Genomic DNA, 144,179 nt, shown 5'->3' on the forward strand with positions numbered 1-144,179 from the left:
GTAGGGATGCCAGGGACAAAACCAGAGTCAATGTGTAGCCACAAAAAATCCCTTAAAACTTAAGACTCAGAAAAATGACTCAGACTGGCTGAGGAAGCCAATTCATACTGATAACTGCTCTCTGTAGCATTCATGCTAGGGTGAAAGAGGTGGGTGAAAGCTCTTGCCCTGTTATTAAAAAAGCAATTTCCCTGAATTCTCCTTCAATTGAATTCTCCATTGCCTTAAGTAATCTGCTGGTGAAAGTGTGGCAGTCAGCGTTGCTGGTGCCAGAACCACAGGCGCTAGGCATTGCTAGAACATCACATGTTCTCTCTGGAGGCAATGCACCTCTCAAAATTTTTAGTTCCCAGCTCTTTTGAGGGGTGTGAATATGGAGCAACTGAGAGTAGAACGGGTGGAGAAGGACCATATGCTTCTCTGCTGTGCCAGATCAATCAAGGATCTGAACCAATTTGTTATGACATATTAATAGAATCATAGAATAGTTTGGGTTGGAAAGGACCTTCAAAGCTCATCCAGTGCCACCCCTGCCATGAGCAGGGACATCTTCACCAGATCAGGTTGCTCAGAGCCCCATCCAGCCTGACCTGGGATGTCTCCGGGGGTGGTTCATCCACCACCTCTCTGGGAAACCTGGGACAGTGTCTTACCATCCTCAGTGTAAAAAATTTCTTCCTCATGTCTGGTCTGAATATCCCCTCTTCTAGTGTAAAATCATCACCCTTTGTCCTATCACTACAGACCCTGCTAACAAGTCTGTCCTCATCTTCTTTACAAGCCCCTTTTAATTACTGGAAGGTCCCAATAAGGTCTCCCCAGAGACTTCTCTTCTCCAGGCTGAACAACATCAACTCTCTCAGCCTGTCCTCACAGCAGAGCTGTTCCAGCCCTCTGACCATCTTTGTGGCCTCCTCTGGACTGTCTCCACAGGTCCATGTCTCTCCTGTTCTGAGGGCTCCAGAGCTGGATGCAGGACTCCATTTGGGGTCTCACCAGAGTGGAGCAGAAGGACCGAATCACCTCCCTCGACCTGGTGGCCACACTCCTTGTGATGCAACCCAAGATATGATTGGCCTTCTGGGCTGCAAGTGCACATTGCTGTAGTGTTGAAGCCCCATTAAACGGCCAAAAAGCAATCAGCACATTTGCACGTAATGTGGCTATGTCCTCCTGAGCTGAATTAGCAATTCAGGCATGTTTTGACTCTTTTCACTAGTGCAAGTAGCCAAGGCAGGCAGAAAGAGTTGAAAAACTAGAGCTTCAAGAGTCAGGCCAGTAGCAATGCCACCTCCTGCGGTCTGTATCACCTCCACCTAACTGCTAGCATGCAATGAACTTTCTGCCTCCTCGGCTCTGTCACAACCCTGTGTATGAACTGGTGTTGCCGATATTTGCATGAAGACAACAGGATGAGAGTAAAAGAGTGGGGTGCTGGCTCCCAGCAGAGCGGTAAGGTGGAAATTTGGGAACGGTGGTATCTGCCAATTCCAACAGCACTGTTTGTTGAACTCCTGCCTCCCCATGATGCCCCTTTTTTCATGTGGTTTGGTTTTCAAGACAGAGCATGTTTATTCCAATCAAATCCCCAATATCAGCAGGGTGAAAAAAATGCCCATTTAACTCATACCTTGCCAATGAAATGTTTCTTTTTTTCCAAAATGGATACAGTCCTTGAAAGAACTACTGATAGCAGAGTTGTACCCTGAAGATAAACTTTTACAGATATGACATACACAAGAAATTGGAAAGCCCTTGAAATTGTATATCAAGAAGGGATTTCTAAAAATCATTTAAAAATGAGGTCTAATTTTACCCCAAGCAGTTCAAGGAGCATCACCATACCTGTCAAAGTGTCCATACTCAGGAACAGCAACAAAGAGAGGGGGAGACGAGGTAGCATGTGGGGCCAGTGTGTTTCTTCCCACCATGAACATCAGTTCTTGGTTCTTGTTTCCCTCAAAACACACAGAAAATCAAGATGTACAAACCAATCTTTGACGGTACATACTGTAAAGGCACTGAGTTTATTAAAAGCATTTACTTCATAAAAAACAGGCATGGTAGAAACTGTCATCCTGGGGTAAAGTAAGATCTACCAAGTCACAGTGAAAAACTGAATGACATTAGCCACCAAGTTCCCCTACACTGTTTCTCTACATTTGGACTGACTGACAGCTTTGACATGTTCACATTTCAAGCTAAAAAAAAGAAAAAAGATCTAGAAGAATGTTCATTTTTCATTAAATCATAGAATCATTTTAGTTGGAAAAGACCTCTGAGATCATTAAGTCCAACCCTTAACCTAACACTGTCAAGTCCACCACTAAACCATGTCCCTAAGAACCTCATCTACATGTCTTTTAAACACCTCCAGGGATGGTGACTCGTCCACTTTTTCAATTGAATCTACACGTGACAACAACACATGGAGTATGGAAACAAATGGGTTAGTTGGCTGTACACACTGGGCACAGTTGTACTAATTGACTTAAACTCGTTCTGCATCTGCCAGGAGTCAAATCCTTAACACCAGTGCACAGCAGGAAACCAGTGACTTTCAATCTACTCCCATTTGCATGACGTGTCTTTAAACACAGTCTAAATTTAAGTAGATGGTATTGTCCCATGGATAACTGATTTGGGTAGGAGCTGGAGATACACTCTAAATATTCTATGTTCTAGTACTTGTCTTATTGATGTCCCTCTGTGCCTCTGTTTACCCTTAAAAGAGCATTAATATATCCTGAAGCACTACGGATGCAAGATAGTACAGTAAAATTAAACAGTCCTGTTTATTTAGGAAGTTCTACAACAGAAGTCATATACAGTCTTAGTAAATATGCCACAAAAGAACTTCTGAAAAATTGTTGATCAAGGGTTGCTATAAAATTAATTAAACTATTTCCTTATTTTCCCTTTGATTTTTAACCATCTTTTTCCAATCTTTTCCCATTTTCTAGTAATTTTCCTGGTTTTGTTCATTCCTATATTTCTTTGTGTTGGATAATGCCCATATGTTGGGTTGGGGTTTGTTTTGTTTTGTTTTGTTTTTTTCTTCCCTTTCTAATATTTATGTGTTTAACTGGTCATTTCTCATGGGAAGTGCTGATTTTCCCTGTGCTCATTGTGTAAGAAATGCTTATGAAAGTACTGAAAACAGCCATTTTTTCTATATTTTTTCATAACTGGACTTTTGGAACAGAAAATCCCTTAAAAATAAGTAGGATGCAACCTCAGAATAGGGTGTGTTTTTTTTTTTTTTTTATTGTACCAAAACTTGATTTCTTCATGTGGGCTTTTCTGAGGTGGTTGCAATGAATTTCATGTTCCCAGAATCTAAAGATTTTGAATGCTCACTGTCAAATGCCAGGAGTTACTATTAATAGCAAGATTTTGACTATTCCCTTCCCCATAAATGACTGTTTCTGATACAGAATGGGCTCACACTTGGCATGAGTCACATAAGTGCAAGACTGCATGTTCATGAGATACATGTGTTCTTTAGGAGAACACGGGCCAAGATACAATAGAGAAGAGAACGGGGAGATGGGAATACTTCATAGGCTGTGAGAGGAAAGATAAAAGAGAATACACAACAAAATGGACCTGCTGAATGGGGAGACCCAGGTGAGGAGGGCGTGTAAACCTGTGTACAGGATCTCACCAACATCAGTGAGATATTCATAGACCAGGATCAAGTCCCACTAAGACCCTTGGAGATCCCTTCCTTTACCTTCTCTGATGCAGCTCTTGCCCAGGTCTTCTTCGTTGACCCTTTGCTAAGTTAATTCACCTCATTAAAGTGACAAAAGATTCTTGAGTGTTCTGTTGCCCCCTCCGTCATCTCAGAAGATGATCCTATTGTATCAACATTTCCCAAACACTCCCAGCATGTGGACCCCAAGTTGCCACTTCTTCAGAGCAGGGCTCAGGACTAATTTTTAAAGCATATTCAGGGGGTGGGGAAAGATAGGGGAAGAGAAACATACAGAGTCAATTTATTTCTTTTGTTGCACTAGAACAAATCCAGATTAATTCCAGTTGTGCTGATGAAAGAGAAATTTGTCTTTGTGCTGCCCAGCAGGGAACTTGTTGGCTACAGAATATTTGTCTCCTTGGTTGTAGACCAACACAACCTTACGGTGCACAGGGCTCTTTCTTCACAGCTTTCATCTGGCTCAGCCCTGATTTGCAGAGATGTCAACAGAACCTTTTTCCTTGGCTCCAGCAGTGTATATTGATGGGTCTTGCCTAGTTGCTTCCTGCTCATCACATTTTGCTGGCAGTTACCTCTACCATTGGAGGGACAAATGTGTTCTCATTTATATATCTCCTAATCACTGACCCATGGCGTTGCAATGCGAGGAGTCTTTCTTGGACTGAAGTAGATTTGTCACTTTCAGAGGCGTGGTTCAGTGAATGTAACTACGGGCAGTCTTAGGGGTTGGCTATTGCAGCTGCCAATTGCCTAATAAAGCAAAGCCAGTAAATCCAGTGTTTCAGTTTCAGCTAATTGTAGTCCCATTCATCCCCATATGAGATAATTCTCAGCTGCCTCCAGCCATCCTAAAGCTAAATGCGTAGTCTGAGATGGTCCTCTGGAAAAGAAGGTGGTTCCTTATATCCCAAGAGAGTTGTCTACAACCAGCAAGATAAACAGCTTTGTGGAGGTTCTCATCGCACGTCACTGCTGACAGAGACACCTTGGTCTGAGACGGCCAAAGTTAGAGGAGGACAAGCCTAACTGAAGGGTTTGGTGTAAGCCAAACCTTTGCCAGGTCACATGAAGGTTCAGTGGGCTCTGCAGAGGCAACACTCAACCCTTATTATAAAGTATTTCCTGAAGATAAATAAAAATCTCAGCTCCCTTCCCCTCTGCATCATCTTCAGCTGATTGATCCTCATGGTTCAAAGTAACATAAATAAATAAGCTGACCTATGATTCTCAGCAGCCAGGCTTCAAAAAGCATTTAACGTATTTGTGAGTGAAGCTTTTTGCAGGGTGAGGTACCAGTGCCCCAATGGGAGTCACTCAGTGCTGCTGGATGAACCCACTGGAAAATCTGGCCCAGTCTGTAGACACCAAATGGAAGAAACCCAGCTTCTGGCTCTTTAAAGAACCTGGCCCATTGCATTTCAAATGGTTTGTGTCCTCCATAGCTCTCATCTCTTGCAGTCCCCAAGGAGACGGAAGCAATTCAATGCTAGACAACAGCAAATAAAATTTTAAAAACTTGATAATTGCAAAGAGAGTGCTAGCAGGCCTGATTTCCAGAGCTCGTCTTCACAGGTGCTGCAGACATGGCATGAATCTGCAGTTCTCTGAGACCCAATACTTGCTATTCTTAGAAGTGGAACAACCACATGATCCCCCCAACAACTGCATGTGTGTAACCTACATGCCCAGGAGGTTTTTAGGACAAACCACTGTCACTCTTGGTTTGCACAACTCCAGAGCAAGAAGCCAGACATCTCCTTGCAATGCTCCTGCCATGATGGTGATGGCAAACACCAGGAAGGGGTTGGCCACCTGGGTACCACCACCAAGACATGGCTTGGTTGGAGAAGCAGCTGCAGAAGACCAGCTTCAACTCAGGTGAGGTCAAACACATGAGGTCAGACGTCCAGTCTGAACAATGACCTTAGTTTCTCTCTGCCTAGAGAGCATGTGGGCATGTACCGCATTTGAGTGACTGAGCAGATGCTTAAAATAAGGAGAAAATGTTTTGAAAATGTCATGTCCTCCACGGCCTTTGGTGCCCACAACTATGTTTGCAAAAATATATCAAGGGGATCAAGAATTTTATAATGATACTCCCTCACCAATGGTTCCAGTTAAAACCACTGTAATAAACAAAACATACAGAGCACATCACTGGCAGCAGAGGCTATAATTTTCTCTGAGCAGAAATATTACCAAAAAAAAAAAAAAAAAGGCAGGGTTTCATCCAATTTAGGAATAAATCTATGCAGATCTTTCCTTTCATTAAACTTCTCAACTATTATTAAAGTCAGTAGCCAAAAATTCTTTGATGATGACATTGAATCAGTTGATGATAGAGTGTGTTGGGAAAGGCTACAGACAAAGATCACTGGTAAAAACATTGAGTCCCAGGAAGAATAATCTTTCAAATGTCACAATACTTTCTCTTTTGCAGGGGAACACTTTTAACCCTCTTTTTCAAGTGAGCTCTATACTTTCTCTTAAATACTTTGATTTTGCAGCTATGAGGAAAATAATATACAATGCCTTTTCTTCTGGAACTGAAGAAGATCTTGACTGATGGCAAAGAGAAAGCAAGAACCAAAGCAACAAATCTTGATACTGCAGAATATGAAACATGCAACGCTCAAGCATACTGGAAGTAAAGGTGTTTGTTTTCTTATTTTCCTGCTTAAGATGTTTCATAAAACCACAAGGAAAATGTGGGTTATATAGTGAATGATTAATCTCTGTTTAACTTCTCATTTTTCTGAATTCTATAGTCTACATACCTTTATGTTTCAGATTTCCTAATGATTTATTTTTCACTAGCTTTCAGTGCCTGACTGCAGGCACTTCAAAGAAGAACCAAGCTTTAAAGGTGCTGTTCACAGGACAGAGCTACCTGAAGGTGCTTCTCTTGCTGTGTCATCCCCATCCAGTGACAATGACCTTTCGCCTTATCTTGTCTTTTTATATTTTCAATCATTCACTTTCTCTTTAAACTTTGCAAAAATGGTCCCATTCAGTAAACCAAATGAGGAAGTCTTCAAGCACGTGCTAAACTCTATCCCAGATCAATGTACCATATAATGCCCTTGACTTCAACCCTGGATTTAAGGATAAGTATGTCAGTATGTATTTTTTTAAGTGGGAGTCAAAAAAAATAAGATATCATCCAAGCTGCATCTGACCAGCTTTGAGCACCCATGAAAAGAAGTCAGGGGCTGCCTGCACCCATTCCTGAGACCGAGGTAGGAAACATTTATTCCTCCTCTCCATTCATATTTCATCAGTAAAAAATTGTGGGTTCCCTGTGTTATGTGCCACGGCACACACAAATGAAGATGTTCACCCAGTCCACACATTAGAGGACAGCAAATGAGTAAAGTAAGCAGGGGGAACACAACACGACAATGACTGTCAGCCAAAAAATGCCCATTTCAGTGCACTGGAAGGAACAATTCCTTTTGAGCTGCCATCTTACTTAAAAACGTAATTTCATTTCCAAATACTGACTTGAGATATTTAACTTTAGTATCCTGGTTAGTAAATTAAGATTAATTGTTTTGGTGGGGATTTGAGTGTGCATCAAAACCAGCAATTTTATATGGAAAAGTTTTACTAGAGTTCATTTTTTATTAAGAATTTCCTTTTTGATGAAAAACGTTTTTCATTAGGGATAGACATTGCACCGAAGAGCCCCTAACTGAAGAGTCATACACAGAAGATCTATGAGGTGTGCATTCTAATTTTTCAAAACTGGTGATAAAAATGAGTTGTGCCCCTGGGAACCCGAGTCACCAGTGCAGCAAGAGGTTCCTAGTCAGGTACCTGCAGGTGTTGACCCACCCTCATGAGTCTCAGGGTGCTCCTGGGAGACATCAGGATTTTATCGGTCTCGCTAAGGAGTGAGTAAAGGCAGGAGAAGAGTGGATTTGTGACGTCCATTCCTTTGTCTGCTAAAGTAGTGTTAACACTGAGGACATAAGGAAGTTTTGGTCAGTATTATTTATCAATAACATTTTTAGACCCAAAGCTGAGCATGGTAGACCTCAACCTGCTACAGGAGATGGGAAGTCAAGAGCTAACATGAGGCATGGCACAGATGGATGTGCCAAACAGAGCAGAGAAGAAATAGCAGTGAGAGTGGCATGGTTATTCAGTGTCTGGTGTCCTATATGGTCCCAAAAGTAAGTGAAGACAATGACAGCTGGGAACTCAGAGAGGAGCCTCTCAGAGCATGATGTGGCTATACTTTTGTGTAGAACAAAGACATGGCAAAAAACCCTAAGGAGACCTCATTCCTTCTTCACTCTGGCTTTCTCTCCCAAACCTGTTGTCTCGAGGTTTCTCTTGTACCTCACCACCACCCTTTTCCTCTTCCCTTCTTTTTCACGGAGAAGAAAACCCTCCTGCAAGCCCCTCTCTTTATACCAGGAATGGGAAGGCATCAATGGTCCTGTGCTTCATACGTTATTGTCCAGGAGATGAGAGCTGAACAACTAACCTGGCCATTTGAGAGACAAGTGAACGTCTTTCGACAATCTTCTGTCTGCAAATGGAGGCTGCAGAGAGACATCTTTATCCCATTTGGATCACAAATTCATGGAAGTAGCACAGTCACTTCAAGGACTTCTTCAATTACTGACATAGTGTTATATGTTTTCGTTGTTTCGTTGCGATGTTGCTGTAATAGGATGTCAGGATGAGTGGAAAACTTCTTTCAAAGCTTCCTGTGCCAAATGATGCTGTTGTTACCCATTCAGTATTTGTCACCATCCCTTATGCTTCCCTGTAGTTTTTCCAGAGGAAGGGATTAACCAAGTGCTCTGCTGTCAGCTCCTGACACAGCCAGGCAGGCTTGTGCACAACCATCCTCATCGCTCTTCGAAACTCCTCCAGACAACCACCATCAGTGATTTAAGGAGAGGTCAGGCAAGCCCTTGCCCATGGGTAGAGCTGTGGATGTGGTAGCAAACATGTGAGACAAGGACATCTTCCAGGGGCTCAGCTGTTTGCTTAGCAAACCACTGTCCACGGTCTTAGTTACAGCGCCCAGGTGGATAAAACAGATCTGATGTACTGGAAAGGATTCATGAGGGAGGATCTCAGCACTCGGCTTTACCCAGGGTGGTTGATGCCACCATGGTTCCACTGTGGCTTGTGGCTGCAGTGCGGTGCGGTCGATTTAAATCAGGTTGTGCCTCTTCCCGAAAAGCGAATGATAAAAGCATGTGAAAATGTGATTTGTCGAATGGCAACCAACAGAACAAAACTCCCCAGATAGATGCTTTTCCCCAGCGCACCCTTTCTGACAGGCAGCTGGAACTGATAAAGCCATAATTGCACCTTCCACTTCAGAGAACACAGGGAGGAGTGTACAGAATGCAGCCTCTGTACTACCTGGTGGACACAAGAGTCTCATGCAAAGTGGTACTGGTGCAGGGATGTAGAGAATTTCTTTTTATTTTCTTTTTACTGGTGCAGGGATGTAGAGAATTTCTTTTTATTTTCTTTTTACAACAGCAAATATCACGCCATCTAAAGCCCTTGGTCCCTCTGCATCTTCCCAGCCCCAGTCCTGCCAGTCATTTATGTAGGACTCTTGTGCAGAGGATGAAGCAGAGCCCCATGTTGCTCCTTCATGCATGGCAGATGCTCGTCAACTGGTGGTTTGGCTGCCAGAGGAGCCCCAGAATCAGGCTGGTCTCATAGGAAACAATGGCATTGTTGCCACTGGAGTAAACATCCTGGTGGCCCATTTGTGTTTATCTGGTATTTCCATTCTCTGCTGATTAACCCAGCCAAGCGAGGGCTTCATGTGGTAATTACAGCACAGCTCATTTGTGTGTGTTTTACAATGGTGTTGATATAATCCCACTAGAGCACCCCAAGCATGTGCAAGGAGTTCCCACCAGAAATCTAAATAACGCCCCAGCGCTGCTGACAGCTTAATAACATGACAAAGTTCAGTCTCGCTGGATGTCAGGGACAGGAATGCAGCTCAGGCTGCTCTGACCTGGAGCTTTCAAAATACCGTACAGTTGAGGCTGAGCATTTGACAAATAACCTTTTCTTTGCCTGCTTGAATCCATCAGACGTTACCAGGTGCCATGGAGAGGCCACATGCCACTGTTAAAATGTTAAATTGAGTGGCATGGCCATCGAAAGCTCTGGGGAGGGACATTTATCTTTATTATTATTGTTATTAATAATGCAGATATTGCTGTGCATTGCATTCCAAGGTATTTTTGCAGCACTAAATCATCCAAACGCCCATCGACGGCTCTGATAAATCACACAATAAACCAAAATTCAATACAGCTGTCAGCCCAGACCCCAAGCAAAATCTCAGTGAGCTTAATTATGAAGTTCAGGCGGGAACTGAGCCTGTTTGCGAGGGGACAAGGAGCAGCATGGCATTGCCATTTTGGGCTCTCAGGGAAGGGACTATCAGTCCTCTCCTCCCACTACTCAGTGTCTCAGCACTGTTAAAAGCAGAGGGATGAGGGTGGCTTTACGTGAAAATATTTCTCATTGTTTTCCTTTTTCTGCTTTTTCTCTACTATTTCTTTACTTCTTCCTATTTATTTTAAGCTATTTCTCTCTGTAGTACTTGTACTTCTGCTCCTTTCTTTTCCTCCTATTCTTTCATTCTCTCCCATCACTTGGCTTCTATCTCACCGTCAGTTTTTTGGCCTTTCCCTCTTCTTCCCCTCCCGATTCCCCCATCAAAGCAAGGAAACCGTAACCCAAAGGAAGAACAAGAATTGAACCTGTGCCAATGTAATGGGCCAAGAGGCTACATATGGAACCAGCAAATCACAGAGCCATGAAGAATGTTAGTGATTTAAAGTTATGTATATTGAAGTCTGGATCTTAAAATGAATCCATAATGGTAGAGGTAACTAATGGAGAGACTTAACTGACAGCAAGCAGAGTTTTTTCTTTTACAATGTTATGTTCCCACAAACTCCTCTTTTCCTGTCCCCACCCTTCCCCTGCTCTCTCTTCTGATTAGTTCAACATCCACATTGACAATGAAAAGCTAAAGCTGCTGGTTTATGAATAAAGATTTAAGCCCATACACCATAAATATGAGTGCTGCTCCAGCTGGATGCAGAGCAAAGCATCGTGCAGGCTCTGACAGCCACAGGGCTCTCCCTGGGGACTTGTGCCCCGTGGCAAGGGGTAGTGAATTTCCCAGTTGAATGGCAGTGCGACTCTCACTGCCCTGTGATGAATAACGTCGCTAGGACTTGGGCTTCAGCACTGATTTTCTGTGATCATTACAGATACCCAGAATTAAAATGCTGCTCAGAGGGAAAGATGCCACCATATGTGTATACACACATATGTATAAATAAGTGTAAGTATGTGTGTATGTGTACGTATGCACACACACAAAAAAACATTATACAAGGAAAAACTACACTAAAACCTTACTATACTTGCAAAGTCATAAAATCATAGAATCATAGAACAGTTTGGGTTGGAAGGGACCTTCAAAGCTCAACCAGTCCAACCCCTGCCATGAGCAGGGACATCTTCACCCAGATCAGGTTGCTCAGAGCCTGGCCTGGGATGTCTTCAGGGATGACGCATCCACCACCTCTCTGAGAAACATGGGCTAGTGTCTCACCACCCTCAGGGGCAACAATTTCTTCCTCATGTCTGGCCTGAATTTCTCCTCTTTTAGCTTAAAACTATTACCCCTTGTCTTATCGTAACAGGCCATGTTAAAAAGCATGCCCCCAGACAGACTTTGAGCCATACCAAATACTGTTCAACTGAGCCAAATTTGCTACTTTTTATGGTGGGTTTGGTACCTGAGGTGGCAACAACTGAGGTGCAGGAGCTCTGAGCACTCCCAGCTGCACTGGAAAGCAGTGGGAACATAGCCCAAATACCTGCATTTACTACTTAGGGTATGTACACACCACATATATATATATATATATGTCTAGACTGTGAAAGCTCTCTTGGTTCAGGCCATCTAGCACCCTCCCAAACTAATCTGTCCCCAGCATCATTTGGAAGTTTGTTTGTCCAGGGCCTGTTTCTAATAAGCAGTTTGCAGGCAGCCATCCAGTTTAAGAGGATAAAACCAGTGTGGACACGAGCCATTTTGAACCAGTTTGTCCCAAAGACTGGGAGTTTTCCCAGCAGATTGAATTTATTGGTACAGCAGTACCCTGAAATTGCTGTGCAGAGCAATGTCCTGAGAATAAATCACATCTTCAAGAGGTGAAATGGAGTATCCAATGTGAAGTGAAAACCTATATCTGAAGTTCTAAGCCTTGGTTCCCACGCTGTGAAACATCATACTTTCCCCCTTAGGGACACATGAAGTGATGTAATGAATGTTTGTGAAGTAGTTGCAAACAACACTGCTGCAGAAAGCACATGATACCATGACTGTTTTCAAGAGCTTCCTAACAGGCTGAGTAATAAGGAATAAAGAAGTCCCAGCACCACATATTGCTGAGCAAACAAATTACATCACCCATTCAGGGAAATGAAAGGGGCAGGACTTGTGCAGGACTTGGTACATGAGCAGATAGAATCATAGAACCATTTTGGTTGGAAGAGACCCTCAAGATTATCAAGTCCAACCAAACCTAAATCTAGCACTAAACCATGTCTCCAAGAACCCCATATTTTAAACACCACCGGGGATGGTGACTCCACTAGTTCTCTGGGCAGCCTGTTCCAGTGCCCAACAGCCTCTTCTATGAAGAAATTTTTCCTAATATCCAATCTAAACCTCCCCTGGCACAACTTAAGGCCAACTCCTCTCACCCTGTTGCTTGCTACTTAGGAGAAGAGACCAGCACCCTCCATGCTACAGCCTCATATCAGGTGGTTGTATACAGTGAAGATGAAAGCTGGAACCACAGCCCGTCCATATGAGAAGGTGAATGAGGATTAGATGGGTAACCTGAACTTCAGCAGGTTTCTAAAAGCCCTTCTCTTGACACTGGTAATGTTCTTTGATGTTGGTTTAAGAAAGGGTTGAAAGACAGGGAACTTCTTTCAGGAAGCACTTTCTCATACTTCTCAGTGAATATAGTTCCATCCAGCTTTTCCCAAATCTTGTGGCTTTCCTATGCAAGGAAACTAGAAGAAATCTACCCTATTATCTCTGCCTGAGAAATCAGGAGCATAACAGTACTTAAGCACTAGAGAAAACACCCTTTCTTTTTATTTTGGGCAACTTAGGCTTTCCAGAGAGCTGAACCTTCTTCCCTATGGCATGAAATTCCCCTTTACGTTCCACAAAAGCCCCTGGAGTGTACACACAACACATGAGAGAGAAGGACTGTGTTTCCCTCTAATTGCTGACCAACAGGGCAGATTGGAGACTGACCACCAGCTCCACCATTGCCACGTTCAGCTCTGGTGTGATGGTGATGAAGGAGCCGCTTGCAGTCCTGCTGTGGAGTGACTAGACTGCGGGTTTTTCCTTTTCATCCAGGCTTCACCAGAGAAAGGCTAGATACTGTTAGCGGTGGCTGAATATTGGCCAGATTATGGGGTATGTGGGTATAGCCTATATTTATTTTCTTTAAAGTATATATTTGTTTGATGTTTTGCAAGCATCTGCTTAAGATTTCTGTGCTTATCTAACGGGAGGAAAGAGCCCATTCTTCCCAAAGCCAATTCAGTGCAAGAAAATGTCATAACACTGCTGGGCCCCTTCGTTTCATCCTTCGCCAAAGGGACTCCATAGTTCCTCTGCTGCTTCTTGGAAAGCCAAGAGCAGTGGCTGGCAATTAAAGGCATCTGCTGGGCTCATGAAAGGCAAGGCATGCACGAGATATGAAGGATGGATGACACCTGAAATGTCTAAACTCTTGCCTGGTGCAGACTGAACTGGTTGCAGTGTGTCTAGTAGGATGTGTAGAGTGTTATAGCAGGTATTGAGATAAAAAAGAAAAACCCCAAACTAAACCCTCTTTGACAAAGCTCCCCGCAACCCCATCCCTGAAGGAAGAGGTGCCAGCAGCTCTGTGGACACTGCTAAGGACTCTATTTTTCACGTGGCAAGCAGGGAGAGACAGCAGAACAAATCCCCATCAGATAGAGCGATTAGCTGGGTAGAAGTGATCCTTCAGAGACTGAATGACCCAAAACATGACCAGCAGCATAGAGACGGAGCTGTGGAAAGGGGGAAAGCTTTGGCTTGTTCAGAGCAGATGCATAAGGAATGATAAAATAAAGACAGGAAAATGATAAGCGATCCAGGTTGTTACTCACCCCATTTTTCATCATTCAGGTCTGCAATCACTATCACTCAGGCACAGAAACCTCTCATTTTACGCAGTGCCTAGTGATCTGATGCACTCACTGCCATAAAATATCACCTAGACCAGTGTGTGGAGAGTCTGAGACCAGTGTCAGGTTTGTTTGTATAATGAGAGCACTTAGAGCTATAGGTAACTATTTTTAATCAAATAAACACTAAAAAAACACCATCAGTGTGGAACAAGTTTTGAGTCTGGTCAGTATGGTAAACCCCAAGTGCTAGGGCTCACGGCATCAGTCTTTGAAGAATTCAGTACCGGTCGCTCCTGCAGTTGCTCATTAGGATGACAGTCTCATGCATGTGATTCTGGCAATGCAATGACATGGTGGAGCTATGCAAGATGTGGGTCTTTATGAGAAAATGCATGGCAGTGTTACCAATAACTCATAGCAGTGGCTGTGGTCAACCTTCATGCAGCTGAATGACCAAACAGTAAAGCTCTAGTTCCATTCAGGACTGGTTACAAATCAGGCAATAGTAGGAATTGCATTACCTTATTTATTCCTTCTTTGATCTGCCTCATGATGCATTTTGTAGATGCCTTGGTTTTCTTCCATGTCACAATCTGAGAGAAGGGGAAGACCATGTCTGCTATGAAGCTGTACTTCACTTGCAGATTTAGTCCAAAAGCAATCAGCCAAGGCCCTGGACCGGTACAGTTCTGGACAACTGAACAGCTATTTCAGCACTAGTTAAAGCTAAAACATTAGACTGACACTTATCAGCTTGGGTTTGAAGACTTTGAGCCAAATTCTCTTTGTTAGATCACACAGCACATCAAGAGAGATCTGGTACTAGAGAGATGTGGCCCAAAGGTAGAGTCTTTGGTGACCAGAGGAAGAGTTGAAATGTAAACCAGGAGGAATCCTATTTGTTCCTCTCCAGCTGCAGCTGTTGGATGATGAACCCTTGTTATTTCAGATGGCCAGTGATTCCCTGACATTCTTTATTTATTTATCATTAATATTTATTTATTATTTACTTGAAATATAACTTTAATTTAATTCATATTTAATTTAAATATTTCATATTAATATTTATTATTTACTAGTTACTGAGTTATCTTTTTATATTTCTCATATTTCTGAGTATTTTCTCCTGACTGCTGTGCTTTGAATAATATTTTCTTCAAACATGGGATTAACAGATAAAATGTTTCATGTAGATGAGATTCTCAGGGAATTGTTTAGAGGTGGACTTGTCCGTGGTAGCCTAATTATTGGAGTCTATGTTCTTAAAGGTCTTTTCCAGTCAAAACTATTGTCTGATTCTATGATTTACTGTGAGAGCGACTCAGACCCTCTGTTTCTAATGCCTCTCTGGAAGTGGTTTGCTTGGAGGAAGATAAATTCAAAGTGTTGTTTATCATAATATCAGTTTTGCTTTTTTATCGCATCAGAAAGGCCGTCCTGGAGCCAAGCTACCTCAGCTCTCGCAGCAGAAGCTATGTAAGAAATAAGGTAAGTGGAAACTACTTCTCCCTAACCCTCTCCCAGACCTGGTATTGAGGGACTTGACCTGAAAATTGCATCCAAACTTCAGTGTTTAACAACAGGAATGGATATGTTCTTCATGAAGTGATCATGTCCATATTTGAGCCCCGTATTCATTTTGATCTGCACAGCATGCACTGGTAAAGGGCTCCAAAGTTTTATTACACATTCTGTAAAAAAGTACTTCTTTATGTTTGCTTTAAACATAGTGCTTAATTATTTCATTAGGAACACGTAACCTGGGTTATGAGAGACACTGAATAGTCATTCCTCATTTCAACACATCCATTATTGTATAGACCTGTATTATAACCCCACCAGTTCTCATATCCCGTGGCCGCACTTGGACACCGCCTTGGAGAGTGGTTTCTGGTCCAGGCCACCACAGTGCCACCAGCTGGCACCAAAGTCTGGGGGACAGTGCAGGAGTTATACCCTGGCCATGTTTCTTCTTCTACCACAGATGTAGCTTGCTTGTCCTCTCTGTCTTTCCATTTACTTCTATTAAATTGATTTTTAGACTCCATGATGACTGTAGCTGTATTCAAGCTGTAAGTGCATGTTTTTTCTTGCAGCTGAAGGAATGTTGCCTGTTTAAGTCAAAAACTATTAACAAATTAAATAAAAGTTCAGGAATAACACAATGAGAAAATAAACCACTTTTATTCAAATTATCAGGTGTTAATCACTCTTGGAATATAAGATTATAAACAGCTCCAATTCAAGAAGGTGGATTTCTTCATTTAACACATAATCATTTGAAGGATACAAAATAAATATTTGATGATTTATCCAAAAGCTTAAAATGAAGCAAAGAGCAGATACTTCTTTTCTTTTAAAAATTAAATTTAACTGTTCCTTCAATAATAAAATATACTACTTACTATACAAAAAGGACATTAATTTTAGTCACAGTTGACAGAATAGAGCCACACAACCATAATATTAAAGGTGAACTGCAATATGTTTTAAATGTATTATTTCTATTATTATATATTACAAGGGTTAGAGCAGCACATGACGGCTCTAATCAGGCTCCTATTATGTTAGGAGCTGCACATACAGAGAAGAAACATATAGCTCCTACCCCAAAAGGTTACAGTCTAATCTAAAATTACCCATTAACAGAGGATGTGTCTCAACTGACAATCACAACTATGCAAAAGGGTTCATCCTGTCTTTCTTATCTGATGGAGACCCCTAGATGTGTGGTCACTTGTCACTGTCAACCACTATAAAATAGTAGTTTATAAATAAGTTACTTTTCTTTGAAGCTTACCAGATCTGAGTTTAAAGATCATTCCTGCGTTCTCCTTAAGAGTTACCAATCTTTACTTTTATTCCCGCAGATCCACCATTAGGTGTTTCTGAGATAGATGACATTTCAGTGGAGAAAATTCAGCCATGGCCTTGGGTCTGGGCCAATACCTAAACAGCTGAGTGTCCTTTCAAATGAGATATTTTTTTCCTACAGAATGCCATGAAAAGGTACCATGCCTGATCATCATCTCATTGTTCATATCCCAAATCTTGCTTTTTTATGTTATTGCAATTTTTAAGCAGTTGTGGGGTAGTATAGGCAATTCGGGTCTCTGTACAAGTTGCTTTCACACTAAATATGGAAAATATGTCCATATAACTCTCAGGATTTCCAGACTGGTTCTTGCTGTCCTCTTTCAGTGGAAGAACAGTAGCATGTCTGGTGCCTCCCCTTTCTCTCTTTCAGCCTCAAACCTTTCTCTAAGCAACCAGAATTGTGCCCTAAGTGAGTCAGATTTGAAAATTAGTGGGTTTTGAAGGAAAAAAAGCATTTCTGTTCACCACTGTGCAACTTGGTTTTGATCTTCAGGCTTTAGAACTGAAAACAGTCAAGCAGTCAAGACTATAAAAGTAAATCTACTGATTGTTAGATCATACATTTCTAGACCATACAGATCAGAAGACTTCATTTAAAAAAAAAAAGGGCAGAAAATAAAAGATATGGGTGTGCCATTATATCTACAAGGATTTGCAGAGATGAGGACCTGTTATCCAGAAACCAAATGAAGCAGCTGTTGGCAATTGACTTGCAGCCTCTGAAAATACGGTCGCATGCTTAAGTAGTCAGTTTTATACTAGGAAAGAGGGTTGAATTTGGTCTTGGGTCTTTTCACCCCAATTTCTTATGGTCAATAACATCAAGTGATTTCCAACACTAAACAACGCAATATACTCCTGGCTTATTTGACACAATAGTCTTAGACATAAAATAGTATTGGAAAGGAGAAGCGAGGCAGAGTGGCAGCTCAGCACACTTAAGGGAATGTTTTTAAGCCATTTAGCAGGAGTTTATTGCTCCAGTGCCGGAGCCTTTGAGCGCTGGAGCACGACAGGGTGTGCATTGTGGTGCCAGGATCGCCTGCCCCGGGTGCGTGGCACAGGGCCAAGGGCTGTCTTTAAACCCACCCGCATGAGAAATGCGATTTAGGCAGAACAAAGGCCACTCCTGTCGTGCCTCCCTGTGACTATAAAATAGATCCGTGTCATTATAAATAGAAAACGACTGGTGGCGAAGATGCCGCTTTGACTTGTGTCTGAGGCCGAGCTCTTGCGCTGCGGTTCCTGATGTCAGAGCAATTTAGCGGCTGTGCTGTCGGCAAATGTGTCTGGTTCAGGGTGAGCCAGTCCACGTCTCATGATGGCTTAATCTCATTTTGTAACAGCAGGGGATTCTCCGCGGTCATGCGCAAGCAACGCCATCCATTCAGTCCAGGACTGTCCTGTCCGCTTCCCTGTGCCCACCGCAAGGCTCAGGTTGCTAAACAGCAAATTACCCTCCACAGAAGCTGCCAAACTATCTGCATCTGGAGAGCTGAGATCCTGCTTCTACACAACTAAGTGGTGCGGCTCTTGTTTATTCCAGTGGGAACAAAATCAAAGACTCAGTAGTAATAATGCTGCTTCAAGGGTATAAGCTTTCCTTTTATGCCACCTTCCATCCCAATACATTACACAGCATTCTTGAATTAAATAATGCAGTTAAAGAAAGTCAATATATATAGTTTTTATGTTGTACAATCATTAGTTAAAATAAAAATAAAATTAAATAGAAAAACACCACACAACAGAGACTAGAAATGAATCTTAAATCCCTCTTGCAGTTTCTGGAGTATCCTGTTTGTTTAGTATTGAGTATGTTCCTTAAAGCAAACTGTAATCTTCTTGCTTAAATTATTTAATCAGAATCACACTTCTATATATGTTTTATACCACATTTTATTCCCAAAGCTTGGTATAATCTCTCATTTCCTGAAAGCTCTTAAAAACTTCCTTAATGAAAAAGCAGAGAAATTCGCTGTTTGCAAATTCTATTTACTTATCGGTTACTTCCAAACTAAAGTAGTTAGTTTAATGAAGAGGGAGGAAAAAAGTCAAAAAGAAAGACATTAATGTGTTGCCTGTAGCCATTTCCCAAATTCTTCAGAGTTTATAGACCTAGGGAGACAGGGAAAAAGCAACTTCTCAGCAGTGTGGCAGAATAGGCTGAAATGACTCTGTGAAACCCAAGTGATGCTGGGAATTAAAGGATGTTCACTCCTGTTATGGTTCTACACTGTAAACTGCTTTTAGGGCTCCCAGTAGTACCCATTAGCAACAGCCAAGCTTTTCTGTTTTAATTTAGTGTAATTTAATTTCCACCAACAAATTCCACCCTGTGGTGAGAATTGACAGTATCATGTTGAGAACCATTAGAGCATATTTGGATTGTTTTTACTCCATGTATACATAAAAAATAAATCCCCCACCCTTCTTTTCTTTAGACAAGCTACTTCATAATAAGAGGCACAGACAATGGAGGTGGTGTTATACTGTGGGATACCACCATAGAGAGTGTGGTTGGAGATACAGCAGAATATGCCTTGGTATCACACCATCAACGTGACCTGGTCCCAGCTCCCCTCAGAACGTCTCCATGATAAACCAGGATGGGGCCTGACAGCACTGGTGATGACCTTCCAGTTACCACTGGGACCAAGCTGGTGTCCTGCTTCTGTAGTAAGAAGCTGCCTCCTTTTCTCCTTGAGTGTTTCTGTTCACTGAGGGCACCTTCACACTAGAAACATCTTCGTGCTTATATAGCCTTGGGCTCTACTGGGAATTCCTATTGGGAATTCCCCCACTGGGAATCCTGCCACCAGATTTCAAAGGAAAAGAGAATAATAATGCTCTTCATTAAGATAGGCTTCTCTGTCATGACTTTTAGGCCCCTCTCCAGGCAAGCAGGCAAGCACATGTTTAGCATTAAACACATGAGTAGTCTCTATTCACATGCTACAAGCTAGAAATGCTCGTTAGTGCATGGCCCCAGCTGAGCTGCTAACACACTTCAGCTCAAGAGCCAGGCCGGAGAAAAGGTGGCACCGAAACATTTCATCTTGGTTGCATCACCCTTGGCCAAGCAGCTTCAGCATTTCCACCCAAGTGCTATTGCTCCAACAGGCGATGGGTCATCCCTTTGGCAGCAGAGCCATGACCTGCTGAGCTGCCACGGTGTCATCGTCCAGAGCGGGTTAGGTGATGAGCACGGTTCAAAATAGAACACATTCAAGTGCATCCTCCAGATTATTTTCAGCTTTAGCATCTCTCCAGTAAATGGTGAAAGGGGAATGGTTTGGGGCGATGGGAATAATGTGATTGTTGCAGTCTCTGAGACACTGCTGAGTCCTGTAACACTGCCTGAGGAGCTACATGGGGGTCTTCAGACCTTTATGTCTCATGTTAAAAGATGGGCAGATCAAGCTTTGAAAACCAGCACTGGATGGGGTTTCTGTGCTTTCCCAGGGTTGGAGTGTTGCCTGGGACAGGGGACAAGGAAATAAAACAGGTTAATGCTTTCTGCTTTCCCTGTATGTGAGCTACAAGGGGAGAGAAGGGAACAGGAACCCTTTTTTCACTGCCTAGCACTGAGTTAGTGGCCCGTCATAGTCCAGTGCCAGTACAAACCAGCAGATCCCTCCTGATCAAGGAAATGGGAAATTTTGTGACTCGGCAGGAACGTCTCTATGTATCCTGAGGAAATCCCAAGGCAAAGGCATCTTAAACATGGTGGCTTGCACAGGTCTGTGCTGAAAATCAGAGTCTGGACTAAACAGTCTATCCTCTTGGTTAAAATACCCCAGATGAAATAACACATTCAAAAAAAATATTTTTAATATTGTTTTCTCAAAAAAAATCATTACCTCCTTCAACTTCTCAACAAGTATAAGCCTCACAGCTTTCCTGCCTCCTCTGCAATTGCCAGGTCATTGCAGTCATCACAATTAAAGAAGAGATGAAAGATTCAGCAGAAAGGCAAAATCTTACTGGAAAATATTTCTTAGTATCAAAAGCAATTCAAGAATAATGATTATATTTAGCAGAATAATAAACAAATGCAAACTTCCTGATGCATAAAGGAATATACATGACGGAGGACACAACATTTTCGGGTTATTTTTTTCTTTATAGCACCCATTAATTTTGAAAAGTGAATGTTTCCATTTGCTCCTGGGGTTTTACATAAGTGGGATTTCCACTGCCTATATTTTTGCAATACCTGAAACTCGGATAATTAGCTAAACTCAGTCAATGCAGAAAGGGAGTTCTCTCCGCTTCTCACCTTCGCTGCTGGTGCAGTGGTGGCCTTTGGACTTCATCCCACAACATGGATAAAACCCTCTTCCCTGTGTGCCCATCCATGAGCACCCCGCTACTTAGCACTGAGGAAACAGTAGAATTTTCACGGCTAATTTAGACTTGACTTTTAGCAGGGATGAGAGGAGGAAAGGTGGCTGGAGGTTAAAATAAAATACATATGCAAAAGAAGTTGCAATGTGCAATTCAGCTGAACTTGTAGGAAAAAAAGGCATCTAATTTCTCCGTGATTTAGGCTGTCATTCCTCCATGGCTGTGACTTTTCAGCTGATGCAAACATAGGAGTAACCTGTAGCTCTATATTTCACACTAGACCTGATAAAACAATGACATTATATGATTCTTTATATTGGAAAAAAATGTTTGTCAGAAGACTTATATTGAAAATGGTACTTCTTCAGTCCTACTTGCACAGCAAGATGACCTCTTGGCAAATCAAACAGTCCAACAGAAAATAGAATAACTAATATACGAGATCCTCTAGCACTCCCATACCACTGCTAATAGAAGAAGAATCAATATTAGCTCCAATATGAATGGAGTGTTGGATTGACTGAACAGGGAGCTTTGAAATAAATATCTAAGAAATGTTTGGATGAAATGGACATCTTTACAGACATTTGGTCTGCATTTCTGTAATGCAGATGATTAAATCCACATTGTTGGCTTCTTCCCCCTCTGCACTATGTCTTTCTTTACATCTTGCAAAAAATTTATGAACAAAGTTATTGTAAATCTGCAATGTCTGTCTTGCCACTTAGATTCTTTTCAGAAATGCTGCCTTGCCAATGTAGATACACAATCCTGTATGATTAATATTTATTACTTATAATTCTAAATACAATGGAAGGTCACAAAAAATACTCTGCTTAAAGGAGTCTGGAGCCCTTTAAAACCTCACTGGTGGTGGATCCTGAGTCTTGAGAACTGAGCTCAAAATCTTAGCAAAACACTTTTCTATGTAGGATTTCCAGTATTTCCTGCTTCTGACTATGGCTAAAGCCAAAAAGCACAAAGGTGAGCAAAAGTTACAGGTCTGAAAACATGAGCTTGGATTTCAAATCTAAACAAAGGTCAGGGAATGCCTGAACCTGTCCATAAACTTGCATCAGCCCACAATAGGGCTATGAGTAAAATGCAAAGTTAAGAGTGAGACTTTAATTCAGACAGAACAGGCATGGTAGCTGAAAACTGTTTTCATTTTCCTCTTATTCTTTTTCATATTGATCAATAAGTTTCATCAAGATTTTGGGGGGGCATTGTTAGAAAAATTGAGGTATTTTGGAGTTGTTTAATTAATAATTAAAAGGAAGGTAGCTTGGGGATTTTCAGATTTTACAATGAAATCCTAAAAAAATTTTAACAAGAGCATGCAAATCATCTTAGAAAAAACTCATTGCACTAACAGCTCTTTTTGGTATAAGCCAAACCATTATTAAACATAGTTTTTTAAAAACAGATGCAATTTGAAGTCACTGAAATCAACTGTGTTTTGGCCTTATTCTAGCAAAACTCAAGTAAGACATACTAGAACATTTCAGGACCACGGGATTCAGGAAATTGTTAAAGATCCACAGAGATGGAAGAAATTATGACAGATCCTGAACTGGTTCACTTACTCAGCCTGACATCTACTGCATGTTTGGACAATCTTCTTTAAGGAGCTAAAAATAATAAACACAGAGGAAGAATCTGCATCTGCCTCTGAGTCTTCATTCAAAGATTCACTGCAAATGTGATTAAGCAAAGCCACTAATTGAAACAAACCTGGAAAAAGACAATGTAGATTCTGTTGATTGGCATGCTCCTGGTCAAATCATACCGAAAGTAAAAAATCCCAGTGACAATTAACCAGACAGAAGACTTTTCCCCAGAAACAAATTTGCAGAGCGTTACTAATAACACTTTTCTAAACGGACAGAGCCATCTTGATCAGTGTGCTGAGTGAAAACAAAACCAGAAAAACAGACAGAAAGGACCGAGTCAATTAAAATAAATAAATAAATAGTTGCCTTAATTTACACACACACAAAAAAAATCACAAATAACTCCAATCTCATGAAGAAATGTTTTTAACAAGCCACATGTGCTTGCACAGCCACTTCTAATCTTATTAGATTTTTCTGGCTGCTATTAGTGTTCTCTGAGCCAGCTGATTTCTCAGCAATATTTTAAAGAGTGTGAGCCTTTGCCCTCCAGTCTAGCCATTGTTAAAATAGCCCATTTTGAGGGAAGATTTGGGAGTTCATGGATTTTCTTCCATGGCTTTGAAACATTCAAAACAAATTGACCATCGCATGCAAAACAATAGTAAACCACAAGCTATCTTCACAATCAACGAGCAACATTCTGCTCCCAGCTGGGTTAGCGTGAAAAGCAGAATAATCAGGCAACAGGGATGGCTTCAGATTGTCATCGGCATCACAGGGCAGAGGCTGATTTTCGATGCTGTCTCCGGTCCTTCAGCTCTCTGGCTACAAACAAGCCAGCTGTGAGGTTCCCCTTGGTCACAGCTTGGGGTTACCCTCAAATCAGTGCAGCTCTCTGCAACTCTGACCAGAAGGGGAGTCACATCGGGTTTTATTTTATCTTTGAACACAACAGTTAAATCTCCCCAAACTGAAAATCAAGAGCCATGCGCACTGTTGTGCATATCAGGGCATGTGAGTTTCATGTAAAAGAGCTGTCATTCTGAAATTGCTAAAATAACATGCAAATAATCACTAGTATAAAGCAGATTGTGTCAGGCAGATGCTACAGACAGAACAAAACAACCAGTTTTAGGGAACAATCCTTATTCCAAATTGTGTAACCTGGGTTGGTAAACCCTGGAGGAGCAGGACGAAGGTGTCACACATGGATTTCTGCTAGGACCCTAGCTAAATTTTTTGCTGGAAATGTGCCTCCCTCTGTTTTAGTCTGCCCTCTTTGAGGCTTTTGGAGCAAACTTCTCCTGGGGTGAGATGATGAGTGCTTGAAAGTGACCCATCTGGAGCTCAACATGGAGAAAGCACTTCCCCTGCCTGGAATTCATGTGCAGCAACAGCTTTCTCCTGCCGACCCAAGCTTCCCAAGATAGTAATTATAAAGGAACTGGCAACCATACAGTCAATACGACAATATCCTACGTGGTTTGGTTCATTGTGCCAATTCCCTCTATTTGCTGGAGTCAATATTCTGCCCCCACTCTTGCTGTGTCTGAGTGTCTCTACCAACTAGCAGATCCACTGGGCATTTTGGCATGAGCCCTGCTCTTCCAAGGGCTGCCTGCTTAATTGCTCATTCACTCTCTTTCACTTCAAACATTCGGATCCAGCAATATCATGCAAATTTTATGCAAAGTAGCATCTGCAAGTCTGACATATTCTCTCAGGCTTCCCCTCTTTGCGCCAAGTTAAAAATAAATACCCTAGAAGCTCTTGGGCCTGCTAGGACAGAATAAGCATTCAGAAAGTTTTTTATAGTGTAACTGCTAAGAGCATTTCACCTTTAGGGACAAACTTCTTTACCTCTCTCTCTCTCGTATTTTGCTCCTGCCTCAAGGATCCCAATAGCACCAGCAGAAGGGAAGCATCCTTGACATAACCTACAAAAGAACCTGTTCTGTGTATTCCTAAATCTCTTACTTGAAATTTCAGTTAATATCTTATTTTTAAAACTCCAAAAGTGGTTGATATACCCCCAACATGAAACAAGAAACTAGTAAAGCGGACTCATTTCCAATACTGATTGCAAATAATACTAGTTTAGCCAGATCTTAGGTTCAGATTTCAAAGTCTCTCCACCCCCCACACTAGAGCTGCCTTCTGTTTTCTCCAGGGAGAAGCAGATTTGTCCCTGACCAATACACTCGAATAGGTGAAGTCATTGGGATGCCAACCAGATAGCATAATTATAAAGTATATCTTAAGGCAACGAGGAGAAGAGTCTGTAAAAGGGGATACTGAGCCACGGCCGAGGGCAGTTAGGACTTGCTGAGCCGCTTGGCCACGTCTGCGTAGGCTTGCTCAATTTCTTTGTCTGCTGCACAGGTGTTGGTGAATTCATCCCTGGCATACGCGTTCTTCAGGTATCGCCACAGCCCCGTCATCTCTGTCGGGAAGTCAAAGTTGCGGTATTTCTTTGTAACAATCTAAAACAAAGAGAAAAGAGGGGGGGAAAAGGCATCTTGCTGGTGATACATCTCTAGATTCCCTTTTAGAGAGCTTCGTACTCTTTCTTGTCACGTAATTAATAGCAAAGGACAGAAACGCTTGGAGGATCAAGGTGTTAGAAGAGAAAAGCCTGAAAAGAGTCCATTGGTCATATCCTATCTTGCAAGGATGCTACTTGGCTTGAGGACACACTAATGCAATGTCCTGGCAGCTATATCACCAAATTATTACTTTTATGATACCCATTAATTTTACCCTAGTGGTATTTGGTGGTTTTGCCAGCCTTATGTACACCACTTCTTAAAGCTGAGATGCCAAACAAGAGAGAGCTGATTAGCTGAATCATAGAAAGGAAGACAGACTGAGTGGAAAGTCATTAGTAACAGTTTACATATAACATAGTTTAACATTAATTACTATACTTATGTTTAACATAATTAATCATTATATATATTTAACATATATTCTATATATACTATGTTTCTACTTATAATATATCTAATATATTTTGCCTGGCCAATGATGTCAGAGAATGTAACCACCTACAGCTGTTGTAAGACTCTATCTGTGTTCACTCAAAGGGAAAATTCAGGGTGGTATGTGTACCATGATTGAAAAACCAAGATGATTTAGCAGACATTAGAAACAGGAATATTAGGATAAACTGGGGGAGAAAATGGTTCTTTCAAGACTTGTTAGACTAGGAAATTGTCTATCAAGGGAAATTTTTGATTTCTGAAAACACTCAGGCCCTTATTCAGGAAAACAGTTAAGTGCACACTTAATTTTAAGCACCTGTATAGCGCCATTGAAGTCAATGGGACTAATCTGTGCTTAAAGCTAGTTGGTTGGTTAAGTAGCGTGCTGGATTGGGATATTTCAGTTTTCCTGTAAGAATGTACCACATAGAATAATCCTGTGGTGACAGAATGAACTAGCTGATAGGAAAGGATGGATTAGCTGATTTAATGTCCGCTTCCAATCTCTAATTTTTCTGACAGTATAAAATTGTTCCTGGGCATAAATTACATACATATGTGCCACAGAGTTCCCCTTTATTTTTCAAGCACATGGTAGAGGTGTTTTCCACCACAGATTTCTTTAGACAGTCAGATTCTCAGAAATGACTGTGATTTCTTTCTATTATCAAGATCCATTTGGTATTTGCAAGTCCAAATCCTACCCTAAACTGCATTTAATTAAGCATTCTTGCCTTCAATGATATTTCACACACACATGGAAAAGATAAAACATGGTGGGCAACTTAAATCAAGATTTTCACAATTTCTAGCACACATCTTCCATCAGATGAATAAGTGTTAATAATTTACACTTTCTCCCATCTGTAAAAGACTTTTCAGGCAATAACCTATGGCTATACTTGTCTGAGAAAGATTTCAATTCTCTTTTGACATCTTTCATTTCATCCCAAGGAGACAGGAACCAGTAAGGGGCCACACATTCATTTTGCATTGTCTGACTTCATCACCAATGAAAATGAGCCAAAAAAAAAAAGCTAGATCTGTGAGGATATTGTCACATTTCTTACCTGGTGACTTATGTACTATTTTTTTCAAATATTTTGCATGCGTGCAGTCAGCTCCCAGGCTCAGGTTATGTTTTGGCTCATGGAGCCAAATTAGATGCATGACTTGGCCTTAATTCCTAGCTTTCTTGCTTGCCAAGGTCTGCCAGGTACTTGCTTTATTCTAAAGAAACATGTAATCTGATAAATTAAAATAATGCAACATTTAGAAGTCAAGATGATATATACCAGCGACCATTGTACATCTTGCATCCTGGACCTCAGCGGTGAGTTTGATTTGTTGAGTTCCCTGTGTGAAATACCAGCTGGAACAAATACTCCTCAAAATGATTGACTGCTGCTCTTAAGTTACAAATGGGTGGGAACTGACTAAAGTTTTGACATCGCTCTTAATGGGAACTAATGAGTATGAAATATGCTGTTACTTGCAGCATGGTAAAAATAAAGAGATGGGATACCTAGATCTTAATGTTGTCTTTGTATGTCTTAGTGATAGGACAATTTCTTCATGTACTAAATACGAAGTTGTTTAACTTAGACTAGAAGGCATACTGAGGAGCAAAAGTGTGTTTCAAACTCCGCTCTTCTAGGACTTAAAAGGACTCTGCTGAAATATATGTTGGCTTTAGCTCTTGGCTGTCAGAGCAGGCATTTAATTGTCAGATAAGGCTTCATTGGCCATCACATGGTATCTTTTACCTTGACAACATGGAGTTTGGGCAGAAGGTTGCAGTCAGCAAGAGTCAGGTCATCTCCATCCAGAAACTTGCGTTTAGACACTTTCTCCTCTTCAGTGCTGCCTGCATCGATCTCCTCTGGTAGAGGTGTTCTCAGATAGTCATCCAGCTTCTTCAGAGCCTTCACCAAGCCTCTTTCAAGGGCTTTGCCAAAAAAAAAAAGAGCAATGAATAAGTGATTAGTGCAGAGTAAGACATATTTAGAAACACCCATCATCAATGGCTACAGTAGTATCTAGAAAAAAAGCCAAATACAACAGGGTGTTTCAAAAAGATGGACCAAATTTCAAAGCAGTATATTTTACAATGGCAACATGTTACAACTACACAAAAAAATTACAAATGGCTTAATGAGTTACCAAGTTTTAGTAACCTTTTTATAAATGCTTAATGGTCCCTCCACCTGCTGTACAGACAACGTCGAGACAATAATTGAATTTGTCCCGGACATCTCTCAAAGTATCTCCTGCCATGTGGTTGCAGAGATATAGTGATTTCAAATTGGGTCCATCTTCTTGAAACACCCTGTATTTCTTTCTTCTTATTTTTTGTTAATTTGTGCTCCAACGCATACACAATATGATGACAAAGTAGCCCACCAAGGTCTGCCTGAGGGTAAAGCTACTTCTGCGATTGAAAAAGGGGACACAGGGAATTGTTGTGCCACATCTTCTCCTCACCAGCACAAAAACCAAGAAAACAAAAACAAAAACACAAAACAAACAAACAAACAAAAAAAAACAGTGAAAGAGAACGTGAAAGAAAAGAACAGGTCAACAGTATTATATACCAATAAAACATATACACCCTATCATATTTTTTTTGTCTGTGAAGGCTATCACACAATAAATTTGAGATCTGTAGCCACAACATTATTTTTCTAAGCAGCCAGGTAGGACTGTAATGAAGGGGAATTTCCTAGCATTACTTCAGCTGTAAAAAGTTGTAGCTTTACTACTTTTAAACCCCTTCCAGGGTAATTGAAGGCAATAGCAACAATTTCAGAGATGCTAACCAGAGCTCTACAGAGCTGGAAGGTACACTACAACTGAAACGAAAGTAATATAACACTAGTTAAATACAATACTACACAAAAGAGTTGAGATATTCAGCCACTGTTAAGGTTCCCCTCACTTCGGGTTCAAATTAGATGCAAATTCTTTTTTTGATATATCTCAAATCGGGTATCAGAGAGAAGAGACTCTGGACTTCTCACTTCAGTTACTGAAGACCATGTCCCACACTGCCACTGGTTCCAACAAATTCCAGGCTTAAAATGCTACTTTAAACATAGTTTACAGCAGAATGCAAATTTATACTTAAAGATATTAACCTGAGCACAGAATTCGTGTTGTTATGTGTTACTGGCAGGATTAAAGAAAAGCTTGATTGCAGCAACACACTTAGAAAAAGCTGAACGACTGTATGAAAGTTTGCACGCTATTTAAACTGTGAACACTCTGCAGCAAGAAGGGTCTTTTGCATCTCTGTTCGAAGGGTGACAAGCACGATGGGGTCCTGGCCCCTGACAAGTGCCCCAAAGTGCTAAAGCAATATAAATAAGAAACAGCAAAAATTTACAATGTGAAAAAATAACAACATGACTCATGGGCTTAGGGCCAGAATTTCAGCTGGTGAAAATTACCTGCAGTGATTTATACCTGCTGCAGATCTGGCCTGGAGTCAGCACTTAAGGCCTAATCCTGTAAAATCTCATATCTCTGAGTAACTTACTGCCATTTAACTTCGGGGAGACTACTCAATGCGCCAAGTTACTCAGGCGGTGTAGCTCTACAAGGCCTAGGGAGATAAATACATTTATGGAGCACAACACAAACTTCAAAAGGCTGCAGCCATTGCCCTGCATAGAGGAGCCTGCTGGCACAGGTAGCTCCGCTGGCTCTGCTGTCAGCGTCCCCCCCATGCTTTTGGCAAGGAGAGAAAGGCAGCGCCACAGAACATGATTGCTGCCCTAACATCCATTAAACCTTGTGCCAGTGGTGGAAGTCAGATTAAGCTGCCTGATGTCTTGCTCCCGCTGAAGCCTCTTGGCCAAGCACCAAGGAACCATACCAGCTCTTTTGTGGCTGACTCTTAGACACAGTGGCAAACCCTGGCTTAATTGATTGACTGGAGAAATGACTGCGATCCAACTGAAAATACCCCAACAAACATAGCAGGGAGGGAAAGAATTTTATTTCTGAAAGCAGAGCATCTAAAGCGACTGAAGTGCTGCCATCCATAAAACAAAAGTGTTGCCATCCCTTATTTAATCAATTCAAATTGAATTTTGACACTGACATTTTGCTGTCAGATGCTGGCAGTGGTCTCTTTAATCATCTACAGCTGTGCTCTGCTGCACAACGTCTACTGAAGGGTAATAACTGCATAGCTTGTAATATACCCCCATGTGGCAACACTCAAAAGATTTAGCAATCTCTTTTTGGTTTGACCCATACCACCTGTTGAACAGATAGTCCTCCTTCTCTTGGTCAACCTCAGACTCTGTCATCTCACAATGAATTCATTTAGAGACAATGGAATTGAATTACTCTGATTTAATTCAATTTTGCTCATTTATATTTTAGAGAACTGGCTTAACGCTGAGCATTTTCCAGTATTCCCTTTGGTTCTCTGAGTCATCTGTGCAGTATTTCCAGCATCAGTACTACATTAGATGTTTTTTGCTGGCCCATGGGGTCAGTTAAGAGAGTGTACAAAGACAGGAGCATCAGGTGAGACGCGTTTATGTAACTTTTCTGGAACTTATTAGGGTTGGGGCTTTTTTTTCACTCTTATTGATATATCAAAGTGCGTCATGGCTCTCTCAAAAACAATGCCTGGAGTGAAGCCTATTTGTGACAGTGGGAAAAAAATCTATCTGAATTCATACTTGGCGCTTGCATATGGCAGCTTTAGGCCAGAAATAAGTATGTTCAGGGCTCAATGCATCTGTGACCTAATTCACAGGCTCTGCTGAAACCCACAGGATCCTGACTTCTCACAGTAAAATCACCACATGGTCAGGACCATCTCATAACCTTATAATCAAGAACTGGACCACTACACGTGACACAAATGTCCCCATTTAATTAATCGAATCTCTTCTTATCCTAGTAAACTCTCAGAAGAGCCATGAAACTAAAGGAGTAGTGAACAAGGAAGAACAGCCTTTCTTCCACCTGAGCAGTGACAGAATTTTGAAAATGTAAGAGTATTAAGATCTTAAAACTACCATTTGAAGTGGAGCTAAGATGCATAGGGTCAAATTTTTAAAGCATGTAAAGTTTTTTGAGGCATTTTTTGAAATCTGTATGAAAATATTCATATTGTAAATCCTACTTTCTAGGTGGTTGACACATTCAACTTCATCTATATAATTTGAAGTCTTAGGTTCCTTGAGAAGGTGCTCAAAGAAATTCCCACTCGAAGTTGGAGCATGAGTAGAAGAATCTGAAAAATATTGAAGCAAGAGGTCTCTGAGCCCCACACCTGAAATAGAGTCAAGTGTATAATCCTGGCATGGGTGGGAGAACCCACCTTATGTTTCAATTCACCAGTCACCTCCCAGAAGAGAGAGGTATCAAGAGCAAGTCAGGTTTTTTTCTTTCTTACGAAAAGATTGGGGGAAGTGCAATGATTTTATCAGTGGCATAGGGAGAGCATTTTCCTGGAAAGCGGAAGACTGAGTTTCTAACGGCTTTTCAATGTGATGTCAGTCCAGATCTGCCAGATGAGACGCCACCAGTACAGTATCAGTTAATCTGTACAGCTCTCCTGTTGAACTCTTTCACTTTCCATAAATAACTTAGCATTTTAATGGCTTACAACTGGAGCCTGATACCACAGGTAAAAGTCAGAAAAGTGCTCTCGCTTTCTCTCTTCTCAGATCAATATGTAAGAAGAGACCAAGAAATAACCTCCTCAGAATATCCTACAGCTCTGAAGGCTTTGGGACTCATGCTGAGGAAAGATTTGTCATATTTAGTATTACTGAGTAAACCCAGCAGAGGAAAGAAAGATTTCATTCTAAACCTCCCATACTGGATGACTCTATATGTTGTGTCCACTGATAACATGGAGACAGCAGGCACTCACCAGAGGAGGGATCTTGTGAATACCAGTCACAGCACTAGACTGAACGAAGCTAAAACGTCACTAATTCCACATTTGTGAACATACTACCCACAATGAATTTCAGAAGTGGCTAATCAGCTAATTCCCTTGGCAATTTATCCTCTTGTTAACATAATTAAATAACTAAATAGGTTTGTTGGTAACAGCCGAGGCTTCATTGCAGTCAACTGGTGGGATTAATCCTCCCTGGAGGAAATTAAATGAGTAGGTTTGAATTAAACATCCTGATCTTCCTCTATAGTCAGTGGAGTCTTCCACACTTGATTTAGGTGACCCCTAAATCAGCTGTAAGGAGAACTTTTACTGAAGTGTCTAATTTCAGCCGTGCATTGTCTTGGTAATGTCAGGGTGGAGGATTCAGTGTTACAACACCAAGTGGAACTATGCCTGAAAATGTGGCTCTGTGCCGCTTTTGAAATCATAGAATAGTTTGAGTTAGACGGGACCTTCAAAGCTCATCCAGTGCCACCCCTGCCATGAGCAGGGACATCTTCACCCAGATCAGGTTGCTCAGAGCCCCGTCCAGTCTGGCCTGGGATGTCTCCAGGGATGGGGCATCCACCACCTCTCTGGGCAACCTGGGACAGTGTTCTACCACCATAACATAAACCATTTCTTTCTCATGTTTGGCCTGAATCTTCCCTCTTCTGGTTTAAAAACATCACCATTTGTCCTATCACAAGAGGCACTGCTGACAAGTCTGTCCCCATCTTTCTTACAGGCCTCTTTTTAGTACTGAAAAGCCACAACAAGCTCTCCCCGGAGCGTTTCTTCTCCAGGTCGAACAACCCCAACTCTCTCAGCCTGTCCTCCCAGCAGAGCTGTTCCAGCCTTGGATCATTTCTGTGGCTCCTCTGGCCCCTCTCCAACAGGTCCATGTCTGTCCTGTGCTGAGGGCTCCAGAGCTGGATGCCGTAGTCCAGGTGGATGCCGTAGTCCAGTCTCACCAAAGCAGAGTTGTCCTCCAATTGCTTCCCCACCCTGCAGACTTTCAGTATGAATTAAGAGATCCCAAATGTGACCAGCTCTGCAAGAGGAGCCCTGCCATCTACTTACCTTTGCAACAGCTGCAGCAGCTGAGCTCCTGAAAACCATCTTTCTGGACAGTGAAATCACCAAGCACAGACACACCAGCACTTATTGACTCTACACGGATGTATTTAACATAACTTCTAATTCCAATAAGTTCTACCTGTGTTTATACCAAATCCATGGTGGAACCATCTCTCTCACCCTTCACTACTCTGCTCTGGGCTACTTGTGCAGCCAAAGACAACTTACAGCAGTTGCAGTCCTGTCGTGTCATCCCACCAATAAGAAACAATATTGATAAAAAAATAAATCTCACAAGTTTTTTCTGATTTTCCTTCCCCCTTCAAAACTAGGGTTTTATACAACTTTACTTAAGAATCTTGGGTTAGAAGCCAGAGAAATAGCACTTTCCAACCTCAAAGCAACCACAGAACACTTAATGAACGTATTACCATCTGCACAGGGTGAGGTTCAATTTAGCTGAGGATACCTAATTCACAATGATGCTCTGTTTTCTGCTAAAGGTTACTTGACGTTGAACAATGAGATTAACAAATCCTGACACACATAGAAATACAAATAATGTAACAAAAGTTAATAACTGGCAAAATTGTGCTCTCGGTTACAGTGACATAAAAGAGGAGTAACTCCACATTGTCAACAAGCTATTCCATATTTACTCCAGTTCAACCAAGAACAGACTTTGGCTCTGATATTCAACTCTTCAAGCAAAAACTTCCTTAAACTATTAGCCTGTGCAACTATTTCCAGGGCACAAGGAGAAATCTTTGTGTCTTGAAGTATTTATACCACAACTGAATAAAACATTGGAAAATGTAATGCATGGAGCACTCCTGCAAGCCAAGGGGAGAGCCAGACAACAAAGATTCATTGCTAGGTAATCAGGGTGAAGTTTTGGTCATATCAAAGCCTGTAGAAGTTTTGCTGTTGACTTCAGTGGGATTAGGATTTCTCCAGCAGTTTTTAAAGCCAAAAGGGACTATTATAATCAGTTGATCTGACCTCCTAAATAATACCAGCAATAAAACTTCCAGCGTCATTGGCCATTTCCATCTCTGTTTTCTGTGGGTCAAATGAGGCTGAAGCAAAACGGAAAGTAACTAGAAAGTAGTAAAAGAAAAACAGTTTGGAAAAAGTAAAACTGATTCAGACTGCCCACACCCACAGCATTCACAGAGGTCAGACAAGGACTCTTCTTCCCCTTCCTTGAACTCCAAATATTTCCTTCCTTGTTTAATGCTGGGACAAGAAGAAATAGCAAAGCAGAAAAAAACCACACAGTGGCCTAAAGGAGCCACTGGAAGGCAATTCATTCCATCCTGAAATAGTAGCCTTGGAAAAGCTGAATTACCACCAGAGGAGCCTCTCTCTCTCTTTTGAGAATAAGCAGACTGGCTACCTAAATTTAAAATAGCTAAAATTAGGTGAGATGACTCCTATTTTATGTGTCTGAGTGAAGCCATTTGCAGAATGAGGATTGTACTTGATAGTTATTATGCAAAGAGATGCAAAGCATAGAAGGCACAATGAAAGCAATAAGAACAATTGTTTCTTTGGCCAAATCAAACATAAAAACTATTTGATTTACATTAAAAGACAGCAAAACTAGTTCAATTTTTTAAACAAACTTAAAGCAAAATAACATAAGACTTCCGAAAAATAAGAAAACAAAAAGAAAGCCATGTTTTAGGATGGCTGGTTAAGTAAGTCATGCCCAGACATTTAATTATTTTCACATCAATTTTTAATGTTAGTAATCTTCAAAATTGAAATGTCAGTTCTCATTTTGTAGTAAAATATTTTCTCCAAGCCACAGTAAAGTATATGTGGCCTTTTTCATAGGGAATACCACTGAAAACACGGTGACAACAAGGCTTCAAAATCATCAAAGCCCAGTAACGTAATGGCTTTTGTAGCCATCATCTGAAACCACCTGAGACTGACCTCAGCAGAACACAAGTTTCTTAATTGTCAAGCCCAGGCAAGTTCAACAAACAATGACCCAAGTACAAAAAAGAGCAGTGATTCCTGCTGCTACCCTGAATCACTGATTGATGCTTTTCCTTTTTACTGCTTTCTTCCACTGCCCTCCGGTAAGATTTATCCTGTAACACACGCAAATGAACTTGGTGAAACAGGCAATGAGGGAAAAGGGGGAACAGTACATAAATATTCACAGTCTCACACAAACAATCTGAGATTTATTTTTCCTTTAAAAAAACAAACCACCTTTCCTGATCACTTCCAGATTCACAGAGTTTGATATTATGTGAGACCCAATACTGTTTTCTGGCAGGAGAGAGAAACCAGCTAAGAAACAGCAATTTAAGGTAAGAAAATAATATCATTCTACTACTCTGAGTCTGATTAAAGACTAAGGATTCATATTTTCACTCTCTTTTTTCTCCATCCTGCTCATTTTTTTTCAGGCAGGCTCAACAGAGTATTGTAAATTTAATCTGTGTAGATTAATCCTTCTCACATGGAGGAGCTATGACTGCAATATGCGTGCCACTGTATTACATCTCAAATAATTTATCTTCCCCACTATGATTTCAGTATAATCCTTGAGATTTGAGCCCTGCCTTGATTTCTTCTGTTCAGCCATTTCAGAGTCAGGTACCTTGTCCAAGGTGGTTATGGAGGTTCCCTCTCTGCTCAGAGATACTGAGCATCTGTTGAGGGAACTGGGGCTGTTCAGCCTGGAGAAAAGGAGGCTGAGGGGAGACCTTATCGCTGTCTACAACTGTCTGGAAGGAGGTTGTAGCAGTTGTCTCTTCTCCTAAGTAACAAGTGATAGGACAAGAGGAAGTGGCTTCAAGGTGGGCCAGGGGAGGTTTAGATTGGATATTAGGAAAAAATTCTTCATGGAAAGGGTTGTCAGGCATTGGAACACACTGCCCAGGGAAGTGGCAGAGTCACTATCCCTGGAGGGGTTTAAAAGGCATTTAGACTAGGTTCTTAGGGACATGGTTTAGTGCTAGAGGTAGGTTAGGTTATGATTGGACTCAATGATCCTGAGGGTCCCTTCCAACTGAAATGATTCTATGATTTTATTCTATGATTCTATGATCTCCAGAGGACAGTTCCTTCCAACTGCCTGATTTAAACGTGGTGTGATTCACCTCACACATGCCCTTCTCACTGTGTGAATTACAGGCGAAGCCTAAAGGACTAGCTCAGACTAGACACCTAGCTTTCAGGGAGGTGAATTTAGGCAAGATGAATCCTACCCTTTGAATCCAATTTCACAGTTCACCAAAGTGATGTAGGATAATACCTCCTTTTCTTTTTTTTTTTTTCAAAGTTGCTTAAATATTAGGGCTCACTCCCCAAAGGGCAAATACATTGCCAATTTGAGCATTGCAGCATCCTTTCCAGGCATGTTTCTGCCTTGTAAAATCCCCAGCTCTGGTCAGCGTCTATATTGAGAGGCAAATGAGTGGGCAGTCACTAAACCATTGGAAATGCAGAGGAGATGCTCCCATGCATCCAGAGCATTTGGATGCCTAACTTCGGGCGAAAGGGAGTTTCTGGGGTGAGTCACCTCTCCTATTAAAGATGTTCCACTCCAGATAAATAATTCAGTATTCACTGGAATTGAGACTTGAGCATGTTCCCACAATCAAGGTAAATTCCCAGGCAACTATTCTGAGAAGTTGTGATCTGTCTGTTTCTACTCACTTGATGAATCAACGAATACCTAGTTGTGCACCCAGAAGATAAAAAAAAATAGTATCTCTTATTCCTCAATTCTATTTTCCTGGTTTGGGGTTTCTCTTTGGGGACAGGGGTTCATATTCATCCTCCAGATCAGTCAGAGAAGAGACCAGGAGTGGGACAAGTCACACAGACACAGGTGTAGACATGCAAACAGCCGCACAACTTTGGTCATAATCTGCCTTTAAGACCTGGACTAAACCAAGCATAGATAGGTACATATTTTCTATATATGTTGCCACATACATTCTGTGTATGTCCAGTGAGAGAAACAGAGGTACTAAATGCCAGGAGCACTTCAACCAGGACTCAGAGGAACATGGAGCTGAAAAACAGACATTAGATACCCGAAGCAACCTTAGGAACCCAGACTCATCAAAAATCTACTGATTTACTTATGGATAAGATTCACCTTGTCTAACTTTAGCCACCTAAGTGTTAGGTAACTAGACTAACATAGTTGTCCAAGTCTCCTTTAATGACAGAAATGCAAGACAGGCATCTCTAAAGGAAGTTCTCCCAGCTTTAGATCCATATTTTAAGATAAATAAAACTGTCCTTTAGACATAAATACATTTGTATTTATGTCCTAAATATATTTGCATTTATGTCCATCTCCACTGATCACAAAAGAAGCTGGGATTATTGAAAGACTGATGTATAATTTTAGACAGAGTTAAGTGAGCTGATCCCACCCTTATCATCCCTCTTCCTTTCCCAATCCATCTACAAACCGTTGATGACACTGGTTGATTGATTAGAGCTTCATCCCAAAAGTCTGAGGTATTTTGACAGACTTGTCTCAAAAGCTCCACAGAACACAAGTCTCTCAGAGAGACTGAGACCTTGATTCCCAGGTACCATGTCCTAAGACAGAGCTCAGTGATCCAAGGCTTAAGAGGTTATCTGGAGTTAGGAGACCTGAGTGTTTTCTCAAGCTTTTCTACATGACCTTATACAAATAATTTAAATTCTCTGTCTTCCAACTTCCTATATACAAAGTAAGGATAATAGCACTCTTCAGTCACAAACTTTACATTGATAAAAATAATAGTGCACAAGCTGTGGACGTATGTTTCAAGTTGAGGGAGAGAAACTGTAAATATAACTAAAAAGAGTCATAACCCTATTTTTGTGATACCGTCTGTCCTACTCCCAAATTAAACCCAGTGAAACAGGTGAATCAATAATGTCTTTAAAAAGACACTCAAGCACGTATTTTTCATGCATATAGGAAATTTGTTTGGACTAGTTTATAGTTTTAGACTAAAAACTCAGGTTTGTGCCTTCCCTTATACAGTTTTAGAGTGGTGGGCAACTAATAAATGTAATACTTGTAATGTTATCATGAAGAATGCAGATGGAGCACCTTCAGATGCTGTTTTTTAAGAAAACCCAGGTGTTAGAATGACACCAAAAGAAAGATTCATTTCCAAGTCTCTCAGGAGCCCAAGAGACCCTGAGGTCAGGAAGAAAGTGAATGTAAAACTACTGGGCTACAAGTGCCCTAGGAAGAACAGCACCTAACTCGCATTTCACAAATCATCGTGACTCTGTAGCAGCACATCAGTGACAAGCATCATTTCTAGAGCGTGTCCCCAAGTGCCTAAACCTGACCTCTGCAAAGCTAGTCTTGCACAGGTGTCCCTAAACCAACTGCAGATAAGCAGCAGCTGATTTGAATGAGGAAACTGAAAAGGCAAAAAAACCCCACACCATCGAGCCCTACAGATTATAGTATCACTTATTTATAGTATGAGATTACCACTTTGGTATCTGAATATCTAAGGTGCTGTGTGTTTACTCAGAGTATAAAGTTTTGTTTCACTAGCAAAGAGCAAACAAGATGATTCTGGGACTAACAAAGGAAAAGTATGTGTTTCTGCCTTAAAAATAAGAGTGAAGTTAGCTTCTGGTAGGGAGTGCAACTAGGCTTTAGTGACAGTGCTGTGGGGACCCCTTGTGTTCTAATATTGAAGCAAAGAAGAATGTTTTACAGGCTGTTGGCACTTGCATCTCTAATGTAAATTTATTTCAATCCCGGGCACGTAGAGGAATAAAATCTGCTTTTGTTTACACCAGGATAATCTGAATTGCACTCCACAGTTTTCAACTAAATTATTTCACTTCAGCAGTGGCGGACCGAAGACATGGGAGAGGGCAACACAGCACTGCCTACCAGCAGCACCTGAGGATGAAGTTTTAAAGCTTATTGAGTTCCCAAACCCTTCAGTCCACTTAGAAAATCTCAGTCTCAAACAGTTTTGTCTCGATGTTTCCAGTATTTTCTGCCTTTTGTGTTCAAAACTTGTTACTCAGACACAAAAAAAACATGAGACGATGAGATTTACAAATGACTCACATCTTAATTCTTTTCCATTGTTTCTCTGCTTTTGAGATTTTTGTTTCAAGCCCCATGAAATGACTTAGAGATCATCACGATTATGCCTCCACTTAGGCTCTCTGAAAGGAGCAGAAGCAAAAAGAATTATAATTATGTCTGGAGGTATAAAAATTTTCAAGTACTACTAGGGAGGTCATATTCCCTCTGTTGCAACTGCACTGTTGTGACAAGTATTAAGAACATTTTTCCCAGCTCTGATGTCCTCAGTTAAAAAAAGGGTTTTGAAAATTCAAGAAAGAGGTCAAACAAGAATAATAATGGCATTCTCAAGGACTGGAAACAAGACTCAAAATGTCAGATTCAAAGAGTCTATTTGTTCAGTTTATTGGAGAGAAGGCTGAGAGGCCAACGTGTATAGATGCTCAGTCATGGACAAAATATCTGGGAAGTGTGAGGGAGCTCTTCAGCCCTGCAGACGCAAGTGTGAAATGGTTGAAAGCTGGATAAATTCACTTCCCACATTGCCAAAGCAATGAACTGTTTAAGAATGAAACAGGGAGAGAGGAGAGGTGGACTTACTTCTTTAGGTATTAATAATGAGACCAAGAAAAGGCAGTCTTTAATCCAGTTCTGGCGGAAATGGGAAAAACTGAGCTGGAGAGGGACAGAGTCCCATGGCACTTTAAAATCCTTAATATCATCTTCCAGGTCTTGGAACAAGGACCAAGGTAGGTTGACTGTACCACCATCAACATCAGAGAATTTGCTACTCGTCATTAAGACAATGACTGTAATTAAATCTCATACTTTAAGACTTAAGATGCTTGCAAAGATCACAGTATCTTTTCTCCCACTATGCAATTAATTAGATGTGTTATGGGGCTTATCCTTGTCGTTTAGGTCATTCTCTGCTAGAAAGGGGAATGGTTGTACCAATTCCTTGGAGTGGTGCAAAAAGTCTTGCTGAGCAGATGCCTTCCTCACATGTTCAGAGCCATCCTGATTCCAGGTTAAAGGTCCAGGAATACTTGTTTTTCAGCTTTGACTGGCTGAATCACTATGATTCACTTTCTTCTGCAGTGCAGAATATGGACCAGCTATTGCCATCAGCTGGGCATCGATCATCCAGTAAATTGCACCCCATTCTTTACAAGGGCATTGTGCATCAAAAACCCTTCAGTTTCTTCTGTTCTCTGCTCTGACGCAAAATAACTTATAGTCTAAAGGCTGAAATAATAAAATGTTTGCTCAAAGGGCAAAACTGTCTGGGATGTGATTTGCAGGAGACCATAGTAAATAACCCAAAGATCCTTCTAGCCTCAAACTCCATTAAATGCTGATTTTTTTTTCTGCAATCAGAAGAATCAGGATATTTAGAAAATAATTATGTCTCCAGTTGCCATTTAGTCACCTTATTCCCAGCACTGTTTTCAAGCTAAAGGTCAGCTATTTAAGACCGGATCTAATAAAGAAAATTAGCAATACTGATTTTCAGTTATGTCTCATTTTTCTCTGTTATTTTATGAAGAACATTTGTATGCATAAAACAAAAAATATGTTTTGGGAAAAACAGATTCTGGGCCAATGCTTCTCCCTTTGAAGTCACCAAGAGTTTTGCAAACTGACTTCGAGGAGCCAGTCACTGGGTTCTCTATCATGTGATAGCTTGCTCTACAATTGCTAAATATTAATATAAGCCTGTGAACAATCCTCCTGGGAAAATAAGACCAATTAGGTGCTTAAATCTGGACATTTGCTTATATAAGATTTGGACACTTTGCTGAGCAAGGTTGTAACTTCATCTAAGTCCTTGCTGTGGGGAACATATTTAAGATGCACCAAATACATTGCAATGAGGAGAGTTACCCACCAGCGCGAAACCATAGAGCAATGAAGTTAAAACTCAGTTCTAAATAATAATGTAATTTAGGCCTCCCATTCCAGCAGCGAGACGCTTAATTCCTCCCAGGACTGCTGCCGCCAGATTGCTCTAATCCACTTCCAGCTGTGCTACTGCTCCTGTGTGCGAGCATGGGAGCTCGGCTGGGAAACAGAACAAAGCATCCCAGTAAAGCCAGCAGCACTTGGAGGAATATTCAAACACACGGGGGAAATAAATTCCCTCTTAAAGAAGAGCATCTGCCAACTACTGTTCCCATTGCAAGTATTTTAGTCTAGGCCTGGCCTGTGCGTATAGGCCCTGATTCAGCAAAGGCTTAAGGACATGCCTTAATCTGAACATATCATTAACTTCATTGACTACAGAATATATTGTCAATTGTTTTTCAGGGTTTTGCATATTCTCTGTCTTGAACTTATCTATATAGATAAATTATTTCATTTTTTTCTCTCGCTCCCTGTGGAGTGCTATGGTTTCAAAGTTACTTCATCACAGATGTGTCAGAAAACTATGTCTGCTAGTACATTAATTGTAAATATTTACTGTTCCCTGAATGGCTGCATCTAACTCTGCTATTCAGGTATACCAAGTCCTTGCCTCAGAGGGCTTGCAGTCTGATCACATTTGAACTTACACAGAGTTTTAGTTTTCTGTTGCTTTCACGTAATGTTTTTCACATGTCTACCAGGAAATCTTCGTACTTTAATTAGCAAGGTCTTAGGTGAAGGAAAAAACCGTAAATGATAGGGAAGTTCAGAAACAGTCCCTAGTAAGGTACATATTTCCAAAGTTAAGATGATGGTTTCTTATCATTTCAGAAAACTGAAAAATCTCTTCCTTCCAAGGGCATAAAATTTCAGTTCTTAGTTTTGGTCCTTCAAGCTGTCACTGGTACCAGACAGAATATTAATGGCTCTGGGCCTCCAGCCATCATGATTTTGAGAAGAAGTTTCATAAAGTTATTTCTCAAGCAAACTTACTTTGCAAACTGCTGTTTCTTAGCATTCTAGAATCAGTCTTTGATTGCTGGACAGAAAGCAGATAAAGCAATTTAGGGTGGATGATAAATGCAACTTGTGGCTCTACTTAACAAGTTAGCACACAGCTATCACCACTGTTTTAGTGGTCTTCATATGTGTGTTTTTATAAAGAGACAGAGTGGCGAACAGTTTTATTAACATATCATGAGTGAGTTATATGGGTCATCCCAAATGAATGGCAATAAAAGCTTTATATCACACTCACCAAGATGTATTTGGTACTTTATGTGCCACAAATGTTGCAGAAAAGCTATTTTACATGTGTTTTAAAGACTGGGTATTTTTTATATTAGGGCTGGTTTTGTAAAGCTGCCAGGCACTTTAGCTACCGCGAGGCCAACAGTACTCAGCTCAGCTCAGAGGGAGCCATAAAAACTCCTTTAAAATGTTCTGAAATAGCTTTTTTTGTGCTTCAAAATGCCAAAGTTAAAGATCTGTCATCCCAATATGTTCCATCACGAAGCAAGTCCTTTTTGCTAGAACAATTTTAAAAGCTATTTCTAGTCCTTCCTGGTTGCGTGACAGAGAAAATTGAATATTGTCAGAGGACAGGGCAAATTGTGGCTCATGCTGGGCCTTGGACAGGTGTGGGGTTTTGTAGCAGTAAAGGGAAATTGTGCAAATAAAGAGGAAGAAGGAAAAATTGAATGGCAAGTTGATACACAGACATCACCCACACACATGCATATATATATACCTGTATATTTATATGGCACTTTGAAAATATATGTAAAAAGCATAAAGTATTGCTGTTGGTCTTGAATTAGAGCCTGATCCAAGATCCCTGTCGCAGAAAACTCCCCATAGATTTAAGGACAGCCAAACAGCATTTAAAACTCGCTCCATTAAAGTCAAAAGGATCTTTGTCCGAGCACAGGATGAAGCCTTTAGGTACACAGTAGTCCAGAAGGATCAAAGACTCACGACAAGTTGTGTCAGGTTTATAGTTACAATCTGACCCCTTTGGATGTGAGAAGCCAGGCTGAAAGGAAGAGAAGTGACCTCCAGCCCTTTCCATACCAAGCATGGAGATGATCTGGGGACAGATGTTTGCTCTCCTGCACCAACCTGACCACACCAGGACTGTCAGGGTGACACAAGCTGACCTACAACATCAAAAAGCTCCTATCCTGGCTACATACGTCAGCACGTGTGACACAAAGGGTCTGCACCACCGAGCTGTTATTACTGCAAACATTCTCCATAAGGTGTTGAAGTGAACTCATTTTCTGCTTATTTAATGAGGTGTGCAATGGCTTCTAGTAAGGATCAGAGCATATCATCCAGCCTGGTCATGTCCTGATACTATGGATCTGACTCTCTTCTCAGCCCAAGGAACTCTACAAAGTCAAAGGTGCCTTAAAACTGGTGTAGGCTAGTTTCTATCCCAGTCCTATACGTGTCGGTGCATATCTACTGTATACATACACATACAGCGCATGAAGAGAGGCATTTCCCACCTCACACACTTAACCACAAAGTGTGATGTAGCTACTGAAAGAGGTGAACAGCATTTAATCACATGTAAGTTAATGATTTAAATGCGCTTTTATTTTTGGCTTCTTGATGTAAATCCAAACCAGACAAGTGGAGTCCTCTGGTCAGACGGCTGGAAATTCCTCTGCATGAAATCACGTTGGTGGTCTCCCGGCTCAGCGCCTTCTGAAGAGCCATACAGTGAAATATCCTCCCATACCACTAATGAATGCGGCCACCCACACTGGAGCGGGTGCCCCCTAAGAACTCAATTCAAGAACAACTTTTTAAACTCATAAATGAAATCAAAGGGCTCATTCTATGAACCAAAGAACCTACAATTCTAGGCGGGACAGTTAATGGGTGGTTACTATTGGTTGTCACCTTGCTTTGCAGTATACAGTCTTGCAAGAAAAAATAATAAACAGGATACAAAATATGTACACAGCATTCCAATTAATTAAATTTCATCCTCCTCCAATGAATACATAAATTGTCACTATGCTAGTTACTGTACAGAGCTTCAGTGACTGGCTCAGCATGAACCAAAGGAGCCAAGGTAAACTCAGAAGATTTTGGTTTACTTTCCTTTGTTTAGACAATATCTCCTTCTAGATATTAAACAATCACTAAGCAAACAAAACCTCTCAAATTGGCCATGAAAACCTGAGCAAGAGCATCCAGGAAACAATTCTTAAGACTACTGCCACTTATAGAATGTCCTGAATCGTAAGGAATCCACAATGATCATCAAGTCCAACTCCCGTCCCTGCACAGGACAACCCCACATTTCACACCATGTGTCTGAGGACGTTGTCCAGTCTCTTCTTGAACACTGTCAGGCTTGGGGCCGTGACACCTCCCTGGGGAGCCTGTTCCAGTGTCCAGCACCCTCTGGGTGAAGAACCTTTTCCTCATGTCCAACCTGAACCTCCCCTGGCACATCTTCCTGCCATTCCCTCGGGTTCTGTTGTTGGTCACTAAAGAGAAGAGCTCAGCGCCTGTCCCTCCTCCTCCCCTGTGGCCGCCATGAGCTCTCCCCTCAGTCTCCTCTTCTCCAGGCTGAACAAACTCAACTCACTCAAGGATTCCTGTTCTTGTGTGAAGGAGGACTTGCCATCCCAAGTACCAGCAGTGAAGTCTGGTGGCAATGGCTGCAGGACTGAATAACCCAGTTGTGCCATCGAACACAGGCAGAGATCTAATCCTGCAATGAGGAGATGGCTCCTTCAGAGAAGCCTGTGATAAAATTATCGAGTGGCATGGGGGGTGGAAGGAATCAAGCCCGTTGTAATTCAACTGACTTGAAATAATAAATGCACACACTTTCTTTAAACACAGCTTGCCACATCCTGAGAATCTGGAATCAATTCCTTCCCTTTCAAGAAGCTTAAAAGTGGTGGGACTTTGATATGGCATGAGCATGTTTGCTTCTGGGCTTACAGCCCTCGCCAGCCCGTTCCAAACCTTTCAACATTTTTATATTATAAGACAGAAAAGTTAGGAAAACAAAGATGGAAAAAAAGCATCAGAAATTCAGGGAACTATTAAATCAGGGCAGCCTGGCTGCCAAATACCTTCGGTAAGTAAATGAATCACGATCAATAACATATTGCCATACATACTTCCAGAAGAAGGTTATCACCTGCTCCTATGCCAGGCATAAAACATAATGTGGCTAATGAAGTACTGCACTAACCCAGAAAAATAAAAACACTATTTTTCTCTGTAATGTTAAATCAAAGTGATTTTAACTCATACAGAAAAAAAAAAAAAACAATTTTTCCATGATTTTTTTTTCAAAATTGATAGGTTACTATGAAACACTTCTTTTTTGACAATGTTGCAGTCTAAGAAGAAACTGTCTTGATACAAGGAAGCCTATTTTGTTAAGGGGATGTTTCAGCCCCGGTTGTAAAGCTGCTTGCTTTATATATTCACATATTTGCCAGCAGAGGGTATCACAATCTTAGAAACAAACAGACATTCATATCATTGTGTCTATTCATTTACATGCAAGGATTCAGACACACGCTAAACCAGGAAATTATATATCTTGTTTTCTTCAGTAACTTTTGCACCGACAGAAAAAAAAAATAATCATTTAGCTACTTAAAAGCTACAGATTCGGTTTTCAGTGTCTTCTCATTGACTCTCACAGGACAGGAAATCTTGCAATGATATATCCAAGTGATGGCATCACTTGAAGTCTGAAATTGTTGCATGGCCCTGACTGTAAACCCTCCGGGGAGGAACACCAGCTCGGGCTTATCTTCAGCATGCATTAGGTTCTCATTAATTCTCACATCCAGTATCCTCATACTGCATAAATCTCATTAGTTATCCCAGCCACTTCACGCCACTTTTCCATGAAGATATAATAGCCACAGTGAGAGCTCATGTTACACAGACCACACGATCTCTGTTAAACCAATATGCTACAAAGAATGATCATATATAATTGCACCTAATCCACATTCTCACAGCCAGAGATAGGCTGATTCTACAAATTCCCAGACTGGTATCCCACGCATTAATGAATTAACCTCCCTCACCCCAAGTTAATAGAACATAATTTAAACAACTTGATGTTTGGTGGTTTAGCTTACTTGGTATTCAGCACTCCCCTATTCACAACGAAAAGGAAATTAAAATTATTTTTTATATACTGGTCTGGATTCTCCGTTCTATTTTTGATTTATTAACAAGTCTTCTTCTATTTGTGTATTTTGATCATGTGAAACTGGTGTCACTGGTATGGCTTTCCAGATTAACCCAAGCACTTGGGTCAGCTGCAGCTAGGAGCCAATACAGAGGATGACTATGAGACATGTGTTACTTTTATCTGAGAGCTGAGGTGCATAGGAATCATTTAAGATATCCACAAGCAGCTAATCTCTCTTCTTTTTGGATCTCACCTGCTCATATGGAAATAAGGGAAAGGACATTCTCCTACGTAATTACATTTTATGTTTATAAAATGCCTTTTATAATTACAGAATTATATACAACTACTCCTGCTGTTATACAGGAAAGATAAAACATCAGAACCTGGTGCAAAATGACATGTATGGGATCAGGGCCAGAGCACCAGTCTCCCTTTTTTGATTGATATTGCAATTTTTAAAAGTACCAATCAAAAAAGGAGTAAGTTCAGTAGGAAATATGTATACAGTAGGGCTGTCCTTTCCTTTTTCCACACAGTTTTTCCACTGCTCAAGCAATCTATCACAACTAACTTCATATTAACTCATTATATGCCATCCAAATCAACCTGCAGAATAACTGCTGTGGTTTAGATGAACAGGATAAGAAAGTGAGTACAGTGTCCCTGGGGTAAGGGAGAAGCTATTCTTGCTTAACCCTTCAAAACTGAAAGTCGATTTGCTGAAATTGAGTTCTACTTCTCCCTCTGTATAAGTCTGCCCTGACAGTCCCAAGGACTCTGAGGTCCTCAGGTACTTTATTCCCCTGATAGAAAGAACATGTAGGTACTACTTATACTCTGCTCATCTCTGCTTTATTCTCCTTGCATTGCAGCACTCCAGCTGTAAAAAATTAAGCTAAAAGCTCTTCTCTGCTTCAAAGAGGAAAGCTGAGTATGTTGGGAGATTACAACATGTCTGGATATCACAGGAGCATGAATCAGCTAAGGAAACGGAGCCAGGATGTTTGCAGGGAGCAAAGCTTGTTTCTGTCCTGCAGCTTAACACCTCTTTTCTCTGTAACCTTGGTGTGCTCAGCTGCCATTGAGAAGTATTTTCCTTTCAATTTCAAGAGTATCTAAAGCAAGAGTTTGCTAGGCAGGACCAAGGAAAGCTCTCATTAATCATGCAGCAGCTAGTAAAAATGGAGAAACCTGGTCATGAGCGCATTGCAGGGTTCGATTCCTTGTCTCACAGTAGCAGGTATCCCACCTTGAATTCCATCTCTGGCTATAGCCAGCTGCAGACATCTCCAGGACAGCCTTTTATTACTGGATGGATCTTCCATCCCTTATGAGTCTGGGGATTTGCATACTGCAGAGTCACTGAGAAGCAACACATTGGGATTATGCATGTGGACATACACCTATGGCTGTTTTACAGCGCAAGGGGCAGAACTGCTGAATTTAAGATTTACAGTTGTGGAGCAGACCATAAAAATTCCTTGTAAATGGCCAAGATGTTTTATTTTTCACTCTAACATCTATTTAGTCTAACTCTTAATTTATCTTCCTTTTACAACTTCCTACAGAGGTTAGATGAGCATCCCATTAGCATCAGACAAAAAAAATAACTTCTTAACATCCCTGAGAAGTGAGGCACTATAATTATTTCCTCCTGTTAACAACGCAAAAATATTACAGAGCAGATTGCTATCTGACATAAATCATCATTTACCCATTTTCATCTCATGGGTCAGCCCCAGGCAATGAAACATAATCACCGAGATGAAATCTGTGGCAGAGCTGAAACCTGAAATAATCTAGTCTTCTCTGAATGATATCATATAAGCGTGTGGTGTTTAACATGCCTTAAGTGTCTGTCTGTGAAACTAGCAATATAAGGTAAGATGTACATCAGTGAGTGACTGCAAATATTCTACTAGATCCTCTCGAGGGATAAGGCAGTGTAAATCCATTAGATTTCATGGAGCAACAGGAGCTCAGACTAGCTGAAGTCTTGCCTCTCTGAGGGGAAAGGAATGTGGAGAAGAAAAGCAGTTTCATTACAAAGTCAGTGTAGGATGCATGTAAATATGCCTGGCTTCCAGCTTTGGGGAAGGGGTATTTCTTTCGACACAAAACATGTGCGGGAAATTCTGCAGTTTACAGAGTACAATTACATTTCTTAAAGCCACTTCTTTTACTTAATTACATTAAATATCTTCATATAACTCAGTTTATATGAACAAATTAGAGCATAATGTAATCATGAGATAAGTGGGTCAAGAGTCTGATGGCCACACCTGATGAATTGTGAAGGGTCAGGGCATCGGTTGCCCCCACCCAGTCATTCACTGCTAATTTTTAAGTACTAGCATGGGTTTGGGTCCAGTCAATTCACACTCCTCTAAATAGTGCCTGAATAGAGGAGGTAGCACAGGCCACCAGTCACTTCCACTAAGCAGTGTGGGATATTGTTCAGGTGAGGGCTGTATGGCCAGGAGCCACGTCATGGTACCAATGGCAATTGGTAAAGGGGCTACTGAATGCTCTGTAATCTGCTTTATTTACAAGTATAAATTTAGTCTGAATTGGCTGTGGACATGTGAATTGAGGCCACTGAATCTACCAACTCAAGTTGATCAGCAGCAGTATCTGATGCCATATGAACAGAGCTTACAACAAAATGATGGGAGAATGGCAAGTTATTCCAGTTCCAAGTACACAAACTGCCTGGCACATTTGGTAATGATCCTACTCACCAGCATTATCCTGCTGTTTGGTATTTTTGATGTATGCAGAAAATTTGGAGAAGATATCAATTCCAGCAGTGTTTGATTCCCGGTGCTTAGCAGCCAGCTTTGGGTACCTGAAAAGGGCAAAGCAGCACAGAGAGTAACATCGTGTTACCAGCAACATAGTGATGATTAGAAATACAATTTACAAGAAGAAAGAAAAAAGCCCTCTATAAGGAACTGCAATTAATGTTGTCATTTATCTCAAAACAACAGCTTGGCAAGTCCCTCTTAATAATACCTGTGTCTGTCAAGGCAGGCGTTTGGATAGTTACACAAGGATGGTTTCATGACAAAAGTAATTGCGCTGGTGCTTTATGTGATCGCAATCCAAGATACAGTGGCCTTTAATCAGAAGGAACCATAAATTTCCAGAAAGGTGCAGGGCAGTCTGGCAGGCAGCTCTCTCTATTATGAATGGCAGTCGTGTCTAATTCTCTACGCTGAAAATGTACTCCAGGATGTAATAGTAAGGCATGTTAGTATTACCCAGGTGAAGGAACATAAAGTTTTCAGTCTCTGAATTGTTTTTATAGACATCTGGTGCAAAGGAACATATTGATTTGAGAGACCAACACAAGCTGACGACTCCTACTGATTTCTGTGGTCTTGGACCAGAGTTTAGAAAGTTTAAATATCTGATTTCTTGCCTCAGGACTGGCTGATTCAGTTGGAGGTAAAAGACTCCATAAGGAACTGAGCCAATTTTCATTGATTCATAGATTTTAAAGTCCAAAACAAAACACAAGCCAACTTTTTTTTTCCCATTATCCTTGTATTAAGGCCAAAATGTTTGACTAACTAAGGCATATCTGGTGAATCCAAGCCTTTCCTTGGTAGCTAGTTCCAAGGGTTAATCATCCATACTGAAAAAATATCTGTGTCTTGTTTCTAATCCAAATTAGTTTGGTTATAACTTCCAGTCATGGGCTTTTGTCATTTCTTTACTACAATAATTAGCACTTTCCTGCCTCTGGAGCCTCTCATACTCTGTAATCAGTTCCCTTTCCAACCTTTCTAATACACCATACAGGTCGGAAACTTCCAGTTTTGTGCTGTAAAATGCTTTTCCTGGCACAGATATTTTGTGTGGCAATTCTTGGCATCTATTCGAAGTTATTTTTAGCTTTGTAAAATGTGGACACCAGACCCCTACACAATTTTTCTAGTATTGGTCTCCTTAATTCTGCATACAAGGACATCATGAAATGTGTACAGAGAAAACATTCTGCAGTTATTAGTCATACAAGTAACCTTCACACATGGAAGTCATCTCACTGAAGCCAGCAAATTTCATAAATAAATATTACTCCTGTAAGTAAAGATTGTAGGAAGGAGTGCTTTTTAGGAACTCCTCTTAGGACATCTTTCATTCCTAGGAAATGGAATATTGACTGAAAAAATCCCAAGTTCTTACTTTGGAGGTGCAAGAGTCTCTTCCAAGAATTCCTCAATCTTGTTAACATCTGTCTTGACTTCTCCATTAAAGGTCAAGAAAGGTGGGTGGGTCCCAGGAGCCAGGTTGTGTAGGTCAGCTGGTTTTCTGCAGAGAGAGAGAAGTCAGGAAATCACTAACCTTTATGTTCAGGTAGTTGCACGGATATTTATAGTTCCTACAAAATCAGTTTGTCCTTTTTTTTAAATGTAGTTTGTGGTTAGAAGACTTTGAAACTAACTCAAGCACCCTGTTTAATATCAAAACATTGCACAAGTGAAAAAATTAAACAAGCCCAAATCTGAATCCCAACTATTTTGTTGTGCACCACTGACTCTCTAGGCTAGACAGAAACCTGATTGAACTTGGTGGGGCCTTTCTATAGGGAAAACACTGGATCATATCACTATTTTCAATCAAACTGAACAATCTTTACCTTTTTAGGTCAACAGTGGTGACGTTGAACACAACTCCTTTGAGCCACAGGATCATGAAGAGTCGCTGGGAGAATGGGCAGTTCCCAATGCTCTCTCCATCGATACCAGCCTGAGGGATGGGGAGAGAAGAAAATAGATTTCAAACATGTTAGTCAATTACTTCCCTCAGGGTGAAAAATTGGATGTGGAAAGAAAAACAGCCAGTTCAAAAATAACTGATAGTGCCTGTTATTTAATAGAATTTATTATCAACACAAAAATGGAGTTAGTCCAGGATTCAACCTTCGTCAGGAGCTTGAGAAAGCAACCTGGTGTCTCTCCTGAGGGCAGCTCTGGTTAAAGGAGATGTGTCCCTTGCTGATGGCGAGCAACATCTAACAGACCCTATATTCTTTCAATTACTCTGATCCTTACAGGACTGCCTGCTATAAAATTCAGGACAGGTTTTCTGCTCTATTTAAGTCTGTGGACTGCAGCTCAAGAGCTGCTTCACTGTTTTATTACCCAAAATGTGGAATTTCAGGTCTAGATTTAAACCCAAGCATATTGCACAGTCACTCATTCTTGTTCACATCCAGTAAAGCAAGAGACTCAGACAAAAACAACCAAATCCAGACGGAAATCTCCATCTGAATCCTTCCAAAGTTCAAGGCAGATTTCAGCCACCACATTCAGGCTGTTCCTATCTCTAGTACCTAATGAGTTGCTTACAACCCACTGCAAACCAATAGAAAACTGCTAGTGTTAGCATGGAGGAAACAGCCTGTTTTTTTCTCTAAAAATTTATGGTCCTTAGCCATGTAAATTCTGACTTCGAGCCATGGAGGGATACAAATAACACTAGCTGAACCCAGCCAAAGCTGCATCCAAGGACAACATCCTTCTACAATAATTATGCTTGTGGCCAAAGCTTTCAGGACGATAATGGTTTTGATAGATTTCCATTTTAATTTGTGGTACCATTGTGTTTAAAAGATTCTTATAATCCTGGTGAAGCAACCAACCTTCCGTTGTTGACCCACATGGGTTGCATAACTGTATTTTATGCACACTGTGTGTGCTTGAAGACGGCTGATGAAAGAGCTAAACAAACACATGCCCTTTTCCTTTGGAGAAAATATTATATTACTCTGTTTCTCTCATAAATTTTATCTTATTAATATTCAAGCCATGAGGTAGCATTTCTCTGTCTTAAAGAAGGAATCACTTCTAATTATTGAAATTATATGAGATATTCACAGCACAACTAGGAACATTTTGAGACGTGTCCAGTTGCTACACATTCAGGCCTTGCTTGTGAAATGTTTAGCTGAAAGATTTTCTGGTAGGCATCACAAATCTTGCTTGTGTCTTGAACTCAGCCTTTGATGATTCTGGGTTTAAAAACAAATTCCAGATTCTCCATCAACCAAAATATGGAGAGAGTAAGAATTCAAATATTGGAGACAGTCCATCATAAAGTTTATGGCTATGTAAAGAGTTTTTTCTGGGTTCAGATTTGGTTTCAAGCACTCGGACTCTAGAAGCATTTGGATATGGGGGGAGAGTTTGGCTGCACTTTTACCTGAAATCATGCTTCTGCAATATTCCTGCCACATGGCATACGCAAGAACCAGCAAACAGTGTGGGTGAAAGAACAGTATGGCACAAGAAGGAGCAAGAGAAGATGCATTTTACCATCGGCATGACCTGTGAGCATCCAAGTTTTGCAAAATTTTATTAAATAGTTAGGTCTGTTCTGCAAATTTCATGGCAAACCAATGACAATGTTACCATGGGAATACGTGGCACCACTGCATCACATGCCATAATTCCTGCAAAGTCATATTTGTTGTTTTAGCTTTGGCTTATTACACCATTGCCAAGAACTTTTAACTTCTTACCCTTCCTGAAAAGAAGCAAATGCTATAGGAGAAAACAGGGGTAGGACAGCAAATTTTCCCTTGGTATTTTCACCATCTCAATCATAACCATAACTTTCATAAAAGAGTTGGCTAATGGAGTCTGCAAACTATATATTACAAACCTAAAATTCAAAGAAAAGCAGATTGATGACTGAATTAGAGGGCAAAAGCTTGCAGACAGAAGGGCTGATTATCATCTTAGTTTTCCTGGATTTACTTTGGCTTATAAATCCATTGAATCTTGATTCACTGTTCACCTGAATCCCTTCAAAGTGACTGCAAACCCCTGGTTTGCCAAGTCCTATAAATACCTTGTGAGCAGAGGGCTCTTGTCTCACAACAACATGCAAAGTTCCAGCTCTCCTGCAGGTCTCCATCCTGCATGGAGACAATCTCCTGCCTTCCTCACCATCCTCTTCTTGTGCTGCAAGTATCAGTTTCACCTTTTTCAGGAAAGACACTCAGGGAGACCATTTCCCTGGTCTCTTTAATTATATATTCTCATACAAAGGTTAAGGGTCACTCTGCATCTTTTTACACATTCTCCATCCTGCAAGGCAATACTGAAAACCTCTCTCAAGACCAGAGATGATTACTGGGGGAACAAAGCAGATGAATGGCAACAAAGACACAGAAATGAGGGGTCGTGTGAGGTGAAGGGATGAAGCAGTCATTTGGGACAAGAGAAAGATGCAGAGTCTGGAATAAATAAGATTAATTTAGACATCAAAAATAAAATTAATTGTGAAGGTCAAATGAGGCCTCCAACAGCCCCAGATGGTCAAAATAACTTCCCAACACTTCCAAAAGAGTGGGAAACATTAATTGCTAGAGACACACTGGTAAAAGACAGAGGAAATTCCAGAAATGAAAGATAAACTAAAGAAAGAAGTCGAGTATGATCTCTGTTCAAAGCTCCTGGATCTGGAAGCCAGGCTCATGATTTGGGTGGAGTCTGACTCATGGGTTTTGATCTCATGTGACTGGCACAACTGAAAACGCTGCCACAAATCAGAAGGCAAAGTGGTGACAGAGGAGGGAGCAGAATCAAAATCTCCCCAACAACACAATTTACCCACCTACTTTTCTGCAGAAATTATAAGTCAAGCTCTGTCAGTTTTATGAATCCTTACTCATTGCTTCTCATAACAGTCAGTAATTCAGCATTCAGCACTCAGAAAGAGCAAAACCTTAGTAGGTAAAAACTTCAAAGGCTGATCAGAATGTCTCAAGATCCCTTGTGAAGTCTGTTAACTACCAGGAGGAGATGAGGAAGAACAGAGAACTTCCCAGGCTTAGTCACTTTTAGATTCAAAGAAAAACAGTTTGCTTAAAGCACCCTGGGAGTGCCTAAATACAAGCCTATTATGTATCTGTCCAAGGTTAAGGGCTCAGAAATGAAGGAATTAAATAATACCTTCGTCAAGATCAAGAACTCAAACAGCGGATGGAAGGAACAGAACAAATAATTGACAAGCTGGAGAAACACCATTTATCCCTGCTGTTATTCACAAATGAGCACAAAAGCTTCCCTGAAGCATAGCAAAATTGATCAACTGCTTATAAAAAGGAGCAAGTGGATGATATATGCACTCTCTCTGCCAGTAACACTGGATTTTTCTGATTTAATGATTGCAACTAGGGATAGACATGAGGCTTTGTGGGCAGTAGGATCAAGGAAAGAGGGGTTTTAAAGTGCACATCCAAACTGCCAGCTTTCACTTTGACTGAATCTGATGAGTATCTGAATTTAGGTGGGATTAATGTGGACCCCAGCAATAGAAAAGCCTGGAGCTTGCAGAGGTAGAATTTCTAGAAAATTATTTTGCTCCATCTTGGAAACACCATGTTCTGCTCCCATTGCTTCACACATGCTTATTTTTATGAGTTTACCTACTAAAAAAAGATGCTTTTCTGCTTAACTTCCAGTTGTTCAGGTACTTCACACCCATTCATTCAAGGTCCTGCATGGAACTCAGTATAATCACTTCAGGAAAGCCCACCATCATAGCAGCTGCTTGCAGGTCCTGCCTGACCAACCTGATCTCCTTTTATGATCAGGTGACCCAGCTGGTGGATGAGGGGAAAGCCGTGGATGTGGTCTATCTGGACTTCAGCAAGGCCTTTGACACTGTCTCCCATAATATACTCTTGCAAAAGCTGGTAGCCCATGGCTTGGACAAGTGTACTCTACGCTGGGTTAAGAACTGGCTGGAGGGCCGGGCCCAGAGAGTGCTGGTGAATGGGGCTGCATCCAGCTGGCGGCCAGTCACTAGTGGTGTTCCCCAGGGGTCAGTGTTGGGTCCAGTCCTGCTTAACATCTTTATTGATGATTTAGATGAGGGGATTGAGACCATCATCAGCAAATTTGCTGATGACACCAAGTTGGGAGGGAGTGTCGACCTGCTGGAAGGCAGGAGGGCTCTGCAGAGGGATCTGGATAGACTGGAAAAATGGCCTGATTCCAATGGGATGAAGTTCAGTAAGGCCAAGTGCCGGGTGCTGCACTTTGGTCACAACAACCCCCTGCAGCGCTACAGGCTGGGTGCAGAGTGGCTGGAGAGCAGTCAGACAGAAAGGGACCTGGGGGGACTAACTGACAGGAAGCTCAACATGAGCCAACAGTGTGCCCAGGTGGCCAAGAAGGCCACCTGTCCTGTATCAAAAATAGTGTGGTCAGCAGGACAAGGGAAGTGATCCTTCCCCTGTACTCTGCATTGCTGAGGCCACACCTGGAGTATTGTGTTCAGTTCTGGGCCCCTCAGCTCAGGAAAGACATTGAAGTGCTGGAGCGGGTCCAGAGAAGAGCAACACAACTGGTGAAGGGACTTGAACATAAGACCTATGAGGAGAGGCTGAGGGAGCTGGGGTTGTTTAGTCTAGAGAAGAGGAGGCTTAGAGGTGACCTCATCACTCTCTAGAACTACCTGAAGGGAAGTTCTAGCCAGGTGGGGATTGGTCTCTTCTCCCAGGCAGTTAGCAACAGGACAAGGGGGCATGGGCTTAAACTCTGCCAGGGGAAATTTAGGCTGGATATTAGAAAGAAATTCTTTACAGAGAGAGTGGTCAGGCATTGGAATGGCTGCCCAGGGAGGTGGTGGACTCACCGTCCCTGGAGGTTTTAGACTGAGATTGGACATGGCACTTAGTGCCATGATCTAGTAAACGGACTGGAGTTGGACCAAGGGTTGGACTTGATGATCTCTGAGGTCTTTTACAACCCAGTCGATACTGTGATTCTGTGATTCTGTGATCTGCCTGGGTAAGGACAACAATGAGCAAGAGGTTCTTCTTTATTATTTATAAGGTGCTCCTCCTTAAATACTTCAGCTATTTTTAATGAATTAATTGAACCTTAAAGATATTTGTGTGCACATTGGGGGACATACTGACCCATCACCAAGGAACAAAATTAAGAGGGTTTCAGGGTGGGAAGAAAAAGACGTCTCCGTGATTTTATGAGCTTATGCCAAATATTTTCGTAAAGTATCAGTAGTATGAGGAGCCTCCAACCACTGCAGAGCACAACTGAATGATGTGAACTGGGAGCTCCTCACAAGTTTGAGCTACTACTTTGCTATAAATAAAATAACCAGAATAAATTTCCTCATTTATTCCAAAAATACTCCAGCTGGTACATGCACAGTGACTGCAATGCACACAGACAACTGGATATTATTTTAACTAACCTTAAGGGGGCAAAAAAAAACAAGTCTCATTTCCAGTTATTCCCAAAATATAGCAGCTTTAAAGAAATATACCATCATTAATAATGACTAAGCATCTAGCAGCACTGGAAAGAATTTCATATTGGAAAGCACTTTTTTCCAGGAAAATAATATATATGTTTTTCTTTATTTTCTTTCTCTTTTCATTTTTCATTGCATGGAGGCATTCCTCACAATGGCCCAGTGCTCTCTTGGCCTCGGTGGTAAACTAGGGTGATATTTTTGATGACACTACAAGAAATGTCTTTTTCAAAAGCGTTGTAGTAAGTTAGCAAAATCAGGCAGGCTAATTCACCTCAATGTTTCCCAGTGAGGATTAAAGAGGGATTTGATTTCATCATCCCTACGATCAAAATCTAGACTCACATTACACATGGTTACACCCTCACTGGTTTAAGATTGGGAAAACGCCTGCATTTGACACTTACTCTCCTTACCCTCAGAACCCAAAGGGGAAGTGAAAATCCTATTCAAAATGAAGAACAAGCCAAGAAATATCCTATTTATTGTGCCATTAAAAAAAAAAAAAATCTGTCTTAGTAATTATACCACACACACAATAGCACAAATCTCCATTGTGGGGAAAAATCATTGGCTGCAACATGCGATCAGACATGCCAAGGTATTGCTTTTGTAAGGATCATTTTTTCCCAGATTCTTGTCTCTTTGCTTTCAAAACTTCTCATCCAAATGTAAAAGCCAGTAAGCTGTTTGGAGTGCCACCAATGGAGAGGCAAGCAAAGTGAAGTGTATATTCATGGAGCAGCGCTGATAGGTCTCAAGTAAGAATTAAATCTTGTAGCACAAGTCCCGTGTATCGCAGGACACTGATGTTGACCGTGGCTCTGGTTCAGGAAAGCATTTAAGCATGTGCTGAAATACATCCCAGTTCAGAGGAAGTATATGCTTAACTTTAAGCGTGTTCTTAATTCCTGACAATTTCAACGGGACTTAAGCACATACTTAAGTACTTTCCTGAATGGGGGCCTATAACAACAGTAATAAATTCGCTGTGCAGCATTTTAACTTCATCCGAGATTTCCCTTTGCAAGGAGAAACTCCTTGCAGGGAGGGCAAGATAGAGCAGGAATATATTCCTAGGCACACACACATGGAAATGGACCATGTGCATATACGTCAAATAAAAATAGAGCATTTGCTAGAAAGACTGTCAGAGTAGTAACAAAATGAAAAAGGAAGTGGTGAAATTCTTTAGCCAGCTCCCCAAAAGCCAGCCAAAATGTTGTCCAAGTCTGGCATACATACAGACATATATTATAGATGCACATAAGCTTAAGCCAGCCAATTTTAAGGGAACCGGCTTGCTACACTCGGTTCAAACTGGTGGAGCAGCATGCCAGGAGGGCTGAGGATCTCCAAGGAGCTGCTGTTGCACTTCTCAAATCTCTGCAAACTTTGGGAGGGATGCATTTGTACTCTTGAAACAGTCAGGATTTCCAGGAGGTGGAATTGCAGGTTGGAATCCCCATGGGCATCAGTAGTTAAGTCACGAAAAATATTTTCTTTAGGTTTGGAAAACCATAATCTTCCAGCTTTTTATATTCATGTGAATGGCAGCATGGGCAGGAAGGGATTGGTCACATAGGTCAGCTTCTTCCTAACGATCCTTTCATGGTGACTTGGGAAGTTCATAGTTAAAGATCACTTGACCCAAGCTGGTTCATGCATCTGGTGCAGAGCAGATTCATCTGCCACATCCACTGAGGTCCCCTTGTAGAATAGCTACATGCACAGTGATCAACCTGTAAGTTTTTGGTTTTGTTTTTGTGTGTTTGGGGTTTTTTTGTTTGTTTTGTTAGAGCCACTGGCCACTGTACATGTTCTGCATGGAATAAATTTTGCTTTTTAATAAACTTTGCAAAACCTGAGAGCTCCAACCAGTCATGTACAGTTTGGATTTATGAAATTACAGACTAGTCACAGGTAGGTATATTCAGCATGTGAAAATTATTCATGCTATTCCATTGAAGAACTGGAGGCCCATGACTTGATGAATATCAACATAGTAGAAAAGCACAGAGTGATCTGACACCCTGACCAAGACATTATTTTGTTCTCCTTTATATTTGTATATGTTGCACGTGTTCAACTTAATGAGAAACTGATAGTAAATAATCAAAGGAAATAGGAACTATAATGAAACCTTCTACACCAAAATACGTATAGTGATTCCTGAATCAAGGATGAGACCTTTTTGAAGGTTGGTTTTGTTTGTTTGTTCAAGGAAACCGTGTTTCATCATGCTTTGCTGGAAGGAATTTCTGCATACCAAATCTGACTTTCAAATGGTGATCTATAGGGGAAAAGCCCCTAGAAGAGTGAGAGTCATTAAGTAACACCAGCAGTATCATAGCGACAAACCACATACAGCACATCTTGCACTTATAAGCAGTTTTTTAATGTCAGCAAAATACTGGCTAAAGGCTGACATTTTTGAAGTGACTGGCAGATTCAGATCCTGTGAGACAACTGAAGGCAGATGACTTCTCCCAAGTATCAACTCTCCATACTTGGAAAATCAGGCCATGAGCCAATCAGAAGAAAAAGCTGTTTTAAAAAGTCCTGGTAAGAATTTTCTAGACCTGTGTTGGCAGCATCCCTTACGGTGAGTTTCTTGAGCAACTAGGCCAAAAAATGAATATGAGTGTTGAAAAAAAACATCTCCATTGGAGCAACACTCTTTTGAGGAGCACACTTGGGATATGACAAATACCTAGTGGAGAAGTGCAATGGCTTCGGACAAACCACCTGGCAAATACTCCTGGAGTCCTGGTCTGTGGCCACCCCACCACAGCGCAACCAGAGGATGAGAAGGGTGGTGGGACAACGAGAAGTGCTCAGAGAACATGGTGCCACCACGCAGCTCAGCCAGGGCTCGTAGGGCTCCTTTCAAAATTCCTGAGACTATTTCAGTTTCCCTCCTTGCAGAAAACCCACAGCTTCTCTTCAATAATGCTGTGAGAGTTTTAAAGTGTGTTTTTTAGACCTAGAGCAATTCTTCAAAACCCCAAATTGCTGTTCTCATCTCAGCCCTCATTAGCAGACTGTGCACAAACTTCTGTACATAGTGGTCTGGAAATATATATGTTTATTTCCTAGCTTGATGGACAGAAATAATAATCTTTACACTTCTTCCTGAGCCTTTTCAAAGCTAATTAAGCAATTGTGCCCCCATCACTTACCAGTATCATGGCACGGGATCCTGTGTACACACAACAGCCACAGGTTGTAACCACAGCAAACAGCTTCTAAAAGCTTTGCTTTTGGGGGACCCATCTTCAGCAACTCATTGCTAATGAGAGTCCACAGAAACAAACAAAAACCAAAGAACTCAAGAAATGACACATATAAGCTTAACACATAGAAGGATATTGGAACAAATTATTAAACAGTAAGCTCACAAGCACATGTGGTGATGTGAAGTTGATAAGAGAAGAAAAAAGGACTTATCAGGAGCAAATTACGTTAAATCAATAAAATGTTGTTCTTTGACAGGGTATCCAGCACAGTGGGTAAAAAGGAAGCAGCAGGTATTTAGAAGCTGACTTCCATAAGGTTTCCAACATAAGCTCCAGATCGTATTTTCATCAACAAAGTAGGGAAACAGGACTTGTATGAAATCTCTGCAAAGTGTGGTTGAAAAAATACTTATGGACTAGTAATAGTCAAGCTTTCTGTTAGTCGAGAAACACATAACAAATAGAGGAACCGTAAAGGCCTATGACAAGATGAGTCATATTTAATGTTCCCATTAGCAAAACGGAGGAAGGAATAGACAGAACTCTACATAATTTCCTGACAGCAACAAGTTCTGTCAGAGGTTATTGGTGTTTCCCAGGAGAGGGGTAGACTCCAAAGTGATGCTAAGAACTTGGAACAAATTGTCTGCAATCACTTAAATGGAATTTAGGAAAGTAAAACTCAAGATATAAGATGTAAGAAGAATAAAATCCAATGTACAAATGCAGGATGGCAAATAGCTGGTGAGGGTGTGAGGATGAAGTGAGAGAGGTTTTATGTAAATCACAAACAACATGAATCACCAGGGTATGCGCCTACAAGCAACAGCAACAAGATAATACGATGTACATATGACATTCTACCACTACATAACAGTCCTCAAGTATGCAGAAGACTGTTTTATGAAGAGGACAATGATTCATTCTTGTTCATGCCCACAGAAGATAGAATTAAGTATTTTGCTTAATCTGCAACAATAAGGCTTTAGGGGAAAAAAATCAAGTGTAATTATAGGACTAATAAAAGACAAAGCAGGCTTTCTAAGGAGGTTGTGTAATCTGCATTAGAGGAAGCTTTGAAGAAATCAAAAAAAACACAACAGTTTGTAAAACTGGTCTTGATTTATTTCATCCTGCTGCAGAGTGGAGAGGGTGCATTGCATGTTTTTAAATCCTTTCTAACAGTATATATTCGTGATTCTGACAACAAAGTTGTTGTTGCTGTCGGTGTTTGGTGTCACAGACTTGTGCTTTCCTCCAACCTGCCCAGGATAAAGTCAGGCCCCAGTGAAGTCAATGGGAATTTCACCTGTGACTTTGACAGAACCAGAATGTCACTCATAGTTTTAATGGCCAGAAGGGACAATTATAATAATCTTTCCCGACCTTTTGAGTAATACAAACCATAGATTTCGCTCAGCCTGAAGCCAACATCTTGTGGTTGAACTAGAACATATGTTTTGAAAGGTTTTTCAGGATAGGCATATGCTAGACATAGAGTGGTAGTAAAATCCCCTCTAGTGGCCTATTTTTGCATTGCAGAGTGAAGCTCTCACATGGAAGTCGACCACAAACATCGAGTTTGCAGGATTTTGCTAAAAGAAGGTAACTTACCCTATTGCTTATGTATGTTTGAGTGTTTTTTTCTATAAGTTGCATTGCTGTATGTGAGTTAGGTTGGTGGAAGGAACCTTAGTGACAGGCTTTGGGGAGTCAGAGGTACGCAGATAAACATCACAATTTTAGTAAACATCAATGGAGATGATGCTCAAGCATCAGCTACTGCTTGGTTATCCTGGCTACACCGGTCTGTCTCATAGGAAGAGGTAAGGATGTTGGACAAGAAAGCTACAAATCCTCTTTTAAGACCTAATAAAGTTATCCCACAACATATGCAGACTGGATGGCTGTTCATGCTGCGCAAACACAGAATGCAGGTCCTACATTTCGGAAGCCTATTCCTACAGGGTCACATTTTGGTTTTGGCCTTTTATTGTCACAGCTATTAATGGTCATACTGTAATACACTTGATCTAATTTCATAACAGTCAATATTAATACAAAATAGTCCCACTAATGAAAAATATTCCACTGATTTCAGTGAGAGCAGACATATTTTGAATTCACTAGTTTCTTTCTAATAAGTGATTAAAACCACAAGCGCTTTTATGGGCTCTGGAGAAGAATCTGGGAACGAATCTGCTTTAGCTGTTCACAAGGCACCAATTATAATAGTTTCAAATATTGGTGATTCTATACCTTGAAAGCTGATTAGATATGTAAAAGATACATTCCCTCAGGAAAGATGCAGAAAATAAAATGAGAGAGATTGTCAAAAGGTGTCACAGACAATGCAAATTATAGTCAAATTATTCCTGTTTCTAGTAGAGATCAGGTGTAAATAAAGGAGTCGTTTCCCCGAAGCAAGCTCTATGTAGAGCTCCAGTTCCCATTACAGCACCAGAATCCCACATGCAGTTTTTCTTGTAAAAATTAAATCTGTGCACATCTGGAATTTTAATGTCCGCTAAAAATCTCTGAGCCAGGGAGAGTAATCTGGTCGTACAGCATATTCCACAAATGTTGATGAATTGCAGCCAAATTTCCATGCCTCTGAGCAGCATATCAGACTAACAAATAATAACAGCAGCCAGGTGCTGAAAGTTAATGCTGAACCTGAAATCAAATCTGGGGCTGAATTATTTATTGAAATTCCACTGCTTTATTTGCAGTATTAGAAGAGAGAGTCACTTGCAGGCACTGAAAATAAAGGGGGGGTTGTCACTGATAAGGGCATTTACCGCCACATCAACTGACCCCAGCACAGGCCATAATCTGCCCTCGACGGCCTCGTTTTGTATCTCATTTATCATCACTCAAATCAACTGATTTAAGATGAAAGAGCAATCGGTACCTCTCAGGAGTTATCCTGCAATAGGCAGGACTTGTCTTTCTATCTCCTTTTTGCATCTCCAAAGGTGCAGAGGGTGGGAGAGGACCAATGAATGTTTATGACTTTCACCGAAAGCAGATCAAGTTGCCTCGCAAAGGAGCAGCACATCCCAGGCTCAAATTAGTCTTCAGTTTGATGTTTTCATCTTGATATGACTTCAAATGTAACCCACGATACCTTCACTAAATTCATTATTTATCAATACAATATTACCAGCATTTGGACTAAGCCTTACTGCCATGAGAATAAAAATGCAATATAAACAAATTTTCTGGCTCCCAGTTACTCACAGAGAAATCATTACAGAGTTTATGGGATATTTTTTTCACTTTTAGTATTTTCTTACCTGTCAAAACTGTTGTATTTGTTCATCTGATGATTTACACAGATATACAGAGAAATTTAGCCATTAAAGGGGTGTTACCAGGTTGTCTTTTCTTTTAGCCAAAGAATGGGAATGTGCCTCTCTCTGAATATTTCATTAAACAAGAAACAGAGAGCAAGTTCTGGGTTTGTAAATGTAAATACCTACAATGAAAAGAAGAGTCTCAAGATGTACACACAAACAGCAAGCAAACATGCCTTGTGACTCACCTAAAAGCAAAACAATTTGTATTTTCAATATAAAATGCTCAAGAAAAAGTGCAGTAATGCTTTCCAAAAGCTACGGAGAAATTTTGAATAAGTGTGTATAATAGTACAAGTACAATTGACAAGTATTTCACAGTACGGACTTCTGAAACTAATGTATGACAAATGTTGTATATAGAAAAAAAACAGTTGGACCCATGAGTGGAGTTTGGGTCAGATTTCCTCCTGTGCTTTACTTGTGCTTGTGTTCTGGACCCAGATTTCATTCTAGGTGCATTTAATGGAGATGTCATGCTACCAATCTACAATCTTTCTAGTGTTCTACAGCACTTCTATGTATTTTATATTTAAAGTTTTGTATTTTGTATTTGATATAAAATATTACATAATTTATATCTTATGTTTCTTTTATATTTACATTTATTACATATTGTATTTTTATACTACACATGTGAATTATATTATTTACTTTATATTTACAGTTTGTTGTGCAACCTGTTAACAGGCATGGTTAATCCGTTTCCAAGTAGGGTTAATCAATTATAATTCATACCTTACCACTTTGTGGTGCTGTCCTCTTAGGTGAGCAATTGGGTCTAACCCTCATATCTAGAACATCTCACCCTGCCTCACTTAGGAAGTTTCTCAGAGAGCTTTTTGCTTTCTCCTCTGTTCCTGCTCTGTCCAGACAGGAGAAGGCAGTATTCCCATTTTGCAGGTTGTCAGCCATCTGTAGAATGGCATTTGAACTCCACACACCAAGCACCCACCAAGAAAAACTTATTAGAACACCTGAGTTAATAAGGTAATTGAGAAAACAGCATTTGGCAAGAAAAATTCTGAAAATTATATATACATTTGCATAAAGCTGGCCCAAATTCCCTCAAGTACCTGAACAAGCTCTGAATAATTAGCTATTTTTTCCTGTCTACTTACAGTTCTCTCTGAACCAGAGATTTTTTTTTATTATTGTGAAGTATCAAGCACGCGAGTGGGTCTTGAAAAATAACAAATATAGACAAATCCTATACATTCACACTTCAAATGAACAGGCAGCCACCAGTCAATACAAAAACTCTCTGACTGATAGTAGGGCACAACGTGATTACTACGAACTGCACTCGTGTTCAAAGGTCTTGGATATGACTTTAACTAAATTTACATACATATTTAAATAAGCAAATTAAATAGAATATTCAAACAAAAAATTGAATAAATTATTAAATTTTAAAAAATAAGCCCAGTAAAATCCTTGGTGCCCAGCCTGGCTGAGTTGCCCAGGGTCTAATCATGAAAAGATCCTCCTGGCCATGGCTGGAGCAGCAAAGCGCTGCCACGTGTGAAGATGGGGTGAGGAACAGTGGCCAAGGTCAGTGGGGAGAGGTGTGTCCTTCCTCTGGAAAATAACATCGATGTTTCAAGGTCCATCTCTTTGTCAAGGGAGTGGAACGGCTCTTCCTCTAAGTTCCCTCCCAGTCACATCCTTCCCAGGCTCTCCAAGGTTGCACTTGAAGCTGCCTACCATCAGCACTTTTAAAATTTACTGTTATCCTTGCAGAATCATCTCTTTGGAGATAAACATCAAACCATCAGGCAGAGGTCCTGCCCAGCCCAGTAAGAGGATGATGTCCCCTGCAGATGCATATCAAAGGGTGCGGGTGTCAGCATCCCAGGATGGGCTGGTAGATACTTCCCAACCTGAAACGAGTCTTCTCACATGTGTGTTCAACTTCCTTCATTACAGATTGAATAGTGAGAAATAAGACTTACTGGGTGTATAGAGAAATAAGTACTTGGAGATGAACTAAACCCCAAAAGATCATATTCATCCACTCTGAGGAGATTCCCATGGCTCCATCTTGGAGCAGGGAGAGAGCTTAATGCAGGGAAGCAATAAATCAAGTTTGAACCTCAAACAAGAACCAGCTCTAGAACTGGATCTAGAGTTTAGCTGGAGGACTCAGATATACTGACTTCAAAAGGAAAGCAAAACCAAAAATTTGAAGTTAGAGCACCTCAGTGCAAGAAAGGGCAGCTCAGTAAATCAAGGCAAAAATACCATTCCTTGGCAAACTGCATGTGCGAGTCAACAGTAGGAGAAGAAAATAATATTAAAATTATGTAAATACTAGTGGAAGTCAAAAAAAAGGGGGGGAAAGGCTTAATAACGAAGGTGCAGAGAAAAACAACTGAAACTGCTATTTTGAGAGATCCTGTAACATGCAAGAATGATTCAACCCCTCTTCATCCAGGAACAGCTTTTTAAAAAATATTATAAGTAAAATAAACAAACCAAACAGGTCTTCAGTTGTGCACTGAATCAGCAGCAATGGCTCATCACAAAACACAGGGCAATGAACGAAAATCATTTCCTCCCATGATATGCATTTGTATCAGTTTGAAGCTGCCCATTCAGCAGCTAAAAGCAAAAGGAAAGCAGTAACACAGCGTGCCTGTTGACCCACACAAATCGAATCAGTCTAGAAAAACACCGGCAACAATAGCGATGATCCATCGGGGCCGGTTCCTCTGAATTCCACTTGTTTCGGACAATACACAGGTACAGACAAGCACCAGCACCCAAAACAACAGTAGTCAAATGTGTGGCAAGGTTCAGGATATTTATTTGGGTGTTAAAATGTCATGGGGAGGACAAGCTTGACAAGGGATATAGAGAAGCACCCGCCCAACCTGAGAATAAATTCAGCATTTTATGAGGAGTTAAACCACAATGGTTGAGTAGCTTTTACAGTAATTCATCTATGTAAAGAGAAAATAAGTGCTATTCTAGATTCAGGACAGACACGAGGAAGAAATTTTGTACACTGAGGGTGGTGAGACCCTGGCCCAGGTTGCCCAAAGAGGTGGTGGATGCCCCATCCCTGGAGACATCCCAGGCCAGGCTGGACGGGGCTCTGAGCAATCTGAGCTGGTGAAGATGTCCCTGCTCATGGCAGGGGTGGGACTGGATGAGCTTTGAAGGTCCCTTCCAACCCAAACTATTCTATGATTCTATAATTTTAGCTGGACAAGCTACCAGGCTACACGGATATTAAAATTAACGTCAGTGCAAATGTTTCATAAGAAAAGCAGCCAAGGCACAAGGATGTGCCATGACTTAGGCAGTGACAGGCAGAAAAGGAATTCAGCTCTCGTATCTGCCCGTTTCCCTCTTCCTTCATCTCCCTTGAGGTCTGACCTGTCCTGCCCATCACTGAGAGCCCAGGCCAAGCCAGCATCTGCTCAGCCTTTGGAGGCTCTTCCCAAGTCTGGCCTTTGTACATCCAAAGATAAGCATTTCTATTTAACCTCCATCCAAACTAATCACATCCCATTATCACACCCAGGACACCAAGAGATATTTGAAGACACACAAGCAGTCTCTGACCATCATTTATATCAGGCTGGCTTCAAACCCGTTTGTGCTGTCTTTCAGACACATGGAAATCAAAGATTTCTTCCGTGCTTGAGCCAAGCCATCCCCTCTTGCAATGCCTTCCAGGTTTGTAGATTTTATGGCTTGTTCTTTCCTTTATTGACTCTAACTATATGTGTTTCCTTACAGCACATCTAGTCTTGATCTGAACCAGAAGAAGAAAGGCCACGACTTCCTTGGTGGTTCATTCCAATGGTTAATCATTTATACGGTTACTATTAAGCTTATTTCCAACTGGACTATATCTGACCTTAACTATTAATATGTCTTGTTGTACTTGTTACCACTATGTTAAAAAGCCCCCTACAGATACATTTATTATTACAATCAAGTGACGTTTGGACTTTTTACCTAAATTAGAAAGACTGCCTTAAGGATGGCAACCTTACATATTTTTTAAGCTTTAAAATTATTCTTCTCTACATCTTTTCCAATGTCATGACAGACATTAGTTCTCTGTGCATTTAAGATAGCCAGCCAAACGATAATCTAAACTTCAACCCCTCCCTGCTGACAGCAAAGGAAAAAAAACTTAAAAGCATAGCTGTGACTAGTGTAATTTGTGTATTTATTATTGGAATATTTACTGTGAACTACTAAGCAGGTGTGGCACATGAACACTGAATCATTCATGCTAAGTGTTGTACAAAAAAAAAAGACACGAGAACTGTGCCTAAAGGACAGAGCATGGGACCAAAAGGAAAGATGGGGACAGACGTTTTAGCAGGGCCTGTTGCAATAGGACAAGGGGTGATGGTTTTATACTAAAAGACGGAAAATTCAGGCTAAACATGAGAAAGAAATTTTTTACAATGTAGGTAATGAGACCCTGTCCCAGGTTGCCCAGAGAGGTGGTGGATGCCCCATCCCTGGAGACATCCCAGGCCAGGCTGGACGGGGCTCTGAGCAACCTGATCTGGGTGAAGATGTCCCTGCTCATGGCAGGGGGGGCACTGGGGGAGCTTTGAAGGTCCCTTCCAACCCAAGCCTTTCTATGATTCTATGACCTCCTGGCACAAGGCCACCGCTTCTCAGCTTCTGCACCTGGAAAGTGCTGACCATGACCAAAAAGTGCTTCAGGTTTGCTCTAAGAAGCCTCTGGAATTTTTATTGCAGGGACTGGATTTTGCAAAGAGAATCATGTTCATAGACGGCTGCCAAAGCATGGAACAGCTTGCACAACCTCCTTCACAGAACTGGGGTCTAAGTATGATAATAGGTATCAGCATCCAGGAAGGTTATAGATCTTCTATTAAAAAAAAAAAAAAGAGAGAGAGAATATAAAAAAGGCAACTGCTGAACATTTAAATCCATGCTATACTCTCTTTTCTGAATTGCAGACAGTTAGAATCATAGAATCCTAGAACACTTTGGGTTGGAAAGGATCTTTAAAGGTCATCCAGTCCAACCCCAGTGTTTTTTGAGCTGGAGCATTCATCTCTATGGATTAACTCATCATACTTTGAACTTCACTGCTAGCCTGCAGCAGCACACACTCTTTAGAGGTGATTAGCCCTTTTCCAAACAGCAGACATTATAATTATTAGGCTTTATTAGCAGCAGAAGTTAGAAATTTTCATATCTGCTTCGGCATCTTCACCATTAAGAGAAAAGGAAACTAAAACCATACCTAAACCAAGCAAACTTCCTCTGTGTGTGAACTCCATTCCCACTGTCATGAACAGGTATTAACACATGAAATACTAGTGAATGGAGAATTAAGTCATGACATTTTTTCTTAGTCCAGAGGAAACTAACAAAACTAACAAAAAACTAACAAAGAATAGCAACAAAAATTATCAAGAAATGCCTTTTATACAGCCTGACTTACATGAGGAGAGGAAAAAAAATACTGCTACCATATATAATCTTTGCAAGTTTTAAATGTGTGAAATTTAAGTTTTGTAGAACTTAAAGTAAATTAAAATCGGCTTTGGCCTTGAACATTAGGCTTTGAACATTTTTATTACCTTTTGCATCAAGTGCATACAGGTGAATGCCATGGGCTTCTGTCATCTGTTCTGTTCACAAAATTAGTGACTATCAAGAATGAAGATGTAGAATAGCAAACTGTCACTATCTCAGCAACCTCATCCTTAATATAATGTATTTATGCCAAAGTAGCTGTAGCAGGGATAGGTTCAACTCCTAATTACCTACAGAAGCACAAATAAATCATTATAACACAATGGTCCTGACATAGGTCTCCATCAGTGCTTTATCTCAGCTTTATGCAGAGTTGTCAGAAATACATATAACGGAGATATTTCAACATCTTTTGGCAACCAGGTACATGGGAAAAGAATTGGAGAAGCACCCAAGCTCCAGATTTACAATTCCTCTTAGGCAGAAGTTGAACCGGGGTACCCTGGGGACCAACACAGAAATCATGGAGATTAGGACACTGGTTTAAATTTATGAGTCTGAATGCTTGTGAGAATTTGAAAAAGAAAGCAGTTTAAATGAAGCTCCCTATTGCTCCGCTACCTGGCTGGGTTTAAATGAAGCTCCCTATTGCTCCGCTACCTGGCTGGGCACAGCACGGTGCTAACACGGCTGCACAAGCTCTGCTCATATCCTGACGCTTAATAAAGCATCCAACAGCCCCTACCTGACAGCAGAAAAACGTCCAATTTCCTCTGGTTTGATTTCTTTTATGTTCAGGAAATGAACATTTTCAATATACTTTGTTAGGAGACAGTTCTACATCAGAGGTCTGATCCCATCACAGATTTCTCTTCTATTCTAATCGGTGTTTGGGATGCCATGCTGGGAATAAGGGTGAAGAATATTCCCCACTCACACAATGTGTCCACAGCTGGTGGAAAAGCACTAGTATCAGCATTTTTTCAAGGTGAGGAGGGCCTGAATAACTTGCCCGAGGTCACTGAAGGAGGCAGAAGAGCAAAAAAGCCAATAAGGACTCCCACAAACTTGGGTGGTTACCCGTATATTACTGAACTTAACAAGTTGCAGAATTTGCACAGCAGGACCTTTTCATATTTGGATTAGAGCTGGACGAAAGAAAAAATACATCAATAAAAATTTTAAAAAATCAGAGTTTCCACCTGGTGGGAGCTGTGGATTTTGCTATGTATTAACATAAAGCACTGAAACACTGAGTGAAATGTCAAAAATACGTTGATTTGGATTTTGACAACACCTGGAGCCATTTTAACATGGCAAAATCTTGCTATGGTGTGTTACAGGACGGTATCTCAGATGGTTCATGTTCCAGGCTTTTTTCTGAGTTCAGCTTCTCTTATGATATTGCAGCCACACAATTTCTGCGGTGCACCAGAGTCACTGAATCAAAGAGGCATCCGTGTCGTACCATGGAAGATCCACTTCAGCCAGTTAAAAACACCATTTAAAAAGGATACATATAGAACAGTAAAATCATAAACACTTTAAAGTATAAGTTATGAAATTATTCCAGAGAGGGACAGAATAATACTCATTGACAAAGAATCATTTAATTTAGCATATTCAGAGGAAACACCCTATGGACCTGTTCTACCATTACGTGTGAACTCGCAATCAAGTTGCATAGCAAACAGCAATGACATGCTGTAAATGTAATCAGTTACAGAAAGTTCTACCCTTAGGTATTGTTAGATAAAATTACTGGCTTTGGATATTCAAAACACAGCTGAATGTATTCTGAATTACTTTTGTTCCACTGTAATAATTTCCAACTCTTAAATCTAATATAAAAATATCATGCTAGGAATACATGATGCTGATTAATCTCATCAGACCTATAAAAATAAAATCTTTTTCACTTTTAGCTCCAGATGTACATAAGCATATCACTGTTATTGCATCTAGATGAGAGTTACTGCATGTCAGCAGTACAGAAGTGCAAACAAAAGGGTCAAGGAAGGAAAAGGAGTAAGCATCTATATTGGACTTTGTCAGTGTTAAACTTTACTGTGTCAAACAAACCACTTGAAGCTATTTTCAAAATACCTACTATGGCACTTTAAGTACCTGCTCTTATTTCCTAGTTCACGTAATATTTATAGATTTGAACACAGTAGGAATCTAATGCACAAAACCAAATCCTTCCTCATTCCAGCTGATTCTCCTTATGCCTTTGAGTCAGCCTTTCCTGGGGGGAAAAAGAAGTATAGTTGAAACCTTGTTTTATTTGTGTATATAACTAACACACAAACTTATAGCCCTTTAACATCTTACTCTACTAAAAAAAGACTAATTTGAAGTCTTCTACCAGAGCTCTTAGCTGCAAAATGGAAATATTATAATAGTTTTGTGTTACCTGTTTGGAGCATTGCTGGCATTATTTTGCTGATACCTGCCAGATTTTGAAGAATTAATTGTCGTACAAGCACTAAGTAATATTGCTGCTGTAATGATCAATATGTTATCTTATACAAAACTTGCACAGCCTTCAATTAAAATATATTTGATATAGGCAGGTGAACTAATATGCTAACATTTAGCTTTAGAGCACAGGCAGACGTACTTCCTACTGGCTCTCTTGGAAAGGATCCCTGTATATTTTTGGGACGTTATGTCAAACGATCTCTGTGACATTTGCTGTTCTGGAACAGCCACAGCAGAGCCTTATATTGCCGATAAAAGTTTCCTGGGGACAGTTACTGGAGCTTCACTGTCATCACTGAATCATGACACAACAACCTGTGAGCCTGATGAGACGTGCTCTACCAGAGATGGAAACAGAGCTTGATAGCAGCTAAACATAGAGCACCCAGGGGATACCAGTGGCTCTTTGTAAGTACAAGCAATAATAATTATGAATATCACCAGTTCCTCATGGTAGAATTAAAATGCTCTATTTACATGGCTGGACTATGTGGCTCAGAAAAGCTGGAATAAAGGAAGGGGTTAGTAGGTGGAGTTTAAACAAGATCTCAAATGTACTAAAGCTGGACTAAGTCTATTGCCACAGAACTCAGCAGTACAAACCTGACTGGCTTTTATAGCCAGTCCATATTGGATGTGACCCATCCTGAATGTTTCTGAAGCCTTATCGATTCAAATTATGGATTTAATGTATAAAGGCATTTAAAGAAATAAAGTCTATGCATATTCAACAAAGCATTTGAATACGTTTCATTTTAATCAAATGGTTTGGTCACAATTAACATATATATTGATGCCATCAAGTTCAAGAAAAAAACAAGTAGTCACAGCTATTTATATGAGGAGAAAAAAAACCATTCCATGGCAGATGGAGGTGTTATTCGCCTTTAGCTATAAATTAATTATTAGGTCATGAACTTGGGCAGAAGGAGACGTAGTTGAAAATCCTCCCTTAACTTGAGATTCAGTTTGCCAAGCAACCCTAAAAGCATTTCAGACTGGGCTCAAGGTGGCAGGGGTAGTGATTATCTCCCTGCCAAGTACTTTTATAAATTTGGCCTGCTTAAAATATTCACGGCCTGTCTCTAATATTCCCACCAATGAGGCACTTGTCTTGACACAAAACAAAATCTGCAAATGCTCAGAGAGAAAACAGACACACAGACATACAGGGTTGCATGACTCAGGCTAAAGCTTCTTTAAAGTATTGTGTTTCCTCATCACAAGGGAAACCAAGCAACTTGTAATTTTAAAACATTTGCTAGGCAGCTATTTGTTTATTTATTGAATTGTTTCCTTTTACCAATATAAGATTGCAGCAGAATTAGATCTTGCCAAGATGGATGATTTTCCCTTGACTATTCTTTTTATTATTTTATTGAAAATTATTAGTAAAAAAGACCAGAGAGTTAAATGTCAATCCAAGCGGCATTTTCACCAATTTAGCTGGGTCTGTAGTGGAGTTACTGTTAATTTGTTATTCAAATTTAGGAGACCTGACTCTCTTCTTGTGCCCATTTTATATATACACATATATACATGCATATATATATATATATATACACATACATGTATATATATATATATATATATATATATATGGTTGGACTCAATGATCCTGAGGGTCTCTTCCAACCCAAATGATTCTACGATTCTATAAACTCTATGGGTTTCAACCCAGTCAGTCCTGATTCAGAAAGATCTAAACAAGATAGGAACTGAGCCAGAATTACTCTGAAATACCCGAGTCCCCCTGCATGGAGCTTATGAAACACGCTTATAGATGTTTAAACAGACCCAGTAAAACCATTCTCCTTCCAGTATATCTGTTGGTGTCTGGACTACTGGTAAGCCTTGTATATTTGGTAACCTTAATACCAACGCACAATGCTGGTATGCTAGAAGAGGAGGCTTAAGGCGGCTGATCGTACACTGTCTCATCAAAATAAGTTTGGAAGAGACATGAACTGTGGTGTCCATCATCCGCTCAACAGCTCCTAAAGGATCCAGAATAGCCCGCCATGTTCAGGCCCCAGGGGGAAATGTGAAAACCTTAGCCAACCACATAACCGAGGACCAAAAGAATGTTATTGTCTTTGGACCAACAGACAGGTTGAACCAGATGTTTCAGTATCATTATTCTTCCTCGTGTTTTTCTCTCTTTATTATTTCCTCTTTACCTAGAAAGTTTCGCTGAACTTAGGAGTAATTCTGTATGGAACCCAAAGGCTGAATTCATAATAGCCAGAAAAATACCTACACTTCTCGAGAAACAGGAATGAACTTTGTATCTTCCAGATCTGGTTGATTTCTACTCATCATAAAATACTTCTCAAGGGCATTCTATGAATCAAATAAATTACAGAGCCTGTATTGTTATAATGGGCTTAAAAGGTTCCTGTCAAGTTCTCTCTCCCAGTTCATAAAGCCATTATTGGTTTTGATAACCGTGAAACTCTGAAACTGAAATCAGTTTTCTTATCAGAGTGACTTTCTAACCTTAAGACCACAAAAGCCTTAATAGCAGGGAATGATTGTACTAGGAGCAAGTAACATTTTTACTGATGCCTTCCTTTAAGGCTACGCTGCAGTAGTCCACCAAAATCCAAACCAGGGTTACTTTGAAATCACCCTTTGGCAGAGACAACTGTAAAAAAATAAATCCCAGGGTGCATAAAAAGCTTGCATCTCCCTGGAACAATTTGTGGGATAATTCTGTCCAAAGGAGAGAAGCGTAAGCTATGACCTTCCGAGAGCACCAGCTCCTGGGATTTTGATGGAGCACGCTAAACCCACAGGATGACTTAGGACTCCTCTGTCATGGACAGCCAGGCTGTCCCACTGACTGATTTCTGCAGGGACAGTAAGACTAGTACCAAACATACTCCTAACAGACCACTAAAACTCCCCAAAATGAAACCATTGGAGATGGCGAAGGGCTCACAGGAGGTTCCTGGCCTGTTCACTGCACCAGAATTCCACAAGTGTACCAGGAGGACTGAACTCTTCTCTTTGTGACAATCCTCTAATGAGAAATGACTGCCAGGCACCCTGCAAATCCTTTGATGCTGTTGGTTCTTGCACCTGACCTTGGCTGGTACTGTACCCCCGAGATGCTGCAAACACACTGTCCCTGTGCCCGGTCATGCACAACACTCAGCTCATAATGGGAGGAACAGGCTGAGAGCTTTTGCGGCATTTTATGACTTTATACCTTTATTGAGGCGGAAATATGGTCAACGTGTAGGATCACAGAATCATTTTGGTTGTAAAAGACCCTCAATATCATCTAATCCAAGTGTTAACCCAACACTGGCACTAAACCATGTCCCTAAACCCCCTCATCTACACTTCTCTTAAACACCTCTAGGGATGCCTGAGTCAGTGAGTGTGGAAGCTCAAGGCCTTTGAAAGGTCTCTCTTGCTTCTTATATTTGAAAGCACCTTCATGTTTTCTCTGGGTGGGTGTTTGGTGTGACTGCAGTTGAACACTTTGTGAAGTAAAGCCTCACACATTATAAGCAAAAACCTCTTGCACATCTGAGCTGATGAACATATCCAGAATATCAATCACTCGATACCACAATGACTCCTTGCAGAAATAACTGCCTGTCAACTTACTATTTATTCTCCTACTACCATGATGATACTACCATCTTTTGATTGTCAGCAACATGGATTAACACTTGTTACAGAGTATTTCTAAAGCAGGAAGGTTTTTTTAAAATCAAATGTTCTTTGGGCCATTTGTGTGATTTTTTTGCCTTCTAGACTTCACTCATGCTGATCAATGCAAATAGAGACTTGTACTCTCAAGTTTTGCTTGTTTTATAAGTATACAATGTATTGCCCTTCATATTAAGTTTCTGGATATCAGGCATCACTCTAATTCTGAAACCCAAGGGATGTACATCCCAACACCTGTTTCCCCTGAAAACAGAAAGAAGCCATAAGAGTTCTGTGATCCTCCAGTATAGATTTTAGTAGTCTGTACATAAAAAGAGCACCATTTCAGTTTAGTTATTATGTTCAAGTATACAGGTGCAAGACCGCCAGAAAAAAGAAGTTAAATATACCTTCCATCAGGGTGTCATTTATCCAGAAGCACTTTGCTTCTCCAGTACACAAAGAATTAAAATTAACCACAGTTACAACCAGCTGGGTTAAACACAGAGCAAACGCGACCCTCCGATGCTCATTTTCCCAAAGCTGCTGCTGCCAGCGTCTTGTGCTACCACATATCCAGCTTTTATTTCTCTTTTGTTTTTCTGACAGGTTCCTCCAAATCCTTGTCAAGTTTAGAGAAGGAAACGCTGCTGCAGAGTTTCAGTGTTCATAAAAGGCTTACACAGGTGGACCTCACGGCTCCTCAGCTCTGCCCGATCCCACCATCAGTCTGCTGGTGTCCCACCCCACATTTTACCTGGGGGGTTAAACTCAAATAAGTATCTTGCAAGAACAAACACACATTCACCAAAAGAACTCACAGATCCAGGTTAGGGCACGGATAGAAAAAGAGTAAAATGAGTGGGGATGACAACAAATAGATGTGATAACCGGGCAACCCGTCTCTGCTGTCCTGGCAGGAGAGAGCGAACCTGCATTAGGTTACAGCACAGCTCTTTTCTTTACAGCCATCCCTTTCCTTGTCTTTCTAAGGCTCCTTCTCTCCTGGTTGGTAAATAGAAAAAGGGAAATAGAGCAATTGTGTAACACCTTTCTTTTTTTAACCTGAGACAGAAACCGCTTTTATTAGAGACTCTATGGCTGGTGGAAAACAGCCCTTTCTGGTTTATTTGTGCTTGTGGAAGACACAGTTTTCTTCAGGCCACATCTACTGTCCTATATTTTTCTCACTGGTCTCTGCATTTTCTGGCTGTGTGTTCATTCAACAACGCAGGGCAGAACTCTTTTCCTTGAGTGAAGTACTAGCTCCACCAAAATCAAATGATGCAATGCTGATTGTTCCCAATGTACCTGTTATTAGAACTTGCCTCAAGTGTGGTCCAGTATATATAGATTGGCCACTTGCCCCAGCACATCATACTCAGCTAGAAGTTGCCACCTTTCTGTACTTCTTTCCAGTCTTAAAACAGAGCAAGTGCCTTTTCCTCTGCAGACTCTCACCTGCATCTGCTTTCCTATGTATCTCCTCTTACTAATATACTATTCTTTTAAATTAAATGCTCCAGCAAAGTTTTCACCTCTTCATATTTCTTTCATAGGCCCCTATTTTTCAACTTTTGGCTCGCCTCTTGTTAGGATGTTCTTCTCTTTCTTATTTTCAACTCCTGATCTGTATAAATTAATATTCTGGTTACATGCTTTACTATACAAATTTTTAGACGTTTAATTACAGTAATGGCACGTTTCCAAAACATCAAGAATTGTGATTTATCAACCTAAATGGAAAGGAAGATACCAATTAATTCCTTTGCTCCAGCTCTGCAAATTATGAGTTTTATGTGAGAGACTCTACGCAATTCTGTAACATGCATTATGCAGGAATTCACATTACTAAAAATGTCCTTCCTGGAGTTATAAATCTTGAGGTGATGGCACAGCTCAGTTGAATGCAGTGCAAATTTTTTCCAGTAACTTCAGCATCCAGAACTTCACACAATGAATCTAGGCAATGACCTTCACTTTAACAGCTGATACTGTCAAAGAACTGTATATCACAAACATCCCTATCGGCCTCCATAAAATTGTGTGGGCACTATAACGTATCAGTAGTTAAAGGCTGCATTCCAGAATACGTTCGTAATAACAGAGCACCAAAAATATCCCACTAACCTATATTTTAGCCCACAAACATCTTCATTAAACTCACTTTTGTAGAAACAACTTGTAGAGGAAAGTTATCAGGACGTCTAGACCCATGCAGGTCCCTTTTTAATACATTAAGCACTATGGGGCAGTTATGAACCAGGAATTCTTGTAAAATCAGTTTGTTGGGAAAAAAGCCTTGGTGCTGGCTTGGTCAGAAAGGCTGAACCTGAACTGACAGGTTTTGGGAGATGCGTGAAGAGACCATGTGTACACACCGTGGATGTGGCTGACATTTCAACTTACAGCCCAAAATACCCATCAGGGAGTACAAAGCAATTATACACCCTCAACTTGACAGAAGGGAGGGGCTGGAATTTGCTTTCCCAATAGTTCTGTCCTCTGTTCGCAAAGGGCCTGATGTAAATCCTGCATATTAATAATAATCCTATTGATTTACAGGGATGGTTTAGGCTCAGAGAGACCAAACACCTGCATTAGTGGATTTCAGCCTCGATGTACACAGAGGCTTTGAAACATGCTCTGAACATCAAAAAAATCTGAGCTCTTCACTGGGACACAGTTTGCATGAAGTTTGCTATTAATAAGGTTATATGTATAAGTGGTTTGAACCATGCCACTGACTTTAATGGTAAGATTTTCATAGGAACCCAATTAGAAACATTCTGAGATCCTACCTATAGCAGGTATACTTATTTTTCTACATCTCATTAAATCAGTTTCTGTTCTCAGCTACTCTTGTATTAAAGCAGAATGAGCTTCGGGCTGAAGAAATGGAGAGTAAAAACTAATTCAGCTTTCACTTTTTATAGAGAAAAAAAAAAGTATTGCAGGAAATAATCAGAAGACTGCCAGTTTATCTCAATCCTTTTTGTTTTATATTCTGTAAGCATTTAAGACCTGATAGCCTCTGCCAAGGTACCACGCCATGGTACCCCTCAGCTCTTCATGCTTTCTTCCCAAAAATGAAGAAGGAAGTTATTTAAAAAGCTGGCAGTCTGAAGTTAGGACACAGCACATTGCAGGTAGCAGGCTAAGAATAAAAGGATAAACTCACAAGGAGAGAAATAACAATAAAATACAGGAACTCTGCGACTCCCTCTGTGATGTTATCTAATCCTAATGTCATGAAGAAGAAAGCAGAGTGAATGTGTGTGCAAGAGATAACGGGCTGTCAAATTAAAGAAAATTAAAGTTTGATTATTCAGTAGAAGCCGAGCCGATCCCAGAGGCACGCCAGGGTCCGGTTCACAGCGCCACTTACCTTCACAAAGAGCTCGATTTCAGGGTCCTTTCCCTCCCCGTTCACGGGAACAGAGTCTGTCATTTTTCACCCCCAAAGCCACCAGACGATCTCCGACTTTTAAGTGGCAAAAAATGAGGCTTGAACTGCACGGTGGGCAGGTTTCCCTTCTGAACAGCTCTCGCAAAGCTTTTAAAACATTGTTCTTAATGCTAAAGCTTGATACTAGCAGAGAAAACAAGTTTGCAGCTTAATAAAAAAAAATAATAATAGGGTTTTTTTTAAAAAAAGCAGGCAGCAGAGAAGTAGTCCCTGTTACGGCTGTGTAGCTCTTCAGAGCAACAAGTGCAGCCGTGCTCTGGTACCGTATCCTCATCTGTCAGAGCTGCCGTTCTCACCGCCTGCCCAAAATAGCCCAGAGCATAAAACAAGAGGGTGGGGTTAACTCACAGGGGAGGAGACAAAGCTGCTGGTACCTACGGCAGGATCAGGCTCTGAGCAAATAGTTCTGCTCTTCCCCGTTTTCAGTGTTTCTGTTTGCTCCCTCCCTTATTCTACAGCTGGTTTTATTGCTTTAAGCAACAGTGATGGTTTGTTCCTTCTTTTCTGAAGGGTGTGCACCCTGCTTCTAACTGTTCAAAATCCTGATATTGTTATTGCTAAGAATGGTGAGGGGAAAAGAGCCTCATTTCTTCATCCTGTGCATTGGCTGCGCAAGGAGTGTGCAGAAAAGCCGAGCTCTGCCTTGGTGAAAACCCCCGCGTGTGGTACAAAATGGTACAGAAGGCAAAACTTAATACTTTTAGGTGAGAAAAGCACCCATGGTGCCACCATGTAGAGTTCAGGAGCAGAGGAATGGGAATGGGGTTCCATGGGAGAACTAATTGATTCAGGGGCCTGACTTTTATTTTCCTAAAATATTTGGGTCCTGTAACTATTTCTCAGTGTGTCCCTCAGAGTGCTGGTTGTAGAGGGGGGACAGGAGAGTGATGATACGCTGGGGTGGAGTGTGGAAGGAAACTTTTATGGTCCTCAGCTTGCTGTTGACATACTCTCATCATCAATACTCCCTTCTTCGCCCTGCATTCCTTATGTGACTCAGAGGTCACCAGAGCCCTCAGAGGTGGCAGAAGACAGAAAGACCTGACACAGCTAAGAGGTGAGGAGGAAGGGAGTGCTGGTACAGGTGGGAGAGCAGACAAAGGCAAAGGAGTTGGGTGGGACTTTCTCCTCATGGCCATCACTACCTGCAGGAACTGGCTACCTTCATGTCCTGGTCCCTGCACCTCCTGCTCATGTTTGGGCACCCCCACAGCTCCGGCTTGTAGGCTTCTCACTCTCTACAACTACCCAAAAGGAGGTTGTAGCATGGAGAGTGTTGGTCTCTTCTCCCGAGTAACAAGTGATAGAACAAGAGGAAATGGCCTCAAGTTGCACCAGGGGAGGTTTAGATTGGGGATTAGGAAAAATTTCTTCACAGAAAGGGTTGTCAGGCACTGGAACAGGCTGCCCAGGGAAGCGGTGGAGTCACCATCCCTGGAGGGGTTTAAAAGACAAATAGATGAGGTTCTCAGGGACATGGTTTAGTTCCTGATTTAGGTTAATGGTTGGATTGGATGATCTTGAGGATCTCTTCCAATCAAAATGATTCTGTGACACAGAGGGGACTTTTGGGTATGTTTTTGACATGATCAAACACCTGTCTTTCCTGAAAATGCCCTTAACTGTGTAGTTTCATGACCATGTTTTGACTCCTACCCATGACCCCTGGGCACTCGACCCAGGTCCAGGGTAGTAGCAGTGAACATCTCCCAGGCTTTTGGGTGAGCTTGACAGGAATTTCCCACAACAGCTGCTTCATGTGCACTCCATGAAGCACTGTAATGGTTAACAAGTGAATCTCATTACGCTGTTGTAACCGTAATTACAACATAATCAACATTATAATTAGTGTTAAAGTCTGCTTATGGTTTTTAGATCTAATTAGCACTCATTCAAATAACTGGAAGGTTAACTATAAGAGAATTAAGTGTTATTACTCCTTTGATTTCAAATTTTTACATGTAATTTTTGGACTAGGCACATTAATTACCAAACATTTATAGGATAATTATTCTTAGGCCTACCGGCAAAATTCCAAGGGGTTAAGTGTACTTACATGTGGCAAAAAAGAATCACTGTGTTGTAATTATGTATTACAGTTATAAAAGTCTGCCAAAAATGCAAGTGTAGTCACCGTATCTCTAAAATGCATCCCTAAATAATATATTATCAACTATATGGTTAGAAGCTTTTGTTTTTGATGAGAAATTGTTTTGCTTTAGCACCTCATGTGATGACATGATTTCTCTAATGAGGGCTCCTGGAAACATGGGGAAGTAGGTCACCTTGACTGAGGTTACCGGTACCTCCAGACTCATTGAAAACACTGTTTTGACATAGACAAGAACTTTGAACAATTTATATCACAGAAGTATAAATACCAGCTCTAGAAGAAGAAAATACTGCCAGCTATGATAACAGTATGGAGGCAATCCTGCTAATGTGAAACTAAAATGTTAAATAAAATCAGCATTCAAGATATTGGAACTTACTAGATGTGATGCATGTGACCTATTTACATGTCTATTTTAGAATGAAAAAATGTGCCCTAAAAGTGTCTACTTTTTTCCACTGGTAATAAAGGGAACACAGGGTAACAAACTCAGATAAAGACATCATAAGTGTTGAACAAATCCTGTCGTAATTATTAAATAATAGAAATCTGTGGCTTTAGTGTCTGATTTCTACACGTGTCATCTCCCACTGCAGAAGTTGTGTGTGCTTTGCTCTTCTGAAAGTTAAACTCCAGATGTGGCAGATTCAATGCACCAAAACATTTAAATCATTCCTTCCCAATCACTGTCCAGGTTTAGTGGTGTATTACAACTAGTTTGCAAGACAAAGATTATTGTGCCAAGGCTCAGCAAAGCAGAAGAAAACTCTGCAATACAGAGAAAGGGAGTTACGATGACATGAAGCTATTTCTGTCTTGAGCCAGCTATACGTTATGGGAGGAATGGGCCAGGGCTCATCTGGTTCAAGGTGCTTCTGGGCAGAAATGCCCCTGGAAGGTCCCTTCCCTGTCCCCTTCACCCATGAGGCACCACCCTGCACCCATCCCCTCACCCAGCACTTGATATGAGGTGCTCCAAGGCTGTAATGAGAATGCCACACATCTGGTATTCCAGCTGTGCTTGTAGGTATCCACAGAGAGAATAACCCAGCCCATCTCAAAAGAAAAATGTCTGATATTCCCAAATCTCCCTATGGAACTCCTAGAAGAGACCATGGAAAACAGTCCTCATTCATATAAATGCTGTGGTTTTTAAAATCAATTCTGAAAGCTTGTTTTAAGATAAACATTGTAGGAGGCAGTGAGTAGAAGGAAATATATATATATATGTACTACTTCTGGAATCTATTCATGTATTTATTGCTTTGCTTTCATATAAAACTGACTTATCACTTACATCTGGGTGGAACCTTTTTGACTATAGTGGTTATTATTGTCTACACGGCTCTGTCCTGTGTTATGAAATCAGGTCTTTCTTCAGTCAAATTAAGGGCAAGATACTGATAAATAATTAGTGCACTCTCATTTCACTGCAAAGAATGAGTCGCTTACTTTGGCCTATCATTTTCTCAAAGTCAGACATAGCAGAGGCTTTGAGTTACGTACAAGAACATTAGACACTGAATTATGAACTCCTCATAAGCCAAGTCATTATAGTTGGAGGTTTATGAGTTATATAAATGAATATGAGCACGTCATCCCATTAATAAAGGAAGACAGCTTCAGAAAAGAAACTGCCACGTCTCCACATAAGACCTCTATTGTAGGTGAACTCTGAGGCACTATCAGCTTTCACAGCCCTGATCCAAGCTCCACTTCCAGCAAAGATTTGTCCCGAGGGGGTGAATCAGAGGCCAAGCATCCAGAATGTAATTCCACCATGGAGTTCTCCAGCAGACCGCTCACTACTGAGAAGGATCAGGGCACGGGGCACATCTAGCCCCTGGTGCTCACTTGGTGCTGTGAGAGCAGGATATTATAAGTTTTACATAACACAGGTAACATTTGTTATGTCGTGAATAAACTTCCATTATGGATGAAAAGAAGTAAAATTTTGGTGCAACTTCATTAAGTGACATCTAGGGCTATAATTTTACCTGGGAATTATTTAACTGCTTAATTGCCTAAAAGAAACCCAACTAAGCAGCAACCAGGTATTAAATCACCATGTTTGGAGAGGTTATGAAGATATATCTTCCAGGAACAGTTCTGAATTACTGGTAATTTACAACTGTCTATATTGCATGCTAGTCACTTCGACGTGCTACTTATTTAAGAAGTTAACAAATACAAAGAATCAATCCAATAATTTTAATTTCCTTTTGAATTACAACGCATCACTATCAAATTCTTGTTTGATCATCAGAGAGATCAAAAGGGATTTGTCTCAGATATTTGGGGTCAGACTGCATGTTCCCTTCCCCAGATGGACAAGACACGAAAGGATGTATGAAGCTCTTCACATTAACATCATGCCAAGGCTGGGTGAGCAGATGTTTTCCCTCAAACCCAGTGAGGCACAGTGCCTCAAAACATGTTGGTTTAATGGAGGAACTGTGATTTTGTTCCTTCTTGTAAATTGTCCCACACTCAAGAGCATGGAACAAAAGACATCTAGTGATACAACAGGTGTACAGCCTGCATGACCCAAGAAATGGGATGGCAAAACCAAGGCCAAACACTTTGCATTCCACTACCTGGAAAAATTTAGATAGCCCACTCTATATCCACCCCTGAGACATTATAAATCCATCTTAGCCATGAGCTACAGTAGGTCTCCTTTACCTCATTACGAAAACACATTATTTTAGCTCTAAAGGTCTCTGCAGGAAACTCAGCTGTTTAACAGAATGGTTGATCACTAGAATCAGCTCAGACAATTTTGCAAATTAAGTTCTAGTCTAAAATAATGAAATTATTTTAATATATATTTTTTCACATGGGTGCAGTATCAAATTTGCTGTAACATTAATAAGCATTACCACCTTCAAGAGAAAAACGCACTGCTGTTCAGTGCAAATAAAGATTTCATTATGGAGCAAATTCAGCGGACCTTCCATGCTTTCTTCCCTTTCACTGGAGGGAGTCCAGCAGAGAGCCACAAAGATGGTGAGGGGTCTGGAGCATCTTTCTGAGACTGAGAAGGCTGGGTCTGTTCATCCTGAAGAAGAGAAGCTGAGAGGGGATCTCATCAATGTTTATAAATATCTCAAGGTGGGTGTCAAGAGGATGGACCAGACTCTGTTCAGTGGTGCCCAACAATATGGTGAGGGGCAACAGGCACAGATTGAAACACAGGAGGTTCCATCTGAACACGAAGAGAAACTTCATTCCTTTGAGGTGCCAGAGCCCTGTTACAGGCTGCCCAGAGAGGCTGTGGAGTCTCCTTCTCTGGAGACATTCAAACCCACAGGACACATTCCTGTGTGATCTGCTCTGGTGAACCTGCTTTAGCAGGTGGGTTGGACTGGGGGGGTCCCTTCCAACCCCAACTGTTCTGTCATTCTGTAATTATCTCAGCTCTCACATTGAGACAGTCACAGCTAACCATTCAGAGGGCAGTGGCACTTAAAAGGTACAAAATCATCTCCTAATGCTGCGTTCAGTAGAGGTTTCTAGGGGGCAGCAGTTTATTCCTTTATTTCTTTATTTTACTATCATTCCAAAACTGTCATTTCAATTAAAAACAAAAGATACTTCCAAACAGGACTGAGACTGCTCTGGAAAGTGGTATTGTAGGGGATACAATGGAGATAATTACAGATTGTCCTGAACTGTGGGCTACATGATGAAAGGAGGAATGCAGATATCCTCAGGGCTTGCTTTTCAAAATAAATTCACCACACTTTTAGGTGTTATGAAGAAAAACACCACCAGGTAAGTGTGATGTACCTGTTGTTGTTGACTCACTGCTGTCATAGAACTAAAATTACATGATTTTACTTACAAGTCTGCAACAGACTAAGGAATGAATATCCCTTTCTTAATTTACAAGTGTTCTCAGTGCAAGCCCCTATTTAGATTATTTCTGTTAATTTCTTGGTATGTTTCTTGTCATAAATTGCATCTAAATTAATTAGGATTTGAAGCAAACTAGGATTAAATCCCTCCAAGCAAAAGACCAGCACACAACATGCTACTACAATCCCAATTTATGAGTTGTTATTTACAAAAAGCATTCCAAATGGCATGTACAACTCCTGCAGATCTCAGGCTAGGTTTCAATTCCCCCCAGTAAATAGGGCCCAAAGGACGCACACTTGCTGCTGCTTTCATTGAATACATTTGTGTTTCACCCTGTTGTTTAGCAAACGATTTGGCTGAAAGCAGGAATTACTTTTTAGACTCTGATGCACATTATTTCTAAAATATGAAGCTTTCAGCAACCCAGTTTGAAATTACTCATGACTCAGGCTAGTTCCCATAGGTTCAAATGTGGGCATCAGTGACACTTAGCTGTGCCAGATGAAGCCATCAAGTACCTGCACAGCAGGTTACGTGCATGGATCTGGACAGTGGATTACAGGATCCTTTGCGGTGTACAAACTACTGTTTGGCTTAAGAAAAGGGCCTCGGGCTTTGGGCTCCCTGATAAACCCACGCTTGTTCCGTACAAAATAGCAAGGATTAACATCTTTACCTCTCTCTTTATGGCAGCAGAGTTTAATATATGTTATGGCCCAGCTCATGAGCAGTGGTGCTGCCCGCCTGGGTCAACTCAGCTGCCTGACCTTGAGCCTCACACTCAACTCTTCCATTCTCCTTAGAAAATCACCCTCATCCATTTTTCATGTCACCTTTTGCTACTTCTGGGATCAAGTTTCCACAAAGTTTGCCAGTGAGCAGTGGCGCTTTCCTTAATGCATAACCCAAGCTATTATCATTATTAAGTGGATGGTGTGTTGTTCGGGTTGAAGGAAGAACGGAAAAAAACCCAAGAGTTCAACATCTTGAAGCATCTGATGCTGACTTAGCAATATCTCATTTTGGTTTTTCTTTGCTTGAGGACCTTTTTCACTGCAGATTTGATGCAGGCAACAAAGATGAATCGCAGCAACGTTAGGTAAGCCCAGATGTGAACCTCTCTGCTGCAACTACACTTTGAAGTTAGTAGATTTTCCCTGGTGACCACCCTTCACAGGTTATTAGGACTTCAGAGACCACGTCCCTCATCCTTACGTGAAAGAAAGGGCTGGCAATATTTAAAGAAGAGCTCATCTTAAGCCTGAAAGTAAATCTTAGAGTGCAATTCAGATCTGAGCACAGGCTGCATAGCGATGGGGTCTTGTTTAAGTCTGTCAGAATTGGGAATAGTGGGTAGTTTAACTAGAAAGATGTACGATTTTTTCCTCTTAAATGGAAGATTTTCCAAAAATTTTTCATCTTTTCCCCAAAATCACAAAATTTTCACAGAGCATGTAGCAGGTATCACTCTCATGAGGAAGGTGTGGGCCCTTGGGTCACTGGCTGCAATACCTGAAAGCAACCTCACAGATCATCAAAATGCCAAAGCCCAGAGTTGGCTTTGCAGTGTCACTGCTCTGACCTGGGTGACAACTACAGCACAACTCTACAAAATGGTCTAGGTTTTCAGTTAGAAAAGAGATATGGAGCCCTTTACTCATTATTACAAATTTCTACCCATTCCTAGCCAAGCAACAAGTGAGAGTTAATGCCAGACAAATTCATAAATATATATAACAGTATTTCATGATGCTGAGAGAAATCTAAATCACCCTGCGGAGGATGGCACCAATAACAGACACTCATGGTATCTCTTGGCTACACGTTAACACAGAAAATTTACTTTCAGAGAGGAAAGGTGAAGATTTCCAAAGGGTGAGGTTAGGTGTGCTGTGAGGATTGAGCCCTCTCAGCTCTCTGTCTTGACGAGGTGGAAGCCATTGTGTGTGAGTTTCTTCAACCACTGCTCATGCTGGATCTCCTGACCAGAAAAAGAAGACTATAGTCTACAGAATGACCAAACCAACATCCTTTGAATTTATCTATTTGCCACAAGAGATGTCTCAATTAATAAAGTAAAATGTAATTGAATGTTCTTATGGAAGGGGGAATGGCTAAGCAGTTATAAGCAACCTTTTCAGAAAATTCAATATAACAAATCAAAACTGGAGGCAAGTTAGTCAGGTCATCTGTCAATCTTGCAGGATATTAGAAACTTTGCAGTATATTATTATAAACCAGAAAAAAAACATACTATAGCTAAACTAAAAGGAAATGCATAGTGAAATACATAGTGAAACGTTTCATAAAATCAAAGATGAGGACTCAGAGCAACAGGATATAATACATGAGGGAATAGATAAGTATTGATAGGGCTGATACTGCCACCTGTTTTCAAGACTTCCTAATGCTTTCCCTGATTACACCCTGTTTTCAGTTCAATATAACTTTTGCCAGACTTTAAAAGGGGAGCTCTTCAACACAGCCATCTGCCTTCAGACTTCCAAAGCTTTATCTTCCAATGCAATCAACCAGTGAAGTCACTATTCCCCAAAAGTCTACAGTTTAAATCAGAAGACAGGCAGAGCTTGAAAAGGAACAGAAATGCAGGGAAATGACCTGATTTCCCCAGAACCAACAGCCAGGCTAAGAATAGACTCCTGAACTCCTCAAAGCCCGCCTAGTCAAACCGTTGTCAAATAAAAACACGTTTGTTTTTCCAAGTGTTCAGAATTCTATCAACCCAGAGTGGGCTCCCCATACAGGTGATTATGTGAGAATACAGACAAGCATAACATTTTTGAATGTAAAAATATAGAGATTCTGCAGGCACAGTTCCAAAGACTGGTCCACCTATTAAGGAAAACCTGCTTGGAAAATCTGGCCTTATATCTATCTATCGATAGATAGATAGATATAGATATATATTTATAGTAGAACCATGAGTCACACAGCCCAGTGTGTGTCTTTGTTAAGTGAAATAAGCAGCAGAATGTTCTCTGGTCACATATTTTCAGGGACTCGGAGAACACGGTCTCCTCCCTGGCCGACAGTCAAGGAGGCAATGCCAGGGCAGCCGTGCTGCACGCTGGGTTTTTATACCGCAGCTATTTTTAGCTGTTATCAGCCACGATGCCCGGGGCCAATCATCCCCCGATGGCTGCAAGAAACTCTGCCTCAGTCCAAACTTCATTCTCTGCAATCTCACAGGGAGGAGCCAAACGACCGGGAATTTGCTGCTCTAAAACTTCTGCTGTCGTGCTCATTAACACTCAGCAAGACACCAGCACATCAAAGTACAGGAGCACGATGAAGTTACTGATTCAACAGATAAGCAGCCTGGCTACATTTGGTGAAAACACATATATTTAAAGTGACTCATAACATATGCTATCCTGCACTATGATACACATATAAAACATTCGCATGGTGTTTTTCAAAGGTGTTCTTTTTTATGTCACCTTGTACACACTGTGTAACACACAGTTAGTTACACACTGTGTAACTAAAACCTACTTATTGATGATGGTGATGGTGATTATTATTGTTATCAAGTTGGACTCAATGATCCTTGGGACATTCTATGATTCTGTGATTCCATTTACAAATCCATGTGCTCACCAAAGAAAGGAAAGAAAGACTCTTCAAAACAGGCCACATGGGGTATAACATATTTTTTATACTGGACCTTTGTCCAGTATATTTGTTTAGTATCTTTTCACAGAAATATGACCTTGTAGTAACTTTAGGCTTTGAGAAATTGATGGTGGGGTTAGACTGCTCAGATATAGATCTCCAGGGCCATGCTAGATGCCCTGGGCTCACCTGCCCAGCCTCCAGCAGCTGCTTTTCATAGCATTGGACCTTTTACATGTTACAGAATCTGAATCACTTCTCCAGCTGAGAAAGCTGCTCTTTCTCAGATAGTACCTGGTCAGATTTATCTATCAGGTGATCAGAGTTCCCCATTCATTAGAAGAGAATCATAGAATCATTTGGGTTGAAAGAGACTCTCATGATCAGAGTCCAACCATAACCTAACTCTGGCACTAAACCATGTCCCCAGGAAAGTCATCTACATGTCTTCTAAACCCCTCCAGAGATGGTGGCTCCACCACTTCCCTGGGAAACCTGTTCCAATGCTTCACAACCCTTTCTGTGAACAAAATTTCCCCAATATCCAATCTGAACGTTCCCTGGAGCAACTTGAGGCCATTTCCTCTCAAGTCACACCACTGATCTACTTAATGACTGGCCTCCTAGAAATTTAGACTGGACGAATTCCTTAAGACATTCTCTATAGGGTCCTGGGGGGGTTACTCCAAATAGTTTGTCTCTGAAGTTTGTGAGCTGCTATTTCTAGCCAAAATAAGAATTATTCCTCTATATTCAGCTTCTATTCATCCACAGAAACAAAAGACAAAAGCAAGCAGCTGAGACCAATGTTCAAGAAGCTTTCTGTCTGACAGACAATCATTAAAACATATTTCATAAATTTTACACAGATGAATCACCAAATCCAAACAATCTTCAAACTTCACGTACAGAGTATGCATCAAAGTATCTTGAATAATACCTGTCTGCACTAAATCAGTACAATACTCATTAATTTCAGCATGGCTTACGTTTCCAGCCTGAGCGTGCCCCTCTTTAGTAATAGCACCAAAACTTCACCAAGGCCCACTGAGCAATGAGCATATTAACTGGGATCCACATTGAATCACTTGATTAGAAACACTTGCCCTATAGCCCTTCGTCATATTCATCTGAACTGACAAGTTTAATATTCTTTAGTCCCCAAAATGACAAAAAAGACTGAAACATTAGATAATGAAATAATTTAGATAATTAAAATCTAGCTATTAGTTTCTTATAATTTCATACCTTACATCTAAAGCTATCCATGATTCCTCTATATGATAACATTTTAAATTAGCTAAGCTCTCTATGTTCATAAATGTTTCTATGTTCTCTGTGGCATTTTAGTGCTGTCCATTGAACTTTCTTTACTTAAACACTATAGAGGTTCATGAACTTTTAAAAAAGAATCCTCCTTTCTATTCTTCCTTTTCCCAAAGCACTGAACTATTTAGAAACACGTGTTTAGTAAAAACATAATTTTATTAATTTAAAATGATTTAGAAAAATGTGATTAAAGTTCTTACATGCTAAAACATGAGGCATGTGGTTTATACTTCTTATGGATAGCGAGCAGAGTGTTTAGCATGTTGCAGCACTGAGCTCTTGGATAATTCTTTTTTTAAACAACTGTGATATGAGTGCAATCTTCATTTTTAATGGGGGAAAGGGGGGAAAGAAAGGGGGGAAAGAAAGGGGGGAAAGAAAGGGGGGAAGGGGAAGGGGGGAAGGGGAAGGGGGGAAGGGGAAGGGGGGAAGGGGGGAAGGAGGGAAGGAGGGAAGGAGGGAAGGAGGGAAGGAGGGAAGGAGGGAAGGAGGGAAGGAGGGAAGGGGGGAAGGGGGGAAGGGGGGAAGGGGGGAAGGGGGGAAGGGGGGAAGGGGGGAAGGGGGGAAGGGGGGAAGGGGGGAAGGGGGGAAGGAGGGAAGGGGGGAAGGAGGGAAGGGGGGAAGGGGGGAAGGGGGGAAGGAGGGAAGGGGGGAAGGAGGGAAGGAGGGAAGGAGGGAAGGGGGGAAGGAGGGAAGGGGGGAAGGAGGGAAGGGGGGAAGGAGGGAAGGGGGGAAGGAGGGAAGGGGGGAAGGAGGGAAGGGGGGAAGGAGGGAAGGGGGGAAGGAGGGAAGGGGGGAAGGAGGGAAGGAGGGAAGGGGGGAAGGAGGGAAGGAGGGAAGGGGGGAAGGGGGGAAGGGGGGAAGGGGGGAAGGGGGGAAGGGGGGAAGGGGGGAAGGGGGGAAGGGGGGAAGGGAAGGAGAGCGGAAAAAGGAAAAAGGAAAAAGGAAAAAGACTTGCAAGTATAAATGTGAGGTAAGTATAAAATATTTCTGCTGGCCAGATTTTTAATCAGACACCTATTAAGATAAATGAAAAAATAGTATGAATGCATGTAAGCAGAGGTCAGAAGAGAAACTAAATAGATATATATTCAGATGCAAAACTTCCACTCCTTCCATTTGCTTCTCCAGCAGTCCTCAGGCTACAGGGACAAAGTGTTGAGCTTCGGATGCTGATTTCCCAGAGCTGTAACACAGACAAGGGAACAACCCTATCTAAATGTCAATTAAGGATCCAGAGAGAAGCCCTTTGGAGCTGTTGAACTTGAGATTCAGAACTTTTAACATCAAAGGGACAGTGGGATTTGTGCCTTGCTGGTGCTCTGCAGGCAGACCAGGGAGCCTTACAGTGATGTTATTATAGAAGAACATTATGGTTGCTGGAAGGAAAACAGGTGTCAGGGTAAGTGAAAACCTGAGAAAGGCACCAAGAAATTAATGAAGCTTTTTCTGATTGACTCTAACATGTGTTTATGTCAGGACATTTCACCTCAAATAGAGAGACATGTTTACTTAAACCATCACAGATATCTTAAACCAGGAGGTTATTAAAAGAGGCTTTTTTGCTGCTTGTTTAGTCTGGCTATAAAAGTGAAGCAAACTGAGACAGGATGCAGCTGTTAAAAAAGGGACCTTTGGGGAAAGAAGACATACAGAAGGGGATTACTATAACAACTGGAAAAAATAGAGACAAAAATGATTGGATGGTTTATCCCAAAAACCTCTGAGGATGTCTAAACCTAAACTGATTTTTAAAAAGCACTAAATGAAAGAATGAACGCTAATGGATCATGCTGGCTCAAGAACAAGGCTATATTAGCCACACATGAATAAATGTCATTTGGAAATTTCAGTAAGGTGTCAAACCTCCAGAGCAGTAACATTCTGAAGCAGATTTCCAAACGGAATCATTATGGCCACTTAGTTTTTAGATTGACCTTGGTCAGTTTATGAATTATGTATTACATGGTGAGGCTGTCTGTGACAGAAAAGGACTCTATTTCAGGACCCAGAATGTCACCTCCAGCCCTATGGATTTTTTTACAGATTAACTGGAACAACAACAAAAAAATCATCTTGGTGAGTGTGCAAAGATCTCTATCTTTCTGTGACTCGTTTTTCTCTCAGAAGAGGTGTTCTCAAGTTTTACACCATTAACACTTGTACACTGCCTTGAGGTGACTGCATGGAGGCTGCGACAGAAAGATCAATTAACTTGCAAATCAAAATCCTGGTTTCAAACACTATTTGCCTGTATTGAAAGCAGACTTGTACACTAATGATTCGCTTCTCATCCATTCCTAATTGTACCACTATAACTTCATGGAGGTCATTAGCACCTTACAACGTTATCAGAGATCACAGAATCACACAGAATCACAGAATGTCAGGGATTGGAAGGGACCTCGAAAGCTCATCCAGTCCAATCCCCTGCTGGAGCAGGAACACCCAGATGAGGTTACACAGGAAGGTGTCCAGGTGGGTTTGAATGTCTCCAGAGTAGGAGACTCCACAACCCCCCTGGGCAGCCTGTTCCAGTGTCTGTCACCCTCACTGAGAAGAAGTTTCTTCTCAAATTTAAGTGGAACCTCCCGTGTTCCAGTTTGTACCCATTACCCCTTGTCCTATCATTGGTTGTCACTGAGAAGAGCCTGGCTGCATCCTCATAACACTCACCCTTTATATATCTGTAAACATTAATGAGGTCACCCCTCAGTCTCCTCTTCTCCAAGCTAAAGAGCCCCAGCTCCCTCAGCCTTTCCTCACACGGGAGATGCTCCACTGCCTTCATCATCTTTGTTGCCCTGTGCTGGACTCTCTCCAGCAGTTCCCTGTCCTTCTGGAACTGAGGGGCCACAACTGGACACAATATTCCAGATGTGGTCTCACCAGGGCAGAGTAGAGGGGCAGGAGAACCTCTCTGACCTACTGACCACCCCCCTTCTAACCCACCCCAGGTACCATTGGCCTTCCTGGCCACAAGGGCACAGTGCTGGCTCATGCTCATCCTGTTGTCCACCAGGACACCCAGGTCCCTTTCCCCTACACTGCTCTCTATTAGGTCATTCCCCAACTTACCCTGCAACCTGGAGTTGTTCCTACCCAGATGCAAGACTCTACATTTGTCCTTGTTATATTTCATTAAATTTTTCCCTGCCCAACTCTCCATCCTGTCCAGGTCTCTGGATGGCAGCACAGCCTTCTGGCGCGTCAGCCACTCCTCCCAGCTTAGTGTCATGAGCAAACTTGCTGATAGTGCACTCTATTCACTCAGTGCTCTTCCCTCAGAGATGTACCAACAGTAAAAAGTCAACCACAATTCTATCCTTAATTGATAACAAAAAGAGCATCCAGAGGTCTAAATATAAAAATGACACCTGCAGGTAACAAATCAATGACTCATTTTAAAGTTATATGCCACCTCCTGTTCTTTTTCCCCACTTGCCATTAAGCAGTTTTAAGTATTTAGAAACTTGCTGCTGATACAGAAAAAATATTCAGGTGTTCCTTTTCAGCCACACTGTGTGAGAGAACACAAAAAATATATCTCATAGACCAGTTGCAGAACAGTGGAAAGTTTCCTTCCAATACAGGGTCCTATGACCCAAAGAAACAAAGTGAATTTGGTTTTCACAATTAAAAAATCTCAAGTGGTGTTTGAACTGGCACCTGGGAATACAAACCTAGTAAATTCCATTGGTTTTTCTCTTCTACTATGGAGTCTAAACTAAAAAGTAACTGCAAAAGAAATATAGTTGAAAGAAATATACATAGAGTTTGCTGTCAAGAAAAGGATATGAGTTGACTGGAGTTAAAGAAAGTGCTGGTTCTCTAATCTGAGAAAGATGCTAAAATGGATCAGATTATTTATTTTGATTAGGTTAGACTGTCCAGTGAACAGCCAAACTGTCCAACATTGCAATGTCTGTTTACTCTTTCACTTCAACTGTTGCTGAGTGTGGACATTGAAAGAAAAAGGAAAATGAAGGAGCCTAGAGGAAAGAAAAAAAAATAATCACAAAAAACCATCAACCAACAGAAAAACAAAATATCCCACAACAATCTGGAGTTTGTTTCTAGATATCCATTATCGGAATTAGCTCCTAGTCTAATCTAGTAACCCAGGCTTAGTATTTAAACTGTCACTGGTGGCATTCAGTTTGTTTAACTTCAGGTGACCATGCCCTTGTTCGCAGTGAAAGTTTACGGCTTGATTCAGGTGCCTAAACCTTGATATCCAGCAGCATTTGAGAGGCCCTGGGGTAGCTGAGGAAGTGAGTAAACATATAATATATGAGAAAGGATCTATGGGAGACCCGTGGCCTTCTGCAGAGGCAGCTGGAGGGAAACCTGAAGGCACCTAAGACAGCACCAGGTGCCTGTGGTTGGAAAACTGAATTTGGCCCCTACTCAATACAACCAACGGAGCCTGGACAACAACCAACCTCACCCTACAGCTGGTGCCTACACTTGGCCAGGGGAATTACCATCCCTTTGCGCTATTTCAGAGAGCTGTTTGTTGCAAAAGGAGCCTAGACACCCTGCAGAGATGGAGTTAATAGCTTCAGATACACCTTACATCAGATGAGCCAAATCTAACCCTTGATATCTAAAGAAAACAGAGCAGAAAAGCAGCTTTTCTCTCACAAATTCCAAAATAATTTACATATATCATTACCAGTTGCTTTGAAGATACTCTCTATTACTTTATGTTTGTAAAACATCAGTCTGAATAGAGCTGCTCTTTAAGTACTTCTGCCATAAACAATGAAAACCAATACAAATCCCTCTAAATCAGACAGATATCATTTAGTAGCTGACATTACTGCTACATGGATAAGAGTGTCAGGGACAGTAAAAAAGTCATCAATCCACAAATCCAAACATTTTCCTTTCCTAAAATGTAATAAAAGGAACTAAGATGTTTCAAAATAAAAGAACAAACCAGGCTGGGACAGCAGTCCTGTTTTCAGAATATCAAAGAGGGAGTCACAAAAAGAAAATTATATGAAAAAGAAATGAGTAAATAAAACCTATTTTAATTGTTTCCCGGTCTGACCTACATGTTTACATTGTACTTGCTATTGGTGCAATCACGGTGCAGTAACAATTTCCTAGACAATACAGGTCTGTGTGTTGAAGCTGTTGCTACGCTACTGCGCTATACCCAGGCAGAGCCGCTGCCGGAGCCAAGAGCTGAAGGTGGCACAGGAGCTGAAAATTGATGCAGGGACCTTCACAGAACCACAGAATGTCAGGGATTGGAAGGGACCTCGAAAAATCATCCAGTCCAATCCCCCTGCCGGAGCAGGAACACCCAGATGAGGTTACACAGGAAGGTGTCCAAGCGGGTTTGAATGTCTCCAGAGTAGGAGACTCCACAACCCCCCTGGGCAGCCTGTTCCAGTGTCTGTCACCCTCACTGAGAAGATGTTTCTTCTCAAATTTAAATGGAACCTCCTGTGTTCCAGTTTATAGTCATTGCCCCTTGTCTTATCATTGGTTGTCACCGAGAAGAGCCTGGCTCCATCCTCCTGACACTCACCCTTTACATATTTATAAACTTTAATGAAGTCGCCCCTCAGTCTCCTTCAATCTAAAGAGATTCAGCTCCTTCAGCCCTCAGACCTTTCTGGAGGCAGACAAGGTACAGGATCAACAAGAGGTCAGGAGCAAGATCTTTTACCCTTTGTATCCAAAAGATTAAGCAAACTGCTATGCCCTGCCGCTAGAGCACACGTTCTGTTCATGACCGACAGCCGAGGAACTGGATCTTATCTCTGACACAACTGCCATTCACTAATCTGCTCACACAAGCACAGAGTCATTCAGATAAGCATAAATCAAGATATGAGGAGACCAACAACAGTTTTCCTCCTCAGAAATAAGGGTTACATAGCTATGAGGATTATATGTTAAGATTTAAGAGATTAACAGTCTCTTATCCATGAGAGGGTGTAGGAAGTAGCCATAAAGCCGTGTTGTGTCTGCAGAATATGGCATGGAGATATCACAAGTGTATCTCTGTTTTCTGAGTTAGTTGAGCAAAAGCATTGGTGATAGTACCTTCCACATCAGATTTATATCAGAGCAACTCTCTGTCTTCAAAACCAAACCATTTTCAGTGACGGGTAATCGGAGTCTGATCACATCACCAAGACAAACCTAATGCTCTCAAAGTCAAATGTGAGGCACAAACTATGCAAAAGTTGGTGGCAAACAGGCGAGTAATAAACAGTTGAGACCATTACAGAAGTATCTATTGGGAAAATAACAGGGCTAGAAGATGAACTTTGTAATCCTGAACAAAATGTCAAAGGATACACAAATATGCTAAAATACAGCAGATAAGGTTTCACGACAGCTGATGAATTAAGAGGGCACTTTCTGCAGTAATTTTTATTGGCACTGCCAAATACACTACCTGGACCTGAAAACTGAAGCTTAAGAAATATATCAATTAAATGTAGAGAGCCTGGAAAAGGTAAAACAAACAAACAAACAAAAAACCCACACACACAGACACACATACACAGACCCCTTCCCCCCTGAAAACCAACCAAACAAAAACACCCTAAAACAAACCACAACACACCAAAGCATTCAAAGTTTAGAAATGACGACTCAGGCTTAAAGGCAGGTTGAAGGAAATAGCATAACTCAGAGAAACAGAATTTTGATAAAGGAAAATATTTAACTCAGGACAAAGATTAAGCACTGACACAGTGTAATTAGTGTATGTGCTGAATCTGCATGGCTGAATGTTCTCAAATAAGTGTCTGTCAGGGATGGTCTAGATAAGACTGGGAGCAGGAGGACACATCTTATCACTTGATATTCCAGACTTGCATTTCTATACTTAATTGCACTTGTAAGCTACCTTAAGTAAGACTATTTGCAGTGAAAAACATCCATTCATTCAATTAAAATGCTAAAAAAAGTAACACTTTAGGGTATTGGCTCCCCATTAATCATTTCTTGCCATACACATGTTAACTCATGTTGCACCTTGGTCTGTAAATCTGCCATAACTGGAGAAGCCTGAAAATAAATCTGGAATATTTTCCTTGCCCAGGTTGCTCTGTTAACACTATCTAAAAGGTGGATTATCAATCATTTAACCTTTTCCTAAGCTTATTCATAAGACCAAAATAGTATTTGCTTATTTTCATTACATTTATTATTAAAAATATTTTTAAAAGCTAAAATGTCATACAAGACAAATTACTATAATTTTATGTACATACAGAGTGTTATACCTGCCAACTGGCTCCAGTCAGAACTCTTCTTATTACCTTCAAACTTTGCTGGAGAGGATATGGTTTAACACCAGCCTTGTGCTGTATTGGAGTCAACTAGAAGACTACCTGGCTTGCATTGCTAAATGATATTTAGACAACCAATTAGGCTTTCAAATTTCTAGCACCTCAAAGTTGCAAGCACAGTTGTTTTATTCTGTAGGCTATTGAGTGTAGTAGGAAATAACTGTTTGAAAATTTGAGAAATTGATCATCTCATTAATGTCAAAATCCACCCCTTTATTTGAACCCTCCACAGGACTTCCTACTGAAAGCTACAGATGTTCATCTGTACTGGGTATTCTCATTTTTAATCTGCTTCTACAAAATGTTCAGTTCTGCTCAGTGAAGCACAAGCATAAGCACTAAAAACTGGGCATCCACACAGTCGCATTAAGATTTGGTTCTGCTCTTTTTGAATAATACATACTAAAAAACAACTATGTCCTGTAACTTCGTATTTTAGACAATTAATACACATTTTTAAACAAAACTTTCTCAACAGATACCAATATATTCTGCAAATCAACAGAAAAGCCAACTCAATGGGAAGGAGCATGATTTTTTGCAGTGATGTAATTGATCAATCCCACTGTTCCTGTTAAGACCATTGTTTGTCACTCATAAGAGTTCAGCTGAACTTCTTATGTCAGTAGGGAGTAAGCACTGGGTTGTGCCATCAAGTTAGAGCCCTCAGACCTTCCTGACTTGGAAATACAGGAGTGGGAGGTATCTTGCAGGAAAAAACAGAAATGTCCTTTCTTTCCCAGCTATTAAGTTAAAGAAATTTTACTAAAAGATGTAATAATCCAAACGGAAACAGCTAAACTATTAAGTTATAAGGTATAGAGAAGTTAAAACCGGTATATTTCTTAAAACAGTGTTCTTAAATACGAGCACTTATATCCAGTGAAAGGACAGGAGGCAATGGACACAAGTTGAGGTACATTAAATTCAATTGAAACACAGGAAATTTTACCATGAGGGTAGGACACCGGAATGGTTGCACAGAGAAGTTGTTGGTTCTTCATCTTTGGAAATATTTAAAACCTGATCAGACATGGCCCTGAGCAACCTGCTCTAAGTGATTCTAAGCTCTAAGTCAAGCTTCAGGAAAAACAAAAGTTAAAATTTTCAAAGAAACTCAACCTTCAGAACAGACACGCTGCTGAACAGGGAAACAGAGCGGACAAGTGAAAAGGTCGGACCTCTGAGCCACAGGTGCAATGAGGTCAAGCTGTCCTGTGCGCTCGGGAACACAGCCTGTGTGTCAGTCACATTTCTGTTCAAATTTCAAAGGCTTTTGTTTGGAGAAATTACAATGCTATGGAAAGGGCATTGAGGTGGTTGCAACAAGCCTGGACACGCTGGATTCACACAAACAACTCCCTGTTGTTACGTGCTATATTCTGCTATTAAGGGTACAGGGAATTCCTTGAGAAAGCCAACGTTTTTTACCTTATGGCACATCCTGAAATAGTCCACTGACAATGACATAGTTACAAAGTACTAATAATCAGCAAAAGATGAGTTATCGTGGGGTGTATTAGAAGCGGGGTGGTTAGTAGGTCAGTTATTAGGTGGTTAGAGGTTCTCCTGCCCCTCTACTCTGCCCTGGTGAGACCACACCTGGAATATTGTGTCCAGTTCTGGGCCCCTCAGTTCCAGAAGGACAGGGAACTGCTGGAGAGGGTCCAGCGCAGGGCAACAAAGATGATGAAGGGAGTGGAGCATCTCCCTTATGAGGAAAGGCTGAGGGAGCTGGGGCTCTTTAGTCTGGAGAAGAGGAGACTGAGAGGCGACCTCATTAATTGTTATAAATATATAAAGGGTGAGTGTCACGGGAGTGGAGCCAGGCTCTTCTCCATGACAACCAATGGTAGGACAAGGGGTACTGGGTACAAACTGGAACACAAAAGGTTCCACTTAAATTTGAGAAGAAACTTCCTCTCAGTGAGGGAGACAGACATTGGAACAGGCTGCCCAGGGGGGTTGTGGAGTCTCCTACTCTGCAGACATTCAAACCCACCTGGACATGTTCCTGTGTAACCTCATCTGGGTGTTCCTGCTCCGGCAGGGGGATTGGACTAGATGATTTTTTGAGGTCCTTTCCAATCCCTCACATTCTGTGATTCTGCGATTCTGTGTAATGTGATTTAAACATTTCCCTGGCATCTAATAACACAGAACGGGCTACAGAAAAGCTGATTCAGTCTGACTGAAACTATGGTCCCAGGGCAAGAGCACTTAAAATATTCTGATGATGCTATATTTCCATTCTAGGCAATGCATTGCAGCCAAGGCACCTAGACTGTAAGTTAATTCAATTTAATCCTCCCAATTTCTCTGGTTTTCAGTCACCAGCAACCTCTGTCTGAGCAACCTGATCTTGGTGAAGATATCCCTGCTCATGGCAGAGTTTGGACTGGATAAGCTTTGAAGGTGCCTTCCGATCCAGACTATTCTATGATTCTCAAGGAATAAAATGCTGTTGGAGGAGTTCGGTTCAGTCGCCCACACAGAAGTATTCAGTGTCCTGCCCATGAGGCCTTCAGCTCCTGCTGGAGGAGGATCACAACACAAATTACCTGGAAGCCCCATGCCTCATCTTCCAGCCAAGCAGGGATATCTTGCGGCTCAAGGACACCTCAAAAGCACAAAGCACTTATGTTTAGGCAAGAGAATGAAGTCCAAAGTTTGTGTTTCTCTCTAGACTAGCTGACACAACAAAAGCAAGGAAAAGGACTTCCTCAGCCCTTCTCCCTGACGGTTCTTTGCAAAGTGCCTTCCTTCAGCTTTTCAGAAATTCAAATTAATCCCATCATCTCTGCTTCAGTGGGAGCATCTGCACGTATTTTACTTTTTCATGCATAGAGAGGACATCATTATTTTGAAACAAGAGGAAAGTGAAAGAATAAGACATACAGATTATTTTAAAGACTAAAGATTCATGTTGCTAACACCATTTAGTTGCTAACAAACAAAATATACTCAATTGCTGCAACTTTTAAAGCACGTGTGCAGAACTACAAGCAGAGATCGGACTAGAACCAACACCACAGATCCTACTTTGCCCATGTAATTAATATATTTTTAGCAAGGACCATGATCCAGTCACAGAAATAGGACAGCTGCCACTTCAGTCACACCGGGTATGTATGTATGCGAAGATAATGCGGGCCAAGTGCCTTCACACATGGCTCTCATGGCTCACGTCTACAGAAATCAGTACCAAACCTCCCAGAATGATTCAGGACCCAGCAATTATTAATAGTAGATGCTCTCTCTCCTGAAGGTTACACACCTTCTTAGAAGAGTAGCTGCACTTATGTCGAAATTCAAATGAAATGGTTAAAGTTTAATGGTTTGTTTAATGCCGAATAAGACTAAGTGACCTGATAAACATTTCTGATTTGTTTGATTTATCAATAATTTAAATGATCTATCTTTATCTAAAAATTAGAAAAGCAATCACAAAGGATTGTCACATAGAGAAGGGAGACGTGAAGGGGGAAAAACAACATCAACTTCTCATCTGCAGGAAGACGTGACACAAGGGGAAAATATTTAAATCAGAACTTTCTTAATAATTTCAAAAGAACCTATAGATTCTCTTACACTTCATGGAAGCCATCGCCTTTATACTGCAAGTAAATGTAGGATAACTGTTTAACTAACTCAGTTTTCCAAGAAATCCAAGATTTACAACAGACACCAAATGACATATTATGAGAGTTCACCAAGCCATTTGATCTACCCTAGCTCACGTTATAAGATAATCAGCACCTCACAGCAATGCAAAGGTTATAGTGTGCTCTTGCTTAAATAAACCAAATTAAGCAAATACAGACATTGCCGAAAACACTTCTTCCTATGTGTGCTAACAAAATCACTTACCCTGCTTTCAAAACACCTGTGGAAATGTGGAACAGCTTCTGACAATCTTATTTACTTTGAAAAGTGACAAACTTTACAAGACCTCTGTTGAAATAAGAGAGTATTATACTCATGGTGTGTGGTCCTGCTCAAGGGAAACATGAACTTGAAAATTTCTCTCTTATGTAGTTAAAAAGGAGAAACTGTCAGGTCTTTGTTAAAGCCTCATAAATATTGAGAACGGTTAAATACGAGAGCTTTTGTAAAGGGAACTATAGTGTTTATTTAAGAACACAGGTGTTTACAGTTTAGAAACCGAAGTCCTACTTTCAAGGTTAGAGAAAGTGTGAAAGTCCCTTCAGTAATTTAAACCTAACTTGAACTAAATGAAAAATACATGTTAAAATTGTCACAGAAATGCATTAATCACAGAAATACAGTACTATAACTATTGAAAGAAAGAAAGACCTCTTTTAGAGATGAGCATTTGTGGAAATTTTATTGTCATTGCTTAAACTATACATGTTATTTTCTTCAGAGCATTTATAACTATCACTTTTGAGCTATTGGCTACTAGATAGTGAAACAGGGACAGCTGAAATAGATTAACAAAACCATTTCAAGTAGTAATAGTGTATCTGAACCAGCAGGGAGATTTCGCAGAATAAACAAACTGCAGCAACTATCAGAACACTTTCACCATACTCATAGTTCCACTTGAAATGAAGAAATCCCACACATCATAATGAAGAAATCTCACACATCATTAATGAAACGAAGGCATCTCTTTCTCTTTCAGTGCCTTAAGATGCAACAGGTAAGTGAAAAGCTTGGTCCCTGGAGCACACAGGCAGCAGAGCTGCAGACACACTGTGTGTAGCTGTATTTTACTGATTTGGAGAATACACAGATTGATTTGGGGTTCAAAACTAGTGTATTCTTAGGAGCACCCAAGCTCTTACCTTTACAAACATGAAAATCTCATAGTCTTCCTGAAAGTTGTCAGTTTCTCCAAAGTTATTGTTAAGGGGGAACTTGAGGGAAGTTGAAGAGTTGGAAGAATTGCTCTGGCTCCGACGCAACTTGAAACCTGGAGGAAAATGCACGTTGCTCTCAAACATCATGCCCTCTACGTGTTTATCTTCCAGAGTTGGGCTCAGCAGATCCATCTTCTGGTACGGATGGTCTTCTACAGCACCATGGTGAGATGAAGAACCATCCTCCCTGTAAACCCCATGCTGAGAGACCACAGAATTACTATAGCTATCTTCTGAGCTATCTTGACTGCTATCCATGCTCTCTGGGACAATAGTGATGGAAGGAGATCCTGGATCTTCATGGACACGATCATAAACGTGTTTGTCTTCCTTGGAGTCTGGAAACTCATAGATAATGGTGTTGTTAACATTTTGATAAACATTGATAAAGACCTGATCTTCCATGACTGCTGGCTGGTGAGTTTTGCCTGCCTTCTGGTACCTTAAAAACTACAATTGAAGTGAGATGTTGACAGACAACCGCTCTTCAGGAGGAAGCAGAGGCTGTGGTATGCTTTCCGAATGCTCTGCTCCCCATGGCAGGTCTCCAACAATCATTTACCGAGAGCTTTAAATCATCAACTACACTTCCACTGAAGTAAGAGATAGGGCTGTCTTACTTTTAACCCCTTTGTCGGTCTGATTGCTGGTAACTGTATCTTAGGAGCTATAATCACTTTTTGTTCTTCCAGATATAGCCTGGCCAAGCACAGTGAAAAACAGCTGAAGCACCTACTGGTATTAGAAAGATATGGTAAAATTTATGCATTCTTTCACAGGAAATCAAATATCATTTTACTGGAAATCTTATATATAATTTGTGTAAAGGGGTAGAAAAGGCAGACTTCACCCATTTACTCATATTTTCAACACACAAAAGCCTAGCTTCAAGGAAAAGCAAGGCAAAACTGCTTCAAGAATACAAGCAACCTGCAGCATTTCAGTGCTTACTTACAACATCATCAACAAATGAGGACAATTTATAAAATACTACAGGTAAACAAAATTATAACGTGGTATATCCACGTGAAAAAAAAAGCATCAGGCTTTAACTCTTTCCAGTTTTGCCACTGGTTCACTTTAGCACCTTGAACCAGCCACTTCACATTTAGTGACTTAATCCTCTCATCTATAAACTAGGACCAAAACTGTAAAAAGTCTTGTGAGCTGCTCTGTAATCCAGTAAAAGAAAGCACTGAATAAGCATTAAACATTGTTATATACACTTAATATATCAGTTACTTATAATCACATTTAGGACATGTCTCCATGTCCTAAGACATAGACCCAAGTTGCCAAAGGTGGGTTAGTGCCACCTGACTTTAGCAATCTAGTTTGCCACCTTGTCTATATATTCCATTTTCTCTAAAGAAAGGAGAGACACACAAAACTCCTCAGAATCAAAACTGGATCAATACTTCCAGCTTTAGCATAAAACGAACTGCCCTCTGAGAGACAGATACACATTCCAGAGCATCTGAAATCAGTGGAGCTGCAACTCATTACAGATCCAATCTGAATTTGATAATTCAGAGTTATGAGAACTTCAGACCTCATTGACTAAAGCCTTTTTATCTATATGTTTACTGCAGCTAGATTACATCAATTTTTACCAGAATTCATACAATCTAATCATATTTAACCTTTTGGGTTTGAGGTTCTCCTTGTGACCCACCATTGTAAGAAGTAACCACCACAGCCAGATAGGATTTCCAAAAGAAACACAGAAGAGAGGTTAGACAAAAAGACTGTGATCCCAAAAGAGACGGTAATTCCAAAAGAGACTGTGATTCTCCAAACAGAACAACAAAGGAACACATGCCATTTCACCTGGTAGAGCAGCAAGTGCCGCCTGCCTGAGATTTATGATTATTGTTTACTGTCATTATTCTTATATTGAATATTTTAGACTACTAATAAAGTATTGAAAGTAAACCAATACTTCAGCTTATTAAACTTGGATTCACCTCCTAGATAACCCCCAAAGGTTGAAAATCATAGTCACAACCAGGTTTAATCACTGTAACAGTCAGGAAAAAGATTACAGCAGAATTTCAACTCCCTGCATGGAATAGCAACAGAGGACAAAGACGCAGGTAAGAACAGGTGATCAATGGAATCTCTTAGCTCAAGGGCGTGTTTCTGGCGTGATGCAACTCAAGGCCTCCAAAGATATGTAACTCATATCAAGGCCTGATTTCAACTATTACCATGCACAAATTCCTGCTGGCACAAGTGGTCCATCAGCAAACAGAGCAAAGCACATCTCTTCTTCACTTTTTCTTTATGTAGCCCAGCCACTATTCTTCACGTGGAAATCCCAGATAAGAGCCTCTGACACACGTGCTGCATTGCAAACTTCCAGCATTCAAGACTAGGTGTTAGGCTAACGATAACACTTATTTAAAATCATGAGCTTAAATTGCTAAATATCAAGAAAATGGGAAGAAAACAATGAGCCAACAGAAACTTTTATAACTTTTTAAATTTTTTCCATTGAAGAACACACTTGCACTTCTTCACATTTTGTAGAAATAAAAATGTATTTCTATCTGCTTCTGTTCAGCTTGTTCTGAGCATGGCCTTGATAAGTGACTCCCACCAATCTTCCACCCCTTCTTTCCCAGAGTGCCTGCAGGATTCAGTATGCCTGGATCATAAGAATCCCCTCCTTTGTCACTCTGCTGGCAAATAACTTGAGGAAGAAAAGGGAACAGGGCCACATTCATGACACAAAACAGAGCAAAGTCCAGTTGCATAGTATTAAATCAAATGACTGGGGTTTTTTTGTTTGGTTGTTTGTTGTTATTTTTTTCCTTCATGGAGATGACATTAGCAGGATACAGCAGCACCTGCTGGAGGGTATAAAATATCACAGGTAAAATAAGGAATAAAAGTGTAATGTACAAGTATTATTTTAAAATAAATACACACAGTCCATGTGGAATTCATTAGTCAGAAAGTGAGTTACCCAAGTTCTCTTTCCCTCTGCCCCTCTCCAAGAGCAAAGAAAAGCCCTCTGAGCAATAGTCCCAGCCTCACGGCCACAAAAATGGAACATTACAAAAAAGATAGATCACCGGTTTCATTATTGCCTAAATTCCTCTGCTCCCAAATCTAGAAGGTGCTGAATTAATGTGGCAGTTGGTAACAGCAATACTTCCTGCTGTTAGTTCTGTAATTCAGGTTGTGTCACTTACCATTGCATGTACCATCTGTACCCATGTGGTTCATCTGATAACACGAGTTACTCACTTTGCAGAAATACAAATAACCACACAAACCATAAATAACAAAATTCATATAAGAACATGAGCAACAGAAGTCCTTGTTTTCAATGTTTACTTTTTACTTCATTATTACATTTCTGGATTTACTCTAACCTTATTTTTTTTCAAGCAAGAAATACTAGAATTAATATGACCGAAATCCAGTTAGAATACATGATACACAAGTTACAGGCAACTAGTAAGATCTCTTTGGTCTCATTTTTAGAAGCCTAGTTTATACTAAATTTAGCTGTCTATTGTTCAGCATTTAGATTAAGCTAATCACTGGTTCCTTCTGCAGTCCAACAGACCCACATAATAGGAACAGACTGAAGAACAGCAGTCTTTAGAGCAGCTCCCCACAATTTTTCAAAATGAAAATGAATTGGTTGAGAGGGAGGGACAAGAGTGTTCACTGTGGCCAGGCTTTGGATGTCACCGTTGGATACCTGAGAAGATCGTTAGAACCACTCTGCTATAAACAGCTACCTTATAAATGACAAGAAGCTGCACAGGTATGCTGAAAATTTTATCTGTATTGTATGTTGTTATCCGTTTGTTGCTCAACTAACACTGACCTGGATTCTGCAGTCTTGAGGGGCTGGCTCATCAATTCAGGACCCCACTGGAATAAGAGTGATTCACCTTCACCCAAATTTTGTTTTGCTACAGACAGCGTAAAGGGCATACTTAAAGCCAATACATCATCAAATTTGATTCTGCATAAGACTAGATAAATGATACTAAATTATTTTGCATAGGTGTCATGGTCTAACCCCAGCTAGCAACTAGGACCACCATGCAGCCACTCACTTGCCCCCCACTCCCTCTGTGGGACAGTGGAGAGAATTGAAAGGGAAGGGAGAAACTCATGGGTTGAGATAAGGACAGTTTAATAAGACAGCAAAATCAAATTAAATAATAATAATTATGATTATTATGATAATAACTACATATATGTAATAAGTGATGTACAAGGCAATTGCTCACAAAATCCAGTCCTGTACAGCTGATCCCAGACAAGCGGAGATCCGGACAGCAGTTTGTGCTCGAACACGATCATGCCAAACAGCCATTCCCAGAAAAGAAAGCACCCCAGTACTCAGCAAGAGAGAAAAAAAAAAGGCAAAAAGCAAAAGGTCCAACATGGCAAAACAGCAGACTAGTAAACTAACACTAACAAACCAGAAAAGCTGCCTCAAGATATATATGGAATGTGACACTAGTGGTAGGGAATATTTCATTGACCAGCCCGGATGCCAATCTAGGTGCTGTCCCACTGTTCCCCCTCCCAGCTGCTCCCTGCAGCTGGACAGTTGAGAAAATCCTTGGTCTCCTTGGCAACAGCCAAAACATCCGTGGGTTCTCACTTTCTTTTCATACCAAGTCCAAAACACAGCTTAGCAACTGGAAAGAAGAGCATAGGAAGTTCAGTGTTATCACATTATTCATGTACTAAATCCAAACCAGAAGACTGTGCTAGCTACTAAAAAGAAAAGATTCTAACTACTATGAAGAAAACTAACATGATCCTATAAGAACTAGCACAACAGGACACTCAACTCTCATGTTATCAACAGCTTTTGGTTGTTAAAATTACCAGGAGTGATCATTGTCAACACACATTTGAAAACTTGCTTTACCTGCTGCAGGGCCTATACAATTATTCTTGATTTGGATGTTTCAAAGCCCTTTATTTGTGGCCTTCTAGTTCCTTTTGTAAAACTTGGGTTTGCTCTCCAACTCCATGGTTGAAAACTGCATTACAATACCTGGGAGCCTGAGAAATATTGACTTTTTATTTGCCTCAGTGGCTCCAAAGGAAGAATTTTTGTTTGCCTTTAAATCTCACACCTCTGAAACTAAACACCCTTAGAAACGTCAGCAACCCAGCCTGAAGTGGAGGCTCTAGTAACAAAAATGGAGAAGGTAGAGACGCCACACTCCTCTGTATCACCCTGTCATGCAGTTTTAGGGATATAATTCCATAAACAGTTCAAGAAACAGTATGGTTAAGAGCCCCATGTTGTTTATAGCCTCCATATACAACCTATTATTCAGATTAAATGGGCACTAAAAGCTTAAAGTCTAATACATTTTAACAGCTGTTATTCACCCAGCCCTTTTATGGTTTTATGAAATGTTTTCCTATTTTTCTTCATCTCAACCATAGAAAAATGCATCGAGACACAGGAAATGACTAAACCTTACCCAGTAAAAATCATCACAGGTATCTCTGTCACATTGATAAAACTGAAAGAAAAAAGCTGGAAAAATACAGAAAAACATTTCTCTTTCAATATTCAGTTATTTTAACTCTAAGTAATGAAAATGCCCTGCTTTTTATTATGAAAGTACTTATGTAAAGTACCTGAACTATTCATGTACATCTATTTTTCATGTGAATAAATGAGTTGCTTCCCCTCCACAACACTGCCAACAGCAGAGTATAGTTTCCCAGGTAGAAATTAAGTGTTTACTAACCACAGCCAAATACTGTGAATATTTTGAGGTTGCCTATCCCTTACTTCCTGTCATTCACTGAATTCCACTGACACAAACAAACCTGTGCAATGCTTTTCAAGCTGCAAATGCTCAATTCCACTACAGCAGTAAATTTGTACAGCATCTGGCAGGGTTTAATAGAGTCTAGTCCTTAGAAGAACTGCAGTGTATTCAAACAAATGTGGGGTGAAATACAGTATAGAGGTAGATTAAGGTGAGGAAAGGCAAAACATCTTGGTAGTTCCCAGTTTTACTTCTGTTAATGTAAGTATACATGTAACACACCCATTTCTTGTAGGCACACACTGTAAATGGCCCCAGGTCATGCCAGGGAAGATTCAGATCAGACATTAGGAAACATTTCTTCATGGAAAGGGTTGTGAAGCAGTAGAACAGGCTGCCCAAGGAAGCAGTGGAGTCACCATGCCTGAAGGGGTTTAAAAGATGCATAGATGAGGTTCTTAGGGACATGGTTTAGTGCCAGAGTTAGGTTATGGTTGGACTCAATGATCTTGAGGGTCTCTTCCAACCAAAATGATTCTATAATTAAATACATGTCACATGTTAGCTAGCCCAGTTCAAAGTCCGGCGTTGTTTGGTACACTGCCTTTATGATGTGTCAAAGTGGACACATTATATTTGGCTGGACTCATGAATAGGTGAACACCACAAACAGGTTTCAAAGCACAAGGGAAAGAGTAAACAAGAGATTACTCACACCTTTTAGGACTGAAGGGCTGAGTAGGTATGTTGCCAAACTGGGTTAGCAAAAGAGCCTTGAAGCTTCAAATTTGTCTATATCTCTACATAAAGTTCGCAACAAGATCTCAATTGTAATTTGATTAAATTAGCTGAAAGATTGCACCTGTTCTGTATTCCCTTGACCTCTAATTGACTCTGTGTAATAAGTATTTAAAAAAAAAATACAAAATGTAATTAATAAAGGACACTTCGCTCTTCCACATAATCAACTGTCGTGTGCACATTTACAAAGCTGAATTAGTGTGACCAGAAAAAAAAAAAAACACAAAACAACAAGACCTTGACTTGAACTTGACATATAACAAGTTAATAGCTGCACAAAGTCTTATCTAGCTCACATGGATTTTATTTTCCTCTTTCCTCTTGTGCTTTGCCACACCCATTACATTCCATAAATCAAGGTGTGTTGCTTTATTCAGCCCATTGTAACACAACTTAACAGCCATTCCGCATTGACACATGCGGGTAGAACAACCTGAGAAACTCACACGTGTGAAAGCCACTAGAAAGAAATAAGCTCTAATCTACGCAGCATTCAGAATAAACATGCTAGCAGGATACCCAGAATCAAATTCAGATACAGCTTAAGTCAGTCATTAATATATAGACCTAACTTTTTAATCAGTTTTTATGATGAAATCTAAAATGGAGTGATGATTTCTGCTCTGTGCTATTAAAAGACACCTATTTTCTCTATTTACACAGAGCTGATTTCACTGCTATTCAGCACCATTAACGCAACAAGTTTTGCAGAATTACTAATCTCTGCTCATAATAAAAAGGAAAATCAAGGCAATGTAAACTATTTGCCTTAATTTATGAAGCAAATTTACACCAGAACCCAAAACAGACCTCAATCCATCACACTGCCTGGTACACAGGACTGCTGTCCAGAGTACTTACAACACACTCACAGTTTCCTACTCATATTCTAAGTTTAAGGGTAAAATGTTGTTACAAAAGAGCACAAAAAAGTCATAAACAGGAAAGAATACAATCAGCTTTCAGAGCTGTTTGGCCCAAAGGCAGCAGGAGTCACTGAGGAGACTTCAGTCACACTGATAACCAACACACCTTTGAAAGGCCACAGCCTGGGGTTGCAAAGGAGATGGGATACAGGTGTTATATCTTGGGGAAACATGGGACATCCCCCGGTGACACAGCTCATCAGAGCCCCGCCTCACCCCACCGTGTCCTTCCCCAGCTGCAGGGCATCCCAGCAGACCCAGCAAATAACCTGTACCCCAAGTGAGCTCTGATTCTTTACCAGCAGGTTTCACAGTCCCACCTCAGGGGCAAATCCACCCATGTCCCAGTCTGGAGGGCTTACAAGCCTCCCATGAAGACCCACACACCCACTGCATCTCCTTCCTTGAGACAGGTGCCTCACACAGCTCCCCACGGCTCCCTACAACCCCCTCACCTCAGGATCCCCCACAGAACACTCCCAAAGCTCCTTTTACCTCCCCAGAGCCCCCCTTCACCTCAGCCCCCCCCAGCCATGTTCTTCTCAGTCCCCATGTCTCCCTACAGCTCCTCTCACCTCACAGAATCATGGAATGTCCTGAGTTGGAAGGGACCCACAAGGATCATTGAGTCCAACTCCTGTTTTCCTCCTCCCTCAGCTTAAAAGCACAGCTTAGAGGACTTCCACAGGTGACCTGCTCCTTAAAGAAACTTGTTTCTACTAAAAGTTGTTTTTTGAGGGAGAAAGACCCTTTCTGACAGTGGTGTTTTCTTTTTTTGTTTGTTTGTTTGTTTGTTTGGGGGGTTTGTTTTGTTTTGATTCAGCAATAGCAAATACAATAATAATCCCCTAAAGAAAACAAAACACCCTCCCCCCCAAAAAACCCGACAACAAACCAAACACTAAAAAGGACCCCACCAAACCACCAGCTACAGAGAAGTGGTGGTTAAAATAAATTTCCCAGTATAGTTCTACTTATTTAGACAAGGTAAAAGTTTGTATTCTTATTGGTTTAGTTATCAGTTTTGCACAGGACAACCCCACAGTTCACTCCATGTGTCTGAGGACGTTGTCCAGTCTCTTCTTGAACACTGTCAGGCTTGGGGCCGTGACACCTCCCTGGGGAGCCTGTTCCAGTGTCCAGCACCCTCTGGGTGAAGAACCTTTTCCTCATGTCCAACCTGAACCTCCCCTGGCACATCTTCCTGCCATTCCCTCGGGTTCTGTCATTCACCACCAACAGGTAACAGGTTTTGTTCCTATGTCTGGAGTGCTCAGTGTTAGTAAAGCGAGCTGTATAAATACACAAGGAATATTTAAGCTACTCATTATTAAAACTAAGTTATGACTCTGACAAACAGGTTAACACAAACAAATCTCTCTCTGCTCAGCAGGTGCCATGTTGCCTCAGAAGAGGGGAAAAATACCTTCCAGAATAGCCATGAACTGTTATTGGAGAGTCCTGGCAATTTTCCTATTATTTCTCCCAAGAGCACTGTCTCTCCAGCCGGCCCAGCCCAGAGCGCTGCTCGTGTCTTTTGATGGATTTCGATGGGATTACATCTATAGAGTCTCAACTCCCAATTTTTACTATGCCATGGAGAACGGTGTGCATGTCAAACAGGTCACGAATGTGTTTATAACGAAAACGTATCCTAATCATTACACAATGGTGACTGGTCTCTATGCAGAAAGCCACGGTATTGTTGCTAATGAGATGTACGATCCTATCCTGAATGAAACTTTCTCGATGAACAGGATGGATATCTATAACTCCAAGTTCTGGGAGGAAGCACTCTCTGGGTGAAGAACATTTTCCTCATGTCCAACCTGAACCTCCCCTGGCACATCTTCCTGCCATTCCCTCGGGTTCTGTCAGTGTCCACCAGAGAGAAGAGCTCAGCCCTGTCCCTCCTCCTCCCCTTGTGAGGAAGCTGTGGCCACCATGAGCTCTCCCCTCAGCCTCCTCTTCTCCAGGCTGAACAAACCAAGTGACTTCAGCCGCTCCTCATACGGTTCCCACTCCAAACCCTTCACCAACGCCGCAGCGCTCATGTCCTCCCTCAACCCCCTCACTGCACCGCCCTCCCTCACCCCCCGCTCCATGTCCCACAGCGCGACGCCCACTCCTCCGAACCAATCAGCGCACCCGCCAGCGGGCCCTCAGCCAATCGCGTCGCGCGGAGCTGACGAGCTTCCCTCGCCCTTACGGCCCGGCTCGGGACGGAGCTCGCGCCGCCGATGGCAGTTGCTGCTGCGCGGGTGGCGGACGCGCAGGCGTTGTGCGTCCCGTCCCGGCGCAGCCCGCACAGCAGCGCGGCCGCACGGTGGGCTGGGGCGGAGCCGCGGCGGGGAAGGGGACGGCGGGGGGGTGTCGGGAGGTGTCCTATGTGGAGCGGCTGTGGTGGCTGCCGCTGCTCGAGGGACCCCTGTACTCGGGCTTCGCCCCGCCGGGTGGTTCCGCCTCCCTCAGCGGGTGGGTGAGGGGCAGGAGGTGCCGGCGGCTGCGTCGGGCCGGCGGCTGGGTTGTTTTCCCGCGTCCCGGGGCCGGTCCCGTTCGCCGGGTGGGTTCGTACTGGCAAGGCTTTAAGCTGTCAAGGGCAGGAGAACTAATTTCTTACAGAAATGAGCAATTAGAGACTTGGAATTCTGGCTGGAAGGTGGTGGGGGTCAGGAGCAGGCAGCTGCAGTGCTGATGGTGTTTGATAGTTGGGGGGACACTCTGTGGAAAAACACAAATGCTGGGTGTCTTTGGAGTGTTTCAAAGTTAATATTGTGGCATTAAGCCTTGGTGCGCTATGAAAAACTGTGTTTCTGCTTTTTGAAGCACCTAAAACAGGTGATGCTCTGCTCCATTGCTCATTTATTTCTTTTTCTTTTTCCCTGTGTGATACAAGCCCTCTGTATTAGCAGATACTTTAATGCTGGTTTTGGCGATCCCTTCTTGTAACATTTCTATCTTTTAAAGCCATTTTAAGCGTTGGTTGCAGGGGGTGTGATTTCCCATGCTTTGAGTTCCTCTCACTGCTAAAGCTTTATCTGATGTTAAAGCTACTTTCACCTTAATACTCAGAGTTTTAAAGAGTTGGGGGGAAAGCGTTGAGATGGATCAGAAGATATTACTACAGTTATGAAGATGCCTGCTGTCCTTCCTAGAATTTACCTAGTTTGTGCAAGTGAGATAAAGGAGAAATTCAGTGAAGTGGGGCTTTTCTTGATAAGTAAATATGCTCTTTAAGAATACTGCAGAAGTTTGTGTGAAACCCAGTGCTTCGCTTCCTCTTTCTTAGAAGTTTATAGAATACTTCTGGACCTTGTTGAACAAAGTGCTCCTGTCACACAGGTTTAGAATGGAAAAAAAAGAGCTTCCAAATCATAACCTTGCATTCATAATAGTCGAATTCCTTGGTGAGAAATACTTCCTTCATAGCTGGGGTTACTAATGATTTTTCACTTTTTTTAGAGAGAGAGAAATACGATATGCAAAGAACAAGTTTAAATACTGTTATGGTAGATGTACAACAGCTTAGAAGGAAACCAGAAGTTACTCCTGGCAGTTCTGTGTATAGAGTAAGCAATGAGTAAATGGGAATGTTGAAAGATATAAAAGTCTCCCAGTAACTCAAGAGGGTAGAAACTCTGGAAAAGGAAAGGTGGGATGAAAATGAAAAATTATAATTATAGTAGAAAACAAACTCCTGGTCTGAACGGTGATGTGTAAAAAGGATTTGGAGCTGCACAGGACTGTTAAATGTGGAGCTGGAATTGTTCAGGTCCCTGTGATTGAACATGAGGAAAAATACTGATTGTCTGTCTTGGGATGTAGAATTGTTATATGACACACAGAATGATGAAATAATTGATTAAAAAGAGAGAAAAGAATTCACTTCATTTAGTCTGGAAGGAAAAAAATCCAATGGCTCATTTGTTTTAATATATGAAAAAGTATGATAACATATGAGAACCTTCTAAAGTCAGTATGAAAATACACTGTTGACTTGAGTGGTTGTTTAGACTGGCTATTTTGCAGTTAACTTCTGTAAGGAAGATTTACATAATGTATAGCTAGTCATACTGGTTCCAGTAGAATTATTTTGTGTTACATGTCTTATATTTTTAAATTTTTCAGGTGCATCTGATTACCTGCTGAAAAAGCTTGGAAGCATCAACAATGAACTCGATGTTAACATTACTTTTTTCTGGAATAGTCGCTTGTTGTGCTCACTCTGCTGGTGATTCGACATCCAGGTTGCTCCTTGTGTCCTTTGATGGCTTCAGGGCTGATTACTTGGAAACCTATAAACTTCCTCATCTTCAGGAGTTCATTGAGGATGGTGTGCTTGTAAAAGAAGTTACGAATGCGTTCATCACCAAGACATTCCCAAACCATTACACCATAGTGACAGGCTTATATGAAGAAAGCCACGGCATTGTGGCTAATGACATGTACGACGTGGATGCCAAGAAAAAGTTTTCGCAGTTCAATGATTCAGATCCCTTCTGGTGGAATGAAGCGGTTCCAATTTGGGTAACAAATCAGCGGCGGGGAAATGGAGTAAGTGCTGCCGCAATGTGGCCCGGTACTGATGTAAAAATTAACAATACAACCCCTCAGTTCTTTATGAAGTATAACTTTTCAGTAACGTTTGAGGAGAGAGTGGAAAAAATTGTTGCATGGCTGAACAGCTCTAATCCAGTGGTCAATTTTGCTACGTTATACTGGGAAGAACCAGATGCAAGTGGGCACAAGTATGGACCAGATGACACTGAAAACATGCGCAAAGTATTAGAAGAAGTGGATAATCATATTGGTTTCCTTACTGATAAATTGAAGGCATTAGGTTTGTGGGACACTCTTAATATCATCATAACAAGTGATCATGGAATGGCCTCCTGTTCTCCAAAGAAGCTGATTATCCTGGACAAATGCATTGGTCGCAACAACTACACTCTGATAGACAGGAGTCCAGTTGCTGCAGTGCTGCCAAGGCAGAGTATGTTTTGAGTTTTTATGTCGTATATTGAGAATTAAGTCTCTACCTTACTACTAAAAATTAGACACTGTGCTAGACTGTTCACATCTTTTGCAAAACAGTGTAGTTCTTATTGCACAACTTTGACATAATTTAATGAATAAGCTAAAGAGCACCTGTTTATATAGAAATTATTTTGTTTTGTTAATCAGCGGGCCAAGGAGTGTTTCTTGTTAAATTGCTATGGGTGGTAAAGATGGTTGTGGTACAGCTGATTGAGAAAGTAGATAGGCACTTAGTATGCCTGCTCACTTATTCAATGTGGTTGTAATTCACAGTGAGCTGGAAATAAACTCTCATGTTTATTCAGAGTAAATAATGCCATTGCCTAAACTTCCAACTAAAAATCTAGTCCCAGTTTTGATTGTTTTACCACTTCTGTTTCTGTGATTGAAACTTCAGTTTTCATACTGTGAATTTAATTTTTGTATCTTGGAGTAGTTACTAACAGGGATATCTTAAATCATGACACTGCTGGTCTTGGTTTCCACAACTGTGGCCAGACTGAAGCAATTCTAATGAACAAAATAATTTATATAGTAACTAAATGTAATACATACTGCTTTGGATAAAATACTGACTACTTTGGTGTGGGATTGCTTTCTCTTGATTTCTGTGCTTTAATTTTGCCCTCCTCTCCCCCGAAGCACAGAAGGTTAAGTTGACTTGCAGGTCCAAAACCAGAGCTGTGAAGTGCCTGATTTAAAATGTGAGCAAATTGTGAAATCCACCTCGATACCTGTAGTATTTCATTAAGGGCATGAAAAAAACCCTTTTATATCTACTTTTTTAAAAATAACTGGTTTGAAATATACGGATCTTGGGTTTAATGACAGATAATTGCAGTAAACAGGACAGAATTTCCAGGTGTTTCACATCCAGTTTTTCTCTTGGCAGATGAAAAATATGTATATAACTTACTGAAAAAATGTGACGATCATTTGAAAGTATATCTTAAAGAAGAAATTCCAGAGAGATTTCATTATCGTCATAATAAGAGAATTCAACCTATCATTCTGGTTGCGGATGAAGGCTGGACAATTGTACAAAATGAGTCACTTTCAAAACGTGAGTGTATTTTCCTCAATTGTGCTTTTGGTGGCTTATGGTGCTGAACTGTCTTGGTTTGATTCCAGCCATCTGTAGGATGGTCCTAGTTTAGCGAGTGGATACCTGGCACTGTGCGTCTTTTGGAACATCTCAGCATTTTCTAGAATGTTCTCAGCCTGACCCTCGGAGTGTTTTAACAGATAAGGAAGAGATGGGGGATATTCTGTTGGCTAAAACACTTTGCCATGTTCAACTGAATAGCCTGGGAGATATTTTTAGAGTTATCTTAAGCAAGTTAGCAGTCTGTCTCAGGCTTCCACAACGGTGTGGTTTAACTTCTTGTATATAAAATATAGAGAGAGTTAGGAGCATAAATTGAAGAATGCCAGACATGACATTTCATGTTCCCGTATGCATATTAAGAAAAAAAATAATGGGGGGAAATAGTAAAATCAGAGACGCAGCAATAATGGTTAAAGAAGCTAGACATGGTCAAGATGCCAGACAGGACATCAAGTAGCATGTTTTAAAGACAAAATCCAAAACAGTTGTTACTTCACACAATGCATTGTTAAGCTATGAGCTTTCTTCCTGCTAGATGCTATGAATGTCAAATTACATGCATAAATACATATGTATTTATATGTATATGTACTTCTACGTATATATATTTCCAGATGTTTCACATGCAGGGTGTTTTGGCACACAAGAGAGGTGTGTTTAACTTAAAAAATGAAACAGTCACACAAAAGTATCTTTCAAAGAATAAAGTCCAGATTTCATTATTGTCATAATAAGACAATTCAACCCATAATTCTGCTTGCAGACAAAGGCTGCATGTATAAATATATATATGTGTGTGTGTGTTCAGAAAGTGATTGGACAAATTCTTGAAGAAAAATCCATTAATAGAAATTAATAGAAGTTAAATAGCAAGGTACATCAGGGCTGACTCCACTTGCAGTTACAACTGCTGTCAGAGAGAGGGTGTTGGGTGGTGTAAACTCCCAGATTCGCCCACTTTTGCTGTTCTTACTGTCTGCCCTCTGCCCATTTCAGTTCAAATTTTCTTATTATTTGTACAAAAGTACTGCTTATAATGTAAGGTACACCTGTAGTTTTATTTCCCCACAGATTTGTTAACAATTGCCTTCAATATCACAACATGTAGCTTGTGTTCTTTGACAGAGGTCTCTTTCTTGTTTACAGCTAGATTCGGTTTCAGGCACCTAAAAATAGTTAGTGAGTGTATATTTAGAATTAACAGCATTGTGCCACTTTAAGTGAATCACTTTTCAAAACAGCTTTGCTTACCAAGGCTTCCCAGAAGCTGGCAGGGGAGATTTTTAGCCCAAAAGGCTATTTAAGTGTTTATTGTACTTGTCGTCGTGGACAAAGTGGCAGCGTAAGGATGGGCAAGTGTACCAATACCTGCAGTGTTCCTCCCAATTTGAGCAAACACCAGCCCTCCTACTTCAAAGGTAAAGAGAGGAAACTTCACTGGAGAGGGAACTTGGACCAGCTTTCTTATAAACAAGCAGGTAGAAGAAAAAAAAATATGTACTCAAGAAACATAGGGCTGCATTAAAACAAATAAGGAAGATGTGGCACAGTAGTATCTTGGTGATAAAAGGCATAATTGTGGAAAAGATTAAAAAGGAATATTGGAAGTATACTGAAGTGGTGAGTGTGACCTCATCAATAGGAATCCTGACATTTCCCATCAGGAACTTCTTTGGTGAAGCAGTTGAGGAGACAATTCTGGCAGCAGACTTGCTAAATTGTTACTAAGAAATGAACTCAAAACTTCAGTCTGTGCTGCATGTGCTGTGAGAAATTTTTGGCGTCTTGGACAGATTTTTCAGGGGTGTTATTAGGAAATTTAACTATGGCTGCTTTTTAGCTGTTTATATTCTACCAAGAATCAGAGTGAATATTTCTTAAAAACCTACCAAATGTCCAAGTACTGGTGACCTTGTAGCCACAAAGTTTGATGTTTTGCCTGTCACAGGCATCATGATCCTTTGACTGTTTTTTGGTTTTGACTGTTTGGGTATCCCAGTACCTAACTGGATAAACATGATATGAGGGTACTTCATGTGCTCAAACTGAACGCTATCAAGGGCAATGTGCTTGGCTTTTGGGAAGTAATACAAGAGTGTCCTTTGCAAGGTGGAAATATCTGTACAAAACCTGAGAAGTACAAATTTGCATTCCAGCTACTGACTTGTGGTGGAGTAGCAAAGTCCTTTTCAACTTTGGCGTGAGGAATGGGAAGGAGAAAACCAAAAATGTTGATGATTGAAAGGAAAAGAGATAATGGGGGTTGGGGAAATGTGTCTGAAGACCAGTATGGGTAAAGATTTCTGGGAACTGGGGAAGAGGGAAGGAACTCTGGGTTCCTTCAGTGTTTGATCCAACAGCTGCTTTTATGTTCTGCATTTGTCTTTGGTTAACATGTATGCCTTTTGAGGGTGGGGAAGAGATACGGAGGGGAATTCTCCGTATGCAAACAGAAACGGAGGTGTTAACTCTTAACTTTGCCTTTCTCCAGTAGGTGACCATGGCTATGACAACGCTCTCCCAAGCATGCATCCCTTCCTGGCCGCCCGCGGGCCTGCTTTCCATCGGGGTTACAAGCAGAGCACGATAAACAACGTTGACATTTACCCCATGATGTGCCACATCCTGGGACTGACACCACAGCCCCACAATGGCACTTTCAGTAACACCAAGTGCTTGCTTGCTGACCAGTGGTGCATAAATCTTCCAGAAGCTATCGGGATAGTTATTGGGGCTTTTCTGATATTGACCACTTTAACCTGTATTATAATAACCTCAAAGAATAGAGTAGTTTCCCCACGACCATTTTCCAGGCTTCAGTTACAATACGATGATGATGATCCTTTAATCGGATAGTGTGTAGGGAGCCTCACTTGGTAAGCAGTGATTTCAGGAAGAGTCTGAACTTGCACTGGTCGGCATTCTTTGATGCACTTTAACAGTATCTGAATAAAATACTGTACAGCCAGATCTTTTTGTTTGTGCTACCTGATTAGTTGTGCTCTAAAAATATTTTTTCAGAACAAAACGGTGAACAGGTGATTTTCTGCTGGAAGAGATGGTTAACAAAATAAGGATGCTTAGTTTTTCACTCAAGCCTTTGAACACTTTCAAAATAAAATTCCAGAATAGGAACTAGCCAGGATAGACTAAGGGAATTTTAACATTTGTAAATGATAATATTTTTTGTATTAAATTTAAATTAGTGTTGACTTCTTTTAGTGTTCTTGTACCTGTGTTTGAAAGAGGATTTTTTTATGCAAGTTAGAAGTTAACTCTGTTTGGACAGTGTATTCTGATTTGTTCTTAAATTTGGCAATAGAGGAGATCCAATACTTCTGTTTCCACCCTAAGCCAGCAATATGACAAGAAACTGGTGAGAAGGAAAACGGAAGCCAGTGAGGCAAGAATTGGTGCATATCAGTTCTGGTTTGAGCTCTAACACGTGCGGGTCAGCAGTTACAACACCCAGCAGGTGGCTCTGACATTTCTAGACGTGTGTTTGTGGATGACTTGGTTCTGCCGTTCCTGCACTCAGAGAGTTGGATGATACTACTTGCTCATCTCAAGGATGTTTGACCCTGAGAATCCTTGGATTACTCAGTTTCTTGGGCTGTAGTAGTAAAATTGCTGCTTCTAAACCCTGTGAAAATTTTGTAGGTGTAAATTCTGCTGAAGGTGTTTTTGTAATAAAGGTGGTTCTGCCCTGTGTACCAGCTGATAATTTTCATTGAAGGCTGTCCTGCTAAAAAGTAGCAACTGGATGCTTATCATGTAATCATCAAGCAGGGATGCCGAACTCTTATTTAAACACTGGAAATTTCAAGGGAACAAATAATTTGTTTTCTGAGATGTGCTATCTGTAGTGTTTAAATTGTATAGATGCAAAGTTCTGGTGAATGGTGCTAATGGTACTCTTGATTTCTTGTTAATGGTCGAGTCTAGTAACTTGCCATAAAAATATTAATTTGATTTAGAAAGCCTTAGTGGTACCTTATCCTGCAATGAGGAAGCAATGTGAGGATAAATCATTAATGCTAACCCAAAAAGAGAACTATTGTTACCAAGTGCTTTTTCTATAAGTTTGATGGTTTTAAGAACTGATAATTTGAAGTGCGAGAGCTGAGTGCGCAATGTGGTTTCTTGTTCACAAGTTCAAGTTCAACGCAGTTTGGTATTAGCCACAGACCTCTTGATCCAGCGGAGAGGAAGTACTGACGTGGAGGGGAAGGGTTGCTTTGAACTGTCCACTGAAAAAAATACATTTGAGTTTTAAAAATGATGTGTGGAAGTTTTACTGAACTGTCTTCCTCTCTAAGGATTTTAACGTACTGATGAAAAACACAGCACAAAAACTAACCTGTTCTGCTTCCCCCTACCCCCCTTTCTTAAACTACTAGTTTCTACTTACTGACTAACGCTTTACTCTGGATTAATCTGAAATTCAAAGAGACTCAAGCCCCCTGAACTGTTGCTGACAGTGGACTGGATTTTAGATTGTTGATATAATAGAATGATAACTGGACTGAACACAAGTCACTTTTTCATCCTGCTGGAAGATTTAAAATAAATAATTAACAGTAAGAGGTCAGATTAATGAGTAACAATGGAGTGACTGTTTTGCATGGCAGGACCCAGGCTTAGAGATGCTGTAAAAAGGGAGGATGCTTGAATTCCTGCATTGGAGAGAGTTGTTAGTTTCTTGTAATTTTGCTAATGAAGGCTGCCCACCTCTGAGGGTGGCACATGTGCTGGGAGATGCTTTGTATAATCTAGACATGGGGGGCTTGGCTCAGCTGAGTTATCTTTATCTTTCTGCCAGACTTGGCTCAACCTGTGAAGGGTGGTTTTGTTTGTTTGTTGTTTTCCTAGATGCTAAAACTGATGAGTGCAGTAGATGCTCCATTCTGTTCTTTCCGTCCTCCTCCTTCCCCAAGCAGCTGTCATACAGTGTGTGACTGACAAGCTTTCAGTTCCTCTGTGCATCATAGGCCAGGTGTCAACATTACCACCAAGATTTGAATTACCGGAAGTGCACTGGCTGAAGTGCAATGGCAGCATTCTAATCTGAAATATGAATATTGTTACAGGTCTAAATGCATTTCTCCTTCTAGCTCTAGGTAGCCCCTTCTGCTGGGACTTGCTGCAGGCAACTGAGCTCCTATGAAACCAGGTGGTATGTGGCAGAAATCCCTGTTACCTGCTATTCCTCCTCCCTTTAGTCTTGAGACTAAACTGTGCTACTGTGGGGAAGCTTTAAAAAGAACGTTTAAGTATTAATTAAGAAATAAGATAAACTATACTGCAGTTGCCTTGCTAGTTATTTTCGAATTTAAAGATGCAGTGTGGTTTGTAAGGGTGCTGAGTCTTCTTCCTGGAACAATTCTTTGCTACTGGCAGGGGGGGCGGTTAAAGTAGCTGTTGTACACCTGGGATTTCATACAGATCACGTACACTTCACAAGAATCTAGAAAAACATCTCGTTCTCCTTAGAGACAAAGTTGATATGTTTAAAGATGATTAGTTTTAAAATAGTGCCTTAAACACAATGAAATATTTCAGCTACCTCATTACAGTTTGTATGAATTATTGCTTGTGAAAGTCAGCTATTCAAAAGGAAATCAGCTGCTAATTCAAAAAAGAACACAAGAAGCCGTGTCTTCCCTCTTCCTCAAAGCTGTGATAAAGGAGAAGTCCTGCAATAGTTTGTGGCAACATTTAATGACTTGCTAAATGTGTGTAACTCTGCAACGTTCCTACGGGGTGTATTAACTGAGGGGGAAGTTCTTAAAACTTTGATTAGTATTGAAGTTTAGAAGCCATAAGGGAGGTTTGCTGCTGGGAAGTCACATTACAAAGAATGATTCATCATGTTATTTGCCTGTCTCCGTAAAGAAAGTCTCAGCATTGGGTGCAGAAGCCTTAAACATCCAGCCCTCTGGGTTTATGTGTTTTTTGTCCATCAGCCCCAAGGAAACAGTTTGAGAATTGAGGTGATTTCAACTAACTGTGGGTCCAGAACATCTGTTTCAGGGCTAAGTTTAACTTGCTATAAAATGAAAAGAACAGCTTGCTTATGAAAGTAAACCAACATCACATAGCTCAACAGATCAGACCACGGGGACAGATGTTTGCTTTTTATTGCAAAAAACAATAACGGACATCTTAATATGATTTGAATTAGGATTTCATTGGGGGAAGGACATCCCTTTCCAACCCTGCAGACATGGCTACTGATTTTACCATCTTAACATGCTTCAAACAATTTTCATAATCACAGTATCACAGTATGTTTGGGATTGGAAGGGACCTCAAAAGATCATCTAGTCCAATCCCCCTGCTGGAGCAGGAACGCCTAGGTGAGGTCACACAGGAAGGTGTCCAGGCGGGTTTTGAATGTCTCCAGAGAAGGAGACTCCACAACCTCCCTGGGCAGCCTGTTCCAGTGTCTGTCACCCTCACTGAGAAGAAGTTTTTTCTCAAATTTAAGTGGAACCTCTTGTGTTCCAGCTTGATCCCATTACCCCTTGTCCTATCATTGTTTGCCACCGAGAAGAGCCTGGCTCTATCCTCATGGCACTCACCCTTTATATATTTATAAACATTAATAAGGTCCCCCCTTAGTCTCCTCCAGACTAAAGAGCCCCAGCTCCATCAGCCTTTCTTCATAAGGGAGGTGCTCCACTCCCTTAATCATCTTCGTTGCCCTACGCTGGACCCTCTCCAGCAGTTCCCTGTCCTTCTGGAACTGAGGGGCCCGGAACTGGACACAATATTCCAGATGTGGTCTCACCAGGGCGGAGTAGAGGGGAAGGAGAACATCTCTCGATCTACTAGCCACCCCCTTTCTGATACACCCCAGGATGCCATTGGCCTTCCTGGCCACAAGGGCACAGTGCTGGCTCATGGTCATCCTGTTGTCCACCAGGAGCCCCAGGTCCCTTAATCTGATGCTAATCAATGCTTACATTAACTTTACCATGTTACAAACATGCCATTGCCCGGAAGGCACGTACAGCAGCACAGTAGGCATGGTCAGGACAGCATCCATGGCTGCTATGTAAGTAGGGTGGAAGATTTGGAACGTATTTGTGTTTTACGCTCCAGGAGGACTCACCAGCTGCACATTTGTCATTCTTCCCACACACAGCTCAAGACCGTGTTGCTCCACATTCCTGAAAACTCACACTGCACAACCCTTCATCTCATAATAAGCACTTTTGCGCTTTTCTTTTTGAGACCGCATTTATTGTAAATAGCAATATTCCAGCTCTTTACTAAGAAAGTCTAAAAGACTTTTTGATAAACTGTGTTACCACGGTTGGTAACAGAGAGCTGTTCTTTCCCTATGTAGTAGCAAAATAGGAAACGAGGTCTTTTATATAAAAACTTTGCCCATACTTCCAGTTATTTTTAATGAAGGCAGACACTGTGCAGAGTACAAGAAATACTTGAGATGCAGATGATTTATGCTCATTCCCTCCTCAGCTGTCCCCCCAAATTCAGGTTTTTTTCCGGAATTGTTTTTAAATGAAACAAGCACTCAGTGCTTAACAGCATCATAGCAACGATATATTTCAACAAGGAGGAAACAAAGAAAACATTTGACATCTTAAAGTATGTTTCACAGGTCAATAATGAAGGACAAGTCATGCAAGCTCAGTTTCCAAGCTTCAATTACAAGCAGCATACGATGAACTCAAATCCGCTTTCCAATAAACATGTTTGTACATCATAAAAAGTATCATATACACAGAAAGCAAATCCCATGCCCCTTCCCCCCCAGCCACAAATGGAAAAGTTTGAGAAAATCTCACATCACATCCAAGAAAAAGTTGGTCTTTTTCTCCAGTGGTATCATATGTGCTTTCAATTTCACTAAACATACATCAAACAACTTCAAACAGTGTTTAACGCTGGCTAGGCAAATATCTGAACATACCTGCAAATACACCTAAGAATAAAGGAAAAATGTTTAAACCTAAACTGAACTACATGAATGCAAAAAATTCCCTTTAGTCTTCTACAAAGTGTCATTTTACCCGCCTCAAAGAAGGGCCTTACAGTGCAAATCACAACAGCAACACTGAGAATTCTCGTGTTCACGCTGCTGACCTATTTTGAATACTGAAAACCTATTGTTGCTCTTCCCTCATCACATGTTGGGGCAGGTGAAGCCAAGTCCCAGGACAACAGAACAACACTGACCAGCGTTGGCTACTTCTTAAAATCAAGGGTCACCTTGGCTGATGATAGAACTACACCTGTCACCATTTTTAGAAGTGGGAGTTTAATGCACACATCTGAAATAATAATCAGGTTATTTTTACATCTGCTATAAACATTACCATGAAATTACTGCAATAAGAAGAATTTCTATTAAAGCAGCACATTCCAAAGTGAGAAAGTATGTAGCTGAAGTAGCTACAGGTGAGGATTACAGTACCGCTCTGTCCATTTCCAATTTTCACTATTACTCCTTTAACCAAACCTGGGGGTATCTTTAAACACACACTATGTTTGTGCTACAATTTGTTTTCAAGTTGCAAATAAGCAAGCAAAGGTGGATTCTATGTATCACGCCTGTGAACATCACCACTGCCCTCACCTTTCATCTTGAAAAGCCCCTGTAGTTTCAGCAGCTGTCAGCAAATGAAGCTTAAGACACACCTAATGGTCAGCTCCTCTGTAGCTTTACAGCATCAGGCACACCTGACCCAGATGTTCACCTGCTGTGTTTTCTTAAGAAAATTGCAGTGTAGGAAACAAAGCAGTAAGAGCAGAATTGCAGCGGTGAGTCAGATTAAGTTACACGATGCTTCATACATCTCCCCCAAATTCAGGGGCTGTGCTCTAACAGATCTGCTAGTTTCCCGCCTTCCTAAAGCTGCTATTACAGCTCAGCTTTCAGTATATATTACAGCTAGACTTTCAGTATATACCTTAAATTGGAATATATCATCGCCTTTCCTCTCCAGTGCTTGCTGCACCAAGCTGTGACCTCTGGCCACTTTCCGCATCTGTTGCAAGAAAGATCAATGCCAAGCAAGTGTTCCTGCTGTCATGGAGGGCTCTGAGATTCCTTCTGACGCAGCAAGGACCAGGTTATAACACGGCACTGCAGAGTCATCACTGAGGCAGCGAGAAGCTTGCTCAGTTCTGAACTGACCTAGAGGTCATTAAGTCTGGAATTAAGTTCAAAATGGACTTCAGTTAGTCAGCCTGTTGCAGCTCCTTGCCAGGTCTGCTCACAACCCTCCCATCAGCAGTACTGGGGTGTTGGTCACTCCAGAGCACACCCAAGGCCAAGGAGTTCCCATCTTTGCTGAGTGCTACAGGTGAAGCAATAAATTGCACTTGCAGAAATACCAGACTGAGTATTTCTGTGAATTTCAAAGGAGTTTCTTTCTTCTTCAGGGACTTTTGGCACTTCATACCAAGCTTTTCATGCAAACCTTAGTCAGCAGCTTCTCACCTACCACTTAAGTGAGCTCGTACAAAACAACAACAAAAAACCAAACCACGAAACACTAGAATAGCAGGAAGCTCTATTGACCCACACGAAAGAATCAGACTAATATACAGTTTTGTTGATTCAGAATTAATAATTTTCCCTGACAAAGACTTTTATCTGGAAGAACAAACTCCAGTCTTAGACCTTCTTTCATACTCAAGTGTGCTTTTCTAGATTTTAAGACTATATATGGCTTAAGATTTATACAGTTGTTCCTTAAATGGCGTGTCCAATCCTATTTATCAAATTCTAAGGTTCACCCAGACATATCAGATAAAAGACAAGACAGAAAGCCAAGCTCATGCTAGAGCAGAGTCTCCAGTTACAGCTCTCAGGTTTTACACTTTGTGACAAGCTTGACAGCACTCGAAAACCAGCTTGTACATGTATGTTCCTGAACTGATTCATCAGCCCTATTCTGAAAGAACCTTTTTATCACAGAAATATAATAGACTCCATTTGGACATACAGATGTTGTGCTTGTACGTGTCTTTGAACTGCCAGCCTCATGGAATTCCTAGAAAATTTAGTCCAGTGTACAGGAGACAACAGAAAAAAACAAAGATCTACATTTACCTAAAATTATACCTAAAATCATGAAGATCTGTATCTACCTCAAAACCAACTAACAACAAAAAACCAAAACCAAGCAAAAACATTAATGCTGATTGCTAAAGGAAATACCATCTAGATTCATATTCTGGGGCTACAGTTTATACAGTCTTTAAATAAACAGGCCTAACTCTAAGCTGAGACACGTTGCAGTGCATGACCTAGCTTAATAAGTGTTGTTTTCTTGCAGGATTTAATCCACCCAGTTATCTGTAATGCTGATCCACCCAAAAGCTTCCTTGAGCATGGAAGAAAATAACCCAAAGCAGCCAAGTCTGTGGCTTGTTAGAATCTGAGATTTAAAAAACCTCTTAGAGAAAAAAGGGGGATGGATGGGAAATTAAATCACCACGTAATAGTCTGAAGTGCAAACTCAGTTATTTCCCTAATAGTGGCTCAGAACGAGGTATTCAGGGTCTATCATCGCTACATGTCTACACACACAGCTTCCCAGGTTTACCCGGAATATTTTCAACCCCTGAAAGACGAAGTGGTTGTTGGGTAAAACAGAAACACGCTCCTTCTCTGCATCCCCCATATGTACGTACCCCAGTGTACCAACGGATCAGCATTCATTTCCTTTTACTCCACATTTTTATGCTGCTCCACTTCTATTAGTTTTTTTTTGCATAAGCTTATTTTAAGCATCAATCAGGAAACAGTACCAAGTGTTATTAATCCTGCAACAGTGGCCGGGCAGCTTCAGTATGTTGCATTTGCATGGTATTTGTTTGGGTGAGGATTAAATGCTTAACAAAAACAGCGATAAAAACCGTAACAAGAAAGATGCCCAGAAAAACTCCTATAACAGTAGCATAAGTGTCTGTTCCAAAGGCTACAGGAACTTCCTCAGCAAGTAAATCTTTCACAGCGTTGAATGAACCATTGTTTGGCAGCGCGTTAATACCAAGTAGATGGCACAATAAGGGGTACAAGTCTGTGGCATTCATGGTTTCTTTGGTGGCATTCTTTCTGAAAGCAGGCCCAATGGCCAAGAAAATGGGATGCATTTCTGGTATGATGTTGTCATATCCGTGATTACCAGCTAGAAATTTAAAGAAAAAAAAATAGATAAAGGTCAGTATTCTGAAGTTGCAAAAGAAGCATTGAAACTTTTCCTAGAATTAGAAAAGGAATAGCCATCATTTATTCTAAGAGAGGTTTAGAAGAATCATTTTGATCAACAGCACAAATGTCTCCTAGCAAATATCAAGTCACAGACCTACAAAGAGAAGATGCCTTTAAAAAAGAATGGAGAGCACTATTTAAAAACAATAGAAAAAGCAAAACCAGTATGCTCCCATAGCAGTAACAGCACTGGCAATGGTGTGCTGTGCTACACCCAGCTTTCCTTGATTTTCCTCAACTGGACCAGATCTCTTATTAAAAAACAATATCCATATAGAACAGACTGTCTGCTTGACTCCTTGTAGCAGGTGGACCATCAGCTCCGACTGCTTTCACACCTCCTGTTTTCTGCACTCTCTACTCATCAACAAGGAGAAAGTTCACAGATCTCACCGCAGGTCTCCAGTGCCTCTTCCTTACAGGCCACTAAAACCTCTGAGTAACTAAACACACAGGTGCAAAAGGCTGCTCTCCTCAGCTGTCAGCAACTGCAAAACTTGTTGAGTCTTGCAGGTAACGCTCTTCAGCTTCATAACCAGCAGCAAAGCTTAAAAGGTTTTCAATTACAAAACTTAAGAACTTACCATATGACACTTCTATTTTTCCCCCCAGCTAATCAAAAGTTACAGTTTACTGACTCCATTCTACCTATAATAAATCTCAAAACCCCAAGTGAGAAACTCAGAAGTGTTAGTTTTGTTTTCTCCAAATCACCCAGATTTGTATCTTACCCCGTAAGGCAAACAAAAGTCATTAGTATACAGTAACACAATCTTCAAAGGCTCTTTCTAGCAATACACCAAGGTTACTATAAATGTCAGCATCCACAGAAGCTGAGGCCTTTCAGAAAGCATTCCTGTATTTCCAACCCAACTCTTCTCCAGTAAATACATAGTACATGATAAAACATGGCAAAACAACACTGTTCATCCTCTACTCAACAAGTTCAGTCACAACTGTGTTTTTAATCTCTCAGGAAGTGTTTATCAGTTTGCTCGATCTCACGAGAAGACCTCAAGTACGCAGCCACTAAAACATGTGAATGATCTTATCTCAGTAAGTTTCATTTTTAAAAAGTGCAAGTCCAGTTCCCCCTCTCCTAACAGTCGGGCGCTTCCCATCCCATCAAGAGAAAACATTACGAATTCTACACATTTCGTTTCAGAGTTTTGCCTCCCATAAATAAAATTTATAAAAATTAACATTGGTTGAGATTGAGATGTATGTTCTCTGGTTAGATATAGCAGAACGTGGTAAAGGCAGAGAATACTTACGCTGAAAACCGTCAGACTTATTCTGTACGATTTCCCATCCTTTATCAGCCACTGCTAAGATTGGCTGAATTTTACTGTTGTGTTTGTAATGTAATCTCTCTGGAATCTGCTCCTTTTTATATACAGTCATGTTGGGATGAGCGTGGTTCAGGGCTTCATACACTTCATCCAGTTTGCCTTCAAACAAACAAAGACAAAACTTAAACATGCCAATATATTACTAAACTCATCAGTAGTTCAAATACAACTGAAAGAAGAGGATAAAATGCATTTCCCCCAAAGCTAAAATGGATTATTATGTGTAAAGAAATTATTGTGAGAAATCCAGAGCATTATTCACAGCAAGATCACACGTGGCATCAGCCTTCAGAGCCTATTCCTAAGCAGTAAGTGCTTTGCTGATTTTAGAAGAGTTCCTAATTTCAGAGTTACCAGAATTTAAGAATGAGTTAGAAGACATTTAGTTAAGTCTCACTGGAAAGAAACCAGCTCTATGTAAAGCTTGAAAGCAAGAAGGTAACTCCTAAACCAATTTATACGCAGTGTGCACATGAAGGCCATTTTTTCTGTCTTCCCCTCAGCTGGCTGTGATGACAAGTGACACTTTTTATTCATTTTGAAGCAGTTTAGTTGCTTTCCTTTAAAAGGTCAAAGAGAGCAGCCACATTGTTTCTTAGCATCCCTGAAAACTTATGTCCAGTGAACCCAACTATTTATTTCTCCTTCTACAAGATGCTCCAATAAACAGCTACATATTGTTTTTGACCTTGCTGATGCCAATTTAGGAAAATGTAGCTCATTAGTTGCTATGTACCATGTAACATCATTGTATTGGCAACTAATTGCCAGGGATATGCAAAACTAGATTGCATTAATCTTTCAACCCCAGGTCATGGCCTAGATGCCACTAACACAGGAGGAGCTGTATGAAGATTGCAGAGGTCTAAGCAAGGAAAATACAACAAACAGATGATGGGACAGGCTGGACCTTTGGTGTGAGCTGTTAGTGACTCTGTACATTCAATAACGGCCAACAGCTGTTATTGTTCTTTTGTGTTCCATTGTGTTCTCAGTGTCTGCTCCTTTCCCTACCCAAGTCTTCTGCTGCACAGTGAGCAGAAACCCTCAAGTACTAAGACTGTGAAATAATGAGGCATTTTCCACCCCCAATTCTTTATTTGCTTCCTTCCAATTTCCGAGCTTTGCTTTCCAGCAAAAGCCACTGAAGGGCCAGAAAGCAGCTGGACAAGGTGAAACACCAGAAAGGAGCCAGGACACGCAGACAGAACACAACTGCCAGTTCAAGAATCTATATTTGAGCAAGTTTGAAGCACAGCTGGAAGATGTTTACATTTTCTTTGTGGCCAACGCTGACATTTGCAGCAGATAAATGAGATTTAAGCACATCCTGTCATTTTGGCTCATCATTTCTTCCTAGTTCTGCCTTCACCCCCAGCTGCCTTTAAAGAAACTGTCTTTGTTTCCCCCCCTCAATTCCTAGGGTCCAATATAGAAATTCTGGAAGAAAACTGGGAACAGTTTAATGTATAATGTTTCTTACCTCAAACTGACAGAAAAAAAAGAATCACTAAACTTCAGAAACACAACAAAGGTCAAGATGAGATACCAAAGTCCAGACATGATACACATAGTTACAGCAACAAGAAAAGGGGATTCCAACCTCATACTTCCAGTACTATATTAATAACAAAATTAATTTTGTAATAACACTTTTCTATATGGGATAGCAGGGAGGAGAAGCTGCAAATACAGTGAACTATGATTTTACACTAAAGTGATTTTTAATTAATATATTAAATGCAAGAATAAGGCCAGCATCACCAGCTGTGCTACAGGCACCACCGTGTGAACACACAATTAGTTCCACACAGACTAATACAATAGTGTGTTTAAACAGTGGCTTTAATCCATCTCTCACAGAAAAAATATGCAGCCTAACAGTAAAAAGTAGCAGAAATCACAGCATTTTTAAGCATTCAACATTTTTCTCAAGGTCTCACTGTTTTACTATTTGCTTGGTTTAAGCAAGACTAGTGAAACAACTGTTGAAGAATCAGTCTCACATACTTAAATCTACGTTATTTCATACCTAAACTGGGAACGAAGGTCATAGTTTTGCAATAAAAATTACAGCTGGCAACACAGAAGGGAGGAATTCTGTGATTCTGTGTATTTTTACCTGTGCTCAAAAGTAACTTGTAAAAAAATATCTGAACCTCTTGGCAAAACCAAATGCAAGGTATTTCTGAAATCCATTCAAATGGCTTTTTTACTATTCTGTCATGTAATTGCTGCAGAGATACTGGTTTGGGTTTTTTCCTCAACATTTAGCACACAGCAGAATCAGGTTGTGCATCCTCAAGTTCTCATTTACTGCACTAGGGGCATTTCAGCACTGAAGTTCGCTTTCACAGCGCTTTTATTTGGTAATCAGAACCTCCTGGTCATCACCACCACGTTTGTCACCATCGGGATGGAGCTCCCAAGCTCGGCTCTTCTGACACCTCTGAGAGAAACGGCACCTGAGCAAGTTCAGGCTGCAAATGATCTCAGTTTGGACATATTAACATTTTACTCTAGATTAATAAAGGAGTATTCTTCAAACTAAACATCACAGAATAGTTTGGGTTGGAAGGGACCTTCAAAGCTCATCCAGTCCCACCCCTGCCACGAGCAGGGACATCTTCACCAGATCAGGTTGCTCAGAGCCCCGTCCAGCCTGGCCTGGGATGGAGCTTCTACCACCTCTCTGGGCAACCTGGGCCAGGGTTTTACCACCCTCAGTGTAAAATGACACTGGACATTTGTTTACACATTTTAAGGTCACTTAAGTCTGCAAAATACCCTCCTTGCTGGGACATTAAATATAGCATGCTATCCATTAGTGATGCAAATGGTAGAGGAATCTTTAAATATATCTTTTCAGAAGGCCATCTTAAAACTCAACTTCCAATCAGCACACAAAAAAATGCTATTTTCCAGGTTAAGGCATTCGCACCAAATAGCCAGAGCTTTTGATCACTGAAATAATGAGCAGCAGCTCTACATCAGTGACACCAAACATACACCTGGCACTTAAGCAACCCTTCGGTGACTGCAAACAGACCAGAATTTGACTCCAACAGAATTCCTGCCCATCGTTTTCACAATAAAAATGGTATGAACCTGACTGGCTGGCTGTTCAGCATGAGTGGGGGAACAACCTGAAGTGAACTGCAATAGCTGGCAGCCAATCACACAGCCAGCACAGGCTTCTTCTTATCAAAGGTCCCCATCTGGTTTCAGTTTACTGTTTGAGTTAGAAATCTAATTCTTCCGCTATGGCTTTAGCATCTTGATGAAAGGCAAGATAAGTAACATTCAGTTCTTATCCATCTCAAACACCATTCATCCTTGATAATGCTGTTAAGATTATCTTACTTCTTGTAAGGACTAATGGATATTTGGCAATATTAGTCAACAACAGACAGGTTTGCTGACTTTTCGTTTCAGAAAGCTGACCGAGGCTTTTGAGAGAGCTAGCAAGAAGAACAAGTGATCCTGCAAGCACTCCTTGTTCAAGGCTGATGTCCTGCGGGCATCAGCGATGCTACCACCACTTCGCTTAAGGAATGAAGTCTATAAAGTTTCGATACTCAAGTATTTCTTCAGATAATTTTACTGCTACAGCTCCTACCTTCTTTTGGCAAAATGGCAACCACAGGAGAATGGTCAATGACTTTATAGAGCTCTCTGTTCACATACTGATCCAGCTCGATGAGCCTCGCGGAGGAGGACTGCGACATTCCATGATCACTTGTGATTATGACATTTATAACATCCCACAGTTTGGCTTTCTTCAGTTCAGACATAAGATATCCAAGCTTTTGGTCAACATCGCTAATTACCGGTCCCATAAGGGGGTTTTCTGGACCCAGAATATGGCCCATCTCATCAGGCTGTTCCCAATATAGGAGACCAAAGTTTATGGGTTCCTCTGATGTAAACCAGTCAATGAGCTTAGCAACTCTATCTTCAAATGAAACAGATTCATTGTAGGGCATATAATATGTAGGAAAGACTCCATGTATCTTCACATCTGTTCCAGGCCACATAGCTGCTCCGGTTTTATGTCCTTCCCTCTGGTTTGTTACCCATATCGGGCTGGCTTCCTCCCAGAACTTGGAGTTATAGATATCCATCCTGTTCATCGAGAAAGTTTCATTCAGGATAGGATCGTACATCTCATTAGCAACAATACCGTGGCTTTCTGCATAGAGACCAGTCACCATTGTGTAATGATTAGGATACGTTTTCGTTATAAACACATTAGTGACCTGTTTGACGTGCACACCGTTCTCCATGGCATAGTGAAAACTGGGAGTTGAGACTCTATAGATGTAATCCCATCGAAATCCATCAAAAGACACGAGCAGCGCTCTGGGCTGGGCCGGCTGGAGAGACAGTGCTCTTGGGAGAAATAATAGGAAAATTGCCAGGACTCTCCAATAACAGTTCATGGCTATTCTGGAAGGTATTTTTCCCCTCTTCTGAGGCAACATGGCACCTGCTGAGCAGAGAGAAGATTTGTTTGTGTTAACCTGTTTGTCAGAGTCATAACTTAGTTCTAAGAATGAGTAGCTTAAATATTCCTTATGTATTTATACAGCTCACTTTACTAACACTGAGCACTCCAGACATAGGAACAAAACCTGTTACCTGTTGGTGGCGAATGACAGAACCCGAGGGAATGGCAGGAAGATGTGCCAGGGGAGGTTCAGGTTGGACATGAGGAAAAGGTTCTTCACCCAGAGGGTGCTGGAGCACTGGAACAAGCTCCCCAGGGAGGTGTCACGGCCCCACGCCTGACAGTGTTCAAGAAGAGACTGGACAACATCCTCAGACACACGGTGTGAACTGTGGGGTTGTCCTGTGCAGGGACAGGAGTTGGACTCGATGATCCTTGTGGGTCCTTCCAGCTCAGGACATTCTATGATTCTACCAGTTACATCGATATCCCAATTTTAGAGGTGGGAAGTGAGACACTACAATTTGTTGAATGAAACACAGCTTACAAAGGAAATTCTTTACCCACCACCACTGTCCAACCTCTTATTTTTTTCTTCCTGGTCCCAATACAGCAACTCCTGCAATTTGAGAAGTTTTCAAGTATTTTCCATACTCAACATTTTTTAGAAAATGTCCTATGAAAAAGCTTCTGCTTGTGAAGAGTTAAGATGTAAACAGGGCCTTGAAAATGTCAAGGTCCATCTCCACCAGAGCTTTACAGCCCTCATTAAACCTGCTGCGCCGCGTGGCAGCAGACAGCCCAGCATCGCACGGGAGCAGGAAGAACATGCGGGAGCTGGAGGACGCTGCACCTGCACAGCTCCCAGCAGGGAGGCAGATCCAGCTGGAAACCATCACTGCATCTCAGCCCCAACACTCGGTACGGGATTACTAAATGTGCTGAGGACAATTTCTGCGGGAGAAACTGACAAAAAGGCGTTGAATTTCACATACAGTAGTATATCCATTAAAAGGTTTTGCTGCTTAAAAGGTATCAGATCAAGAGTTGGAGAAACAATGTCAAGTTTCTCAACACTTTGTCTCATCTCTAACCCAGTCACAGGTTCCCTACATAACAGAGCTCTTACTCATCAATTCATTCTGATTTTACTACCAAAGTCACTTCCAGTGTACAGCTTAACAAACAAGAATATATGCAAGTCACACCAATCAGTGTGCAGTTTAAGTTCTGCTAACTAACCACTTGTGTCTCTGAATGGGCTGGAGAGAGGTGGTTGAAAGGTTCAGTTGTGAGCCACCAGAAATACCACATCTTTCAACCAAGCGTAAACCCCATCATCTGCCCTTTCCTGCCAAACACCTCTGCTACCTGAGTGCACGCAGCATGAAGAAGGCAAGAAACAATAAATAGGATACAAATCCTGTCCATGAACTGCGTGAGAAGGTGATCACTAGAAGCTGTACCCTAAAACATGTGCTCCCCAGATAAACATTCAGCCCTGATTCTGATCATATGACTCGATATTGACTGTTCTTAGCTATGCCTGGCATTTCTTTTCTAACAGCATGAGATAATATGACCCAATTTCATACTGTCTTGGGCCATATTCCCCTGCCCCAGTTTCCCTCTGCCATTCCCAAACACTTTCTCGTTTGAAACTCAGTGATCTAACTCAAAGTAAGGTCCCTGTAAGAACTCTCGCACTGCATTGCCCTGTCTGTAACTGACCTACAATTTCCTGCTGATATTCCCCACTTCTTGCTCAACAGCATCATTCAACCACAAGACGAGACACCGTTCAATCCAATCCTGCACAGGGGCTGCACTGATATTCCACACAGTTCCCTTTAAGTTCCCATTTTTTAGCAATTCTCTGGAACCGGTCACTACAGAAATTAAGCTGGAAAACAGCGATTGTGTAAGCAGTAAGTATCAGTATCTGGAGTACATAAATACCCTAGTTAATACAAAAAAAAAAGAGCATAATAAGCATCTGAGCATCACTGCAATGATGGAATAGTGTTTCTCATTTTGATAGCACACAATGTATTTTCCACGGGGATTTCTCCTATTCTGACTCCTCAACTAAATCTCTCATACATATATTTACACTGGAAATCAGCGTAGGCGCTGTCAACTTGCAAGCAGTCAAATGTTAAACTGAACTTCCATGACTCCCAAAATTAAAATACGGAACTAGAGCCCTGCTAAGAACAAATTTCAGAGGAATCATTCCCCTTCCAGAAACACCATGGACCCAAAAGCTGCAGAATCATTCGGTTTTCACCTGACGTGGGGTTGTGTTCAGCTGACTCTCAAGGAAGAAAGGGAGAACATGCTGTTTGGTCCACTCACCAAATTAACCACAGCCCACGGCTGACTCACAAATCCCCATTGTGGGGGGCGACAAGTATGAATTTAAGCTCTCTCCAGTGAAGCCAGGTCTTTACTTCTAAGTTTTACACAGTGATGCCAATGCCACCTAATCCTGTAATTGCAAATAAATGACAAATAATAGTTTTTTTTTTCCAAGGCCTTCCTATACTGGTTTTCACTGGTACCTGAGCACATCTACTGATTTGGTCTCTCTAGCAATCACAGTATCACAGTATGTTTCAGATTGGAAGGGACCTCAAAAGATCATCCAGTCCAATCCCCTGCTGGAGCAGGAACGCCCAGGTGAGGTCACACAGGAACATGTCCAGGCGGGTTGGAATGTCTCCAGAGTAGGAGACTCCACAACCCCCCTGGCCAGCCTGTTCAGTGTCTGTCACCCTCACTGAGAAGAAGTTTCTTCTCAAATTTAAGTGGAACCTCTTGTGTTCCAGCTTGATCCCATTACCACTTGTCCTATCATTGTTTGCCACCAAGAAGAGCCTGGCTCCATCCTCATGACACTCACCCTTTATATATTTATAAACATTAATAAGGTCACCCGTCAGTCTCCTCTTCTCCAAACTAAAGAGCCCCAGCTCCATCAGCCTTTCTTCATAAGGGAGATGCTCCACTCCCTTAATCATCTTCGTTGCCCTACGCTGGACCCTCTCCAGCAGTTCCCTGTCCTTCTGGAACTGAGGGGCCCGGAACTGGACACAATATTCCAGATGTGGTCTCACCAGGGCAGAGTAGAGGGGCAGGAGAACCTCTCTCGATCTACTAGCCACCCCCCTTCTGATACGCCCCAGGATGCCATTGGCCTTCCTGGCCACAAGGGCACAGTGCTGGCTCATGGTCATCCTGCTGTCACAGGATCACAGAACAGTTGGGGTTGGAAGGGACCTCTGGAGATCATCCAGTCCAACCCACCTGCTAAAGCAGGTTCACCAGAGCAGATCACACAGGAAGGTGTCCAGGTGGGTTTGAATGTCTCCAGAGAAGGAGACTCCACAACCTCTCTGGGCAGCCTGTTCCAGGGCTCTGGCACCTCAAAGGAAAGAAGTTTCTCCTCATGTTCAGATGGAACCTCCTGTGGTTCAGTCTGTGCCCGTTGCCCCTCATCCTGTCATTGGGCATCACTGAACAGAGTCTGGTCCATCCTCCTGACACCCACCTTGAGATATTTATAAACATTGATGAGATCCCCTCTCAGCTTCTCTTCTCCAGGCTGAACAGACCCAGCACCACAAAGCTCTGGGGTCTGGATGAGGCTCTGGGGGGACAAAGGCACCTGAGTGCTCAGGGCAGGGAGCACAGACAGACAGACATACAAACGGAGAAGGGCCCAGGGAGCTCAGCGCCACGTTAACGCCAAGGGCAGGCCGGCTTTCCCTGCACCGCCGGCATTCCCTGCACCGCCGGCATTCCCAGCACAGCCACCATTCCCTGCACCGCCGGCATTCCCTGCACAGCCACCATTCCCTGCACCGCCCGCAGTCCCTGCGCCGCCCCCTCCGTGACAGATTCCTCCCCTCTGACCGGGCACCCACCCCGACACCCCGTGCAGCCCGCACCGAGGCCCGCTCAGGCCTAACGAACCGTCCCCCCGCTCCCCGGAGCGCTCAGGCCGGGCTGCCGCCGCTCCCTTGGCCCCGCGGGCGGGCAGACCCGCAGCGAGGCGGCGGAGGCTGTGCCGGCCCGGCCGGGGAACCCGCGTCCCTAGGAACCGCGTACCTGCCGGTGTCCCCGGGGCAGCGCCGGCTCGGCTGGAAGCGGCACCGCCCGCACGTCCCGCCCCGGCGGGAGTGGCCACGGTGTCAGTCACCGCCCGGTAACGGGGCTGGGCGGCGCCTCAGGGTGTTCAGGAGCTGCCCGGGTGTCCGCGGGAGGGGCCCGGGGGAGGAGGCGGTTCCTGGGGGCACCGGCGGGGCGGTTTGGTTCAGCTGTTCGGCGGGGACAGGGGGAGCCGGGACAGGCGGGCGGGTGGTGAGGGAGTCGCTGGGAGGCGTGAAATTGCTGCAAATAAGGAAGACATGGGGGCCCAGGCTGGGCTTGAGTGCTTAGACCTGGCTGTAGAGGCAAGGAGGAGAATCCACTTTCTGAAGATGTGTAAGCGCTGCTTCAGTTAACAACAACGAAAGAATGAAATAGAATCATAGAATGTCCTGATCTGGAAGGACCCACAAGGATCACCGAGTCCAACTCCTGTCCCTGCACAGGACAACCCTACAGTTCACACCGTGTGTCTGAGGACGTTGTCCAGTCTCTTCTTGAACACTGTCAGGCGTGGGGCCGTGACACCTCCCTGGGGAGCCTGTTCAGTGTCCAGCACCCCCTGGGTGAAGAACCTTTTCCTCATGTCCAACCTGAACCTCCCCTGGCACATCTTCCTGCCATTCCCTCGGGTTCTGTCACTGGTCACCAGAGAGAAGAGCTCAGCCCTGTCCCTCCTCCTCCCCTTGTGAGGAAGCTGTGGCCGCCATGAGCTCTCCCCTCAGTCTGCTCTTCTCCAGGCTGAACAAACCAAGTGACTCCAGCTGCTCCTCATACGGCTTCCCCTCCAAACCCTTCAAAACCAACTTTGTGCCCCTCTTCTGGACACTTTCCAGTAGCTTTATATCTTTTTTATGCTGTGGCACCCAGACTTGCACACAGTGCTCCAGGTGAGGCCGCACCATTTTGATTCAGGTGTTTTTTCTACCTGAATTTTTCTCCTCTCATGTTCTGAGGCTCTGAGTTTTCCATTTTTGTTTAGGCTGATAATTACACTTGCCCACACTGTGATTTTCAGCCATGTCCTGGAATGAAGAGGGAAATCAGTTTATCCCTCCTCATGAGGACATTAGGAAAAGGTTCTTCACCCAGAGGGTGCTGGACACTGAACAGGCTCCCCAGGGAGGTGTCACGGCCCCAAGCCTGACAGTGTTCAAGAAGAGACTGGACAACGTCCTCAGACACATGGAGTGGACTGTGGGGTTGTCCTGTGCAGGGACAGGAGTTGGACTCATTGATCCTTGTGGGTCCTCCCAACTCAGGACATTCTGTGATTTTATGATCCCTCCTCATGTCACTAGAAACTCAACTGCTGAAGGGGACAAAGTTCCAGCCTGGGATCCCAGCTTTGAGGATCTGTGCTAGAGAGAGGCCCGCAGCCCACGCCTTGTGCAGGGACACACACCTCACCCCGCGCTGTGGCAGTGTAAAAACCTTTATATTTTTCACTGCTGCCTATGGACATGCTAATTATTAATCACTTTATCACTGGTATTACTGGTATTGCCTGACTAACATATTATAATGCAAGTAAAACATAAGTGGTGGGCTTTGGGATTTTGTGGGTTTTTTGTTGTGTGTCTTGTGTTTTGTTTTTTTTCCCCTATCCTTACAGTATGAACGTGCTTTCTTGTTGGTGGCAACTTACTGGAGGATTATCTCTGACATAGTACAGGATTGGTAAGTAGGTAGGAAAGGGTTACATATAACCTGTGTACAGGCTCTAATCCGGGTAAATTCTGGCTCCCTCCCTTCCTTTTTGTGTAAAGTTAAACCTTGGCTCGTGAACTCGAGATCACTGAGCTGGTCCGGCTGGCGCAGTGAGGGACTCGCTCAAACCTGGGCCGTGGCAAAGTCTGGTCATTGTATCTAAATTTTTTAAGCAAGAGTGATACCTTCCTCCCCCTCACCCTGGCTCTGGGAATTATAGCAGGGGACAAGGCTCTTTTAATTATTTTCTTAATGTGTTTTTTTTTCCCCTCACTTAATTACTGTTGTTCTGTTAGAGATGAAACTGATCCTCACACAAAACTGGAAATACATATTGTGGCTTTGATTAGGGAATCACAGAATCACAGAATGTCAGGGATTGGAAGGGACCTCGAAAGCTCATCCAGTCCAATCCGCCCATGGAGCAGGAACACCCAGATGAGGTTACACAGGAAGGTGTCCAGGCGGGTTTGAATGTCTCCAGAGTAGGAGACTCCACAACCCCCCTGGGCAGCCTGTTCCAGTGTCTGTCACCCTCACTGAGAAGATGTTTCTTCTCAAATTTAAGTGGAACCTCTTGTGTTCCAGTTTGTACCCATTACCCCTTGTCTTATCATTGGTTGTGACCGAATGCTGTATGGATGTGGCTTTTGTACCCAGCGAGCAGAACTAGACCACACCTGTTGCACAAAGTTCATCATCTGATTCCTGACAGCGACCGACACCAGAAGCTTTGGAGAAAGGGCTAAAAATAAATTTTAAAAAATTATATAATTGTACCTGTGTGCACGGAAATCTCTACTTGGGTGTCAGGGGAAGTTTAGGTTGGATACTGGGAACAATTTCTTCATGGAAAGGGCTGTCAGGCATTGGAACAGGCTGCCCAGGGCAGTGGTGGAGTCACCGTCCCTGGAGGGTCGAACTGAGGCATAGATGAGGTTCTCAGGGACACGGGTTAGAGGTGAACGTGGCAGGGCTGGGTTAACACTTGGACTCAATGATCTTAAAGGTCTTTTCCAACCAAAACGATTCAATAGCAATGTGCTGTCTCATAGATGGTAGAATAATTTCAGTTGGAAGAGACCCTCACAATCATCGAGTCCAACCATAACCTAACTCTAGTACTAAATGATGTCCCTAAGAAGCTCGTCTAAACGCCCCATGCTAGTAGTTACTCTCATTAATTAGGAAGAAAAACCTACTCACATTTACTGTTGGTTCCACTTGAATTTTGGCCACTTGTCACTCAGATCCGGAGGTCTGGGGAGCTGCAGGCTCCTGCAGTGGCTGCAATTCGTCACTAGAGGGTACAGGTGCACATGGATTTAAGCCACTGGAAATGATAATATTTATCTTGGATGTAAGAAATGGCTCAGCTGCTTAAAGCCCTTACAAAATGAAAACACATCATGGACAAAGGGTTTGCTAATTCCACCAAAATGTTTAATACCATAATAGATTCTCACTGAAGTACAGAGCTAATGTGAATATTTGTACAAAATATGTGGTTAAAAATAGTATTGATTTTATAGTATATACAGATATGTCACATCTGTGTCAGAAATGCAGACACTCGAATGAAAACATGAGTAATGTTTTTCAGTCTACAACAACATACATGAAATATTTCTGCAGCTACCCACAGCAGGACAACTTGCCAAGTGGACACTGAAGGATCCGTCAGTCGTTACAGATGGTGTTTCGTTCAGAAGGTTCTGAACAAGAATTCTGCTCTAAAATGGATTCAAAACATATACCTTCGTTCACCGAATAGTGAGGAGAACACATCTGTGTGACAACTAATGGAGACACAACTTCCTCGTACGAGGTAAACGATCGGTTACAATAATTCCTTAAAACAAGGCTGATTTTCTGGTGTATAATAATAGAGAAGTTTAATCCTTCTTGCTGGATCCTCTTACCGAGGTGGGTGAGGAAGCACCTGACTATGGGACAGCAGACAGGCCCTTCTTAATCCAGCGCTCAATGACATGGTTTTAAATCCTCAAGTTTGTCTTAAGGTTCTGAATATCTTCATTTTTCAGTAACTTTGAGGCTTCTGACACTTCACAGCTTTCCCAGCAACAATCTCACTAACAAATGTCCCCAATCCTGATCTCGGTAGCTCCTGCATCGCTACACAGTCCTGTAGTAAAAGGATCCATGTATAACTCTTGCTATAGCCCCAGAAGATCTGTGTAGCGACTGAACAAATTGACAAAAGGCAAATTAAGTTTATTTTGTAATGCTTTCTGAGCATCTCTGCACCGGAGGCATCGCGGGTTCTACCTCTAACCGGGCAAGCTCCCCGCCAAGCCAAAGCAAATACACTCGATGCTTCAAATAGACATTTGGGAAAGAGCTTTTACAACACTTCAACCTTTTTAAAAAAGAGCACAGCTCACATTAGAAAAAAATATCTCCTTTTTAAGAGGAGTCCAGAATATCTGAAAGCTGCTGTGCTGGCCCAGGGGAGATGCTGAAGCAGGAAAAGCAGCGTTTGGTGGTTTGGGATTTGTGTGTTTCTGTTTGTTTGGCTTGGTTTTAAATTGTATTTTATTTGTTTTACCTAGCATAACTATTTATCTGTGAGCATTGCATGAGGATGAGTATAAATAAGTATAAAATCTGGGACTTTAATCCGTATCTCATTTTGCTTTTTTGGCAAACCAGAACTAAATACGATTACTTGGGCAGAGGGTAATCCAGGAAACACAAGGGTGTTAAATTCGTACTAGTATGTGAGAGAATGGCTAAATGTTTAGTGCTAGAATGTTCACCACCAAAGAATGAACACAAGTAAATTTAGTAAAGATTCCGCAGAGGAGGCGATCTGAATGCTCTTTTACCATATATATATCCATATATATATATATATCCATAATAACCTATTTAAATGACCTCTTCCCTAGGAAGCTTGTTCCAGCTCTGGGACAGATGTTGCCTTCACTTCAGCGAGCTGCTCCAGTAGGTCTGTCCGTACCACCAACCTGACCGCGGATCTCACCATCGGGCAGAAAAATTCGGAGGGACTCAACCCCTGTGAGCTGCTGAAGCCACTTCAAGAAGATGGACCCAACAACAGGGAGTTGGTGACGACAGACCCAACGACACAGCTGGAGCCTCTTCTGCACTTCCCAACATGTCCTTCATAAATCACCTTTTCTCTCGCTTTGATTAACTCTTCAGGACAAAATTGAAGCCGCACAAGGAGCAGCAACAGCCGGACTGTTGGTGATGAACCAAAGAATCATAGAATAGTTTGGGTTGGAAGGGACCTCCAAAGCTCATCCAGTGCAACCCCTGCCATGAGCAGGGACATCTTCACCAGATCAGGTTGCTCAGAGCCCCGTCCAGCCTGGCCTGGGATGTCTCCAGGGATGGGGCATCCACCACCTCTCTGGCCAACCTGGGACAGGGTTTCACCACCCTCAGTGTAAAAAATTTCTTCTTCATGTCTGGCCTGAATCTCCCGCCCTTTAGTTTAAAACCATCACCCGTTGTCCTGTCATAACAGGCCCTGATAAAAAGTCTGTCCCCATTTTTCTTATCAGCCCCTTTTAAGTACTGAAAGGACATGGGGAGCTTTGGCTGTAAGGAACCAAGGTCTGAGCCCCCGCTGCAGCTGGGAGAAACACTCTTTTAATTCCCATTATTCACCGTGCAGGGTTCGGGTGCACATTATCACTTGCAAGCACAAATGCCCAGTATAAATCAATATTGTGTACACTTACAGTCACGTCCTCAACCACAGCCCAGTTTGAGATCCTCTGGGACATCCAGTTCTCCACCACGTGTGGCTGGAGCCTCAGAGCTCATTTCCCAGGTGCTGAGAGGGAAGAGCCACAGTCAGCACGTTGGTAACACCAAACTTCAACTGCATCAGATGGAGAACTTCATAATAGATTATTAGATCTATTATGGAGAACTTCAGCAGCAAAGATCAGCCCTCTGATAGTGCATTTTACCTCTGAAGTGCTCCCTAAGAAGATGATATTTTTTGCTCAAAACACAACTGTTAAGGCCTGTCTTTCCAAAAGGAATCAGTGAGCTCAGAGCTCACATTTCCAATGAGACTTCTTAAGCAGATCTCATTTTCAGAATCGTGAACAATCATCACCCTTTGGGAAACTGAGTCTTTTATGCCAAGAACCCAGGAAAAGAAATAAAAATCAGTTTTCTAAATGCAGGTCTGAGTGATCAAATGCAAGAATTTCATGAGACTCAGCAAACTCATTTCCAAGATCTGGTACTAATTGACCCAAGTGACTACAGACAATTCCTTTCAATTTTTGTGATAATCAATTGCTAATAGAAGCTTTTTCCCAGCCTGGACAGGGGTTGGATGCCATGTTCCTTATTCAAGCCCTCATGCCCACTGTGTTATTATTATTATTATTACAAAAACACATAGAAATAACCACATCAGCTGTCAGGGATGTGCACTTGCTCACCACGGATTGCACTACATGGTTTTTGGGGTTTTTTTTTGCATGCACGCAGCCAAATCCACAGCAAACCAGTGCAAATTCACTCAACTCTGACACTGCAGCAGCTGAAAATGGAACTTGGTATATCCTGCCCATAAAAGCGCTACTTCCCCCCTCCTTAATTTCTGCTAAACCAGAAAATAGGCTATGTCACATATTGAAGCATTTTCAGTTCTACCAGTTAATAGAGCACTGGTGTACACCACACCAGGCAGTTTATTAATACAGCTTAACTCTTTAAATGTTGCTTTTCAAAATGCCAACGCAAGCAGAACACAAAAATGCTGTTTGCTGTATTTATTTCTTTTTTTTTAACTAAGCTCCGAATGATACAAGTGTAAAAGTGATTGATTAGCCAATAGCTTTTTAATACTCCTATAAAATACGACTAAATAGAATATTTCAAAAGTATGTACAATAGAATGGAAACGCTACCGTGACCTGTGAGCGCTGCGATGGAGCCTCGAGGAGGGTTCCGTCTGTGCTCTGTACCAAGAACATGGTTTGCTGAAAGCTCTTCCACTATTGCTGAAATGGGAAGGAGGGGGGAAAAGACCAAAATGAAAACAACCCACCCAAGTTAGGATATAATAAAGATTAATTTATCCGCAGGGCACTTTTTTATAACACAAAGCGCTTTATAATAACTATGTCTGTAGTCTTGTTAAGGTTGAGGAAGGGATGTTCTTGCCTTGTTTTGTTGCTGAAAGCAAAGTTGTACGTTTATGTGCATTTATGTACATTTATGCCAGGAAGGGGGCAGTTTGTACTACCTTGTCTTAATTACAAAAATCAAGGCCACAGAAAACTCTGTGTTCTTTTGTTCCAAAAGAGCAGGTTCCAAAATACCCTTTCTCCATGCAATGTCAATATTTTCATGCTTCTGGCTGTACTTAGGAAGCAATTAAAATCTCGGTTCCTTATCTGAAGGGGTCAGAAAGGACAAGCAGGCACAGCAAGCGCGCTCCCCTGATTTCATCTTTAATTTCCAAGCAGCAGGAGCAAGGTGCTCTCAGCAGAGGGCCCCCGGGTATCGCTCGCAGGCTCCTGCTTTGGAAAGGAAATTAAAAGGACATCGTCTACGTCACCGTGCATCAGAAGCTGTTAATGAAAGGCAGAAACTTCATTCTTATTTATAGCATCACGACATGAGAGAATCTGCTTTAGCGCTGCGTGCTGAAAAGTGCGAGTCGGAGGGGCTGAGCCCACAAAAGAAACTCCCGCTGAGGTAACAGGGGCTCTGTCTGGGAATTCAGAATTGAAGAGGATGGTTTCTCCTCCAGATGGTCGGTATTTGCTGAAAGAAGCCTTTCTCCCCAAGAACCAGCCTTTAGAAAATACCAGCTTTTAAAGTCACAAACTGTGACTTCCACAGTAGGGACATGATTCTATAACACCTGAAATATTTTTCTGTGATGACCGTATTTTATCACATAAAGGTGATATATAGGCTTTGACCACAGCTACAACAGGTTTCTCTAAGTTTTAAGGTTGTAGTTCTGTTTCTATTTCTGTGCTTTAGCTAATGACCTATGCTGGGTAGTACTATCTAGTTTTATAAAGACAAAGAGGAGTCATTGAATGGGGCCTGGTTTTAATTCTGTCTGAAAACGCACCTTGTGGAAAGAACATTTAAGATCCGATGCTTTCATTTGCTGGATAGTTTTACATTTGAGGCCAAAGCCCATAGTTCAGAACCAAGTCTGTCCAAAGTTTGAGTACACAGACACACGGACTAGATTTGGCCTCTAACACTTCTGCTTGTAAAAAAATTCACTGTATCAGCTTTTAATTGGAGATGATCTCCGATCGCTTACATCAGTTGAGGATGTGGCCAGGAATTTCCTTCATACAGCATCTATCGACAAAAAATCTTACATGTTTAAATATTACTTGCCCTGTTTATACTGGTCTGAGCCCCATGGACCTTATGTTCTCAAAAAAGACAGTGGTGTTACTCCTGAAATATTGTAGAATCATAGAATCATTTCGGTTGGAAGAGACCCT

At 41.4% G+C, this 144,179-nt stretch overlaps 5 protein-coding genes across 17 annotated transcripts in view; 1 reads left to right on the top strand and 4 right to left on the bottom strand.

Moving 5' to 3' along the window:
• Positions 1 to 16,155: 16,155 nt before the first annotated feature.
• Positions 16,156 to 102,671, bottom strand: CLIC5 (chloride intracellular channel 5). Of its 3 annotated transcripts, none has more exons than XM_005512289.3 (6): positions 101,041 to 102,671; positions 50,605 to 50,714; positions 50,151 to 50,276; positions 48,701 to 48,807; positions 27,584 to 27,765; positions 16,156 to 25,316 (listed from the first exon to the last, which is right to left on the bottom strand). In XM_005512289.3, the coding sequence occupies exons 1-6, from the start codon at positions 101,518 to 101,520 to the stop codon at positions 25,149 to 25,151; spliced, it is 1,173 nt and encodes a 390-aa protein (XP_005512346.1). In that variant the 5' UTR covers positions 101,521 to 102,671; the 3' UTR covers positions 16,156 to 25,148. The 3 variants fall into 3 exon arrangements, with proteins under 3 accessions (XP_005512346.1, XP_064911789.1, XP_005512347.1); XM_065055717.1 differs by lacking the exon at positions 101,041 to 102,671 and adding an exon at positions 100,100 to 100,240; XM_005512290.4 differs by lacking the exon at positions 101,041 to 102,671 and adding an exon at positions 77,882 to 78,251.
• Positions 102,672 to 110,789: 8,118 nt separating this feature from the next.
• ENPP4 (ectonucleotide pyrophosphatase/phosphodiesterase 4) lies at positions 110,790 to 118,477 on the top strand. Of its 6 annotated transcripts, none has more exons than XM_065055711.1 (4): positions 110,790 to 110,945; positions 112,748 to 113,612; positions 114,549 to 114,719; positions 117,259 to 118,477. In XM_065055711.1, exons 2-4 carry the CDS (start codon positions 112,790 to 112,792, stop codon positions 117,618 to 117,620), a joined length of 1,356 nt encoding a protein of 451 aa, XP_064911783.1. In that variant the 5' UTR covers positions 110,790 to 110,945; positions 112,748 to 112,789; the 3' UTR covers positions 117,621 to 118,477. The 6 variants fall into 6 exon arrangements, with proteins under 6 accessions (XP_064911783.1, XP_064911779.1, XP_064911781.1 ...); XM_065055707.1 differs by having other exon boundaries at positions 110,791 to 110,945; positions 117,256 to 118,477; XM_065055709.1 differs by lacking the exon at positions 110,790 to 110,945 and adding an exon at positions 110,948 to 111,094 and having other exon boundaries at positions 117,256 to 118,477.
• Positions 118,478 to 122,314: 3,837 nt separating this feature from the next.
• On the bottom strand, positions 122,315 to 136,081 carry ENPP5 (ectonucleotide pyrophosphatase/phosphodiesterase family member 5). Of its 4 annotated transcripts, none has more exons than XM_065055696.1 (5): positions 135,934 to 136,073; positions 135,374 to 135,472; positions 130,990 to 131,862; positions 127,293 to 127,469; positions 122,315 to 125,935 (listed from the first exon to the last, which is right to left on the bottom strand). In XM_065055696.1, exons 3-5 carry the CDS (start codon positions 131,852 to 131,854, stop codon positions 125,565 to 125,567), a joined length of 1,413 nt encoding a protein of 470 aa, XP_064911768.1. In that variant the 5' UTR covers positions 131,855 to 131,862; positions 135,374 to 135,472; positions 135,934 to 136,073; the 3' UTR covers positions 122,315 to 125,564. The 4 variants fall into 4 exon arrangements, with proteins under 4 accessions (XP_064911768.1, XP_064911770.1, XP_064911772.1 ...); XM_065055698.1 differs by having other exon boundaries at positions 130,990 to 131,859; positions 135,934 to 136,072; XM_065055700.1 differs by lacking the exon at positions 135,374 to 135,472 and having other exon boundaries at positions 130,990 to 131,859; positions 135,934 to 136,081.
• A 3,022-nt stretch (positions 136,082 to 139,103) lies between these two features.
• Positions 139,104 to 144,179, bottom strand: part of LOC102093880 (24-hydroxycholesterol 7-alpha-hydroxylase) — a 144,619-nt gene continuing 139,543 nt past the window's right edge. Inside the window, exon 13 of the transcript XR_010471084.1 lies at positions 139,104 to 140,960. The gene's annotated coding sequence lies outside the window, so the exon portion shown is untranslated. The remainder of the gene's footprint in view (positions 140,961 to 144,179) is intronic.
• RCAN2 (regulator of calcineurin 2) overlaps positions 139,104 to 144,179 on the bottom strand; it is a 99,373-nt gene continuing 94,297 nt past the window's right edge. For all 3 annotated transcript variants that reach the window (XM_065055720.1, XM_065055719.1, XM_005512287.3), the window contains one exon: positions 139,104 to 144,179. This exon is cut by the window's right edge and continues 2,540 nt beyond it. The gene's annotated coding sequence lies outside the window, so the exon portion shown is untranslated.

Source organism: Columba livia, chromosome 3, assembly GCF_036013475.1.
Source record: "Columba livia isolate bColLiv1 breed racing homer chromosome 3, bColLiv1.pat.W.v2, whole genome shotgun sequence".
Classification (NCBI taxonomy): Eukaryota; Metazoa; Chordata; class Aves; order Columbiformes; family Columbidae; genus Columba; species Columba livia.

Coding starts and splice junctions, on each gene's coding strand:
- ENPP4 (XM_065055707.1), top strand. CDS start 112,790: ATGAACTCGATGTTAACATTACTTTTTTCTGGAATAGTCGCTTGTTGT. Junction 113,613..114,548: donor TGCAGTGCTGCCAAGGCAGA/GTATGTTTTGAG, acceptor TTCTCTTGGCAG/ATGAAAAATATGTATATAAC. Junction 114,720..117,255: donor AAATGAGTCACTTTCAAAAC/GTGAGTGTATTT, acceptor GCCTTTCTCCAG/TAGGTGACCATGGCTATGAC.
- ENPP5 (XM_065055700.1), bottom strand. CDS start 131,854: ATGTTGCCTCAGAAGAGGGGAAAAATACCTTCCAGAATAGCCATGAAC. Junction 127,470..130,989: donor TGCCATTTTGCCAAAAGAAG/GTAGGAGCTGTA, acceptor GTTTGTTTGAAG/GCAAACTGGATGAAGTGTAT. Junction 125,936..127,292: donor TAAGTCTGACGGTTTTCAGC/GTAAGTATTCTC, acceptor TTAAATTTCTAG/CTGGTAATCACGGATATGAC.
- CLIC5 (XM_005512289.3), bottom strand. CDS start 101,520: ATGGAAGATCAGGTCTTTATCAATGTTTATCAAAATGTTAACAACACC. Junction 50,277..50,604: donor ACCACTGTTGACCTAAAAAG/GTAAAGATTGTT, acceptor CTCTCTCTGCAG/AAAACCAGCTGACCTACACA. Junction 48,808..50,150: donor GAGACTCTTGCACCTCCAAA/GTAAGAACTTGG, acceptor TGCCCTTTTCAG/GTACCCAAAGCTGGCTGCTA.